This window comes from Chenopodium album, chromosome 2 (assembly GCF_948465745.1).
Source record: "Chenopodium album chromosome 2, dcCheAlbu1.1, whole genome shotgun sequence".
Lineage (NCBI taxonomy): Eukaryota > Viridiplantae > Streptophyta > Magnoliopsida > Caryophyllales > Amaranthaceae > Chenopodium > Chenopodium album.
Genome location: NC_137835.1, coordinates 76,368,660 through 76,491,960, shown reverse-complemented (window position 1 = coordinate 76,491,960; position 123,301 = coordinate 76,368,660). Strand labels below are relative to the sequence as shown.

The 123,301-nt window shown below is 36.8% G+C and overlaps 8 protein-coding genes and 2 non-coding genes across 13 annotated transcripts; 6 read left to right on the top strand and 4 right to left on the bottom strand.

Moving 5' to 3' along the window:
* Positions 1-22,260: 22,260 nt before the first annotated feature.
* On the top strand, positions 22,261-25,307 carry LOC145601037 (putative UDP-arabinopyranose mutase 2). The gene is made up of 4 exons (XM_081656955.1): positions 22,261-22,718; positions 23,879-24,129; positions 24,218-24,386; positions 24,720-25,307. The coding sequence occupies exons 1-4, from the start codon at positions 22,395-22,397 to the stop codon at positions 25,047-25,049; spliced, it is 1,074 nt and encodes a 357-aa protein (XP_081513081.1). The 5' UTR covers positions 22,261-22,394; the 3' UTR covers positions 25,050-25,307.
* A 7,198-nt stretch (positions 25,308-32,505) lies between these two features.
* TRNAD-GUC (transfer RNA aspartic acid (anticodon GUC)) lies at positions 32,506-32,577 on the bottom strand. Its single transcript has one exon. It is a non-coding gene; the product is annotated as a tRNA-Asp (tRNA).
* Positions 32,578-34,772: 2,195 nt separating this feature from the next.
* TRNAD-GUC (transfer RNA aspartic acid (anticodon GUC)) lies at positions 34,773-34,844 on the bottom strand. Its single transcript has one exon. It is a non-coding gene; the product is annotated as a tRNA-Asp (tRNA).
* A 4,042-nt stretch (positions 34,845-38,886) lies between these two features.
* LOC145601020 (teosinte glume architecture 1-like) lies at positions 38,887-45,823 on the bottom strand. Of its 4 annotated transcripts, none has more exons than XR_014104339.1 (5): positions 44,563-45,630; positions 41,736-41,869; positions 40,017-40,667; positions 39,801-39,894; positions 38,887-39,298 (listed from the first exon to the last, which is right to left on the bottom strand). XR_014104339.1 is itself a non-coding variant. In XM_081656934.1 (5 exons), exons 2-4 carry the CDS (start codon positions 45,210-45,212, stop codon positions 39,814-39,816), a joined length of 1,638 nt encoding a protein of 545 aa, XP_081513060.1. In that variant the 5' UTR covers positions 45,213-45,301; positions 45,637-45,823; the 3' UTR covers positions 38,887-39,298; positions 39,801-39,813. The 4 variants fall into 4 exon arrangements, 3 of the variants coding, with proteins under 3 accessions (XP_081513060.1, XP_081513073.1, XP_081513052.1); XM_081656934.1 differs by adding an exon at positions 45,637-45,823 and having other exon boundaries at positions 39,801-40,667; positions 44,563-45,301; XM_081656947.1 differs by having other exon boundaries at positions 40,085-40,667.
* Positions 45,824-60,365: 14,542 nt separating this feature from the next.
* On the bottom strand, positions 60,366-61,073 carry LOC145575993 (uncharacterized). Its single transcript, XM_081633782.1, has one exon. The coding sequence runs from the start codon at positions 61,071-61,073 to the stop codon at positions 60,366-60,368; it is 708 nt and encodes a 235-aa protein (XP_081489908.1).
* A 15,113-nt stretch (positions 61,074-76,186) lies between these two features.
* LOC145575984 (putative serine/threonine-protein kinase WNK6) lies at positions 76,187-77,167 on the top strand. Its single transcript, XM_081633771.1, has one exon. The coding sequence runs from the start codon at positions 76,187-76,189 to the stop codon at positions 77,165-77,167; it is 981 nt and encodes a 326-aa protein (XP_081489897.1).
* Positions 77,168-89,379: 12,212 nt separating this feature from the next.
* LOC145575974 (F-box protein At2g23160-like) lies at positions 89,380-90,489 on the top strand. Its single transcript, XM_081633759.1, has one exon. The coding sequence runs from the start codon at positions 89,380-89,382 to the stop codon at positions 90,487-90,489; it is 1,110 nt and encodes a 369-aa protein (XP_081489885.1).
* Positions 90,490-97,089: 6,600 nt separating this feature from the next.
* Positions 97,090-97,584, top strand: LOC145575963 (putative serine/threonine-protein kinase WNK11). The gene has a single exon (XM_081633748.1). The coding sequence runs from the start codon at positions 97,090-97,092 to the stop codon at positions 97,582-97,584; it is 495 nt and encodes a 164-aa protein (XP_081489874.1).
* A 5,796-nt stretch (positions 97,585-103,380) lies between these two features.
* Positions 103,381-104,940, top strand: LOC145575953 (putative serine/threonine-protein kinase WNK4). Its single transcript, XM_081633741.1, has one exon. The coding sequence runs from the start codon at positions 103,381-103,383 to the stop codon at positions 104,938-104,940; it is 1,560 nt and encodes a 519-aa protein (XP_081489867.1).
* A 1,325-nt stretch (positions 104,941-106,265) lies between these two features.
* On the top strand, positions 106,266-107,426 carry LOC145575942 (putative serine/threonine-protein kinase WNK5). The gene has a single exon (XM_081633732.1). The coding sequence runs from the start codon at positions 106,266-106,268 to the stop codon at positions 107,424-107,426; it is 1,161 nt and encodes a 386-aa protein (XP_081489858.1).
* The last annotated feature ends 15,875 nt before the right edge of the window (positions 107,427-123,301 follow it).

The following is a 123,301-nucleotide window of genomic DNA, read 5'->3' as shown; positions in this document are numbered from 1 at the left end:
AAACCCCAATAAAGGTGGGTAAAAACCGCGGGTGGCAATTAGTCCACCAATCCACTATAGTATGGGCATACAGCCAATAAATACAAGTACAATGTGTGTTTGGTGCATATAAAATACAACATAGATAAATACAAAGTAAATGGAGTGTATCAAATTATCAATCTCGTAATATGGCTAGGAGGTACGTGACACATTTGTGGGTAAAAAGATGTTTGTATGGAGATTCTGGAGGGTATAAAATATAGTAGATGGTGAGTGGATTATACAAGTGGTCTAGGAAATAATAAGAATAGTTACGAGGGCATACTGGAAATGACGCTGCAAATTATACTAAGGCAATGTGGGTTTTTAGTAGAATTCATATGTGGACTAAGCTCATGTATGGATATATTTCACAGGAGCAATATGTAGGTAGTGGGGAGAACTTAGGCTTAAAATAGATAGTATTTAGTTGCATGGGAGGCTAGTATCCGTAGGTTGTGACTTCATTTCATGGGAGGAAGGCTCTTCTATTTATAGAACTTCCAAGAGTAGGTTGGAGAGATATTTTGGGTGGCTGTTGCACAATGGTTCCCTGATTCTCTCACCCGCTTTCTTAAGTGGTGGAGTAGTGGTTGATTCCTTTACTTGGTCTTCTAATGAACTTGGACTTGTTCTAGGGAGTACATACATCGTAACAACCTTGAGGAATTATTCTTGCAGACCCATTGTCTCTCCTTGATTCTAGGGAGTACTCGTAACTATCTTGACCCGGTCTTGTAGCATCGATCGTTGACTATCATTATCGATCAACCATTGTACAGAATTACCCCATAACAATTACAACACAATTATCAGGAGTTTTAAATATTTCTTCAATTTTTCTAAATGTGTGGATACTATAAACTATACTTTTGTAGCATTCCATGGCTATCACGTTCTTGGGTTTTTTGTTGTAAATGTGAAGATGCAAATAACTGAAATAAGAGGAATCAATTAATGAACACCAGCTTTTACAAACACACCTTAATCTCATTAAGCTTTTCGTCGGCAGCCTTGCTAAGATCTCCGTCCACAAATCCATCGATAAACCCGACAATAACAGGTTATAGGTAAAATACACTTTATTAATCTCCGTCGATTTACTTCTAATAAACCTAACTAAAGTTTTTTTTTAATAATCCTAACTAGGGGTGTTCATAAATCGATCCGGACCGAAAAAATGGACCGGACCATCCCGGACCGAACCCGGACCGAATTAATCGGTCCGGTCTTCGAGTCTTGAAATTTATTTTTCCGGTCTTCAGTCCGGTCCGGTCCAAAACCCTATAAAAACCGGTTTTGGACCGGACCGATTTTTTATAAAAAATATGTGTGAAACCTTAAATAACGTTTAAAATTATCTTTAATAAGCTTAGAATACTTTAACTTTATAAGTTTTTTTGCACTAAACATACAAAAAAAGACGCAAAAATGACGTTACAATATCGTTTTTCTAATATTTTTTTTTGTGTTTTCCTTGACTTTATTAAAAATTAATATTCTTTTTAAATAAATTCTTAAATCGGTCCAAAACGGTCCGGTTCGGGTTTTGGACCGATTCTTTCGGTCCGGTCCGGGTTCGGTCCTAACTTAATCGGTCCGGTCTTCGGTTCTTAAAATTCTAATTTTCGGTCTTATCCGGGTTGGTCCGGTCTTGGACCGATGAACAGCCCTAATCCTAACAAAAACTAATTACCTGGCCTGCTAAATTTTTTTTTTAATTTTTTAAACGCCACATGTCAATACATGATTGACATAATAAAAAAAATTACAGAAAGCAAAAATCCCAGCCCTCCCTTGCCGTAAAATTACATTATTGGCATAATAACGATGGGTGTAGTAGCAAATTAGCCCCAACACTTTTATTGCATGTGTAAAGTAACCCCATAACTTTTACTTGTAGCAAATTAACCCCACAACTTAATATAATTGTGCAATCAAAACCTATACATCAAATTTGAGCAAAATCACATTAAAATATATAAATTTCATAAAATATACTCCAATAAAAGACAAAAAAAAGTTAAAAAAATTAATTACATCCAAAATATTGTGCATATACATTATCATACATATTAAATACATACTATAAAATATAGAAATTATCGACACTGAAATATGACAAAGGGCGAAAAAATTAACGGAATTTAGCAAACCATCATACTTGATTAATCTCTTCAATTGCTCACATTTAATTGAAATGGTAAGAAATATAATGCATGTATAATACTCTTAATGCTTATTATTAATACAAAAAATTAGCATGTTTTGATGAATTTATTGTTAAATAATGATGCTCAGATGTACGTTGCACGATATGTTAAGTTTTGGGGTCCATTTGCTATAATTAAAAGTTAAGGGGGTAATTTGAACATAGAGTTAAAGTCTTGGTGCTAATTTGCTATATTTCCCTAATAACGATTACAAGATTCCTCTTTTGAATAGTATGATGTCAATTATACTGAGTATCATTCAAAATGTGTAAACATAATTCCAGCAAAGGCTTAATCATACAAAATATTCCGTAGCTGCCGTATAATCAGCTTGTATCGTTCGATTTTGATTCCGAGGAATTTAACTTTGTGGATTTGTCTGATGCTCTTAAACAAAAAATATATGATAATTGATAATTGAATAATTCCTAATGGCTACACCCTCTTGTAGCCATAACTACCTACCCCTCCCCCCCCCCCCAAATTACAATAAAACCCTTACCCACACCTCACTAACCATGCAGTTACCACCCACTAACCACGGTAATGCAAGTAACCGCCCATTCCTCACATTTATATACAAAAAAGAAAAAAAAAATCAAAACCTTCATTTCAGACCCATTTTTGTGAAATTCTCTCTCATTAAAACCAAAATTTCACATGAAACTCACTACAAATTGCTTCAAAATTACTGCAAATTGCTTCAAAATTACTGCAAATTGTATCAAAACATCTAAAAATGTCTGACATTCGAGATGAAGTTCGTCAAACACAACTAAATTCCGAAAAAGAAGAGTAAGAATTTGTTCATTTAAGTAGAATTGTGAGTGTAAACCCTAGATTATATATTTTTTTTTGCGTTTTGATATATTTTAAAACAAAATCTACTATAATTACACTTATTTTTGTGCAAAATAGACTAAAATCTACTATAGTTGGTGGTATTTTTGTATAAACAAAACTGGAAGAACACTTCGAAGATTCCGTCGGAGAAGACGGTTGCTGAACAAATGTTCATTTTTGGTAAATGTTCATTTTCATTTTGATAGATGTTCATTATGATATTTGTATATGATCATTTACATTCTTACCTTACATCTACTAGTGTTTATTTTTGAGAGAAGATTACCCTAATTTTGTTTATGATCTTTACATATTAATGAATGTTTATTGGTATTTAAACACATGTTTATTTGAATGTAAATACGTACATGTTCATTCTCATATTGAAAATAACCACATAGATTATAATAATACATGTTTAACTTCATATTAAATTATATGCTCATGAACGTCATTTGAATATTATATTACATACATTTAACTCTAATATTGATAGATGCTTATTCGAATTTGATACAAAGATGCTCATTTGGATATGTTTATATTCACACATATACTAATGTAGGTTCATTCACATGTCAAAACATGTTCAAAAATAAATAACCTATTGTTCATTCATCATAAACCTTTGATAATTCTATTTTAAAATATAATTTAATCTTAGGAAATTTTATATTTTAACACCACACAAAAACCCGAAAATGGTTTTTAACACCTCCATAAAAAAAATTGATTTTAACACCACACAAAATAACAAAAAATTGGTATTACCACCACTTAACGGATTCCGTCCAAAAATTCCGTTAAGTGGGGTCCTCAGTGACACGTGTCACCATTTTAGTTGTTTAAAAAAAAATAAATAAAACCCTAAAACTACCCCAGCCACCCCCGCGCCACCACCGCCAACCACAGATCTACCCCTTCCCTCCCCGAAACCACCACCGGCCGCGACGCCTTCACACCCCCAACCCAGATGAACCCTCCCCCACCCTTTCCCGCAATGGCTTCGCCCCCAAAAACGACCAAACCCAAAATCTCCTTCCCCAATACGGTTGCGATTCTGGCCACAATTGGACGAAATCGGCCGGTTTTGGGGTTGAGTTGCCTTAATCGGCCGATTTCGACCATTTTTAATTTGGCCGGAATCGTGACCGTATTAGGGAAGGAGGGTTTTGGGTTAGGTGGTTTTGGGGGTGAAGCGGTTGCGGGAAAGGGAGGGGGAGGTTTCAGCTAGGTTGGGTGAGCGAAGGCGTCGCTGGTGGTGGTTTTTGGGAGGGCAGGGGTGGGTGGGTGGTTAGGTGGTGGTGGCGCGGCGGCGGGGCTGGGGTGGCTGGGTAGTTTTAGGTCTTTTTATTTTTTTTTTTTAATTTTTTTTATTTGTTTGGCTAATAAGAAAGCGACACGTGGCACTTAACTATTTTTTGTTAGTTTGTGTGGTGTTAAAATCAATTTTTTTTTTTTTTTTATGAAGGTGTTAAAAACCATTTTCGGGTTTTTATATGGTGTTAAAATCTAAAATTTCCTTAATCTTATGGTATTTATCCACATTTAATATCAATACATATTAAGTTATGTTTTGACATATTGAATTATTATTTTTAATGGTCATTTACATTTATTAGATATTCATTTGAATTTTTTTTATATATGTTCTTTTTCATATTAATAAATGTTCATTTATAATTTAATACATGTTTATTTAGAATCTAATACATGTTCATTTAGATTTTTTACGTTTTCATTTTCATATTGAAATATTTTTATATATTTATAATGTGTTCATTTCTGAATTTGCAATTATTATTAATGCATAAAAGTTCAATTTTGAATCCTCAGATTTAACATACTTTTGTTTAGAATGTGTTGTTATAATTTTTTTTTTTTTAAATTTTTATAACCTTGATCGATCTCTTATTGTACAGGATAATCACGTACGGAAGCCGAAGGCGATAAATATATTATGCTCATATTATATATTTCATGGAAAACACACACACACACACACACACACACACACACACACACACACACACACACACACACACACACACACACACACACACACACACACACACACACACACACACACACACACACACACACACACACACACACACACACACACACACACACACACACATATATATATATATATATATATATATATATATTAGAGGTGCAACAAGGAGGATACACATATAAATATACTTTATTGTATCAAATGTAACAAAGAAGTTCATTTAACAAGACACATATATATGTACATTTGGTTCACTTTCATGTTTATAAAACAATTATTACATGTAATAGTATAGTTATATAGAAATGTGTTATTATTGTAATTAAATTAAATTTATTTTATATTGGAAATTATTTTTTAACAACGTTTTATTTAAATAAGTAGAATTCTAAGACGTATTTATTTGTATACTATACATCTTACTATGAAACTTACACATAGCTCTTGAAATGAACATTTGATGATACAAAAATGAACATTTGTTGAAACACGAATAAACAAAAATGAACATTAGATGATGCAATACTTCTTACAATAAAAATGATTTGAACGCAACAATCTATATAAATTAATTTTCTCTCCTTTTTTTAATAGAAAATTCTTAGAATTCAATTCGGAAACTATAGAATCTAAATAAATTTCTTGTTATAAAAATGAACATTTAATGATACATAAATGAACATTTACCAATTCAAAAATGAACATATTATAAAAATTTGCAGGAAATTCATAAATGAAAAAGGACAGGAGCGAGGCACACGCGGAGGGTGGGGGGTGCAGGTAAAAATTTGTAGATAATTGAACAGACTGGGCTGTTGTCCAAACATAAGCCCATTTCAACCAATTTGTGCTAACTATAGTCTAAATAGTTATCTTCCGGTGGGCCTTGTTTCCATAGTCTTCTTTTGGGTCGTGTATTTTTCAAATTGGGCCTTATTGAATCTAAAATCCAAAGTGAGTTGAATTTGAGCCCTGTCAACAAAAATTTTAAATGAGTCCAACAGAAGTTGTTTATTTCTTTTTTTTTGTTTCTTACGAGTAATAGAAATGCCGTATACGTTGTAACTCCATTATTTTAGCCATTGAGATTTGAGGCCAACAAATTGCTACTTGTATTATAAATAAACGACATTATTATGTGTCTAAAATTATGTACATATTCGTGACTGCCCCACACACACGTTTACAAGTTCCAACAGTGTGGAGGGGGTTTACTACAATTATTCAAATGAATAAATCGGGTTGTGGTAATGGCTAGTATAAAACAAACAAAGTTGGTAGATCAACCTCAGGAAAATCAACAACTTTCAACAACTTTGTGTTTTAATAAACAAACTAGTAACATTAGATGCATAAACTTGATCCTCATTTGGAAAAAAGAATAAGAATATTACAAATAAATAAATAGTGTATTAATGTCTAATTAGACCGGCAATGATACGCCTAATTGGGTACATGGTCGATCGTGGATCTCATTACCTTCAATAATCTCTCTCCGTATACACTTCTTACTACTCTCTCCGTCTTTTTAGTTTTGTCCCATTATTGTTATTTTTTTACTCAAAATTTAAAAAAATTAATCATAAATTATCATTAATCTAAAAAATATAATATAGTCATGAGTGGTATTGTTAGATTCGTCTCATTGTATACTTTATTAATATTACATTTTTATAATTTTTACGTGTATGAAAATAAAGATAAAACGTTATAAGTCACATCTTGGAGACCGCGGACAATTAAGTGGGGCAAAAAAAAAAAATAGAGAAGAGGAAGTAATAGTTTATCAACTAAGAACGGCAATGATTAGCTATCCACTTTCTAATTAATTTCTGTTTAATAACTAACCTTACATTTATAAAAAAAAAAAAAAAAAAAAAAAAAAAAAATTAAAAAAAAAAAAAAAATTAAGATACTAACCTCAGAACTTGTATTGTTGTACATATTACATTTTCTACATCGTATTATATTAAGGAGAGACTATTATGGCTTTAAAAAATTAAGACATTAAAAATTTCCATTGGATAATAATACTTGTATTATGTTTCATTGTTTTGCAACTAAAATTTGTAATTTCAATCAATCAAATGAGATTTATGTGACACACAAAGTATTATCTTGTGATAGGATGGTAAATAGTCTCTTAATTATTAAAAGATTGCTCCGTATACTAATTTGAATGTTCTCAAAAGATTAGTTTGTATTGAAATTTTCTACTTTGACGGCCTCTCTAATCTCCTATTTATCTCATCGATAATAATTGTGTCCATCATTTATATGCACAAATTTACACTTGTTTGTTAAAAAGTAAAGTTATAAAAGGATTTTTGACGAAAACTTACAAACATAAAAATTTAACGGTACGTATACCTAATTTACTAATTATCTATTGTGATGAGGTGAATTAAACACTTTATTATGAATCTCTCAAAAACCGTAACCACAAGTCCACAACACTCGTATAGTACCTTGTACTCAAAGAAGGGTGAGAATGGTGGAGCAAAAACGCGGAATTTAATCTCTAAAAGTCCGAAAATGACGAGTCTTAATGTATTACAGCAAGAAGAACGTTGGAACTTGAGTTAAATCATGTTGTTACATAACAATTGCATTGCATTGCTTTGCATAGGAGAAAAGGACGGCATTTTTGGCGGCATCAACCAACTAAAAGTAAAGTTACTACGGCGTATAATTTGTCGGTGATCCGTAACTTATTGGGCTTTACTTGGGCCTTAAGGCCCACGTGCTCTGTTTAGATCAAACTGCTCCCTTTCTACTAAAATCTTGCCTTTTTAGCTTTACAGTGCATTATTTCTTATATTTCCCGCTATTATACTTCGTATAGTTTAATTTAATTTATATTTATGTTGTTATTAAAATCGTGACATCCTCGTCCAAAAAGCATGAAGATAAAAAGGGGAGCAAAAAAATAAACATGTAGATCGCATCATTTGTTGGTTAAATTTACAGCTCATGTTTTATTCTTGATCTAATGAAAAGTTAACTACTTTTTTCATATTCCAAAACGAGTTCAAATCCATGATATACTTGTATAGTATACTCTTTCAGTTTTGAATTAATGATTGAAGACTTACGGTTTTATTAGTCGTTTTGATATAATGGTTATGTTCTCACTTTTTCTATTTTGAGATATTGAGTTCATATACGTACATAGCTTCTTTATAAAATTTTGCCTTCTTTGGGTGAATTTTCCACTTTTTAAGTTATTTTTTACTTACTTTTTCAATGATTACCTTGATTTTGTAAATAGAGAATAAGAGAAGTATAGGTTAAGTATTGGCGCATAACTGTTATTTTACATGCCAAATAAATAGAAGCTATATGACAAAAGAGTGGTGATTTTTTTTTCTTTTTTCTATTGGTCAATATTTGTACTAGTGTTACCTATAATAAATATAAATAGTACTATTAAAATAGCTTATACTCTATTAGTACATTAAAAATTCCATTGTAATTATAATGGTACATTAAAAATACTACTGTAGCGATAAAAAAATCTCAAAAACTAAGTGAATTTACCAATTAATCCTCTTATATACATCCTAAACATATAGGAGCTATGCGCCTAGCTACACTCAGAAGTATAACTTTAGTTTTGAAACAAATAAACGAATAATCAACTCTACATATTAATTAGCATTCACATTACAAAGTATTATTATTGACTTTATGAGTTTAGTGTGTTCAATTATACTACGTTCCCCTCAAAAAGAAAAAAATACTACGTACCCTAAAAAATAAAAAATAAAAAAAATAAAAAAAATAAAACTTTAATGAGACAATGTAACAAACTGACAGAAACCCTATTAAAATGTTCTTAGTCTAACTAATTTGATTGTTGCTCGGTCATACCTTGAAAATTTAGGTTTAGGCCAGGTTTGTGAACTACAAACTTTGATTATTCATTATGTTTCTAACTAAAATAGACTTGTACCTACTACCCAACCTAAATATCCCAACATAAACCTATCAGAATTAATGAACTACAATCTAATTAAAAGGTTCTAGTCCTATCAAAATAGGATAAAGACACTATTATTATTTACTATTCATAATTTTATTTATGTGACCAACTAAGTAACCCTATATATTTGTTGAACTGAAAAAAAAATGTTAAAAATTATTTTTTATTGGAATTAAATTATGGAAAAATTATAAATAACCACTCCTTAAATCACCCAAAATTGATTTTTCCACTCCTTTTTTCTTTATTTTAAATAACCACCTCTATAAGTGAAAAATATTATAAAAAAAAAATCACGAATTTTAACCAATTTTTAATTCAATTAGGATAAAAAGTGAAGAAAATACACTAAAGAAGGAAGAAAAACCTTCAAAAATTAGCTTATAAATAATCGAAAACATGATCGCACTAATGCTAAAAGGTGTTGATTTATTATGTTTTTTAGTTTTAGGGATAGTTATTTAAAATAAATAGATAAAGGAATGGTAAAATCAAATTTAAGTGGTGTGAGTCGTGAGGGGTGGTTATTTACAATTTCTCCTTAAACTATTGTTACAAATCGATAGACTCCTGCAATGCTAGATTGCACAATAAATAATGCACCATACTTCCTACCTCCTGCAATGGTACAATAACACACTCCATAAACAGAAGAGGTGTTTTTTTGTTGGCTCGTCGAATTAAATTAGAATGGAAGAAGTAAATTGGAGAGCCTTGAAATTGGCGTAAAACCTGAAAATTAAAAAAATCTCCTTGAATGCGTTGAGCCAAGAGCACGTGCCCACCGCATGTTAAGGACGTAACATTGTTCAATATTTGCAGTAAACACAAGTCAACATCGTAACATTACTAACATACGTGTCTCATGTCCACCAATTATGGATTTCTGGGACCGCTATATATTCATGGACTTTCTTTTTATTTTTAAAATATTTTTTTACCATTCTTTGCTTTCTTTCTTCATTCCATTTTACGGAATCTCTCTTCCATTTCATAATACTCTATAATTCGAAGTACTCCGTAAGACCGTTATAAGTTAATAACAGTTTAAGTGACAACTACTTTAAGTCTTTAAGTAAGTAAAGTAACTATGGAGGATATGTTTTCTTCTCCTTATTTGACCTTAACTTATCTAATTTAAATTTAACTGAATTTATCTGAATTTATTTAAACTTATTAAATCTTACTGAATTTATTGGAATTTATAAGACGTGATTGAACTTATTAAAACATATTGGATCTTACTATTAGACTTGATTAGAACTTATTAAAAGGTATTAGACCTTACTTAACTTATTGGAACTTTTTAAATTTTATTAAACATATTAGACTTTATAGACACGGTCTGTTCTTATATGTTTATTTTCAGTTCAGTTCAATTCAATTCAGTTCAGCTCGATTCAATTCAGTTCAGCTCAGTTCAGTTCAATTCAGTTCAGCTCCTAATTTCATTCTCTTATGAAATTATTCATTTCAGTTCAGTTCAATTCACTTCAGCTGAGTTCAGTCAATAAGAACAAGCCCTTATAGTACCTTGTTAAACTTATTGGATATTATTATAACATCTAAATTCTAAACTAATATGAATTTAGTAAAATAAACCTGAAATTTATCTTTATAAGTTAAAGAGATCAAGCCTTAAGTATTAATATGTTTTTATTATATTTTAATTATATAAGGTTGCTATAATCCATAATAAAATATCGACAAATAATAACTTTTACATATAAATTGGGACATTTTGAGTAAGTTACATGTAAAATTTTGAATTCGTTATCTGCGTCGGCGGCCTTGTTTAAACTAAGTAGTGGTAAAAAAAAAAAAAAAACATAGTTGTATTTTATTGTAGAAATTCACATGGTCTTTCTTCAAAATATAGTGGACCGACACTATCTTTGTCAAATAGTACATGTAAATTTGTAATGTCATCAACTTTTTGAATCTATGCAAGCTATGGAAGAATTTTAGATCCCACTCCACCAATCGGGGGATTTATTTTTCTTTAATTTAAACCATGATGTTGATGGCTAAGTAATCTTCTAGTGCATTGTATTTTTGCAATTATGTAGTGGATTAATGGCTCACCCTACATTATTTATTATATCTATTTATCACTTACCAAAGTTGCTTGATATTATTGGTTGAATTACTACCTTGTGATTTTATTGATTATGGTAATTGAGATTGAATTCTCCTTGCGAGATTGAATTCTCCTTGCATAGTACTAATATGTTTTATAGCCAGCACATGATGCATTGTATGTACTTTGTTAGGTCTTATCAAGAATATTGTTTCCTACCCCCGGGTGTACCATGCGCATGGTATACCCGGAAGAATATCACCCTTTGAATAAAAGAACATTAACTGTAAATATAAGAACATTGAACATAGCTTATAAATAAATGAACATTACTGTTAGAGGACCGCAAGTCAACCAAAAGTTTAAACTGATGCCTTCTCATACCCGTGACATTTGTATCATACTGACTCCAATACCATGTTAGATGACCAACTCAACCAAAAGTTTAAGCTGATGGTTGAAGCCCGAAAATATATTTTATACTCTATCAATTACATATAATAAATATAAAAGAATATTATCTTTATGATAAAAAAAACATTACATATAAATAATGGAAAATGCTACTACCCAAATCCATGGAAGAAGATGATGAACAACAACGGTAGTGCCAAAAATTCAAACCATCAATTAATTTCATGATAATAAAACTTTATATAAACAACAAACATTATCATAAAGCACAAAATATAGGTAAAAATAACAAGCAGAGAGAGTTTACTATTGAAGCACAACCTAGGGTTTCATACTCATGAAGTAGAACAAAGAAAGAGAAGTCAAACATCAAATGAGTAGAATACCCTTGTAAAGTGAATTAACAGTGGAAATCAAGCAAGTAGAACACTCATTTACAAGTTTTTTATCCAAAAAAAAAAAAACCCAAAATTCTCAAATCATGAAAAATTAAAAAAAATTGGTTGTGAAATTCGAGCCTGTTCACATTTACTTAATTTCAAATCTAATCAATTCAGCTTCAATCAGTTCAGTTCAGTTCAGCTCCTAATTTCCCTCTCTCGTAAAATATTCATTTTAGCTCAGTTCAGTTCAGTTTAGCTCCAATCAGTTCAGTTCATCTCAGTTCAGTAAATGTGAACAGACCCTTCGAAATCTAGAGTGTAAAATCTAATAAAAATGTGTTTGTGAGTGATGAATTAAGTACATAAAAACTATAAAAATCAAGAAACAAAATGGAAGAAGAAGTTAGAGGGAGAGAAGAGAGAAAGAGTATCGAAGAGAGTGAAAATGAATGGGTGAAATGAACATGCATTACATATAATATAAAGAACATTACATCTAAATGCAGTTAGGCTTGATAATGTTTGATCGAGGTGTATTTAAAAATGTGCTTAACCAAAGCTATTTTTAGGAGAAAAAGTGGTCTTAATTTCTTAATGGAAAAATAGAAACTAATAATCCCATCTTTGCAACTTTAGCTCAAAACAATCCTACCTTTTAGAAACTTGGAAACAATCCCACCTTTGACCCTAATCTGCTTAAAATGATCCTTTTTACCCATAACCGGTTTAATAGGTTAATTATTTTATTATTTTTTTTTTAATTTCTTAAGCTTTCCTCCCTAACCTCTTTAATGACATCTCCATCATTATCACCACCCCTTCCATAACCACCTCCTCATCAACACCACCACATACACCACCACCTAAAAACCTAACCTCGCTAGAAGTACCCTGTAGGCGTCGTTTGAAGTGTGCCTACGTAAAAGCATGTTGTGAATATGCTTGGCACTCATAGGAAGTGTGAATTGACATAATACGATTAGGGACAAGGAAAGTAGGGAGCCGCCAACAAGTTTTTTAAGGAACTTGTAAACCGTTCACAGATCATTTAAGGCAACCATGATTAAGGGACAATGAAAGACAACAACGATTGACCCGTGAAGGTTACACCCCATTCATAATCCATGAGATTACTAACTCCATATGGTTCGGAACCACGAAAGGAGGATCGGGGATGATGGTACAAAGTGAGTCATGGAGTCACATTCGCCCGTATTGGCCTCTACTCGATTCTTATAGTGAAAAGTGATTCCTGCGATTTTAAAGGCATACAAACAAAATATTCAATTTGCTCCAAACTATTATTATGCTAAATTGGTTGAATATTAATGCAACATATAATTCTAAAATATTAGTGATCACTTGATTAAACAACAAGATTAAAAAGGAACTTAAACCGGTCGTCCAAATTCTCTTATTAGGCGTGATTTTCAATTACATATTCCCTTTAACATGCAATATGATGATCATAAATAATACGGAGTAATAGAATAAACATTAATATTGGAAGCAATTTAACAATAATAACGTTAGTCAAATCAAATATAAAATAACCTAATCATGATACTAGCAATATAAAATAAAATAAGAGCAATTAAGTTAATTAATTACTCACATTATATTCCGCGCGTTCCTTTAAATTGCTATGATGAGTGACATTTATGTCACTCTTAGGAAGTATTTTTAGAGTCATTTTCGCGTTTATTTTATCTTATTTTCCCTTTCTTTCTCTTGTTTTCTCTTAATAACATTTTTGTTTATTTTGGTAATTTTGTCGTGTTTTAGTTCTTTTCGTAGTTTTTATTAGAATTAGTTTATTTTCGTATTTTATTTGCTTTTGATTTGTTATATTTCGTTCTTTATTTTTCCTTGAAAGTATTCTAATTTACTTTTATTTATTTTAATTAGTTTTGAGTCTATTTTATTTCACTTTCTTTGCTTGTATAATTTTTGTTTAGTTTTTATTAGTTTTAAGTTTATTTTGTTATTTATTTGATTTTATTTACTTGTATAGTTTTATTTAATTTTTATTAGTTTAGTGTTATTTCTCTTTTTCTATTTTACTTTATTTTATTCCTAATTTATTTATTTCATTTTTATTTGTCTTGATTTCTCCTCGGTTTTGTGTTTAGGGTCCCGGGTTTCATGTCAAGTGAGTTCGGAGTTCGGGGACGAGTGAAAGTGTGTGCAATTCTTTACTTTGATGGATGCTGCCCACCTCTTATCCATCACCCCACCTTCTTAACCTCCACCACACCAATTCCCCTGCTCCCTCTCGCACACATCAGCCCACCAAAACCTTGCTGCAACCACCAACCAAATCAGCCCACCAAATTACACCTCACAGCCGCTGTTACCACCTTCACCACCCCCAATCAACTCCACCTCACAGCCGAGCCGCACCACTGCAGCATCTCCCACCTATCGCAGCCTTCACGCAACTCCCTCTTCCCTGCAATTCCACACCAATCAAACACCTTCAGCACCCCAAATGGCAGCCATCCCGCAAACACCACACACACCGGCAGCCACCCAAACCACTAACACAGCTGCTCCCCCCACCTCCAGCTCCCACGCACCTGACCACCAATTGCAGCAGCCACGCAACTCCCCTGCTGCCACCCAATCCACGCACCAGCTCTCAGCACAACTCCAATTCACTCACCTGCTGCCACCCTCACAGCACCACCAGCCGCATCAGCGCACACCAAGGACCACCACTCACCTCCAATCCCCAGCTCCGCCACCACAATCAACCACAGCAGCCACTCAATTTCAGCCACCAATTAACCTCCTCCTTCCACTCACACCACCTGACCACCTAGAACCTCCCATGTTCCACCGTCCAACCAAATCCCCTGGCAGCTACCTATCACCAACACCAGCAGCCACCCAAACCAAATAAAAAATCAGAGCAGCCATTAAGATCGAAGAAGAGGAAGGGCGTCTGATTGTTTTGTAGGGGGGGATTTGGGTTTTTATTATTTTCTTTTATTTTTATTTTTATTTTTTATTTCCTTTTTCTTTTCTCTTTTATTTTCTTTCTTTAGTTTTACTTTATTTCTTTTAATTTTCCTATTCTTTCTTTATTTTATTTTCCTTCTTTTATTTTTCTTACTTTGGCTAGCTTAGTATAAATACCCAATTTGGGGGGTAATTAAAACATATATAAAATAACTATCATTTTTCTACTCTCTAATTAGTTTTAGGTTAGGATTAGTCTTCATTGGTAGAGAGAGAAAGTGTGGTTTTCTTCATTGATGAACTTGGATTTTGAAGAAGGAGCTTGTTCAATCCTTTGTAGACCTTCATCTTCAACTAATGAGCAATCTCTTACTCTTTCTCTTTACCTTTGTTTTTTATTTTGCTTATTTGCTTTGATTTTTCTTCTTTGCTTATTAATCATGTTGATGTTTATTGATTTGATGATTGATATTGTTTTCAATATGATTTGTGAGTAGTCACCTAGCCAAGGGTGTGGGGATGGTGTAGTTGCTAATTGTTCATGCTTATAATGTTGGGGTTATGTTAATGGTGATTAAAGTCTTTGCATGCTTGATATTCTTTGGTCTTCTTGCAAGTGCACGTTGTTAGTTGATCAAAGATGAGTCTTTGCTAACAAGTAACGGAAGTTGACTTAGTTGAGGTTCATTACTATCGATTGTTATTTAATAGTACCTCCTAGTATATGGTTCTAATGTGGAAACATAGAGGCTATGTTAGGAGAAGCCAATTGACCCCGGAAGGCGGCTAGAATGGACCCTTTACTTCGATATTCATGCATGTTTAGTTTACCATTGATATGCTACTTTGTTATTGCATGATCAAGCGTCAACTTCACCTACCCATTTCCCTTGGTGCCTTAATGTTTTATTTCTTGTTTTAGCATCTTTAGACTTTAGTTTATTTATCTCCTATTCCGGACTAGTTTAATTGTCGATAACATTTGGTGGTGTTTATCCGTTCTCTGTGGTTCGACCCCTATGCTTGCCTTATACTCGTATTAGGTTTGTTTAGGTTGTATAAATTGCATTTGATCTAGGGATAGACAATTGACGACGCGTTTATTCCCTTGTCATGCTACATCATGAATAAATTGTTAGTAACTTCAATAAAAAATATAAATCAAATTGAAAATTAAATTAAATTAAAAGTAGAGTTGATTTAGTCCAAACCCTCAGTTAATTCTACCTATCACGCCTTGGTTAAAGTATAGAACTTCAGGTATTGTATGGACTCCTTGGAGTGCTTAAAGGAAGAAATAGTGAAAGAATGGGGAGGCTAGTGTTTAGGCTAAAGAGGGAGAAGAGAATTATTTGATGATCAAGCTTGTTGATGATTGGAAAAGGGGTGATATGACCTCTATTTATAGAGAAAAAAGAGGGTCGAAGAATCAAGTAAGATCGAGTTCGAATCGGATTAAAACTCTTGCGATAGACAACAGTTTTTGCATTTTTTGTTTTTATCATATCTTTTGATCCAGAAATCGGAATAAGATGAATAAGATATCGTTGGAAATCTCTTAAAGTATAATTTCTAACCCAATTGGAATCAGATTCAAATATTTTGTATAAAAAAAATATAGCCAAAATAGTGAGACGGTGTCAGTTTTGGATAGAGTTTGACATTTTATTCATATATTTTCCGTTATAGCTCGGAATTGATATTATAATATATCATTGGAAAGATAATTTCAAGGGCTATCCAACCGTATAAAATTTGGATAAAAAATAAGAGGCAAGAAAATCATATCTTACTATCTTTGAACGTCTTTCAATTTGGATAGAATTAGGACTTTAAAAAAAAGAGTTTTATTCAATTTCAAACTCTTTAATCTTATCTTTTCAAAAAGGATAATTAGGATCTTTTAGAAACTTATAGAAGCTTCCAATTAATCCTAATTGGTTTTGGAATTGGATTAAATAATTTGGACCCTCTACATGATCATTGGGTCGTAGGTAAGGTGGGCTTAGGTTCGGTTTGGGCTTAATTTAATATTTTGGCCATAACTTATTCGTTATAACTCGGATTTGGGCTTATAATATATCGTTGAAAAGATCTTTTAAAGCCCCATCCAACTATTCAATCATTGGACCCTAATTATGGACCAAAATAAACTGGATTAAACATTTTTATAAAAAGGACACGAAATGAATGATTTTAAAGGATACGAAATGAATTATTTTGGGTTTAAAGGCACAAAAAGAGGAAAATAAGTTATGGTTTGGGAAAATGGGCTAGAATTTGGGTTGGTTTATGAAATGGAAATATGGATTTAAGCACTCCAAGATTAAATACTCAACCCGACCAATAATGGCGATGAAAGGTTGTTCATCATAGGGTTTGGTTTTGGGGAGACATTTTTAGGTGTCTACACACCCCTACCCAACCCTGCTTGATCCAGCAGCCCCCACCCAACTAATCCTGAAACCGTGCCCTAGAATTCCCACCCCAAACACCCGACCACCCACCTCAGCGACCTACCTAACCTCCACCACGTACTCCCAACCATACTCTAGGTCATCAAATCGGTAAATCTTACCTGACCCACATGAAACCCTAACCCCTCTCACTTGGAATCTTTTTGGCAAGTCACGTCCTTTAACTAATTGTCTTATTACTTTGTAATAATTTAAATATCTTTCTCCTTCCATAATTGTCTAATTACTTCGTAATAATTTAAATTATTTTTATCTTTCTCATTCAATTCCACATATATCTGCTAGCTAGTAGTCACAATGTGCAAAATCATCCATCGTTTCTCCAGAAGCTTGATGTAGTAGAGTATGAAATATGTCAAGAATAGAGAAAAGTAACGGTTTAATTTAATTGTAAAAGCTGTATTCTTTTCTCTAATTTTGTGGTTTAGAGGTCTATATTTTATTTTAGAGTCTAATAAGGTTTTGTGTTGGATCCTAGCTTGACCCATGCCCATCCTTAATACTCATATGGATAGCTTTTTTACATTGAAATTAATTAATTATTATTTTTTAAAAATCGAGTAACATCTATAAATTAAAGAAAAATTTGTAATTATTAATCCCAACTTTGGGCCATTTACTTTCATTAATCCCAACTTTCCATTATTATTGAATAATCTCAACTTTGGGGGGCATTTTCTTTTATCAGGCCAAATGACCGGTAACTTGATGAAGGGGTAATTTTTGTTTTTTAATTTTTATTAAATGCCACATGTCTTATTATTATTGGTTTAAAAATAATAGGTAAGAAAAAAAAAACAGAAAAAAACACACACAGCCACCAGTACGAACCATCTGCCCCCACCGGTCGACCACCACGTCGTTGCCCAAGCATACCTCTGCCCTCCTCCGGTGCCCAAGTGCATCTCCACCCTTCAATGCACCGTTTTAGGGGTCGAGATTCACGCAGCTGGTGGTTTTGGGGGTCGAGGTTCGCGGGGGACGGTGGTTTCAAGGGTCGCGGTTGCGCGGATGGTGATTTTGGGGATCAGGATTCGCGCGGCTTTTGGTTTTGGGGGTCGAAGTTCGTGCAAAATGGTGGTTTTAGGGGATGCGATTGCTGGGCTGGTGATTTTGGGGGTCGGGATTTGCGCTGCCGGTGGTAATGGGGGGTCGAGGTTCGCGAGGGATGATGACGGTTGCTGGGTTGGTGATTTTGGGGATCGGGATTCGCATTGATGGTGGTAATGGGGGCCGAGGTTTGCGTGGACCGGTTGTTTTAGGGGTCGTGGTGGTGCAGTTGGTGGTTTTGGGGGTCGGGGTTCGCCGACCAATTGGTTTTGGTGGCCAAAAGGCGGTGGCCGACGAGGTTAGGGGGTGGGGGTTTAGGTTTCACGGTGGTAAAAGGGTGGCTGGGATGTCAGGGTGGGGGTTAGGGTACGGTGGTTCGGTGAACAGAAGGGGAGAGGTTGGAGTTTTTGTTTTTTTATGTTTTCAATTTTTGTAATTTTTAAATTTTTTTTTTTACCAATCAGGGCTTAACACGTGTCAAGTTACCTGTTATAATAGGTTATTGACTTTTATTGACCGGTCATGACCTAATAGTAGAAGATGTCCCCCAAAGTTGGGATTACTTAATAATAATGGAAAGTTGGAATTAATGAAAGTAAATGGCCCAAAGTTGAGATTAATAATTACAAATTTTCCTAAATTAAAAGCATTGATCAACAAATATACACCAAAACTCAAAGTATTATATGTGGTTAGCCACATGGTGTGACCATTTCACATAATCACATACAAGACCATTAATCAAGTAATAGGGGGTTATGGTGATGAGCAAATGGTTACCTTAACGCTTATGTAAGTTACTTAAATGAGACATAGGGGTTACTCTCTTAAATAAGTGGAATTATTCTTTCATTTTTAAAAACAAAAGAATAAGGGTTACTCAACAAATGGAGACATGGAGTTACTTATTTCTAAATTACTTGAATTCACTCGTATAATAAATTTGGGTTACTTTTATGCACAATATGAGGTTACTCTTATGAAAAATTGAGGTTACTCATACATAAAAATGAAGATTACTCTTATGAACTAATGTGGCTACACCGTGTAGCTAGCCACATACAAGAGTTATTCACATCAAAATGGATAAATTAAGACTCTATTATGACAGAAATGAGTTGTTTGTTTTCTTGAAATTGGAATGTAATACATTGCAATATTTGTGAAACTTATACAAAGGTGACAACAATGGCAATAATAAAAAGATGTAGCATGTACTTCTTTCATGTTTTTACTTACAACAACTTTATTATGTACGTTATTCATACACCGTATGTTATTTCATCTACATTTCGTGATTTTACCTAAAGAAAAATATAATCATATGAGATCGTGGTATATCTAGCTCGATGTGTAATTTACTAAAATTAACTTTTAAATTTATTTATTTACAAATGCATAATTAAAGATGTTAAATGTATGTATCAAAGCTACACATCATCAATCGTGTAAAATAGAAATGTTGTAAGTGAATAAAAAGAAAAGTATATGAGTATATATGATCTAATAATTTGGTATAACACTCTCCAATAAAACATAGGAAAATTACTTTAAATAAATAAATCAACTTTTGCTCCATTCTCCCAAAATAAACCAACCTTTGGATTATTCCAGAATAATCCAATCTTAATACCCCATCTTCCCATATCGCACCTTGCAGGTCACCTATTTGGTACAACCGGTAATACGTGCTACGTGGCACTTCATGATTGATTTTTTTTTAATTAACTTTTTTCTACTAAAAAAAAAACCACCCATCACCTTCTTTCTCTCTCTTCCCCCATCACCACCATAGTCCACCGTACCCCCTTGGCCCCCTAACGCTTCAAGCCCACCGAAAAAACACCCCTTCCCCCAAAACTACCCGCAAACCCACCCTCTTTAGCCGACGGTTCAAACCCCAACCTTCTCTACCGTAATTCCAATTCCCACCCACAACGGAAACCCAAGCAACCCTCCCTTCATTTCCCCGTATTTGAGACAAATCACAACATAAATTAATAATTGGGGTTGAATTTGTTGTGAATTGGTGGTGGGTTGTTATTTTGTTATTGTTGGTGTAGTGAAGTGAGGGAGAAGCTTATTTATGGCAGATTGGTGGTGGTCTGGAGTGTGATCGGAGGGAGTATGATGTGTTGGTTGATGTGAGGTGGTGTAGGACGATTTGAAGGGTTGTTGTTGGTGTTGTTTGGTTGGGTTTGTTTGTGAGAAGGGCTGCTGGAATTTTTGTGAGGTGGTGTTGCTTCTAGGTGGCTTTAATGTGAGGATGGTGCTGCTGTTGTTTGTTGCAATGTGTGTTGCTGTTGTATGGAAATGGAGCAGGGGAGTTGGTGTGTGGGTTGGGCGGTGATGGCAGGGGAAGCTGTGAGGGGGTTGGTGTGTGGTGGCACCGTGGCATGGAGGTGATGGATAAGAGGGGCAGCAGATGGAGCTTTGGGTGGTGGTAATGGATGAAGATGATGGCAAATGGTGGGAGGAAGAAGAGAGAAAGAGATGACCGGTTGTTTAGGTGATCGGTCACTTTGGTTCATTTTGGGAAGAAGGGGTATAAAGGTTGGATTATTCTGGAATAATCCAAAAGTTGGTTTATTTTGGGAGAATGGAGCAAAGATTGATTTATTTAAAGTAATTTTTCCTAAAACATAATGAAGTTTACCATTAACCTTGAAATAAAAAGAGAAAAGAGAGACTTGCCTAGGTGCTTTGGCGCCTCCACGTTGAAAGTTGGGGAGTACAAAGCCTTTCTTATACTAAGTGGTTGATGCCTTAACCTAGTAGAGATCTTTTAGGTAGGAGTTATGTTTGCATCAAAGTAAATCTTTGCAGGTTATGCCCAAAAAGAATAATACTTCCTCCAATTTATTACTACGTAGTTGATACCGTTTGACTTTTAAAATATTCATAAATTATACTTTGACTAGCTTTTGTGATTAATAGCTACGGTAAATTAAAACATAGTCAAGTGGGATCTTGTTTGAATCGTCTTAATATATATTTTATTAATTTTCACTTTTTATAATTTTTCAATGTCGAGAATTAGAGATATTAATCGTTAAATTAGTGCGTTAACAAGCGTGGTAAAAAAAGATGTCAGCTAAATTAAAACAGAGGTTTTATTTATTAATGGACTCATGTTGACCCGGGGTGTTATAGATGTTATCAAAGTCGAGACCCATTTCGATTTTAAGAGAATGAAGTTTACCTTATATGGGAGTTGATACCTTAACTTAGTAGAGGTCTCTTAGATAGAGATTTTGTCTTGCACCAAAGAATTATTGCCTGAAAACGATCTAGGTTCTCTTTCTAATGCATTTAAACGGTGTATTAGCTAATTTTCATTATTACATTTACAATAAAAATTACAACTCGACATTGTTTGACTCTCACACTAAGGGCCTGTTCTCATTGACTGAACTCAGTTGAGCTGTATTGAACTGAACTGAACTGAACTGAACTGAAATGAATATTTTATAAGAGAAGGAAATTAGAAGCTGAATTGAATTGAATTGAACTGAACTGAAAATAAACGTATGAGAACAGACCCGCCATCAGTTTAGAAAAAACATAATTTTGATTCAGTAAGAATTACATGGAGTAATAGAGAATCAATAAAAATAATATCATTTCAATAAAAATAATTTCAATTTAGCAAAAATAAGATGAAGTTTATCGAGCCTAATTAATTTGATTTAAAAAACATTAATGGGGGCAAGTGTTGAACGCGGAATACACCATATAGCGAAATGCTAGATTCCCTTACTCCGGAGAAAAGTCCTCAATAACATGTGACACCATCAATTCACATTTTTCTTCTCCCCCATAAATTACCCCTCAAACCCCCTTCTTCTCACCAATTCAATCTCCAACCTCACTTTCTCTCTCCTCACTTCTTTCTCTCTCTCTCTAACCAGATCTCCGCTTCTCTTTCTCTCTCCTCTTCCGCCATGGCAGGACCTTCAGTTCCTGCTACCTTTCTCCTGAAAGATGAGCTTGATATAGTCATCCCCACCATCAGAAACCTTGATTTTCTCGAAATGTGGAGGCCATTTTTCCAACCTTACCACCTGATTATTGTTCAAGATGGAGATCCTTCTAAGACCATTAAGGTCCCTGAAGGGTTTGATTATGAGCTTTACAATAGGAACGATATCAATCGTATTCTGGGTCCTAAGGCCTCTTGTATCTCTTTCAAGGATTCTGCTTGTAGATGTTTTGGGTACATGGTTTCTAAGAAGAAGTACATCTACACCATTGATGATGATTGCTTTGTAAGTTTCTGATTTTTGGAATTGATTTGTTGTTTTTTCTGATCTGGGTTTTGTGCGATTTTTAGGTTTCGATTTGATATTTATTGTCAATTTTTGTGGTGTAATGCTGAATTAATTGAGGGGTATTTTAATTTACTGATTTTCTCATCTGAATTTTGTGGAAATACAGGTTTTGATTCGATGATTTTCTCGAATTTTGAGCTTGAGTCAATTGAATTGGGGTTTAGTGGGGGTTTTTGATTTAATGAATTTCTGATCTGGGTATCGATTCAATTTTTTTTTTTTTTTTTTTCAGATTTGGGTTCTGATGTTGATTGTTGAATCAATTCAAGGGTTTTGGTGGGTTTTTGATTCAATGATTTGGGTGTATGAAAAATTTTGAATTTTGATGGGGAAATGTTTGATGGGTACGATTTGATTTTGTTGGCTTATTGTTGATTTGATCTTTGATTTGAATAAACTTTTTGTGGTTGTTGAATTTGAAAATTTGAATTTTTTTGGACTTGATCTGATTCTAGGTCGGTGGATTCCCCTTTTGTGCTTCTTTTTAGCATATGATTGCTTTTTCACACTTTCATTTCAAGTTTTATGTCCTTGACTATGTAAATTATGCTAATCTATTGACATTGTTTGTTATGATACTATAGAAAAATATAATATGTTAGATCTTATACGTGGTCCATTCAATTCTATTGTTTCAGACCTTTTAAAGGCTCTAATGAGTAATGACATTGACTTTAGGATGTTTATTATTTGTATCTGATCATGACTTATGGGCTAACATTGTTTGTTTGTTTGATTATCATGATTATCATGTTACATACATTGTAATTTCTTCAGCATTTTTAATATTCGGGTTTCGTATGATTGATCTATTACCCTAGGTCATATTCATTACCAATTGTTAATAGCTCTCTCTAGCTTATTGGTTCTTCCCAACTTGTGTATTGCTGAATTGGCTCTGAGTGAGTTCGATGTTGCTTGCCATTGATTGAACTCTATAAGGCTGATTGTTTCTAGCTGGTTAATGTGTGATCTATGTTTCTTAGATCTTAACTGTCCTTGTTTCGAAGTTAAAGCTACAATTTGCACTTTTGATGGTCATTTTTGGATTTGAATTGGGTTTGGATCTAATGTTGATAATTTTTCGAACAATGTAGGTTGCCAAGGATCCATCTGGGAAAGACATTAATGCACTGGAGCAACACATCACTAACCTTCTTTGTCCATCAACCCCACTTTTCTTCAACACCCTTTATGATCCATACAGGGATGGTGCTGATTTCGTCCGTGGATATCCCTTCAGCATGCGTGAAGGTGCTAAGACCGCTGTTTCTCACGGTCTTTGGTTGAATGTCCCTGATTATGATGCTCCCACCCAGCTTGTGAAGCCCCTTGAGAGGAACACCCGGTATGATTAATTACCGCTCTTGGAACTTGGAATGGTTCTGTTTTTATTCCACATTGTTACTCTTTCTAATTTTCTCTTTGCTTTCTAGGTTTGTTGATGCTGTTATGACCATCCCCAAGGGCACCCTCTTCCCTATGTGTGGCATGAACTTGGCTTTTGACCGTGAGCTCATCGGACCTGCTATGTACTTTGGACTCATGGGTGACGGCCAGCCTATTGGCCGTTACGACGACATGTGGGCTGGATGGTGTGTTAAGGTTTGCTACTTGTTCCTGTCTTAATAAGCAATTTGAGTTCTTATTGTTGTCATTTCAAGTATCCAGGCACCCAGCTTTGGAATTCAAGTGTCATAAATTGTCGGTAGCTCTTCATTAAGCTGATATAAACTTAAAACTCATCAGTATCAAAACTTGAAACACGACCTGATTTCAGCTTATAGAGTTGCTCCAAAATATAGCAACTAATTAGCAAGCTAGGCCTTGTCTCTGTGATGTAAACAATTCATATGTGATAGAAGCACTAATACATCATATGGTAGCACATACTGTCAACTTTAAAATACTAATGATGCTTTTTGGTCGATTATACAGGTTATCTGTGATCACCTAGGACTTGGAGTGAAGACCGGGCTTCCTTACATCTACCACAGCAAAGCTAGTAATCCATTTGTGAACCTGAAGAAGGAATACAAGGGTATCTTCTGGCAAGAAGAGTGCATCCCGTTCTTCCAGAGCGCAACCCTCCCAAAGGACTGTACTACTGTCCAAAGCTGTTACCTTGAGCTCTCCAAGCAAGTCAAGGAAAAGCTTGGAAAGGTTGATGAGTACTTTGTCAAGCTGGCTGATGCCATGGTCACATGGATCGAGGCTTGGGATGAGTTGAATGGTGCTCCAGCTGCTGTTGCCAATGGCAGCGCCTAATAAGAGCAGTTTATAGAGTGGTTCAAGGCCTTGTATTGCCATTCGTTATCTCTTATTAATTCAAGCTTTGAATCATTGAGGTTTGCTTGGAGGCTTAGGGATTTTTCGTTTCAGGCAGAGATATAGGATTTAATTATTTTCATAATTTTTTTTTCAAAAAACAGGGGAGTTCTGTAGCCAGAACCTCCTCTACCTATCCTATTTATGTATCCAGTAGATTGAGCATTTGTTATTTGTTTTTTTGGGATTCATATGTTAGAGTACTATTATTCGTTGCTGATTTCTCCTTTAGAAAATTATTTGTTGCTTGTTTCTCTAGTACCTCATTTTTTTTTGAAGACAAACATGGGGAATTAGTTTATCAAATCAAGATCCGCCAAAGATCCCACCTAGCTGCTAAGTGAGCAACAGTATATCCTTGCTCGTCGAACATGTGCACAACTAAAATTAATGAAATCATTACACAGACTACCAATATCCTCAAAGAAATGGAAGATTGGAGCCGCTCCCTGATGCTTGTCTCTAATGGCACGCACCACATTCAAGCACCACATTTCCATATCCAAACATGCACGCAAGCTGAACTCCAAAGTGTGCAGCAGCAGCTTCTGCAGTCTTGGACGCCCACCTGCAGGAAGTTCTCTTCGTTGCCACAAGCAGCAACTTGCCCCATTCATCAAGAACAACCACTCCCAAGCAAGTCTAGGCACAGAGGCATCAACATTTACCTTGACAAGGTGGCGATGTGGCGGTACCCAACTAGCTTTAGAGAACGTAACAGAAGCTAGACCACCCCCACCAACTCTAGCATTGTAGACACAATAACCATCACATAATCTGACGAAACTTGCACCCACCATCACACCATTGATCTCATTTGCTTCGTCAAAAATCTCCTTATTTCTACACCACCATCTTGCCCACGCCAGACATAGAAAAGGTCGTAGCTTTGCTTTGTCAAGTTAACTCGAAACCCAGCAAAATAAATCTTGAAAGGAGGACATCGGAGCATCATTTAACAAGTCAAGGAAGTTTCTGTGCTGGCAAATACTCAAGGCGTGTTTACAGTTGAAAAGAGCATGAATTATGGACTCACTTGCAGGCTTGCAGCACCACAAATCGAACACATGCTTGAGGGCCTTATATGACGGAATTACAGCCTTTCCATCACACCAAGAGACCCTTTACAGGTCCTCCAAACAAAATGGTATAACTTTGGAGGACCTTTTATATCCCAGACCATTTTCCATAGCTCTCGCTCAATGTCACCATAAAGCAATTCCCACGATCATACCTTATCCAGTCTTCCTAGCCAATAAGCATATTTTACAGAGAATAAACTCGACTTAGTAGACCACCAGAACCTCTTATCTTCCACCCACACACTCGGCAGAGGGATATCAAGAACAGCAAGTCCATCTCTTTCCTCGAATGTAGCTGCCACCATTTCAGAGTTCCAGCATCTGTTTTCAAAATCAATAAGCTTGCTTACCCGCAAATCAGTATCGCAGGTGAATTGTGGTTGGGCGATTGGGGGGTAGGGGTAGAAAGAGTACTATCACCAACAAGCCAAGCATCCTCCCAAACCTTAATAGAAGAGTCGTTTCCCACTCTCCACTTTAACCCCTCAAGGAGCAAGGATTTTGCCTCCCAAATACTCCTCTACGTGTAACTAGGATTAAAGCCTCTTGATGCACAACAAAAATTAGAATATTTAAAATACTTGGCCTTGAGGATTTTTTGCAGCAATGTATTATTATTAGCTCATATTCGCCACCCTTGTTTCGCAATAAGAGAAAGGTTAAAACATTTAAGGTCCCTAAATCCCATACCACCTAACAATTTTGGGAGACAAAAATCCTCCCATCCATGCCAATGAATCCTCTTATTCGTATCATCTGAGCCCCACCGGCCACCGAAACCAAGCTAAAATTGAATGAATTTCATCAATGAGACAATCTAGATACTCATCATGTAAGTTGGACTTGCTTGTGCCACCGCCGTGATTAATATCTCTTTGCCTGGGTGAGATAACAATTTCTCGTTCCATCCTTACAGTTTCTTCCAAATACGCTCCTTGAGACAAGTGAAGCTGCTTTCTTGGATCTTCCAATAAGAGTCTTCAACTAAATACTTCTCATGTCCATCCACTCCCCTAACACTGAGAGTTTCAATAATCAACTTCCTTTTCTCCGCATTCACACACTTGCTAAAAGCTATTTCAGTTTTGCTTAAATTGACTTTTTGTCCGTAACCTCTTTCGTAGCTACTAATTATTTCAGCAGTTTTAGAGCATTCTTGCAAATTAGCCTTCACAAATAAAATACTATCATCCGTAAAGAAAAGATGAGAACCCTTGATGCATCCCTACAATCCTTAACCCCATGAATCAAATTATCTGACGCCGCCTTTGATATCATTGTAGAGAAAGCCTCTACACGTATCAGAAACAAGTATGGCGACATTATGTCACCTTGTTAAGTCCATATTGTTTTGTTTACAAATTTACCTCTAACCCGATAGTTTTAAATCATCAACCAGGAAATAGGTCCAAAAGAGTGGTGTAAACTGTATGCAGTACCGTAGTATATGTCATCGGCGAATATGTATTTAAGACGACTTGATATGAATGACTAAAGTTTGTTGAAAAAATGTTACAAAAACTTAGAATCTTTACAATGTGAAATTTAGAAGGAATTAAGGTTGGATTTTATATTCCATTCTTTGTCATAAAGATTTGACATTTTATAATTTTCCATTTCAGCTCAATTCTTGTGTAAATGCTAATTCACCCTTGATATGCTACTGCCAGATCACCAATTTTCTTATATAGGTCACACTTTTTGAATGTTTATAGATCATCGCCATATTAACCTACTTAAGAATAAGAGAAAAAAGTGTTGAGTAAAATCTTGTTAAATGTTAAATCATCTCAAGAATTATGAAATCTTCTAAGATGTTAATTTTACCAATTCACCATTAAGAAAATAATGATACAGTTATTTTGAAACAAACTATGCATTGCAATTTGCAACACATAAATTTTTTTTACATAAATTAAGTTTTTTCTTCGAACAAAATACAATTATCTTGAAACAAACTTTCTTATTATTATAAGATAAACAAGTTCATACAAACGAGTTTCTCATCTTGCCAATAAATAAGATAAAAAATTAAATAACAAAAAACATCAAAATCATGGACACAAGATTTAAGCGATCAAAAGTACATTGCAAAGCAAAATAATTTAAAGTAATCATATATAAACAAAAAATTAATTAAGGGCACCATAAAACCAATTGATCCGCACCCCGCTTGCTCGTAGTTCCTCTAATCCTCTCCACCTCTATGTTAAATTTGATTTTTCTTGAGAATATGTAGGAAATTATTAAACTAAACTTGTTTAAAAAGACAAACTTTTAAATAAAACGGATGTTCAGTAAATTACTGAACATCCGTTATAAAGTGACAATAAAATGTGTAAAAGTTACACTAAAACGCACAAAAGTTACTCTGACATATATATAAATTATTTATGCTTCATTGATAAATTTGACAAAAGTGACACTAAATTTGACAAAAGTGACACAAAAGTGTACCCGATGTTCAGTAAATTACTGAAAACCGGGTGTATACAAAAGTTTTCCGTTTAAAAAAGCATAAACGGATTCCCAACAAACACTTGATTATATAACCTAGTAACCAACCAATGTTGACGTAAGTCCGCCTTGTAAAAGACTTATTATATTGTATAACTTTACTTGACAAGAAACCAAATACAACTACTTCCTCCGTTTCATATTATTTGCAACGATTTGACATAAAGTAGAGAGGAAAAATGTCTAATCGTTGCAAATAATATAAAACAGAGGTGGTATATAATTAGGATTTCTTTGTTATTAAGTGGATGCATTGAAACTAAAAACAAGGGATATCTTGAGCCGCAAATAGGCAAACATGCTTCTTTGTTTGACTTACCACAAGTGTTAATTGCAAATCTGCACGATCAGCTCGGTTGATGTTTACTTCTTGGGCAGTTGGATGAAATCTTGCAATAATTATGGTTTTGTACGAATCCGATTTTCTTTGCAACATTCGTTAAAGATGTAAACTCTTGAGGATGAGTCGTGGAAGAGGTTTAATCATGAAAATATAGTTTGATTATATTTCCATGATTAAACCTCCTCCTCGACTCCTTCCTGTAAACTCGAAGCCACCAATACTAATAACAATAGCAAAACAGAATTAAAGAAACAATTGTAATGGAATCGAGCTTAGACGGAATTTTTGTTGGGTTTAAAGACAAACAGAATATTTGGAAAGGGTTGATAATGAAAAGAAATTAATATGATGTTGGTGTATATGAATAATACAGGGTTTGTCGATATAAGAAATTTTTGTTGGGTTTGAAGAGGTCGGTCAGCAACGTAAATTGATTTCAAAATTAACTAACAATGATTTTGTTTATTTAATTAATTAAGGTTAATGTCCGTAATGTAAATTGTTACTTGTATTAATCTCTCCTTATGTTTTGTTGGACAAATTATCAATATAAATCTATTCAAATTTTATTATAAATAAAACTATAAACTCAATATTTTATTTTAAAAAATTTATTTAAATACTCGCCGTCCCTTAATTAAGGGACGGAGGAATATACGTAACCTTTTTACACTTAACAAAAAAGTTTAACCCCAATCTCCCGTGACCGGGCTATATATTTAGTATTCAGATTCCAACACTCTTATATAATCTAAGTAACCAACCAAAATTATAAAATTCTGTTTAACATAAAACTCTTCCAATATCGAATTCTAAATCAATGGCGGAAGAATTGCTGGATTTACCGATGGATTTGTGGACGGAGATCTTAGCGAGGCTACCCGCGAAAAGTCTGATGAGATTGAGGTGTGTTTGTAAAAGCTGGTGTTCATTAATTGATTCCTCTGATTTCAGGCTTTTACATGTTCAAATTTACAACAAGAAACACAAGTATGTGTTAGGAACAAAATACGGTGAATGTAGCATTCATAGTATCGATACATTTGAAAAAATTGATGTATTTTTCGAAACTCGTCGATATTGCCCGGTTATGGGAGGCTGTAATGGATTGATCTTGATGTTTTCCTTTAAGAAGGATAAACCTGATGAGTTCGTACTTTATAATCCTTGCATTCGAAAGTCCGTTGTGATTCCTCGTTTTCCGTGTACTTCTATTGTTGGCAGCAGCAGCAGCAGCAGAGACGTCATCGTCAGCAGAGAATTGTTTTGCCAAGGTTTCGTTCCGTCTTGTAATGATTATAAGGTGTTTTTTGTTAAGTCTCCCGACTATGGGATTTGGGTTTATTCGTTAAATGATAATCGTTGGAGGATCAAAGATAGGTTGGATGTCTCGATTCCAGGGATTTTAAGTTTGAATCGAAACGGTAATGGGCGTGTTTTAGAGTTTAAGGGTGCTATATACTGGTTAGGATATGATAATCCGGAAACTAGTCTTGGACCACTTAACGTATATGTTTTAAAAACTCATCTTGTATCGCTTGATTTTGATTCCGAGGAATTCAAGTTTGTCGAATTGCCTGATGCTCTTAAACAAACAGGTGTCCTTCAAAACTGTTGTTTTGTCCTCGACGAGTCTATAGCAGTTTTCGGTATGTCTTCTGATCGTACCTGTATATGGGTTTTGGTCGATGAGGATAAATCATGGCGGCTTTGGTATACTGGGGATTCAAATTCAGAAGCTCTTCGGTTTTTTAGGGAAGGTCTTTGTTTGCAAATTTTTAATGCTGAGAAAAACACATTTTATGTGTTTGATTTTGATAGACGACTGTACTCTTATAATTTCAAAAGTCACCAGATACAACAGGTGGAAAATTATGTAGATGAACATTATAATTTAAAGAATTATATGGAAAGCTTGATACTGCACAACTGTACAAGCAAAACCAAGGGAAGATTTTGACATGATTGATGCTGAATTTAGTACTATAATTCCTCATGTTGTTATTATACAATGTTCTCCTGTTGCTAGATACTCTGTCTTAGATTTATTTCGTAACATATTAACATTTCAGTGAGCGTTCAATTGACCATTGGCTTAGCATAATTTTTTTTTTTTTTGACACAAGCTTAGCATAAATTAAACTATAACGCAAATGCCTTTTGTTTGTTTGTTTGTTTGTTTGTTTGTTGTTGTTGATCTTCTCCATATAACAATCATGTGTTGATATTAGGGGTGAGCAAAAAATCAGGGTACCCTGAATCGAAATCGGAACCTGTTCCGGTTCCAGGTAGCAAACTGGAGAACCTGTTGTAACAGGTTCCGGTTCAGGTTTTCAATTTTTTAGAACCGGAACCTGAAGGGTACCCTGTACCTGATAAAAGAATCACTTAATTTCAAATTATACACTAATTTTTAATCAATTTTTAAATAATAAATATCAAAATTACAATTATAAAAATATATATATTAAATTTGTTAGACAACTACTACTAATTTGTCTTATTTGCAAGTTGCAAACATTATAAATTAGTGACCAACCAGTTTTTTATTGAAAAATCCTCGAAAAAGTTAGTGAGTATATTATAATACAGGGTACCCTAAATTGGAACCGGAACATGTAGGTTCCGGTTCCGATTCCCAATTTTCAGGAACCTCCGATTCCGATTCCCATTTTGAGGAACTTGTTGCAACAGGTTCCGGTTCCTGGAATTTTTATAGGGTACCCTGTTATGCTCACCCCTAGTTGATATATGAATTTTTCTAGCCGACCCCACTTATGAAATAAAGACTTTGATTGATTACTAGGTATAATATCTGATTAATTGTAACTCTTATACTAAATTGCAATTTTGCATGATCGTCAGTCCAGTTAATGTTTATTTCTTGGGTAGTAGGTGATAGAGTATAAAACATATTCATGAACCTCAACCATCAGTTTAAGCTTTTGGTTGAGTTGATCCTTTAACATGGTATCGGAGCCAGCGTGACACAAAGGTCACGGGTTCGAATCTCATCCGCCCCTCCTTCAAAGTGAAATTAATTTGCACCAGGTATGGGTGGGTGTGTATAAATAACTCTTAACTAAATTGCAAATCTGCACAACCAACAACAGTGTGGTTAATGTCTATTTCTTGGTTAGTAGGATGAAATCTTGCAATAGTTATGGTTTGGATTTTTTATTTGCGACATTTGTCAAAGATGTAAACTGTGAGGATGAGTCGTGGAAGAGAATTAATCATGAAAATATAATTAAAATAACTATAGTTTCATGAATCATGATCAAACCTCTTCATCGATTACTCCTCCTTGAAAGCCAATATTACGAAGAAACATAAATTTATAGGGTAGGGCTTGTCAATTTGGTTGTTACTTGAAAGCCAAGACCCAAGATTATGGACAATTCAACAAGAAACATAATTTAATACGTGGAAAAAAAAAATTGGAAATTAAACTCGCCGTTGCCGGGGATCGAACCCGGGTCACCCGCGTGACAGGCGGGAATACTTACCACTATACTACAACGACTTTGGTGTTGATTTATTTATTTTTTAAAGTTAATTAAATTGTAGTAATTGTTATTGTATATTTGTATTTTCTTTATTGTCGGTACCTCGGTGGAATTTTTGAGGTTTTTCACTTTTATTTTTTATGCTCTTGGGTAATGACTAGTGAGTGCCAAAATGTATAGTAGGAGTTTAGGACTAGTGTTAGTTAAATCGCGGTATGCTAAATAAGTTCAAACGTACAACACATGGTCTAATTTGAAAAAAATATAAGTTTATTATCTTGATAAACAAATTATATATTAATAAATATGATTTTTTATTAAATGACAAAACAAAAAAATCAACAATTTTTTATTTTACAAATATATGGGGTTCACTTGTTGATATAATTACAACCATGTTTGATTGGATAATTTTGTTGATAAATTTAAGAATTTACCACTTAATAAATGTTGTTTATTAAGATGATTAATTGGAATTCTCTTGTCTAATTTTGTTAACTAGACTACACATGTAATATTGTACGGGATATCATGTAACACGTAGACACGTACCAGTATAATTCGCATGTTTCAATTCGGTAAATAATTACTCCATAACTATATAGTCTATATTTAGACCCTAGAAAACAAAATTGCTAGCAACCATTTCTTGAACGGCTTTGATGTATAAATGTAAGATAGCCGTCAGCTTTGCTCTATGTGCCACTTCCTTGCAAAATATAAATCATCTCATGAAATATAAATTAATTTTTTTTTTTAAAAAATTAACATTATAAAATTATTTATAATCAAAATAATGAATTGAAAAATGTGAAAATAAAATGATACAATTATTTTGAAACAAATTATGCATTGCTACACATTGCATGAAATATTTGATAATCAACAACTCATCTCCAAGAAAGAATATATGTTAAGTTATTTTTCTTCTGGAAAATACAATTAGTTTGAAACACACTTCTTATTATTATATTGCAAATTCAAATCTGCCAAAATTGCGAAGTTTTAGCGAAATGACTCCATACAAATTAGGCCCGATTCACCACGAGTATCTCATCTTGCCACTAAATAGGTACAACATTATCTACCTTTCTAAGAAATAACAATAACATCAAATCATGGACAAAAGATAACAGCGCATCAATTAAGAGATTAAAAGTACATCGCAAAGCACAATAGTTTAATTACATATATAATAATCTAAACAAAAGTTAATTAAGGGCACCATCGATCAAGTCCAATCGATCTACTAGTAATTGATATCACCTTGCTCGTTCCTCTAATCCTCTCGATCTCCACCTCTATGTTGAATTTAATTTTCTTGAGAATGTGACAATGTGTAGGAAAATATTAAACTTAACTTTTTTAAAAAAAAACTTAAATAGATTCATTCCCAAGTCCTGATATAACAAGTAACCAACCAATATTATATATGGCTTTCATAGCATGTATTTGTATTTATTATAAATTAAACATTAAAATAAATCAAATGCATTACAAAATAAAAGTTACCCTTAAAAACGATTAAAGTTATTACTAAAATTGTTAAAATTACCCTTAAATTGTCCCCTCCACCTTATACAAATATATAAACTACACTTGACAAATGGCAATTCAATACCAAATACAAATATAACTAGGATTTCTTTGTTTCTTTGATTGACTTACCAACTACAATACCTGTATTGCAAATGTGCATGATCATCAGCCCGGTTAATGTTTACTTCTTGGCTAGTTCATCGTAGGATGAAATCTTGCAATACGAAATCTGATTTTCTTTGCGAAATTCATCGTCAAAACTGTAAACTCTGAGGATGAGTCGTGGAAGAGGTTTAATCATGAAAACATAGTTTGATTATATTTCCATGATTAAACCTCCTCCTCGACTCCTTCCTGTAAACTCGAAGCCACCAATACGAATACTAGTTAATAACAACAGCAAAACAGAATTAAAGAAAGAATTGTAATGGAATTGAGCTTAGTTGATTTCTATAGATGGACGGAATTTTTGTTGGGTTTGAAGACAAACAGAATATTTGGAAAGGGTTGATAATGAAAAGAAATTAATATGATGTTGGTGTATATGAACAATACAGGGTTTGTCGGTTTGGCTGTTCCTTGAAAGCCAAGATTATGAATAAGTCAACAAGAAATATAAATTTTATACGATAAATATATATGCCAAAAAAAAAAATAAAAAAAATAAAAAAATCGCCGTTGCCGGGGATCGAACCCGGGTCACCCGCGTGACAGGCGGGAATACTTACCACTATACTACAACGACTTTGTTATTAAAATATACTATAATTAATTATTCATCTGGTAAAGTAAATTTTTATTATATACAGAGTATTACGTATTTGTATTTTCTTCATCGTCGGTTCCTCAGTGGAGATTTGAGGTCTTTATTTTTACCTTTATTATTTAAAAAAAAAAATAAAATTGTTTTATAATAATTAACTACGGAGTATTGAGTACCAAAATGTATATTTGATTATTAGGAGTTTAGTGTTAGTTATGCTAAATAAGTTCAAAAACGCAATACATTGTTTTATATGAGAAATACAAGTTTAGCACCTTGATAAATAAATTTTGTTTAGAAAAAACTGAAAATAAATCAACAATTGTTTTAGTAACTATGAGGTCTACTTAATATAATTGCAAAATGATCATGCTAACTTGACAATTTTGTTAATTTATTTATGATTTTATAATAACTCCGCCAGTGGGTTTCCCGCTGCCAGTCCCAAGCCTGGATAAAGGAGGAGGGTTACGGTAGGCCAGTGACAGCCAGTATAAAACTTCGTCACATCCCATGACATGAGCCAAACAGATATTTTCGTGGGGGCGTTCCCTACTCAGCGACGCGCTGCACTTCCTAGACCCGGGTGTAGTGATAAGTATGCAAGGGTTGCTAGGTCGTCGCCCAGAAGCGACGCGCCACATTGCCCGAGTGTGGTGTCAAATGAGCAAGGGCGGGCCATTGGGGCGTTCCCTACTGAGCGACGCGCTGCACTTCCCAGACCCGGGTGCAGTGATAAGTATGTAAGGGTTGCTAGGCCGTCGCCCAGAAGCGACGCGCCATATTGCCCAATTGTGGTGTCAAATAATCAAGGACTTGGAGTTGGGATCAGGAGGGAGCGTGGGAGAAAAGAATTTAGTTTGCGGATTGGTTCTTGGAATGTGGGGTCTCTTACGGGAAAATCAGCAGAATTGGTAGAAGTAATGAAAAGACGACGCGTGAACATCATGTGCCTCCAAGAGACAAGATGGACAGGAGAAGGAGCTCGAGGCTTGGTTTTGGGGTATAAGGTATGGTATGTTGGGCAAGAAACGAGCCACAGAACAAGGAATGGTGGAGCTAGGAACGGAGTTGGTGTGGTTCTCGATGAGAGGTTGGCAAAAGAGGTGATCGAGGTCTATCGGAAGAACGATAGGTTGATAAGGCTGAAGTTGCTATGTGGCAAGGAGATTGTGAATGTTATCAGTGCTTATGCTCCCCAAGTGGGTTTAGATGCAGAAGAGAAACGACAATTTTGGGAGGACCTAGACGAGGTGGTGCAGGGTGTCCACCACTCAGAGAAGTTATATATTGGAGGGGATCTAAATGGGCACGTTGGGGCGAGCCGAGATGGCTATGAGAGTGTCCATGGAGGCTTTGGGTATGGGCAGAGGGACGCCGGTGGTGAAGCTATTATGGATTTTGCCCAATCATATGATTTAATTTTGGCTAATACTTGGTTTAAGAAGAGGGATTCACACTTGATAACTTTTCGGAATGGAGCAAATGCAACTCAAATAGACTTCCTGCTCACAAGGAGCATAGATAGACAAAGTTGCATAAACTGTAAGGTTATCCCAGGGGAGAGTGTGGTCACCCAACACCGGCTATTGGTAATGACTATTCGTCTGAAAGAGAAGGCGAAGAAAAAAGTTAGACAAGAAGAACCAAGGATAAGATGGTGGACCCTAAGGGATGCAAAAGCTAAGGTTTTTACAGAAAAGGTAATTGAAGAAGCGGATTGGGATGGAGAGGTGGATCCGGACATGACCTGGTTACGAATGAAGAACTGTTTCCTAAGAGTGGCCAAAGAGGTCTTAGGGGAAGTAAGGGGAAGAACTTCGGTACAGAGAGATACTTCGTGGTGGAATGAAGAGGTGAAAGCAGTAATTAAGCAAAAAAGGGAATGCTATCAAGCCTTAGGAAAATGTAGGAGTGATGAAACCTTTGCAGCGTATAAGGAGGCTAAGAGTAAGGCAAAGGCAGCTGTTCGCCAAGCAAAAGAAAAGGCATATCAGGAGGTTTATGAAAAGCTTGATTCCAAGGAGGGAGAAAGGATCATTTATAAGATGGCAAAGAGAAGACAAGAGGCAAGGAAGGATATTGGCATGGTGAAGTGTGTCAAAGATAAGAACCAAATGGTCCTAGTGCAAGAGGAGGGCATCAAGGACAGGTGGAAGGGGTACTTCGATGAATTATTTAATGGAAGTAATGGAGTTGTGATAGGAGATACCTCTATGAGTGATGAAGAAATCAACATGGAGTATGTGCGAAGGATTAGGAGAGTAGAGGTGGAGATTGCACTGAGGAAGATGAAACCTAAGAAGGCGGTTGGCCCTGATGGGGTACCGATAGAGGTGTGGAGGTGTTTGGGTAAGATTGGTATTGATTGGTTAACAAACCTTTTCAACAAGATATGGACGGCTACAAGGATCCCACAAGATTGGAGGAAGAGCACCTTGGTCCCGGTTTATAAAAACAAAGGAGACGCTCAAGATTGTTCTAACTATCGAGGAATTAAGCTTATGAGCCATACTATGAAGTTGTGGGAAAGGGTGATTGAACAAAGGTTGAGGGCATGCACAAGCATTTCAGATAACCAATTTGGTTTTATGCCTGGGAGATCTACTATGGAGGCAATCCATTTGATAAGACAAATGATGGAGTTTTATAGGGTAAAGAAGAAAGATCTTCATATGGTCTTTATTGATTTAGAGAAGGCATATGACAAGGTGCCAAGAGAGATACTTTGGTGGGCAATGTTGAAGAAAGGTATCCCACGAAGGTATGTAGACCTAGTTAAGGATATGTATCGGGATGTGTCAACAAATGTGAGGACATGCGGAGGGTTGACAAAAGATTTCCCTATTACAATCGGATTGCATCAAGGGTCTGCATTAAGCCCTTTTCTTTTTGCAACGGTTCTAGACGAATTAACTAGACCAATTCAAGATGAGGTTCCATGGTGTATGCTGTTCGCAGATGATATCGTTTTGGTGGATGAGACTAAGGATGGGGTTAATGTCAAGTTGGAGCAATGGAGGCAAAGGTTGGAATCTAGAGGGTTTAAGCTAAGTCGGAGTAAGACTGAATATTTGGTATGTCGTTTTGGCACTCAGAGGGGGACAAGCAATGAAGTGGTGAGTTTGGATGGAAAGGATTTGACCATGAGTGAATGTTTTAAGTACCTAGGGTCGATCATCCAGAAGAATGGTGACATTGATCAAGACGTGACCCACAGGATTAAGTCAGGGTGGCTTAAATGGAGAGCGGCCACGGGAGTGCTATGCGACCGCAGCATTCCCTTAAAGTTGAAGGGAAAATTCTACAGGACTGCCATAAGACCAGTGTTGCTCTATGGTACAGAATGTTGGGCTTCTAAGAAAGAGCATATTAAAAAGATGGAGGTTACGGAAATGCGCATGTTAAGGTGGATGTGTGGAAACACTTTAAGAGATAGAATCAGAAATGAGGTTATTCGCAAGAAAGTAGGTGTGGCGGGCATTGTAGATAAATTAAGGGAAAATCGTCTGCGTTGGTTTGGACATGTAAGACGGAGACCCGAGGGTGCACCGGTGCGAAGAGTGGAAGAGTGGGACCATGGAGGGATTAAACGAGGAAGAGGGAGACCAAAGATGACTTGGTTGGAAGGAGTGAGGAAGGATATGAAGTGCATGGATTTACGTGAGGATGAAGTTTTGGATCGTAAGGGATGGAGGAGAAAGATTTATGTTGATGACTACACGGAATAATCAAATTTGGTTCATGTTAGCCGACCCCACTTTTGGGATTAAGGCTTTGATTGATTGATTGATTTATGATTTTATAATAAACGAATTTTGTTTATCAAGATAATAAGTTGGGACTCGTCTAATTTTGTTAAACTAGACTACACATGTAATAATGCACGGGGTACCAAGTAAGTGGCGTAACATACTAACATGTACCAACGTAGACAGTCTAGACACGTACCAATTCGCATGTTCTAATTTGTACTCCATAACTACATTTGGACCCTAGAAAACGAAACTGCTAGGCGCTAGCAACAATTTCTTGAACTGCTTTGATGTGTAAATTATAAGATAGCCATCAGCTTTGCTGCGTGCCACTTCCTTGCAAAATACAAGGATGAAGACTGATGCAATAGAATTCGACAGATTTTTACATCAACCTTTACAATTTTTTCAGATACACAAAATTGACGATACTAATATGCTAATAGTTTTATAAGTAATACAAGTCAATTAACACAATTTGTTGGACTGATTTAAACCACGCTAATCCCAGATAAGGGTATACCTGCCTACTTGCCTAGGTCTTCTCGATAGATGAACTTCAACAGTTGAGCTGTTAGATAACAATGGTACTGAAAATTCGTATGTAGTAACCAAGTTTTCAATGGTTGGGCGGCTGTCTTCACATTATAATAAGCGTCTTGCTTTCAGTCCTCTTTGATCCTGGTTAACACAGAATGTAAATGTGCAACAAATAAAAAGTCATTAAGCAACGACACTTATAATAAGAATTATTAGAAGTGAGGTATATTCGGGATCTGGAAACTAGCATCTTTCATGCAGACTGTGATTAAAAAAAATAAATAAATAAAAAGAAAGAAAGAAAGAAAGAAAGAAAGTAATGCTTCTGCAACTAAAGGTCATGCTAATGAACGATGACAATGTTCACAGTGAACAGAAGTGGCAACTTAGCAGAAAGAACCAAAAAATGGTGAAGGATGATGTTGACAAAAATACTTTGAACAACACTATGTTTATAACTTGAAAAACCAATGCTATCTTTGTTTGACTAAAGGATGATGCACAATGGTGGACAAAGCAAGAATTTTATGATAGCATTCATAGTGGAGGGAGTTGCCGACCTCCATAGTGATTAATTACAGAAATGAAGTTCACATAGCATTTATAGAGAGAACAAGTGAACTATACTACTCTATTCCCATACCTCATTTTTTCTCTCATGTCATTCTAAGGCAGAAAGAATTTTCAGTGTCCTGCTTAAGAGGTTCAGACAGCTTCTGGTTTTCCACTCGCTGCAGCTGAGATGACAATTGAAGCAAATCAATAGTTGTCCCATCTTCACACAACAAATGATCCTTGATGTTCATAAATTTGGAACGGTGGTGTATCTCATTTCCAAATTCAGAGTGTGCATTATTACCATAATTAAGCACTGACATGAAACTTGGTTGATTTCTTCCTGTAGAGCTGACAATAACCGAAGAATACCTGTTTTGAACTTCACTTGTTAAAGCCTGAGCACCATTTCCAAAGATTTTTTCAGAGACTTCGTTCACACTATATTGTGGACAACTGCTTGGTATAACTACAGGGTGACATCCAGGCATTGCAGATGAATGGCCAGAAGAATTTTGTGATTGAAATGACAGAAGAGAGAGAGCACAACCGGACTCTGATATTCCTGCTAATTCTTGAACGGTTGATGCTGCGTCCAAAAGAGCCAAGTCTTCATTCCTAGGTGAGTTTGTTTGAAACAAGGAATGTGAGACTATTTCAGGCGTATGTTGATTGACATTCTTGCCAAAGGGAAATTGTGTTCCAGTATTATTTGTGTTGTCAATAAAAGGGAACTGTTTTTCAAAATCATAAGGGGGCAAAATAGATTTTGGCTGAAGCTGTCGATTTATGCAACTATATGTTGGCGTTTGTGTACAGCCTGTTCCATCCTCAACCTTGATATGCTTAACCCAATCATTCGTTCCATATTTCACTGTATGGGAAATGCCTCTTGGTAGTATATCTTGGCAAATAAAGGATGTTGAGGTAGGTGTAAACCCCTGAAAATTGCTTCCTACAGAGCATTGAAAATATCTATTGTTATAAAAAGGCATGATGCTGTTTTCCATGAAATACACTCTATAGAAGCTAGGACATTATTGAAAAAAAAATAAAATCTTGCGAAGTATGTGCATTACCATATAATGATTGATGCAATGACCAGGTAACAAAAATACTAGGTTAGCTAGCAAAGATGTCAGGTTAAAAAAACTACTTTTCTTTTGGACTGAATAAACTACAAAGAGACAGAATGCAAAAAAAAGAGAAAATCGAAATCAGCTTAACAATAGTCATCATTCAGCACCAAAGTTTGTTTTCTCCAACACCTTCCTTTTTATTTACTTTCTTCTTGCCAAGGGTGGATCTCACAAGGTATTAAATGACAATTCAATGATAAAAATGTATGGATACATCATACATGTTGAAAGTATATGCAAGATAAGGTACATTTTAAGACATTTTATTCTACAGTTGAGTGTCTAAACCACCAACAACTAAGTTTTATTATATACTTTGTACAAGAATAACAACATAGAATTAAAATGCAGACAGAGGTCAATTAGGCAACAATTAGCAGGTAAGTTGCTCCAAATTGTAGGCTTTTGGATCAGAGAGGGCATGGTGTGAATCATGGGTATTGAAAGGTAATCATGATCCAATCATTAGTATAGTATGCACAAAAAAATGAAGTTGAAGATGTAAAGAAGACACTTCCAAGGGAGGGGAAAAAGGTTTCATTCGCATCATATCGAAGGAATTAACAACTTCTTGGATTTGAAATGCTCCAATTTTCTTAATTAAAATCTAGAAGTGGGCTAAATCATTGCAGAGCAGAGCATTGCGCTGTACAAAGAACCCTATAATCAATTACCATTTAAAAAAGACCCTCACTATTATTTGTCAAAAAAAGTAAGACCACCACCCCCCCCCCCCCCCCCTTAATGACGCAGAATCCAAATTGATTGAAAGTGGCATATTAATCCACAGCCTATAAATGTCACACATTTACAGCTTACACTTTTCTACTAGGTGAGACTAATTTCAAAAATTTCATGAGGTAAAGAGGATAAATTGATGTTACCAGTGTATGACTGAAACGATCTCCCATTTCTATTACTAAAGCCTACTTGAGGTTTCCTTCTCCTTTCATTGTGACCTGCAAGTCGTTTACGACAGCTTCGCTTACCATCATCAAACTCACCCAGCAAATGGAACCTGTATCACCAAAAAGCCAGTTTTTACAACTGAAAATGTCACTTTTAGCCATTAGAATAACTAATAGTTACCGAATATTCAAAATGTGTTCTAAGATTGTATCACACACGCAAGTGGCATGGATTACGAGGAAAAGTCTAGAAAGGTAGACATTGTATGAAAGAGGAGTATGAAACATCACGAAACATGAAGAAAGCAAAATATTTTGGAAATTTAATACTACTTAATTGCAAAACATAATAAATTAGGAGCTTAGCTGAAATTTTACAACCAGATGCATCAAGCATAAGTTGATACTTGATACAAACTTGGATTTATCAAAAGGTAAAGAAGAGATCCTATCACAAGCTGCAAATTCTCGTCAAAACCATAATGTTATCAGTGTTTCTTTCAATCAAGATATCAATCAATCAATCAATCAAAGCCTTAATCCCAAAAGTGGGGTCGGCTAACATGAACCAAATTTGATTATTCCGTGTAGTCATCAACATAAATCTTTCTCCTCCATCCCTTACGATCCAAAACTTCATCCTCACGTAAATCCATGCACTTCATATCCTTCCTCACTCCTTCCAACCAAGTCATCTTTGGTCTCCCTCTTCCTCGTTTAATCCCTCCATGGTCCCACTCTTCCACTCTTCGCACCGGTGCACCCTCGGGTCTCCGTCTTACATGTCCAAACCAACGCAGACGATTTTCCCTTAATTTATCTACAATGCCCGCCACACCTACTTTCTTGCGAATAACCTCATTTCTGATTCTATCTCTTAAAGTGTTTCCACACATCCACCTTAACATGCGCATTTCCGTAACCTCCATCTTTTTAATATGCTCTTTCTTAGAAGCCCAACATTCTGTACCATAGAGCAACACTGGTCTTATGGCAGTCCTGTAGAATTTTCCCTTCAACTTTAAGGGAATGCTGCGGTCGCATAGCACTCCCGTGGCCGCTCTCCATTTAAGCCACCCTGACTTAATCCTGTGGGTCACGTCTTGATCAATGTCACCATTCTTCTGGATGATCGACCCTAGGTACTTAAAACATTCACTCATGGTCAAATCCTTTCCATCCAAACTCACCACTTCATTGCTTGTCCCCCTCTGAGTGCCAAAACGACATACCAAATATTCAGTCTTATTTCGACTTAGCTTAAACCCTCTAGATTCCAACCTTTGCCTCCATTGCTCCAACTTGACATTAACCCCATCCTTAGTCTCATCCACCAAAACGATATCATCTGCGAACAGCATACACCATGGAACCTCATCTTGAATTGGTCTAGTTAATTCGTCTAGAACCGTTGCAAAAAGAAAAGGGCTTAATGCAGACCCTTGATGCAATCCGATTGTAATAGGGAAATCTTTTGTCAACCCTCCGCATGTCCTCACATTTGTTGACACATCCCGATACATATCCTTAACTAGGTCTACATACCTTCGTGGGATACCTTTCTTCAACATTGCCCACCAAAGTATCTCTCTTGGCACCTTGTCATATGCCTTCTCTAAATCAATAAAGACCATATGAAGATCTTTCTTCTTTACCCTATAAAACTCCATCATTTGTCTTATCAAATGGATTGCCTCCATAGTAGATCTCCCAGGCATAAAACCAAATTGGTTATCTGAAATGCTTGTGCATGCCCTCAACCTTTGTTCAATCACCCTTTCCCACAACTTCATAGTATGGCTCATAAGCTTAATTCCTCGATAGTTAGAACAATCTTGAGCGTCTCCTTTGTTTTTATAAACCGGGACCAAGGTGCTCTTCCTCCAATCTTGTGGGATCCTTGTAGCCGTCCATATCTTGTTGAAAAGGTTTGTTAACCAATCAATACCAATCTTACCCAAACACCTCCACACCTCTATCGGTACCCCATCAGGGCCAACCGCCTTCTTAGGTTTCATCTTCCTCAGTGCAATCTCCACCTCTACTCTCCTAATCCTTCGCACATACTCCATGTTGATTTCTTCATCACTCATAGAGGTATCTCCTATCACAACTCCATTACTTCCATTAAATAATTCATCGAAGTACCCCTTCCACCTGTCCTTGATGCCCTCCTCTTGCACTAGGACCATTTGGTTCTTATCTTTGACACACTTCACCATGCCAATATCCTTCCTTGCCTCTTGTCTTCTCTTTGCCATCTTATAAATGATCCTTTCTCCCTCCTTGGAATCAAGCTTTTCATAAACCTCCTGATATGCCTTTTCTTTTGCTTGGCGAACAGCTGCCTTTGCCTTACTCTTAGCCTCCTTATACGCTGCAAAGGTTTCATCACTCCTACATTTTCCTAAGGCTTGATAGCATTCCCTTTTTTGCTTAATTACTGCTTTCACCTCTTCATTCCACCACGAAGTATCTCTCTGTACCGAAGTTCTTCTTTCAATCAAGATAGCTGGAAAATTATTAACAGGAAGCATAATCAAGAGTTTTGTGAACATGGGGTTAAGAGGAGATTTATTAGCAAGTTCACTGCTGCTCACGTAATGTTGTATCTACAACCCAGGATCGGAAGGATGAGGTCTTACCTGATGAATCTAAACAAGTAGGCAGTCCAAAAGATCCAGAATAATAAACAATATTGCAAAACAATAGCTCCACTTTTTCCTACATAATGAATAGAAGCTCTAAATGTACTCATGCCCATAAGGCCATAAGTGGATAAAGAATAAGGAGAATCACAAACCTGCTACACTGCTGACAAAACCTCTGCTCAATACCATTAACAATAACTTTAGGAGTCTTCGAATGAACATCACAAACTTTATGCCTCTTGTGGTAATCTTTCGCGGAACTGAGATCTTTATGGCAGCCATAAACTTGGCAATGTACAGCCTGAGAGCTAACTCGAGCCCTTTTTGGAGGTGTTGAAGAGTCAGCTGAAGACAAAACATGAGCTGTTGCTGTTCTAGTTGAACTAGAATTTGGATTATCTCCAAATCCACCTAATTTCAAATCAATTAGTGATGATTCACGGCTACTTGAGTCCATAACCGAGCTTGAAAATTTAGAACTTGATTCATCATCTCCAGAAATGGCATTAGTAGTAACATAAGAACTATAAATATCTCCATCACTACCATTATCCTCTAACTCATTCCTTGTTGAATCAGTAGGACATTGTCTTCTTACCACTTCTGCAATACCCAATTCAGAAAAACTACGATTTTCGACTGATTGTTGACTAGGGGTTAACACACTATCCTCATTGCTAAGAGGGGATTTATGTTCCCAACCTATCAACACATTTTTACCTTTAATAATTGAATCAGATTGAGAGATTGCTTCATTTGATTCAAAACCCTTATCCAATGAATCAAACCACCAGGATTCCATGATATACAACAAGATCAAAATTCCAAACACCACATAAAAATTCCCCAACAAAATTTTGCAATTAATTCTCTTAATTTGATGTTTAGCACCTGAAAACACAATCAAAATCATACAATTGAGCTAAAATTTGGTACAAAATCGCAAACCCCACTGAAAAGAACCATCAATTAGTAGTTAAACACCAAAAGTCATCAAATTAAAGCTGAAAATTTGCAAAAAAATAAAAATTCTGAAGTAACCCAATTATACAAAAGGCAACATCAAAAGAACCCAGATAGCAAGAAGCAAAACCCCATTAAAATTCAGTGATAAAAAGTCGAAATTCAGAGATAGATCATTCAATGTACAAATAATTACTATACAAAACCAAAAGCAATGAAGAAGAAGCTCAAAACTAGATAAAAAGAGCAGTTAAAGAGATTACCAGTATTTGGATAGAGTGATGAAGCAAACAGTAGATAAAGGAGTAGGTACTAGGAATAAATATTTATTCTTTTTTGGAATTTTTTTTATTGTTACTTAAATTTACAATTGTCTGAAGCTTAATCAAGGGTTTTTCTGGTTGCTTTTGTAGTGGCTTTTTGGGAGGCAGGGGAGTAATAGAATTGAAGGAGAAGAATGTAGTGAGCTTTTTGTCAATTCTTTCCTTGCCAAATAACATCTTAATTTCCACAACTTTTAGGCATAATGTTAGGCTGTTTGAGTCAAAAGATTTTGACAAATTATCCATTGTCCATACGAGGGGTGTTCAATTGTTTACTTTTAATATATACTAGGTTAAGTCCCGCGCCATGTACGGTAATTTTTAATACTTAATACTTATCATTAGTTTAACACTATTATTTAATTATAAAAAATTATACCTAATTGCAAAATAGGATGAAAGTTCTGTAATTACAAAAAAAAATTTATCACACTAAAGAAAACAGAGAGAATAATATATGCATGACTAATAAAAATAACTATGAATTACATTACAAAGTTATAGATAGCAAACTATTATAGTATTATTACATATTATTGTATAAAAAAATAAATAGTAAATGAAATATTATTGCATAGTTTGTATTAAAAGCTTCTCTAAGGGTGTGTTCTATTCACCTGATTTTCACTGATCTGAACTTATTTGAACTTATCTGAACTTATTAGACCTTGTTAAAACTTATTTTAGTTGTAATTTGTATTGGGTAACCCTTATCAGAACTTATTAAACCTTATATGAACTTATCTGAACTTATTACACCTGAAATAAGTGAAAATAAGGTGAACAGAACAGACCCTAAGAAGCTTTGGCAAAAAAAAATAAAAAATAAAAAATAAAAACTTTTGGAGGGAAAATTTTAATCAGGAGATGACATGTGTCATTCTTGGTTTCGCCTTTAGTATAAAGTTATAGATAGTTTAACACTATTATTTAATTATAAAAAATTATACTTAATTGCAAAATAGGATGAAAGTTTTGTAATTACAAAAAAAAAAAAAAATTTAAAAATTTATCACACTAAAGAAAACAGAGAGAATAATATATGCATGACTAATAAAAATAACTATGAATTACATTACAAAGTTGTAGATAGCATATTACATATTATTGTATAAAAAAATAAATAGGAAATGAAATATTATTGCATAGTTTGTAGTAAAAACTTCTCTAAGAAGCTTTGGCAAAAAAAAAAAAAAAAAAAAAAAAAAAAAAAAAAAAAAAAAAAAAAAAAAAACTTTTGGAGGGAAATTTTTTAATCAGGAGATGACATGTGTCATTCCTGGTTTCGCATTTGAAAATTTTTAATCAGGAAAATTAAATCACATTTTAAATGACTCAGAATTAACATGTTTGAGTCAAAAGATTTTGACAAATTATCCATTGTCCATACGAGGGGTGTTCGATTGTTTTAGACTTTTAGTATATACTAGGTTAAATCCCGTGCCATGCACGGTCATAATTAAACTTTACAACAAAATTTATAAAGAATGGTGTTAATTCAACAAATTTATCCAAAAAAAAAAAAATATTTGTAACAAAATAATGGTCTCTAATTAAAGATATTGATGGTCAAAATTGTGTCTCAACAAATGTGCAAATCCAACCATAACTTATAAAAAAAACGGAGGAGTATAATATAATAAAATGATTTTGTTAAGTTGTTCTTATAAACGTTATGTGTATTTGTAAGATTTATACAAATTATCCTACCAAAACTAATATTCCTATTTTTAATTAAAATAAATTTTAAGTCGGAGGAAAAAAAATTTATGATAATCTTGGATGATGATATATGTCAATACCTTAATTTTATACTATGTTAGTATATTTGTAACTAAAAGATTTATAATATATAAAATATATGTTGAAAAATAATAATAAAAAAAAAAATTAATTGAGTATGATTTGATTAAATGTGTTGTCAAAATGGAAATAAGTATTATGGTAGGTTATAAAATGAAAGTTAATAAAATTTGGCAAAAAAAAAAAAAAAAAAAAAAAAAAAAAAAAAAAAGGAAAGAAAAAAAGGCGGGAAATTTTTTTATAACATCGTGACAAGTGTCACTTTAGGTTTGCTTTTAGTATAGGTTAATTGATTTGCCTATTTGGGGATTAAGCCTATAAGCAAATAAACATATACTAGCATATTATTTCTTCAAAAAAAAAAAAAAAATACTCCCTCCTTTTGTATGGGAAAGATAAAAAAAAAAAAAGTAATAATTATGGGCTATTTTTAAAACACAAATTTTTGTATTATTTTTAATTTTTTAAAGTACCACAACTTTTCTCTCTCCTCTTTTCTTAGCTTCTTTTTCAAGCCAACCACATATCACCAACAATCATATTTCTACTTGACCCAATTTTTCTCTTCTCTTTTCTTAGCTTCTTCTTCAAGCCAAACCACACATCACCAACAACCATAACTCTACTCCACCCATTTTCTCTCTCCTCTTTGCCAAATTGCTGCAATTAAAGCTCGAAATTGTAGAAATTGGGTGTCAAATTGCTGTGAAAAATTGTGATTAATTATCCTTAAGATCATCAACAACATTTGAAGTAGTGAAATCGATGAGAACCAAAGAAATGTGAGCTCGTTTTCTTCGTGAAATCTTAGATCGAACATTCTTCGTAAAAAATTGCAGGGTGTTACTAGTTTGGTCATGGGTTACTTGTAGGGTGTTATTGGTTTGGTAAGGGGTTACGTGTAGGGTGTTATTAGTTTGGTAAGGGGTTACGTGTAGGGTGTTAATGGCTTTGACTTGGATTGTGAGTATATCTACTAAGTCTACTTACCGCATAGGAAATATCGGGTCATGTGCAATTCATTAGAAACATCACACTACCAATTACCCTTGCATAGAGCTCTTGAGATACACTTGGACCCTTGTTCTTCTCAAGATTTAAGTTGGGATCATATGGTGTAGTGCTAGGAGCCACATCAAAAGAATCAAACTTCTTAAGTATTTTTTCCACATAGTGAGATTGACTCATGGAAAAACCACTCTTGGTCTTCCTTAAACGAATTCTAAGAATCACATTGGCTTCTCCCATATCCTTCATTTCAAACTTAGTGGAAAGCAAAGCCTTAGCATCATTCACAACACCAAGATTAGTACCAATAATAAGCATATCATCAACATATAAACAAATTATAACACAAGATGATCCAAAGTCTTTAGAATACAAACAAGAATCCGAAGAATTAGCCACATAACCACAACTCCTAAGGATGCTATCAAACTTCTCAAACCATTGCTTAGGAGCTTGCTTAAGACCATAGAGAGACTTTCTAAGTTTAGACACTTTATGTTCTTTCCCTTCACCACAAAACCCTCCGGATGAGTCATATAGATTTCTTCATCAAGGTCTCTATTAAGAAAAGTCGTTTTGACATCCATTTGGTGAACCACTAAGTCATGAATTTCTGCAAGGGCTACCAATGTTCTAATGGTGGCTATCTTAGTCACGGGGGAATAGGTGTCAAAGAAATCTATACCTTCTTTTTGGGTGAAACCTCTAATGACAAGTCTAGCTTTGAACTTCTCTATGGTTTCATCCGGTCTACGTTTCTTCTTGAAAATCCACTTACAACTTATAGGCTTAGAACCCTTAGGCAAGTCACAAAGATCCCAAGTGTGATTGGACATGATAGAATCTAGTTCACTCTTAATGGTCTCTTTCCAAAAACTAGCATCTATGGACCTCATTGCCTCATCATAAGTCTTAGGGTCTTCCTCTAAAAGAAACAAAGACACAACATGCTCACTTACAGAATCCACATCAAAGTCTTCTACAAGGAAAGAAGTCAAGAAATCCGGTCCAAAGGAAGACTCTACTCTAGGTCTCTTACTTCTCCTAGGTTCAACTTCTACCACTTTGGTAGAGGAAGAGGGGAGACTAGAACTAGGCATAGAATCAACTAGGGGCACATTCATACTTGCCTTACTAGCATGAAAATTTACATTAGAAGACAAAGACTTGTTCATAGGAAAAATATGCTAAAAAAATACCGCATCTCTAGCTTCACAAATTGTTCTATCACTTAATAACATGAACCTATAGGCTACACTATTATGAGCATATCCAATGAACACAGAATCAAAAGTTTTAGACCCGATAGTGGATTTTTTAAAGTCCGGTAAAGCCACCTTAGCCAAACACCCCCACACTTTTAAAATACTAAAATTTAGACTATAGCCCTTCCAAAGTTCATAGGGGGTTTTTATCCAAATTCTTATGGGGCACTCTATTGAGTACATAACAAGCGGAAAGAACGCTTCTCCCCACAAGTTATTGGATAAACCGAAACTAAGAAGAATGACATTCATAGTCTCTTTTAAAGATTTGTTCTTTCTTTCGGCAATGCCATTTGATTGGGGTGTGTAAGGTGGACTAGTTTCATGTATGATTCCATTGGCCTCACAAAAATCTTTTAAAGAATCCTTTCCATATTCACCACCTCTATCAGTTCTAACTCTTTTGATTTTAAGGTCTAATTGATTTTCAACTTCAGCTTTGTACTTTAAAAATGCACTTTCGGCTTCATATTTTGTTTTAAGAAAATAAACTTTGGTATAACGAGAAAAATCATCAACAAAAGTAATATAATAATTTTTTCCACCCCTACTAGTGCATTTTTTAAAGTCCGCCTAATCCGAATGAATCAATTCAAGTAATTTAGTACTTCTTGAGACCACTTGCTTAAAAGGTTTCTTAGTATGTTTGGCCTCAGCACAAATATGGCATTTTTCAAGTTTGTCATCTATTGAAAAATTAATCAAATTCATGTCCTTTAATTTTTTCAAATAAGAAGAATTCAAGTGACCCAAACGGTTGTGCGGCCAAACATCTAAAGACTCAACAATATAAGCAAAAGAAGTACTTTCATTCTCATTCATAACATTCAACACAAACAAGCCATTATTAAGGTAACATTTCCCAACAAAGTCTCCATTCTTAGTCATTACAATCTTGTCGGTCTTAAAGACAAGTTTTAGGCCGGCTTTGTTGAGAAGGGCTCCCGAAACAAGATTTCTCCTAAGAGAAGAGACATACAACACTTAATTTAAAAAATAAAGTTTTTCCGGAGGTGAGTTTGAGATGGACCTTTCCTTTGCCAAGGACTCCGGCGGTGCTACTATTGCCCATGTAGACATGATCACCATCGGTAACATCTTCAAACTCCGTCATCAAGGCCTTATTAGCACAAAAGTGCCTAGATGCTCCGGTGTCCAAAATCCACTCCACTTTGTTCTCAACCAATTTGGCTTCCACCACCACCACCGCAATGATTTCTTCTTTTTCCACAACATTGGCTTGAGAGGTGTTGCCATCTTTCTTTGCACCATGCCTTTGGTTGCATTGATATGCCTTGTGTCCAACGATCCCACACACATAGCAAGCACCTTTTGGCTTTTGGATTTTGTTGTTAGGAGTGAAGTTGTTTTTGAACTTGTTATTTCCCTTCTTCTTAGAATTTTTCCTGTTTCTAGACACATTCAAAGAAGACTCAACAAGATTAGATTTAGAATAATTAAGAGCTAAATTCTCAAACTTAACCTTAAGGCGATTAGCCTCTTCGGTTCTCATGTGACTAATGAACTCTTGGAGGGTCATGTCCTTCTTCTTTTACTTCAAGGAGTTCCGGTAGTCATTCTAAGAGGGAGGGAATTTCTCCAAGAGAACATTGGCTTGAAGGGTCTCACACATCTTTATGCCTTCACCAAGAATTTTGGTCATCATGTTTTCATATTCATGGACTTGAGACATGATAGGCTTCTCATCATCCATCTTGAAGTTGATCCATTTTCCCACCACATACTTCTTTTAACCGGCATCATCCGTTCCATACTTTTTCTCCTAAGAGTCCCAAATGGCCTTGCTTGACCTGAAATTGACAAACAAATCAAACAAATTATTGTTCATATGGTTGAGGAGATGACCACGAACAAGCTTGTTGTCCTTTTCCTTTTTCTTCAAGGCTTCCGTGATGGCCGCCGGAATAAGATCCGTTGCAACTTTGGCCTCTTCCTCCGCCTTCTCCAAAATTTCAATGACATCTTCATTCAAGACATAATCTATTTCCACTTGTTCAAAAAAGATTAGTAACTTTTGTGACCACCTCTATTCAAGACATAATCTATTTCCACTTGTTAAAAAAAGATTAGTAACTTTTGTGACCACCTCTTATAGTTGTTACCATCAAGAGGTTCCAACTTAGAGAGGTTGGGAAGAGACTTCACAATACTATTAGCAATAGACATAATTTCGTTTTCAAATTGTTGTAAAAATTGAAGAAATCTAAAGCAATAGTATAAAAGATGACAAAGTAAGACCGAAAAATTGATCTTACAAACAAAGGAACAAAATGGTGTGTCGTGATGCAAATCACTGACTTGAAAATGAAATTTCGGCGCAACCACGGTGCTCAATTGTATTCGCCGGCACGTTCCCTAAGGTTAACACACCACTTCCACACAAAGACACTTTTAGGTGGAAGGTTGGAGTCAAGTATCTTATGCCCAAAGAGAGATGTGTTTAAGCTATTGTGTTTGATTATTTTCAAGTGTATGAAATCAGAGAATTAAGTATTCCATTTATAGAGAAGGATGGAAGAACATAGATGATCATAGAAGAATCTCTTGCATCAATGAGGGGTGAATAAATCAGAATAAATTGATGAAGATTTAATCACCATAATCATCTTCTTAAGTGTGGGGGTAATAAGGAATCAAAAGAGTGCAAGAAAGGAATCCAAGAAGAAGGCTAAAAGACAATCAAGAACTCGGTATCCCACGTGCCCAGACCGGGCGCCCAACCGGGCGAGATCGCCAAGCAAAAATGCTTCTCGCGCCTGACCGAGCGAGCTTTCCCGGTCTGCCCGGGCACAAGAGAAATCTTCGTTTTTCTTGAAAATTAGTTTCTACCTTCTTCCGCCTTGCCTGGGCGGAATTGCCCTGGCAGCCAGGGCAAGCAAGAAATCGAAAAAATACTCCTTTAAACTTGATATTTTCTTCCTTTAACACAACAAATTGCGCCAATTGTTGTTATTGTTGACGAGTTGATGTTGTTGGTGAAGGTGGCGAGTGATAAGTGACTTTTATGTCACTTTTAGGGGTGTTTATCGAATACTTTTCCGGCTTATTTCAATAATTAAGCTCATTTTATCCTTTATTTCTATTATTTTGCTTATTCTCGTCTTTTATCTTTTTATCTTTTTATTTGAATATTTTGTAGTTTTTAGTTTAATTTAGATTAACTTAGTTTTAATAATTCCTAGTTTCTCTCTTTTTATTTATTTTCTTTTAGGTTCTAGTTTGTTTTCTTTATTTTATGTTATTTCATTTAATTTTATTATTTCTTTAGTTTTAGTATTTTATTTTACTTTATTTATCTAATTTTATTTTATTTTATTTTATTTTATCTTTTGATAATCCCCTCGTGTTTGATTTTTGGTTGTAGGTGTGTTCGGGTTGACAGTAGATTTCCTTGTTCAAATCAAGTTTGAAATTCCGAGTTTGAGTCAAATGTGTCCAAGCCAAGTCATGGGCTCATGGATGCTGCCACGCAACCCCAAATGCGAACAGCCACCACAACTACAACCACCAGCACCTCACCTCCAATACACCAACACCCAGCAACCCCTGATCCCTCACGCAAAACCGCAGCAATCACCACCACACTGCCAGAGCAGCCACCCAAACCACATCAACCAACCAATCCCCTGCTCCCTCAATTCATCAAACGCACCCACCTATCACAGCCACATCAAACACAACCACCTGCGAACCTCCACCATCAACCGCTCCCCTGCTCCCATAAACCGCACCTCTCACCAGCCACCAAAATCACAACCAAACCAGCAAATCACCACGACACCAAGCAGCAACCCCTCTCCTCCTCCATTCACCACCTCATGCACTGCTCCCTCACGCAACCCGCAGCTCACAAACCGCCAACAACCACCATTAACCTCCGTATCCACCACAAGTCGCACCACAATTTTCAATCACCAACCATCCCAACGCACCTGAACCAACATCAACCCCTGCACCACCGTCAACAACCAACAACAATTAAGCAACAAATCACAAATTCTCGCAGCTCCAATCAATCAATTCGCACAAGCATCAGCTAAAAATAGAGCAAATTCAGAGCAATTCAAGTTCAATTGGGTTCGAGCAAACCCAATAAGAGTTCGGTCGAAGTTCGAGTCAGAAAATTTTGAGGTTTTGTAATTTGAAGAGGTGTGGTCGAACACACCCATGGTTCGACCGAACGAACCCCGTAGTTCGGCCGCACCAACCTATGGTTCGACCGAACCACTTCACGAGCCTCGCACATGATAATTAATGAGATCGAACGGTTGATATTGAAGGTGAAGGGTGATGCTTGATGATTGCCATTGATGATTGTTGTTGATGGTTGATGGTGGTGATGATGCGTGGTGATGGTGTTTGAATTGGAGCAGCCACGAAATGAAGAGGGGCAAAAAACAATTAGTGTGATTGTTTTATTTTTTTCGTGGGTTTTCCTTGTTTTCCCCTTTTTATTTTATTTTATCTTTTTTGCTTTTTTTGGCTTTTAGTTTAGTTATTTTAATTGTTTTATTTCTTTTTAATTTCTTTTATATTATTTTAACTTGTATTATAAATACCCTCTTTGGGGTTATTTTCTAACAACTTTCAATCAACATTTTATTCTAGATAGATTAGATTAGTTTAGCCTATATTTTCTCTTTCTTAGGGTTAGATTAGGATTTTCTCTCTCTATTTTTAGGAGTAGTTGTAGAAAGAGAAAGCTTGGATTTCCATGGAGTTTTTGGGAGGTTGAAGAAGCAACTTTGTGGAACTTCTTCTCATCTATTCAATGAGCATTTTCTAACTTTCTCTCATCTTTATTTCTTTGCTTAATTCTTAGTTTTTGCTTTTTGTTTGTTGATTTGAGTAGATTAATTAGTTTGTTTGTTTAATCTTGTTTTTATTCTTATTTTACCTTGTTTTCCATGTCTTTCTTCATTATGTTAGCTTAGGTCTTGTTCTAGGGAATTGGATGAAGGTTATATTAATGAATTGAATGATTGATTGTGATTAGTATGAAATTGTTTCTTGATTATTGTGTATGGGTGATGCTTTTATGGATTAGAATCTTTCTAGCTAATCGATTCTATGCTCTTAATTGTGCTTTCAATCAATTGTGCGAGAGTGAGTTGGTTGAGAGCCCTAAATTCTTCCATACCTTTGCTAGGCTAGTTGCACGAGAGTGAATTAGTTTAGTAGGATAATTAACATGCTTAATTGTGCGAGAGTGAGTTAAATGTGTTAATGTTCCTAATCGAGGTCATTTTCATCTATTTGTATGATGTTGTTTAATACATTGATGTGATTGGATTCCACTTTCCCTAGTTTTAGTTAATTGCTCTTAGTAGTGTTTGGTTTAATCTTTCTCTATCTCTCAACCTTTCCTACTAGTCTAATTTGCACAAATTAATACACTTAGTCCTTTTGGGTTCGACCCTTTACTTTCCACTAACTAGTTTAGTGTAAGTTTAGGTATTATAAATTTCTAATTTGGTTTGGGTTAGTAGACCAACGACCTACTTCCACTCGCGTTCAAATTTTGGCGTCGTTGTCGGGGACTAAGGCGTTTATTAGTTTGTGTTGATTAGATTTGCTAGGTTCTTGTATATTATTTTATTTTTGTTTGCTTTTCTTTGTTCTTTGTATAAAAATGGCATGCTTATCTTTTCCTCAATTTTATGGTAAACCTTTCTATGCTTACTTTGAAAGACTAGATGGTTTTCTTAGTTACCATGGGTGTTCTTTTAGTGATGCTTGTGGTATAGCTTATTGGGGCATGAATGAGTATACTAGGGGAATGGTTGAGGACATGAATAATGGTAGATTTTGTCATTTGTCTATGCATGATGCTTGGGATTTCTTCACATGGCTTGCTAGGGATTCTTTAGATAGAGAATCTCATGTTTCTTGTTTTGATTCTCAATGCCAAGATTCTTTTAATTTTTGCATGAATTCTCTTGATACTTCTTATGTGCCTTGTGATGATCCAAGCATGCAAGTTGACCCCTTCCCCTCTTATGCTCATTGTGATGAGATTTGTGCTAATTTTGATGATATGCAATTTGATTTTGATCATGAACCTCAACCCAATAACATTGATGCCCAAATTCTCTCTCAAACGCAATATCTCACCCAACAACTCCAAGAGCTTCAAGAGGAACAAAAATTGAGATAAGTGAGGCTTGCCCAAGTGATGAGTGCTTTGATTGATTTAGATGGACGTGAGGCACCTCACTTAGAGTGTGAGAGTGTTGTTGAGGATGATGTGGGGCAAGGGTGTGAAGGTGAGGGGAGACTTTCTTGTGATGAGAGGATTTTTGAAGATTTTGATCCTTTTCATTCCCCATTTGAGCTTGAATGCCATCCTTCCCCTTATTCACCCCCTTTGAGAGCTTCCCTTGGTGAGGATGTGAGTGAGCCATCTTCATGTTTGAATGAGGGATTTCATGAGGATGATGATGATGAGTTTGAGCAATCAAGAGAGATTGAGAGTCCCTTGAGTGGTGGTGGAGGAGTTGAGAATGAAGAAAATGAGTAGTCCCATGAGTGGCGGTGGGAGTTTCAAGGCGACGACTTAGTTAGGGGAGGGGGCTGCTGTCAAGGGAAGGGGAAGGAGAGAGGGGTGGCTGACTAGTGGTGGCCTGGTGGGGGTGGTTAATAAATTAATTAATTATTAAATAGTTAAATGGGAGTTACGAAGTATATGATAATTAGAAGAAATTATTGGTTAATTAAGGGTCTATTTAATTCAGCTTAATTTTAGTTCAGTTCAGTTCAACTCCAATCATTTCAGTTCAATTCGGCTCTTAATTTCTTTCTCTCAATTCATTTCAGTTCAGTCCAATTCATTTTAGTTCAGTTCAGTTGAGCTCCAATTAGTTTAATTCAATTCAATCCAGTTCAATTCAGCTCCAATCAGTTAAGTAAATGTGAACAAACCCTAAATGAATTAGTAGGATTGGGTTGTTTTAAACAAAAAAAAAAAAAAAAAAAAAAAAAAAGGGGTTTTCTTTTACAATAAAGTTTTTACAAGATTTTTCTTCGCAAAATGGTGCATTAATTTTTTTTTTTTTGACAAATTTAACTAATTATTACCTGTGATAATCATGTATCACTTGATTACGAAGTGATCTACTCCGTATCATTATAGATGACAATAATTTTTCAGATTTCGATCTTAAGAGTTTCTAATCACAAGTCACATTTTTCAAAATTTTCCACAAATGATTTTTTTTAGTTATTAACTAGTTATTTTAAAATAAAATCAAAAGTAATCTTTTTTTTTTTTGACACAAACCGGAAGCACAAATTTATTAAGGCATCAAGTTTGCAATATCGTTACAAATGACCCCTTGTAATTCAAGCGGGTACTCTTCAAGCCAAACTCTAAACTCATTTAAAATGCAACTTAACTTTTCTAAACAATGTGCTACTTCATTCCCAGTTCTTTTGATGAAAGAAAAAGACACCCTACGACAATCCTTCGAAAGGTTCAGGATATCATTCACCATTTTGCCAAACTCATTTGGGGGAGTAATTCCTTTCTTCAAATGCTGGAAGAGCTTAATGCAATCAGTTTCTAACACAAAATCTCTGAATCCTGCTTCAATTTCCACCTTGAAGCTTTGTCTCATAGCATACGCTTCCCCAACATCAACCTCAAAATTACCCTGGGCACACTCGCAGCAAGCCAGCACAACATCTCCCTCACTGTCGCGTAAAATACCCCCACTCCCTAGCTTCTGCTGATCACCAAAAGCCGCATCTGCATTGAGTTTGAACACCCCAACAGCTGGTGCTTTCCAAACAGCACCCATCTGTAGGACGGGCTGATTCACCATAGCTTTCTCCACCTCATCTGCAAACTCTCCCACCAAGCTAGCAGCTTTGTGGATGACTCCCAACTCCGGCTTCTTCTTGCCTTCAAAAACCCAGCCATTTCGCCTCAGCCATACACCCCACGCCACACACCAGAAAAGATCCCACCACCTGCTGTCACTAATTTTTCTTTTCATAACAGAACACCACTCACTAAATCCCTCTGCCCCTCCCAACTCCACCTCCAACCTTAGGGCTGAGTATCTCCAAATCGCACCTATAGTAGGACAACCCAAAAGCATATGCAAAACCGATTCATTCTCTTCACCACACATTGGGCACAACATGTCCACATCTACACCTCTTGTAGCTAGATTGCTTCTAGTAGGAAGGCTGTTTTTGACACATCGCCACGCAAAAAATTTCACTTTTGGCAGAATATGAGCATGCCATATAGACCTCCAATTGAAATTACACCTTCCTGCAGAAGTGGAAGCTCTACTCCTCTCCTCCTCTTCAATCAACAAGTTGTACGCACTTTTTACACTATAATTTCCATCCTTTGAATAATGCCACGTCCAAGCATCCACTTTATCAAACAGCGGGATAGGAATACTTCTTATAAGGACTACTTCCCCTTGATTGAAACACTCACTAAGTAATTCCAGATTCCAGCTCTTGTCTTCCCAAATCTCAGCGACAAAATTAGGGATATTATCACCAACCCTTCTTTGAGACATGACACGAAAATCAGGTAAATTTGGTACCCAAGGATCATCCCAAATATTTATGCTATTCCCTGATCCAACACTTTTCCTTGCCCCTTTTTCAATTACATCTTTCACACTCATGATTGACCTCCACGTGAAACTCGAATTGGATGCTACTTTTGCTTCTAGAAAAGAAGAGTGAGGAAAATATTTGCCCTTTAGCACCCTATACATCAAAGAAGTTTCGTTCGTCAGAATTCTCCAAGCTTGTTTTGCTAACATTGCTTTGTTGAAGAGTTGCATATTCCGAAACCCCATACCACCATTATTTTTTGCCCTATACATCTTATTCCACGCAACCCAGCAGATTTTCCTTTCGTCTCCTTTTTGACCCCAGAAAAATTCCTACACATTCTCTCCACCTCTTTCAAAATACTACTCGGAATCGAGAAGCATTGCATTGCGTATGTAGGAATAGCTTGAGCCACATACTTGATCAAAATTTCTCGGCCCGCTTGAGATAAAAACTTTTCCTTCCACCCTTTTAGTTTCTTCCAAACCCGATCCTGAATACTCTGGAAAATAATCTTCTTAGACCCACCAATATATGTTGGGAGGCCTAAATATTTGTCATCTCCTTCGACAGCCTTAAAGGATAACTTCATCTAGAAGCATATTTTTCTTCTCACGATCAATGTTTCAGCTAAAAGACACTTCTGATTTTTCCATATTCAGTTTCTGGCCCGACGCCACTTCATAAGTAGAAAGAATTTCCAGGACTTTGTCAGCTTCATCTTCATTTGCCCAGACCAAAAGTAGACTGTTATCTGCAAAAAACAGATGAGAAATAGGTTCCACATGTCTACCAACTTTTACTCCATGTATCAACTTCTTCCTTTCCGCATCTCTCAAAAGAGCTGAGAGGCCTTCCGCACACATAATGAACAAGAAAGGGGAGAGAGGGTCTCCCTGCCGGAGCCCTCTGCTAGGCTTGAATATCCGAGATGGATGTCCATTCACCAGAACATCAACAGAAGCTGATGGCACAAAGTTCATAATATTTTTCATAAACATCTCAGGAAAACCAAATTTATTCATCATTTTCTCCAAAAAATCTCACTCTACTCTGTCATATGCTTTGCTCATGTCAAGTTTTAGCCCCACAAATCCTTTCTTTCTAGTCTTCTTCTTACGCAGATAATGAAAACATTCATAAGCCACCAAAATGTTGTTTGTAATTAATCTACCCGGCACAAAGCCACTTTGAGACTCACTAATAATAGTAGGTAGTACTTTTTTTAGCCTATTTGCTAAAACTTTTGAGACAATCTTATACAAGACATTACTTAGACTAATAGGCCTATAATCAACAGGAGACTCACACTCTTTTTTTTTGGGAATTAAAACAACATGAGTCTGATTAATAGAGCCTACATTACCTACATTATTAAGAATACTCAGAGAATTTTTAATCACATCATCACCAACAACATTCCAGAATTTTTGAAAGAAAATTACAGACATACCATCGGAGCCGGGGGCTTTTGTGGGGTGCATTTGGAAGAGCGCTTCACGCACTTCCTCACCATTAAACGGGGCAGAAAGATCACCGAATTGTTCCTCCGTTATTTTTTAGTCCACTTTATCAATTACACACTCTGCTTCCCCTTGCCCTCCTAATGAGAATAAGTCTTCGAAGTGGCTTGCTAGAACTTCAGAAATATGCTCCTCCTCCCGATAAAGGTTTCCAGCCGCATCTTTTATCTCCTTTATGTGGTTTCTTGCCTTTCTCTGACTAGCTTTTTCGTGGAAAAAAGATGTGTTTTTATCCCCGTTCCTTAGCCAGTCCTGTCTACTTCTCTGTCTCCAGAATAAGTATTTTCTACGTTCCAACTCATCCATTCTGTCATCTAAGGCTCTCATCTAGGCTATGATATCATCATTTTGGTCCTCCTTTATAAGACACTCCATCCAATCTCTACAATCTTTCTAACTCATTCACAATGTCACCGAATTTGTTGCGACTCCAAGCACTCAAGCTACTTGAAGTATGAGCTATTTTTTAGCATATATCCCCACCATAATGCCATGCATTTGCTACTACTTCCCCACACATTTCATCCCTCAACCACATCTCCTCAAATTTATACTGTTTTCTGTATTTTTTCTTCTTTGGCTTCCCAAACCCTTCACTAATACACAAAAGTAGAGGTAGATGGTCCGACTTTCGTTTTGAGAGATGTGACACAAAGGATCTAGAGAAAAGAGCACACCACTCTTTATTAGCAAAAAATCGATCTAGTCTTTCTTGCACATTTCCTTCCCCTCCTCTATTGTTAGTCCATGTGTAATCATGTCCCACATAACCCATGTCTTCAAATTCACACACTGCCATAGCATTTCTAAGGATCTCGGCTTCAGCAAAATTAAAGTCCCTTCCCCCTTTTTTCTCATTTGATGTGATCATGAGGTTAAAGTCACCCCCACAAATCCACGGACCACTATGATTATTGTGAAGATTATCAAGCAAAAGATCGGTCTTGAATTTATTTTCTTCCTCCGGAAACCCATAAACTCCCGTGAACCTCCATTTTCCTATATTTGGCCAACGTACCCATGCATCAATGTGGTTCATAGAGTAAGAACTTATCTCCACATCAAACAAGTCTTTCCATAGCAGAGCTAACCCACCACTCCTTTTCCTCCCTGTACCCTCACAACACACAACCAGCAAATTACTAAAATTCAACTTTGTCTTGAATTTCTCCATTTTATGCTTCTATAGTCTAGTTTTCGACAAAAAAATCATTTGGGGTTTTTCAAGGAAGACAACATTTTTTAGAGCACTCACCGCCGAGGTATTCCCCAAACCTCTACAATTCCATGAAAGTGTGTAATTCATTGTTCATCGAGAGCCCAAGGGGTGGGGCCCGCCACACTTTGATCAATCAAGACAATTTTGCGTTTTTTATTTGCTTCATCATTCATCACATCTTCATCCACCAACATGTCATTCTCATCTCCCTCTATCTCCCTGCTATCTCTTTTTTTCCCAGCTAACAATTCTCCTCCCTCCTTACCCCTATTGTTCTGCTTTAACAGAACAACCTTTTTTAGCTTCCTGCCCCTTTCACCAGTCAAAGTGAAATCCCCTTTTTCTCCCTCTTCAACCACCCAATCTCCCCCTCCTTGCTTCTTCATTTCTTTGTTTGTTTTTTCAACTACTAACTCCCCCCTTATATCATGCTCACTTTTATTTTCTGTATTTGTATTACCCTCCCCCTCCTTCTTATTTCCCTCACCTTCCCTATTTGCAACATAACATGCCACATTGTCTTCTTGTCCAACTATCCCCACTGCCCTCAGCACCATCTCCCCCTCTGTACCTATTTAGGGTAATTTTACCTCGCCACGTGGTCCAATCAGAGGATGACATGTGTCAGCCCCAGGATGGCCCAAGGTAGACCTATCCCTGCTTGACACGTGTCACTCCAAGAATCAGAGGAAAATGGTGGCCTTCAGGCCCAAATCCCGAGAAAGCCGCAATGCGGCGCAACCCACCAATGATTAGGGTTCAGTGACCTAATTAGGGGCACAAATCCCGAGGACCCTATAAATAGGGAGATTTCTCTCTTTTGGAGGGCACGTTTTGCCATTTATTACAAACTGTCCCTGTGATAGAGACATCTGAGCTTGGAATCCGAGCAGATACCCACCTAAATTTCCGCACCTTTTTCTCTCCCTTCAAGTTACTAACTTGTTCGTCGGAGGCGGAGCACCACCCAACCGGTGTCTCCGTTTGTTTTCCAGGTACAGGCCGCACCGGACCAGTCTTTGTGTTGTAACTCTCCCGAGGGACAAAAATACCCAAAACATTTGGCGCCGTCTGTGGGGATAGTACCTCGAAGATGGTTCAAGAGTCTGTACCACCTCCTAACCGTCTGAGCGATGACCCAGAAGTTTTTACAGACCAGGAGGATGAAGATCCTCAGGTCGAAACCTATACAGCCGATGATGGCTCTCTAATAATTAAGCGCATTCGGCCTAGAGAGACTCTGGAGCGGGGTGCCTCCTAGGCGGGTGCAAATCGACCTCCTGGGCAGCCGGAAGGGGAAACCCATACGGCAGCTGGATCAACACCTGTCACCCGAGACGAACTCATGAGATTCATGACGAGTTTCAAGGGTGAAATTAAAGAACTGATCACTAAGAGTCGGGCTGGCCCAAGTTGGGGTCAGACGGCCAAGAAGACTCCTCTGGAAAAGGGGAAGTCAGTCAGAGAACGGCAGCCCACTCCTCATCCAAAGGAGAAGGCATCCAGGACCATTGATTGGTCCAAAATTCTTCTACCTAAGAGGAATACCAACAATACCCGCCGGACCCAGCAGCCGGTGGGAAGTAAAAAGTCAACTCTTGATGCCCGGGAGATCATTAACCGGAAGAGAAATCAACTGCTATCTGAGTCAGCTTCTACGTCGAACTTTCCAGACAGCTTCAACAATACTTCTGCAGGGAATGCTCTTTCCTTGCATGAGAGTCAGACAGGCGGTAATACCGTCCACTCTGGCCCTCATATGATCGGGACTGCACCATATGTACCTTCTCAGGTCTACGGTCAGTACCCACCTTACTATATGCAGCCGGCCCTCTTCGGAGGTCAGGCGACATATCACAATGTCCAGCCACTGGACTGGCAGCTCCGTCTGCTTCGTCTGGGTGAACAACCTTCTGCGTTCACCCGGGAGATAACCGAGGCGGCACAGCCGACCAAGGTTAAGAATGTATTGGTGTGTACCTATGATGGTACCACCAACCCGGAAGATCACCTCATGGCTTACACCAACCTCATGTACTTACAGAGGTTGGATGATGCCACTTGGTGTCGATGCTTCCCGGCTATATTCAAGCAACCGACCTCTGCTCGCCTGGTAATCAGTCGGACTCCAAGAAGTCCGACAAACAGAAAGACAGCCGGCCTGCTCAGCCGGCCAAAAATAAAGAAGAGAGAAAGAAAAGAAAAGAAGTTTGTGCGGTTAGTGATTCTGACCAGCCGTCCTAGAAGAAGAAGAAAGAATTTAAACCGTACGTCCCTAAGTACGAGTTTAAAAAGGACAGCAACTCCATCCTCATGGAAATTAAGGACCGGCTGTCCCTAGAGAAGCCGAATCCAATGAAAAGTTCCATTCAATTAAGGAACAAAAACAAATTATGCCAATACCATGAGGAAGTTGGCCATGACACCAACGACTGCTTCAACCTTCAACGGGCGTTGGACCGTCTGGCTGACAAGGGGATGTTAAAGTCCTACATTTCTAAGTCCCCAGCCGGGGCAAAGAAGAAGAACAAGGGTCAGTCCTCCAAGACTACCACCCAGCCTACTAGTAGCTCGGATACCGACAAGGAGCCGATCTACACAACAGCAGGCGGGTTCTCATGTGGTGGCCCTACTATCCGGGGCACCAAGAGCCATCTTCGAAAGATGGACAAAGATGATGATGAGCAGGCGTCTGCAAGCTCCTCCTTCCCAGACGTCCTGATCACTGAGAAGGACAGGGGCAGCGTCCGACGTCCACATGATGACCTAGTCGTCATTGAATGTAAGGTTGTCAACCAGCTGGTTGGACGGATCCTTATTAACACCGGCAGCTCATCAGACATCATCAGCCTCCGATGCCTGCAAAAGCTGAAATACAATGTCAGCAGCATGCATCCGGTCACCCACCCCTTGGTTGGTTTTGGGGGTGGGATGGTCTACCCAGACGGAAGAATTGACTTACCCATCCGGCTAGGAGAGAAAGGCCAGGGACGACATATTGTCGTCAGGTTCTTGGTCGTTAAGGAGTTGACCGCCTACAACATTATCCTTTGCCGGCCAACTCTCAACGAAGCCAAGGCGGTAATCATCCCGTCTCTCATGCTCATCAAGTATGAGAGGGATTATGGCTCTGTTGGTTCCTTGAATGGGGATCACAAGACGGCCTGAGAGTGCTATCTCTCAGCCGTCAAAGATACTGTGGCCCCTGGCGGCCAGGAACCAATAAACCTTGACAATATCAAGGATGCCGACCCAGTACCTGCCCCACCAGCAGTCGGGAAGAAAAGAAAGGCACCTCTGCTGGTGGAGGTGAAGAAAGAGAAAAAATAGCAATCACTGACCAGTGAACAGTCAGACGAGCTCCGTCCCCAACCGGCAGGTGAAAGCATTGGTCTCGTTCTGGATGACGGCCGTCCAGAGCGTACTGTAAAGGTTGGGACGGTTGCTCATGCTACTCTGGGTGCCAGCTTGCACCTTCTGCTGAAAGAATTCAAGGACATTTTGCCTTTGAAGTGGAAGAGATGCCAAGCGTCAGCTCGGATCTCGCTGTCCACAAACTCGCCGTGGACCCCAAAAAGAAGCCCATCCGGCAAAAGAAAAGAAACCACGGCAAGGAAAGAAGTCAGGCGGCAGCTGCCGAATTCAAAAAGTTGCTAGACGCCAGGTTCATTCGGCCTTGTAATTTCCCCAACTAGGTGGCCAATGTGGTCCTTGTTAAGAAATCGAATGGGACCTGGCGCATGTGTGTTGATTACACAGACCTCAACAAGGCGTGTCCTAAGGACAGTTACCCGCTTCCAAAGATCGACAGTCTGGTCGACTCTACAGCCGGACACGCCTTGATGAGCTTTATGGATGCCTATTCTGGCTTCCATCAGATACCCCTCTGGAAGAAAGATCAAGAGAGGACGGCCTTCGTCACTAATTTGGGGTTATTTTGTTATACTATGATGTCGTTTGGCTTGAAAAATGCATCTGCCACTTTCCAACGGATGATTAATACGGTCTTCATTAATCAAATTGGAAGGAATGTGGAGGCGTACATTGATGACATGATAGTCAAATCCAAGCAACAGGCGGATCACCTTCCTGGTCTCAGAGAAACATTCACCACCCTCAGGCGGCATAAGGTCATGTTAAACCCCAAGAAATGCGTCTTTGGTGTTGAGTCTGGGAAGTTTCTCGGATTCCTGATTGATCAAAGGGGGATAGAGGCTAACCCTGAAAAGGTACAGGCGGTGATTGACATGAAGTCACCCCGTTCTGTCAAGGAAGTTCAGAGACTCACTGGTTGCCTGGCCGCCTTGGGGAGGTTCCTTAGCCGGTCAGGCGACAAATGCATTTACTTCTTCCAAGCAATCAGGAAGAATACCAGGTTTGAATGGGGAGACGATGCTGAGACGGCATTCCAGAAGTTAAAAGAGCACTTGCATTCTCTACCTAGGTTGGTCAGTCCTTTGCCTAGGGAGACGTTGTACATGTATTTAGCCGTTTCATATCATGCTCTCAGTGCCGTTCTCCTTGCTACGCGAGACGGCGTTCAGCTCTCGGTTTACTTCATTAGCCATGTTCTCAAAAATGCTGAACTCCGGTAACCCATGGTTGAAAAATTTGGCCTTGCTTTGTATATGGCATTAAAAAAGTTGAAGCCTTACTTTCTGGCACATCCGGTGGTGATTTACACCGACCAGCCACTCAAGCGGCCAATGTCCACCTTTGAGTCATCCGGGAGAATGTTGAAATGGGCTATTGAAATGCAAAGTCTTGAAATCACTTACGAACCAAGAAAGACAGTGAAAGGTCAGGCGTTTGCCGACTTCATTGTTGAAATGACCCGTCCGGTGGCTCCGGATAATCTTGATCAGGTTTGGAAAGTGTATGTAGACGAGAGCTCTACAAAGAATGGCTATGTTGCAGGTGTAATCTACGAGTCTCCTGAAGGGGACAGATATGAGTATGCACTACGGTTCAAGTTTCAGGCCTCTAACAATGAGGCGGAATATGAAGCCCTGCTAACCGGTATCTGTATGTGTAAGGCGGCAGGGGCAATGAAAATTGACGCCTACTCTGATTCACAGTTGGTCGTTAGCCAGTATGAGGGAAAATATGAGGCAACTCATCCGGCTATGATCAAATACCTTCAGGCAGTCAAAGAAGAGGCTGGGGCACTTGAGGAATTCCGTCTGAATCAAGTGCTTAGATCGGATAACAACCAGGCGGATGCATTGTCAAAACTGGCATCTTCCGCCTGCCATGATACGCCTCGGTCAGTCTTCTGGGAAGTACTTGAAAAAAGAAGCATCCATGAAGATCCCATTGGAACTCTTGACCGAAGCTATACCTGGATGGATGGCATCCGGGCCTACCTTTTAGACGGTACACTTCCTGATTCGCCACAGGAGGCAGCCGTCCTGAAGAAGCGAGCTGCAAGCTTCGAGTTGAGAAATGGAGAACTCTTCAAGGCGGGGTTTCTGAAGCCTCTGTTGAAATGTGTCACCCCAGAAAGGGGAAGAAAGTCTCGAAGACTTGCACTCGGGATTCTGCGCCTCCCACATAGGCGGCAGGTTCCTAGCCGTCAGAGTCAGACGACATTATTTTTGGACCACTCTTGAGGCAGACGCCAAGGAGTTGGTGAAGAAATGTGACAAGTGCCAAAAATTTGGCAAACTTATTCACCGTCCGGCTACTGATCTGACGGCCATCCACAGCCCAATCCCGTTTGCAAAATGGGGCATGGACATCTTAGGTCCTTACACGCCTGCTCCAGGCGGAAAGCGCTACATCTTGATGGCTGTGGATTATTTCACTAAGTGGGTGGAGGCTGAGGCGGTTAAGAACATCAAGACCTCAGACGTAATTTCCTTCATCTGGAAGAACATTATCACCCGGTATAGGGTGCCTATGTCTATGGTGTTCGATGATGGTCCTTAGTTTGAGACACCTCAGCTCAAAACTTGGTTGGGAGATCAAGGGATCTCAAGCTGTTTTGCATCAGTCGGCCGACCCCAAGCAAACGGCCAAGTTGAAGCCTTTAACAAACTAATCTCAGACGACATTAAGAAGAAAATTGAAAGAGCCGGTGGCTTGTGGGCAGAAGAGTTAATCCATGTCCTATGGGCCATCCGGAAAACAGCAAAGGGGGCAACCGGTGAAACCCTATTTCTCATGGTTTACGGTGCTGAAGCCGTCTTGCCCATCGAACATTACGAGCCGACTCTCAGAGTCATGCTATATGATGAAGTGGCAAACTGGGAAGCAATGCGCCTGGCATTGGATTCACTCCCAGAATGCAGGGGCAATGCCGCCTTTCGTCATGAGATTTACCGTCTGAAAATGACCAGAGCTTACAACAAGAAAGTACACAAGCGTCCCTTGAAAGTTGACGACTTAGTGTTACGGAAAATGGAGGCAACCGGTAGGGCCAATGAGCTGGGAAAGCTAACTTCAAATTGGGAAGGTCCCTACCGGATTTATGAAGAAGTAAGAGACGACACCTACCGCCTGGAAACTCCAGACAGCAGACGCCTGCCTAGAACTTGGAATGTAGACAATTTGAAAAAGTACTACTTCTGATAATGTAAATTTTTTGTAAACAGTGAGTCAATTAATGAGAATTCAGACTTTGTTTGCAAAATTGTTTTGTTGTTTTTTTATAATCTGCCTGGGTAATACTCAGACGGATTCTTCATTTAACTAACTAAGTTTGATACTTAGTAAAGGTTACAATTGTTTGACCGCCTGGGTAATACTTAGATGGATCCTTTGTGTATTTAACTAAGTTTGATACTTGGTATGATTTAATAATTGCCTGTCCGTCTTGGTAATACTCAGACGGGCTTTTTTGTTTAACCAACTAAGTTCGACACTTAGTGTAAATTCAATGTTGTAATAACGCTCGGCCAATGCTCCGATTAAAAACTAAGCACAAAAACGCTTAGTGGCTATACAACCGGTCCTAAACAAGACCAAAGGCAAAAGGGCCGGATGGTTTCTTATTTTATAAACCGCCTGTCCCAACATGGACAAAGGCGTCCGGCGACACCCCTCCGGGTGCAATCGTCGCAGATAACAGACTATTTGTCGATTATATGTACCTATGCAGACGACAAAAATTGAACGACCGAATTGGTCAACTCATAGCCGTCTTACCAGAATGATCTGTGAAGAACGATCAAGTTACCAAATACCGGATGCCCCGAGGCATCAGTCGGTCACCGGCTGAAGTTCTCACTTAGGTTATTTATTCCAAAGTTGCACTTTCTATCCCAATTAGGGCAAAAGAGTTGTGCAATGGCTATGCAATCTCTACCAAGACGGAGAAAAACCGTTTGGTTAGTGACTGGAACGCCTGTTGGTGTACGGCTGTGCACTTGGTTTGGGTCAATCACTACTGTGATTGATTGACTTACAAACGTATCATGCTCTTTGCAGCATCAGACGTTCCCAAGTCAATCAACCAACTCAATTTGAAACCAACCACATAGCCGTCCAGGGGCAAGGACAGCCGACTTTTAATAAGTTAGGCAAAAAATCGCTGCATGCTTTTCATAAGTTAGGAAAAAATCAGGCATATACGCACAAATGCAAAAATTGAAATCCAAACATAAATGCAAAATGATCAAAACTGACTCAGTCGGTGCATTCATAAAAAGTCCACCCAACCAAACGGTTGTAGTGGATCAAATGTTAACCGGACCCCGTCCGGGAGAAGATAGAAATTATTGATTACTCGGCTCCTCAGCCGATAAATACAAGGATACTCGGCACGCAGGCCGGAAAAGCAAGTTTTTGGCATACTGCCGCAGATTAAAGAAAAAATAAAAAAAGAAGAGTTGGCATACTGCCGCTGAAAATCACTTTTGGCCCACATGCGGCTCCTCCTGGTCCTCCTTCTCTTCCTCATCATCTGAGGGAATCTCATGCGCTTCACCAGAACCAGGTAGCTCAGGCGCGGGAAACTCAGTGTTAGCGTTGGCCCAGGCGTCGAAGGACTCAGGCTCTGGCTCACCTTTCTCTCTCAAGTACACCACGTCCTCGGCGTACCTGTGAGCCAGTGCCCAGATGCCATAATCCTTGTCTGGGTACAAGGCAGCCTAGGCGATCTTCATGCAGGCGTCGTTGTCAGCATTGTTTTCAGCAACCAGGCGGATTTGCTCCGCCTTCAGAGTTGCTGCAAAGTTTATCTAAGCCTGGGCAGCCTCCTTCTCCAGCTTCTCAACCTTGGCTTTCAGGTTGGTGTTCTCTTCAGAAACACCTTGGAGTGTTCCAAGGTCCGCCCGGGCCTTCTTGAGCGCCTCGTCAGCCTTCTTGAGGCCCTCATCTGCCTTTTTCTGGGCCTCCTCCGCCTTCTTCTGAGTCGTCTCAGCGTCGTTCACCCGCTGGTTGGCCGTCTTCAGATCCGCCTCCAGCTGCTGGATTTTCGACGCCTGTGTCATGGTGATTGCTTTAGTTTCAAGTTCATTTACGATAGTGGAGTATAAAGCAACATTATCAGCGTCTGTGGAGGACTTCTTGGCCCTTTTTACCTCTTCCCCTTTGCGGGAATAAGGACGCTTGAGCCCGTCTACCCGCAGCAGAGCCTGCAAAAGCAAATCAAGTTAGTATTGCAGACGGAGTAAAGCACTTGGAAAAAGTTGTTAAGTATCTTACCTCAGCCAGAAGGGACAGGATTCGTTCCAGGTTGAACGTCTCTATCCCAGGGATAGCGTTCTTGTCCTTCCTGCTCACCGCCTCCAACATGGCCTTAGCATGCCTCTGGATGTCTGGCCAGCGAAGAGATTGATCTGCACCATAATCAACAGGTGATAAGCACGAAATTAAGGCAACACCTATCTGTTGCCGGCCGTATGAGGATGACGTATGTTGGGAGTGGGATTTCACTCGCAAAGGCCACCCCAGCTCAGGCGGGGATTCAAATGGGTTCTTACCTTTAGAGCCGGCCAAGCGGGAGCCGCTTGCAGGTGTGGTGAACCCCCCGGTTGTTGATAGGGGGTTGACGAGGTCGAGGCCCAAACTGCCGCCTATCCTCTCATTTCGCCTCCCTATCCGCATCTGGTTATTCTCGGCTGAGGCGCTAGGAGTTAAGGTGGAGGCAGACTTTTTGGTCTTGTTAGGGGTGGAGGCGGATTCCTCCCTGGCCCGTTTAAGATCTTTCTCAAACGTCTTCCCTACCTCTCCCCCCTGTGAAAATAACCAAGTTAAAGTTAACATCCGGAGATAGTAAACTTTGAGGTCAATCTAAGAAAGAGTCAAGTGTTTTTACCTTGGCCCTGACTGCGGCCGCCTGTTTTTCCGCAAGCTCCTTGCGGATGGTTGCGGAGGACTGCTTGGGTGTCTTCTCCGTTTGCAACATGCTTAAAGCTTCTTCTGCAAAAAGAAAAAAGTTGATCAATACATCAAGCAATTCTGATACAAAAGTACTACAGGCGGATGTCAGGCGCATACGTTTGGAAAACATGTTTCCTAGCCCGCAGGCGGCTAAGAAAAACTTGTCCCTTAACCAGGCACTCTTAGGGATCCAGTTCTTGGGGACTTTTATTGTCTCCTCGGTTGACAAGGTTGCGTCTGTGAGGCCGAAAAAGTCTGCCTCAATTATTTTGTCGAAGTCCTCATCTGGGATCCGGGGAAGAGCGCACTTCCGGCCCATCAGTTCGGGCTTCTTATTGTATTGGCGGAATTTGTAGTTCTCCCGCCTGCTGGGAGCCGACAGCAGGTAGAACTTGTGCTTCTTGCCGTCAAATTTGGAGACCTTGTCTAAGGTCATCATGTATTGGGGATACGTGGTTAAAGTGTACCACACCCTCCAGCCGCCTGGGCTTCGACTAAGATAATGCATCTTAGCAAAAGCTTCCCAGCTGGGATGGAGCCCCTGGAGTTCGCAGGCAGCAACATACCCCAAGATGTTTGCCCAAGAATTGGGGGTAAGTTGCCAGACTCCGAGGCCGTAGCCTCTCAAGATTGCCTTCACCGCCTGGTGAAGGGGAAAGCGAAGACCGGCCTTGAATGCCGCCTCATAACAGCCGAAGTAGCTGTTGGCGTTCTGTTGATCGTCTTCCCAGGCGATGGTGCCGTCCTCAGGCGGCACTCTGATTTTGTACCCGTCTTCTAACGGGTGCATTTGTTTAAATCTCTTTAAGTTCTCCTCCATGTGACCCCTGTCTTTGGCTGAGACGTGGATTTTGAAGGGGTCGTTCTTCTCACTCCACTTCTTCCTCTCCTCCTTCTCACTGTCTTCAAGCGGTGGCAAGTCGTCACTGCTCTCAGAAGTGGAGGCGGAACTGTCGCTTTCCGTCTCCTCCTCATTTTATGGCAAAGGAGCTGAGACGGTGTAGGGAATAGTTTCAAGCCTTTAAAAATCCCACTAGCTTGAACCCCACTGTGATCATACACTAAAGTACGGTGGCGTCCAAAAGGGAAGAAGATAGAGCAAAAGAGTCGCCAACAAGTTTTTAAGGAACTTGTAAACCGTTCACGAGGTGAAGGTTACACCCCTTAACGATCCAAGAGATCGTCAACTCCATAAGGTCATGAACCAAATAAGGGTTCGGGGATGAAGGTACAAATCCAACCTAAAAGAGATTGAACCTGCCCTAATAATAGGCCTCTACTTTATTCTGCTCGTATTCATGTGCGCTTTCTGATTAGCATATAATCAATAGGATTAACCCTAAACCTGTTTAATCTATGTTGGTTGAATTTAATGCACAAATAAACTATTATTGGTGATCACTTGAATTTATAATCACAATTAACCCTAAACAAGATTATTAATTATCTTATTAAGCGTGATTGCAAGTACAAATTCCCTTTAACATGCATAAAAGGAGATCAAGCAATAACAATAAATAATAATACATATCAAGCAACATAAATAAATAATCAACATCATTAATGATAATAATATCAATCATAATCAATAATAATCATGCTAATATTAAAGCATAATAAATATAGCAAGATCCTAGGCATAATACTAACAAGATTAATAACAAACCCTAGCATGTCACTAAGCATTAAAAATCAAATCTTTAGCCCTAACATGATACTAACATGAATTAACATTAGGAAGAACATAGGAAGCATCGTACTTTTAATCATACTTAATATTAAATTTACCCTAGACATGATACTAGGAATATCATAATAACAATCTAAGCATGATATCTACATACATCATAAACCAATTAAACCATTAAAGTACTTACTTGGATGCCTCGTACCTCTTTCTAATAACAAAATACACACGTTAGTAACTTCAAGGAAAATAATAATCAAAGCAATTAAATTAAATAATTGAAAGAGAGATTTGGGACCAAACCCTCAGAAATTAAAACCTTTCACGTCTAGGGCGAAGGCAACTTCGAATATGGCTAGGTGTATCAAGATCTTGTGAATGCGGAATTTTGTATGAAAAAGCAAGAAAGAATTAAAAAAGAAAAGAATGCCAATGAATTAATATTATTGAAAATTGATGAAGGAAAGAGATGAATGAAAAGAATTAAATGATTGGTAATTGAAAACTTGTGAATGAGGAGAGTTGATGAATCTTGATGCTTGTTGATGATTCTTGATGAATGAAAACGGAGTTTTTAATACGATATTTATAGAGAAAATCATCCAAAAAAGATAATTTAACAAAACAGAGTCTGAAGATCGAAAATCAACCTTGGCGCCAGCCCTGGCTAGTTGGCGCCAGCACCAGTGGCTAGCGCCAGGCGCCAATGGCTAGCGCCTGGCGCCAATCCTGGTTCCAGGCGCCAAGGCCTGGGGTTGGACGCCAAACTGATTTTCCACGCGTTTTCGAAAATCTGATAAATTTCCCGTACTGGAAGATAAAATAATATAATTCCAATCGAAAATGTTATTTGATCTTGATTAAAACTCTGAAGAGTCCTAATTGAATTAGGAATGATAAAGACCTTCTAGAATATTCTAGAAGACTAAAACCATTCCTAATTGCATTAGGAATGATAAATTATATTAGGCCCTCCCCTAGATCATTAGGCCGTACTTAAAGCTCAAACCGGGCCCAGTTTAGTAAATTGGCCATAACTTCCTCAATATTCATCGGAATTGGGCTTATAATATATCGTTGGAAAGGTCTTTGCAAGCCCTATCCAACTACACCACTATTGGACCCATATCATGGACCAACCAAACTGGATTGGCTGTTTTCTTAAAATAAAGTTTTCAAAAACAGGGAGGAGAGAAAAGAAATAAAACTTTCCGCAACACTAAACCTTTCCACACTTCGTTTCATTCGATTATGATTCGACGTGAAAGGCACTCATCACCGGGTTTGGTTTTGGGGAGACACAAATGGGTGTCAACAGACGGCTTCATCGCCGCCTTGGTCGCATTCTTCCAAAAAGGAATCTGCGGGAGTTGAAGGGGCACGCGGAGGGGATCTCTCCAGAGCCGTCTGGTTTCTCTGACCAGACGCTTCTCCCTCAGGCGTTTGGTCGCCTGAGCCCTCGCTTCTGTAGTCCAGATCGGGGGCCGTCTGCATAGTCCGAGCCATTGTGTCCTTCACAGACACGTAAATGGTCGGAATCCAAGCAAAAGGGTGGTCCCAACACCCCGAGACGGCACTCCCAGTCCTAGACTCAGCCGTCCCTGGTGACCGGCTGGACTTTAACCTAGGTTGTGCCGTGTGTGTTGGTGATGCATCCATTTATTGCAAGAAATATGTACAAGCGGTGAAATATGAAAAAGAGCTGAGAGAAGCAGAGACGGTACCTTTGGATTTGATATCTGAAGAAAGACGGATCCGGCTAGGTTGACGGGAACGAGTTTTCGTACTTGCGCTTGACTTAGACGGCTGACTTCTGCTCTCTCAAAGTTCTCTCTCTTGAAATTTTTTTGTAAACGTACAAAATTATGAGGGTAAACGGCTATATATAGAGGGTAAATGCGGGGGCATCCCCGTAATTTACTCAGAAGTTGAACGGTTACTTTTTGGCGGTAAAATTACCACCAACCGGAGCGTGACACGTGTCGCAGATGCCACGTGGTGTGCCACGTCACATCCGTGAGGGGCAAATGTTTAGGGTAATTTTACCCCGCCACGTGGTCCAATCATAGGATGACACGTGTCAGCCCCAGGATGGCCCAAGGTGGACCTATCCCTGCTTGACACGTGTCACTCCAGGAATCAGGGGAAATTGGCAGCCTTCAGGCCCAAATCCCGAGAAAGCCGCAATGCGGCGCAGCCCACCAATGATTAGGGTTTCAGTGACCTAATCAAGGGCACAAATCCCGAGGACCCTATAAATAGGGAGATTCCCCTCTTTTGGAGGGCACGTTTTGCCATTTATTACAAATTGTCCCTGTGATAGAGACATCTGAGCTTGGAATCCGAGCAGATACCCACCTAAATTTTCGCACCTTTTTCTCTCCCTTCAAGTTACTAACTTGTTCGTCGGAGGCGGAGCACCACCCAACCGGTGTCTCCGTTTGTTTTGCAGGTATAGGCCGCACCGGACCAGTCTTTGTGTTGTAACTCTCCTGAGGGAGAAAAATACCCAAAACAGTACCCTTTTTAATCACCTTCAGCATTGCCTCCCTGCTCGCTTCTCATCAGCCCCCATCACTTTGCGTTGCTCCTTTGGAGAGGTAAAACATAACTTCCTCACTGCTCCAACAAGTCCCAATTTTATCACATCAGGGTCATTATATGAAGGGGTCTTTTTGATGACATTTGAAGTCCTAAGGCTTTCAACCCAGGCTCTCTCGAAGTCTCTTTCACCCGCATCAAACCTGGTCTTCTTTTTAGGAGAGGCTCGAAGCCAAGGTCCATACTGATAGACCATCTTCTTGTCATCGTCTTTGGCTTGATCCTTTTGCTGACATTCCCTCTACGTGTGATCCAGGCACCCACAAAAAAAGCAAAAATCGGCTAAACGTTCATATCTTATATCAATCCAACGAGACTGATTATTGCCCATGCCAAGAAACAATCCTCTCCTCAACGGCTTATTAATGTCTATTAGAACTTTAATTCGCATACTCTCTCCCCATCCCAATGGATCAGAGTTGTCCAACTCCATGAAACCTCCAAGAAACTCACCAACGTCATACATTACAGCAGCAGAGCGTTTATTGAGCGACACATCGAGCAATCTCACCCACATTGGAGTGTGTTTGAAGGTTATTTCCGAAGGTTTTTCATCTCCATACACCTCCTGTAACAGCAACCATTTTTCATCAAAGAACCAAGGCCTCCCTTCCAACACTCTGTATTTGTCCTCCGAGCAAAAAAATTGAAAAACGAATAAATTCGTTTCCACTACCCTAATAGCAAACTTCTCCTTTAATTTCCATACATTCGTCAAGGTACGCTTCATCGCCTCAAGATTATAAGGTTTTACAGTCCACAAGTTTCCAACCAACGTAAGATGTAATTGGGTTTTTGTATCGTCAGTCACCGTTTTGACATAGTCTCCGCCCAAAACAACACCTTCATCTTCCGTCAGTTTTAATTTTTTCCACTCATCTAGTAATTCTTCCTCCATTCAGATTAATCGTAACAAATTTAAGGATTTAATTGGCTTAGAATTATTGTGAAATTGCTAGGGAAATTGGGAAAAAGGATGTCGCACTCCTAAACCCTAGACCGGGACTACTCACCCTATCGAGGGACTAAAAACCATACACTTTATTGGGCGTTAGTACAGCTAATTAAACTAAAAGTAATCTTTCTTGAATATAGGGCTAATTAAAGATTTTTTTTTTAAATATAAAAAAAATCAAGAAAGGGCAATCCTTGAGAACCGGCTGAAATATAACTGGATAGATTGAAGATTAATCGGTTTATATAGGAGTATAAAGTTTTTGATTTTAAGTAACAACCCAAACCCTTGCCCCTATAAATACACATTTTACAGTTTTACACTACCATTCTAATTCATTTCATCTTCAACCTCATTATTTCAAACCTAAAACATTCTGTTTTTTCTCCTAATAACCAACAAAAATTCCATCCATCCATCTTCAGAAATCAACTTCATTAGCTTGATCCCATTGCAAATCTTTCTTTAATTCTGTGTTGCTGTTGTTATTAACCAGTAATGGCGGCTTCGAGTTCTCGGAGAAGACACGATTATACGGTCAAGGAGAGAGATCCAACTGGGGAATACTTGAGGTATGCTAAACTTATAGAAAAATCAAAATCAAAGTCTGTTTATCATGGATTTGATACTAGAAACGGTAAAGATATTGCTTGGATCAAGAAAACAATTACAAAAAAAAGGTTTAATTCTATAATTGAAGAATCTGAATTGCTGTCAAGAATGGATTGCTGTGATCATATTCTTAAAAAACTTAATTCTTGGATAGTATCAACTGAAGGGGTTGCTACTCTCAACATTGTTACTGAATTCTATACTGATAATTTGGGTAACTATATTAAGAATCATGAGGTTCGAGAAGATAGTCCTTTCATTGGTCATTGGGCTAAGCAGATTCTTTTAGGTTTACAGTGTTTGCATGATCAAAACCCAGAAATTTTACACTGTAATCTTAGTCTGGAAGACATTGTCATAATGGCACCTTCATCTATTGTGAAGATATCAAATTTATGTTGTGTAAAGTGTGAGAATAATCTAGAATTCATAAAAGATGCAAAACGTGCAGAAATCTATAGTTTTGGTGTCTGTGTAATTCAAATGGCTGGTTGTATTGCACTAGAAGCAATTAAATCCCATAAACTGAAGAGGTTTGTTGCTAAGTGTTTGAAATGGAAGAGCAAGGGGACTTCTATAGATAAACTGTTGAGTGATCCGTTTCTTGACTCAGTTAGTATACCCTGCATTCAAGCTCATGAAGTTAGATTACAACCACCGTCTTCTACCCAAGATCATACTAAAAAGTTACTTATAGGACAAAAGGTGGGCGATGAACTGTCCGTGACCTCAAGGACAATTGATGATATTGTTTATATGCTGTCACTTGATAATCCGAAGATGGACAAAATTAGAGCAGAAACAATTGGCATGCCAGATGAAGAAGCCTATTCAATGATTCAAGGGATTGAACAGCTGATTTTTTAGTTCAAGAATGAACTTGTTGATCCTGTTATTGATGGCAGAACAATAATATCTGACACTGATGAGGAAACGATGCAGCAGCATAGTGCTAATATGTTCAACCAAAATATGGAAACATGTAACATTTCGTAGGAAAGACGGAAGTTTTTTTTAAAAAAAAATGATGGAAGTGAAGTTATTAAAAATAAAAATAAAAATAAATAATAAAAAAAAATAAATAAACTCATGAGCCTTCAACTTCTATTGAGATACTTCCTCTGTTACACAATGTGCAACAAACTTGTTGCACGTTTCCCAAGACAAAATTTGTTAATTAATAGGTGATTAACAAAGTAAAGGATTTGTGATTAACAAAGTAAAGGATTTGTGATTAACAAAGTAAAGGCCGAAATCCCTACTGCAATCAATAATATATACACCTTTGCCCGAAAGGCCGAAATCCCTACTGCAATCAATAATTTGGGGCTGTAACTTATGCAATTATAAACAAAAAAATATATACAAGTATATGGTAATTTAGAAGTTAGAACACGATGCCATTAAATAGTACTTAGGGTGTAACACCCCCAAATTACTCTCTAATATTAACAATAATAATCCAACTTTAGGGAGTAACTTGGGAGTATTATCGCCACGTGATTACGCAAGACTTAACAAAGTTTTAAAGCGGAAAATAGTACTTATCTTTTATTAATAATAATAGTAATAGTTTTATAACACTTCCAAAGTAACTAAAGTAACTACAACACTGATACTATGTTTACTAAATTAAACTAGGTGATCACCGCCCATCGCCCCCAATGCAGCATATTATTCACGTCGTTTGGTCGCCATCACCTATCTACTCATCATTAATCATAAGTAGGGCAAAGCCAAAACAAAACAAATACAATACGTATTAGCTAAAATGCTAAGTACATACAAATGCTAGACATGTAAAATCAATTTAATTAATTAAACATGCTTTCGAAGAGATTTGGCTTTAATAAATCATAATTTATCTAAACCATTCATGAATAGAAATTCATATATTAAAACTTGTCAAAAGAACCAATTTCTGAAATAACCAACTTTCCAAAGATAATTCTGAATAGGATGGATCAATCCATATTTTCATAAATCATTTTCCCATCTTACTCCGCTAGTAACTCCTTTACATAGTGCTATCAAGGGAAAAGACTAGGTCATACAAAGTCCATAGTATTCAACTTACTCCGCATAGTGGGAGTTAAAAATCCAAAGATCCAAGGAGTAAATCATGTTAAATAAACTTTCCAATATCTCGTACTCGGAATAATTAAAACAATAAAACTTCCTTATTAAAACATCTTGAATATCAGTACAAGTTTATAATCAACCTTATGAAATATTTAAACATTTGAGATCAAACACTTAAAACATGTTTCACTGAAATATATTTCACAAACATTTAAACATGGTTCGATCACTTAACATGTAAATCACGTTACATATAAAAGTCACTTTTTAAAAGACCTAGCCACATGTACGTACCTTGATCCTTGCAAATAAGCACGAAGTTCCTAATTACGAACTTAAAATCCCTACTATAATAAACACAAAGTCCTAATCAAAAACTCTTCAACCCATAAACACTAGTACATAAAATGTAGACCCTTGACTTAAATTAGTTGTGCACGGTCAATTAGTTTAACTCTTGTAATGCTTATACTTTCATAGTTCAAGAAACCTTTTTAATATCAAGAGAGTTAATAATAATAATAATAATAATAATAATAATAATAATAATAATAATAATAATAATAATAATAATAATAATAGGTAGTAGTACGTAGAGTATTAGTAGTAGCAGCAAAACACCATCATATAATGATAATAACACTTATAACATCATGAATAGTAGTAGTACTTATTTTAGTATGTAGTAATAGTAATATGTATAGCGTAGTTGTTTGATATGATTTAATCAAGATAATAATAACAATACTTTATAATGATAGATTATCATTAGTATGTATGTAATACTAGTAGTGTATAGTAGTAGTAATATGACTCAAAATGAAGAACATCATCAACAACAACAATGTAGTATCAAAACAAGGTTGGAAGCTTAGATAATCAAGCAAGGGAGGAAGGTGGAGGGACTACCTATGGGTGGCAGCAAGGTGGTCGGAGTGGTGGTGGTTGTGTTGTTCACGACCAAAGAGGAAGAAAGAGGAATCAAAGGAAGAATTAGAAAGGAGAAGATGGAGGATGAAGAGAGTAGTTTGGGGAAGATGAATGTGCGAAGTGTGGCTGATTTTCATGGCTATTTATAGCCTCTATTAGGCACTATTTCAGCTGTCTCCATTAATGAAAGAACAAGTGGGAACCTTGGTTCCATTTTTGCCGACATGAAGAGGTTCTAAAAGCAAGAAAACGAGTTTCTGTTCAGCAACCATAACTTTTGATCTATATAGCATCAAACAACAATCACACCGTTGAAATTAAAGATTGGGATGTTCAGAACAAACTGTCAAAATTTCAGCCAAATCGGACCACGGATGGACCTCGGCGGATTTCTGAGACTGCTCAAGTTTGGGACGAAAATAAAGATGAATGGTGTATGGGGGAGCTACGTGGAGCAATTTGTGTGGAAGTTAAGAGTTGACTTTAGAAAAGAGGATATTAAATACTTTTGGCATTTTGTAGTATGACTCGGGAACAAAATATTTGGCTCGAGAACAAAGAGCTTAAGGTAGAAAATCCGGTTTTTGGGCACGATCCGATAACTTTAACTTGATTAGTATAATCAAACTTATTATAAAACATAATTATAAAACTGTCATTTATATATAATAAACTATTTTATATAATAACATAATATTTGAAATATCTCGGAAAATCCAAATTAGTAAATGGGTTTAAAATACGGGGTTTTACATGGGGCCTGTTCTCTTCATCTTATTTTCATTTCAGTTCAATTCAGCTCAATAAGGGTCTGTTCACATTTGCGGAGTACTTTATTTCAGTTCAGTTCAGCTTCAATCAGTTCAGTTCAGCTTCAATTAGTTCAATTCAGTTCAGCTCTTAATTTCCCTCTCTCATAAAATATTCATTTCAGCTCAATTCAGTTCAGCTCCGCTCCAATCAGTTTAGTAAATGTGAGCAGGCCATAAGTTCAGTTATATTCAGTTCAGTTCAGCTCCAATAAGTTCAGTTTAGTTCAGCTCAATTTAGTCAATCAGAATAGACCCTTAGTATTAGTTCTAATTAAATGTGTGAAATAAAGAAACAAGAAAAAATCAGGATTGAACCTAAGGGATTTTGAACCCATCATAGAGACTACTTTTAGGTAGGCCTGGCAAATGAATCAGGTCGGGTCAGGTTCAACCCAAACCTGATTATTTCAGGTTCGGGTCAACCCGAAATTGACCTGACTTTTTTTTTTTTGGTCGTCTAAATCAAGTTTCTTTGACATGAAACTGATTTTTGTAACAAAAGTTCATAAGTTTTCGTTTCCAACCAAAATAAACAACAAATTAAAGTAACAATCCTAAATTCCAAATTAACGATTACAACCCAATTTTGTTATACTTTTTAATTAAAAATTATACCTTACAAATCATACATTATAAGATATATAACAAAATATGAGAATAGTACTGTAAACATCATCTTTATCAACCCTTACGTTCTTTAGTTTCACTAATTACTTAGGCCTTGCTAGTTGATACTACCACTAGTACCGCCGCCGCCATCTCTCATTCTTCCATAATTTAATGTGTGGGAAGTCTGGGAACTGCCTGCCCCTGCCTTACTCTTGAATTGCAATATGGATATCCATGGTTGAAGAAAGAAAAAATTGAGAGGAAACTTGAAATAGGAGAGAGAAAGACCTTAATACGGCTGGATTGAGAATGTGAGAGGATTTAGGGTTTTAGTTTTATCAGAAATTATGGGCTTGGGCTAGTTTACTTCGGCATTTTGTGTTTTTTTTTTTATTTTATTTTTTTTATTTTTTATTATTTTTTTTAAACTTATTTCGGGTTAAGTGGGTTGTTTTTGGGTTGAAAATTTCAACCTTAACTTAACCCATTTAATTATCAGGTCGGATTTGTGTCGACCCATTTAAGTTTTCGGGTCAAGAATCTCAACCCAAACCCGCTATTTTCGGGTCGGGTTCGAGTCGGGTTTTCGGGCCGGGTCAGTTTTTGCCAACCCTACTTTTAGGTCCTTATACCATTAAACCAACCATATATTTTCTTCCTTAAGCTGCATAGAATTCCTTTTAACTAATTTTTTTTTGGGGGTTTTCTATATAGTAACCCTCTAACATTCCATTTTCTACGATGTGTCCCCCTTTTGAGAAATCTACACTATTACCTAAAATACATTTGATATCGATACGGTAACCTTGCCGTTATCTCACCGTTAACAAATTCCGTTAGTTGGGTCCACTCTCCACTTAATAATATTTTTTTTATCGATTTGCGTGTTGGATATTATTCCATTAAAAGTTGTGGGGCTATTTTGACCCTTAAGAGTCCAAATTGAGCTTATATTTTAGAAAAAAAAGAAGTAAATGCCTCGTTTGAAAATTAGGGACTTAAATTACTATTTTAAGACTCATTTATGCCAACCAATATGTTTATAATGGAATTAGCAGGGGGCCAATGTGTAGTGTTCAAAGAAAAAATAAAAAGAAAAGAAAAGGTGGTTTATTACAATTTTTTCCTTAATTTAAAAAATAAATTTAAAAAAGAATGATACATAAGAAGACTTTTCAATGGATGTAACAAAGTTGTAGCCATTGTAACTATTTTTAATCTTGACCCTTAAAATTTTATGGATCAATCTAGTCCGTCCGCGTAATTGTTTCACATAAAAATATAACTGAAAAAAAATTGGAAAATTCTCTTTGGTGAACTCCAACTTTTCAATTTTCTAAGTGGTAAACATTTTTAAATTTTATTATCAACGGTAAACCTAAATGTTTGATTACCATTGATAAAGGTTATTTTATTAAAAATCCTACACTATAGTTATTTATTTATTTTTTTAATTAAAAAAAATTAACCCATTTCCAATAAATCCCAACCCCCTCTCCCCCACCCCCACCCCCACCAACGCCGGCGTCGGCACCAATCTCTACCGTCGCTGGTGCGCCGGCCTCCCCTAGCGACGCGACCTCCCTCAATCCCGCTAGTGACGCCCCGCCCCCACCTCCACCTCCACCTCCTCTCTCTCTCTATCCCCTTTTCGACCCTTCCCATTTTCCCCACCCAACGCCCCACCCCCGACCACTCTAACTACCACAAAACCGGCGCCCTTCCCCGACGACCCCCCCTCCCTTGTTCGCCGGCCAAAAACCCTAAAAACAACCCCAAAACATCAGAAAATACCCAAACCCGTTTAGGGTTTTGAAACCAAACCCAGGAAATGGGTTTCGGTTTTTTGGTGGTTTTGGGTAGATTTCAAGGTTTTTGTGGTCGGCTCTCAAAGGAGGGGGTTCGTCGGGGAGGGGTGCTAGTTTTCGTGGTGGTTTTGGGTGTGATTAAGGCTTGACGGACGGTGGTGGGGGAACTGGGAAGGAGAGGAGGTGGGGCGGGTGGTGATGGGGGAAATGGGAAAGAGAGGAGAAACTGGCCAAGGCGTTGCCGGCCGGAGGTGCCAGAGGCCAGACGTTGGCCTCTAGCACTTCCGGCCGGCTGGCTGGGGGTTGGCCGCCGACACTGGTGCTGGTGCTAGGTGAGTGGTTTGGGTTTTTTTTGGGAAATTATCAATGGTACACCCAAGGTTCGGGCTTTTATCAATAGTACACCAACTTAGTTTTTGTTTATCAGCGATACACCCAAGGTTTAATACACTTATCTACAGTAACCCTAATGTTAATCAAATGTTAATTAAAGGTTAATTTTAGGTTAATCCACTTAAAATGAAATGACTAATTTGCCCCCCTACTCCAAATACATTAAATTGCTCCTTTCAAACCTCAACTACCTATATTAAAAACTCCTAAGTCAGAAGATCGTTCATCTTCTTCTTCCTTCTCACTCTCTCCCCTGTTTCTGCTGTTGTGAGGTTCCATAATCGACGGGCGAATTGAACAAAATTCTAGCAAATTCTGCATTTCACTGTTGATCGCTTAAGGTAAGTTTTCATCTGAGCCTTTGATTTTCTGACTTTCGCTTAGTTTTGGTAGTATATGAATTTTTTGTTTAAATGGTTGAATTTTGGTTTCCATGTACAATTGTTAGCAAATTATGGTTTAAATTATGCACAATGTGCCTGTGATTATTATTTGTTGCTTTACTGTTGTCTTTTTTGCACAAATAATTCGAATTGGGTGTGTTTGAGTATATATATGTATGTGTTGTGTGTGAAAAGGGAAAATCAGAAAGGATGGAAACTATATAGAGAGGAAGAGGAGGTGGGTAGGGTAGAGTACATAAAGGAAGGAAAATGAAGAGGGGAAAAAAAGGGAGGGAATTTTTTAAGTTAAAAAATTCGAATTAAACACCAACTTAACCTTTACTTAACGTTTGTTTAACGTTAAGTGTATAGTTGATAATCGTGTGAAACCTTGGGTGTACCGCTGATAAACAAAAACTAAGTTGGTGTACCATTGATAAAAGCCTGAACCTTGGGTGTACCATTGATAATTTCCCCCTTTTTTTTTTTTAAATATTTCAAAAATAAACTTAAAAAAAAACTAACTAACTATAGTTAAATCTCTAGTTAAAATTTATCATTAATATTATAATTGACTTAATATAAATAATTTAGTTTTACCTAGGGATGTCAATGGGGCGGGTCGGGGCGGATATTGGCCTTCCCATCCCCATCCCCACCTAAAATTTTCATCCTCATCCCCGTCTCCATCCCCGCGACGGGTCTAAAATTCATCCCCATCCTCGCCCCAGCAGGTACAATTCCAAAACCATCCCCGCCCCTCCCCCCGCTTGGATATCCATCCTCACTTAATCCCTCACCTAAGGCCCACCTAATCCCCCCCCCCCCCCAAGACCCACCTCCCATGTAACACCCCCGATTTACTAACTAATAATAAATAAGAAATAAAGGAAAAATAGACAACCTTTAAATAAAATTGCGGAAGCATACACTTAAATCGGAGGTATTACCGCCACACTCAACAACCTGTCGAGTGTTAAGGCTTACAAAATCCCAATAATTACAACCCAATAAACTAGGTGAGCTATTTATACAACTTTATAAACTCATGACATCACACTAATCGAAACATTTGAGCTCCTTTAGCTACGACCAATTGATCAACCTGCTTAGAAAATCTTGATTGCTCACCATTAAGGACAAATTCCAAAATAGATCGTCGTAGGGCCACCATAAGAAAAAGACATGGCCGCAAATACAAATAGCACAATAAAACAACACACACGTCAGCAAAAAGCTGAGTAATCACCACATATCAGAATATAGAGTATAATATAATAATTAACATTACTATATCAATTAAACCATGTAGTTCGAAACTACATTACCCATTGTACTCTGAAAATAACCTTTGTCAAATAAACCTCGAATAATAATACAAACCTTTACTCAACTCTATCCCATAAGTGTGCCATGCTCATTGTTCTATACCTAGCCTTGGACATAGGTAATTCAAATAACAAAACAACAAGTATAAAAACTTGAATACTCCCAATAACCAGAAAACACCTTGAACCAGACCACATACGGGCCAATTCCCACTGTAGGGGACCATAGAAAAATAAATATAAATAAAGATTGTACCTCATTCTTAACTCATGATTATTACCCTCTTACCAACAAGCCAAGGACTAAGTTATATAACTCCGAGCCTCAACCCAAGAACAAAACAATAATTCTCAACCATTTGATCTCATACATCGATCAGATAACCATTCACATGATAATAAATAATATCTCAATATTGGCACAGGTTCCCAATTCATATATGACGACTTATTCGATTCACAAAATATCTCAACTCTTATAGAACTAATACTAGTACTCAAAATTAATCAAATCTCCCCAAAAATAATACTCTGCATTAACAACCCTAAAACCTTGATAAAACAATACTCCCTATAACAACAACATTACAACCCTAGAAATAATACAATCAATCAATACGACAATTAAATTATACAATACAACAACCAAACACATATATATAAATTTTGATCATACAAATAAATCATAAAATTTACATATAATAATACAAAATATAATCAATACAAACAATAATGAATTATCAAATAAATAACTCCAAGGATTAAGATTCGTGTGATTACATAAAATAAATAATACAATCAAATTATAAACAAACGATATAAGGGTTGATAGTGTGATTACGTATAACAAATAACAAATAGCAATGAGTCTGATTACACTTAATAAATAATATAATCAAATTAATCAAACATCTCCAAATTGATAAAGTGTGATTACCTTGCAAAAACGGCCACTCTGACAACAGTAATAATTAAGACCACATCTCTGCATAATTCTATGTCATTCGTAAATGTTGGTTTTTAGATTAAACAAAAGCACTTATATCATAATGCTAATAAGTGATGATGATAATGATGCGCAGAAGCAATTCTAGATTGTATAAGAAAACAAGTTTATTTCTTTTAATTGGCTGCACTCATTTGCCGTGAAAGGTATATAGGGTTTTATAAAATAGGGTTTTATAAAATAGGGTTTTATAATTTTCCAAACACTAAAATAAAAATATGAGATAAGGAAAGTTATTTAATAAATAAAAATAAACTATATTTTTATAAAATATATTATATAAAATCATAAAATATTCAGGTATTACATCCCAATACACAATCCAACATATTTAATACTGCGTATAAATTACAACAAATAAAATTATTATTAATATTACACACTTTTTTAGTTATAAAATTAGTGTATTACAAATTATTATATGTACTATTTTATTTTACATATTTTTTTATATATAAAATAGTATAAAAGTATATAATTTTGTTTTATAAAATATATAGATGTATTGTGGGTGTGAGGTGGGGATAAGGCGGGTATGAAGTGGGGCGGGTGGGGCGGGTACAATGTAAAATCCACTCTAGCCCCATCACCCATGACGAGTATGATTTTTATCCCCATCCCCGTCCCACCACCCACCAAACCAAGACCCATCTCCGCCCTATCCCCGCCCTACTGACATCTGTAGTTTTACCATTGTCCATTGATAATAAAATTTAAGAATATTTACCACTTAAAAAATTTGAAAAGTTGGAGTTCACCAAAGAAAATTTCCCAAAAAAATAAAAATAACGGTTTCTTATTCTAAATTATGGTTTTCCGCTATTAATGGTTTCTCTACCTCCAAACTAAAAGAGTCTATCAAATATGCATAACCACGGATGATTATGTAATTAAGAACAAAGCATAATTATTGGTTAGTGACTAATTTGGGCTGATACCGAAACTTACAAGGATAAAATTACTTTGCGATGAGGATTCAATGGTTAGGTATATGATATGATTGAGGTTTGAGGTTGATTTATTATTGGAATTTATCTGTCTTGCCTTGCTTGTTTGCAGTTAAATTATTAGTGATCAAGTAGAGGTAGTTGTTATTACCGGAGACTTCTATTTTGTGCTTACTGATGCTTGATCAGGAGTGATGGGTAACCAAATTTTGTGAATTAGGGTTCTTTGGTTTGATTTTTGTAGAGCATGCAGTTGCTTTTTGGAAGTTGAATATGCAAGTATGTTGTTTGTTGATTTCGTTGGTCATCAAAGAGGTTTGTGCTATTTGATTGCTTGATCATTTGAGTTTATTGATTACCAAAAAATTTTCGAACTTGGTTTGTTTGCTTTGATTCTTGGTGAGCATGCAGTTGCTTATTGGCTGTTGAATAATCGGTGACAAGTTGGCTGAATATAAAGGTTTTGCGCTATTTGATGATCAAGTTGGCTGAATAGAAAGAGTTTTGGACAGCTAATTTTGCAGTTTTTGGACAATCAAGGATAATTATTGGATTTTTTCCCACCCAAATTAAACATTCATCATCATTGTGATAAGATAGTAATTACAAATAAATGAAATGATAAATCCAGGAAAATATATCTTAGCCTTATTTTATTTCTGGGAGAATCTTGAAAAGAGATGCTATTGCTTAGAAGAAGGGAGTGAAGCAAAGGACAGAGAGGTGTCAATTCGGATAATCGGATGGAGTTTGGATCGGGTCTATTCGGGTCGGGTCTGTTCGGGTTGGATATGTTCGGATTAAAATTATCCTTTTAATTCGGATCGGGTCGGGTCAAATTCGGGTCCTGATCTATCGAGTCCGGGTTGAATACGGGTCGGGTCAACTTCAGATCGATTCACTTTCGGTTCGGATATATTTGGATCGGGTTTAAAACGGGTTTAGCCGGGTAACTTCGGGTCGGATGAATTTGGGTCGGGTTGATTTCGGTTCGGATGATTTCGGTTCGGTCAATTTCAGTTCAATTCCTTTTTGTGTTTGGCTGGATTTTGGTCGAGTTGACCAAATTCATATCTAGGTAAGGTTATTTTTAAACTAGAGATATTGTTTAGTTTTTACCTTATTATTGGGTCAATATGATTATTAATTACGAAGCACGAAGTTTTAGTTTTCTCATTTGATCAAGTTATGTGTAATTTTTATCTTTGAGGAAAATTGAGATTGAATAAATATCGATGACTTATCATACCTATATAAGTAAGAAGTGAGACCGAGCTAGTGATATATTGACGAATAATAGTTACATATGGTGATATATACAAAAAAGTATGTCTTTTTTTTTTAGGTTATTACAAGTTTACAACTCTTCATCAATTGTACAATCATATGAGGCTATGAGTTCTGTACTATTAGTTTAGCTTATTACTGATTCAATTTTTTAAAGATATTTGTTAGAGTTGTTAGAATTACTTTATTACTAATTCAATTTGTATATTAAAAACTTGACATTATACATATTGATAGTTAATTGTTACTATGTAAATTCTTTTTATTTAAGCATAAATTATTGCATATGTATGTAGTGAGTATATAACCGTGCGATGTATAACGCCTATAATTCTACAATAATGCACAATTGTGCTCCGCACTTTTCTGATACGATTATTTCTTTGTAGTAAAAAAGTTAACTTATTAATAATTAGTAAATATATAGTATAAGAACTTGAATAAAAAAGTAAATAATTAATTATGATCGGGTTAAATTTGGATCGGGTTAAAATCAAATCGAGTTAAAATCAGATCGGGTTAATATCAGTTCGGGTAAAAACAGATCGGATTAGATCGGTTATTTTTCGGGTCAATTTCGGATCGGGTTGAGCTCGGGTTGGGTCAAATCGGTTCGGTTTGAGTTCAGGTCGGGTCAAAAGGGATTCGGGTTGAGTTCAGGTCGGATCAAATCGGTGCCGGGTTAAGTTCAAATCGGGTCAAGTTCGGTTTCGGGTTGAGTTCAGTTCGGTTACAGATCGGGTTTGGGTCTTGAATTTCTCGAATCAAATCGGATCGGTTACAGTTCGAAACGGATAATTTTTTTTTGGGCCGGTTCGGTTTTGACACCTCTAGGACAGAGTAAGTTCAGATTGATTGAAAAAAACTGAAAGAACGTGTAGTAGATTTTTTCTTTTTATTGTCAAACTATTTTTTGTGTTTTTTAAACCACACAGTCGTCTAATAAAAGGTTTTAGTCAAAATTTAATGAATGACTAAGATTTAATCTAATATAATGACTAAGATTTAATCTAATATAATGACTACAATTTTATTGTATCCCATTTAAAAACTATCCCAACAAATTAAGTCACAAATTATTTATTTACAAAAATACAAACGATCCATACACCTAATATTCCCTAGTTATATCAATAAATAAATAAATAAATAAAATTACCTAAAATGTATTTGGAGAACAACAATCCTTAAAATTCCTTAATCATCTCAACTACCAAAAGTATTACATTATCTAAAACATATCTCTTTCATTAGATATCCTCTAAATCATTATCACAATAATATATCTTTTAATAATAGACTCCTAATGTTAAAACAATACTTCTATAATTGAGCGCAAAAAAAAAAAAAAAAAAAAAAAAAAAAAAAACAAAAAATTACTTCTATATAGTTCTATTCTCATGAATATCAAACCAATATACATTCATATTTGATATTTCAATAATAACCCTATTTAAGCTGTAAATTTCCGTAAGAACTTCAAATTCCGAAACAATGGCGGAAGCATTGCCTAGTTTATCGATGGATTTGTGGACGGAGATCTTAGCGAGGCTGCCGGCGAAAAGCCTAATGAGATTTAGGTGTGTCTCTAAGAGCTGGTGTTCACTAATTGATTCCTCTTATTTCAGTCTTTTGCATCTTCAAATTTACAACAACAAACCCAAGTATGTAATAGCCGTGGAAAGCTCTAATTCTACCGTTTATAGTATCGACACATTCAGAAAAATTGAAGAAATATTTAAAACTCCTGATAATTGTGTTGTAACAGGCAACTGTTATGGATTAATTTTGATGTATTCATTTTATGAAATGACGCCGGATGTACTCGTATTTTATAATCCCGTTATTCGAAAGTTCTGGTCGATCCCCCTTTGTCCTGGTATATCTTGGACATATCGGCCAGGTTTCGCTCCATCTACTAATGATTATAAGGTTGTTGCTTTCGGGAATTCTAAGTATTTGATTGCGGTTTATTCATCAAATGATAATCTTTGGAGGATGAAAGATAGGTCAGATGCTCACGTTCGAGGCCTTTTAAGTTATAATGACGGGGATGAAATTTATTGTAAGGGTTCTATGTACTGGTTAGGGTTTGAAAAGGATAAACCTCGTGGCGTACATAATCATCTTGTATCGTTCGATTTTGATTCCGAGGAATTTGTCTTTGTGGATTTGCCTGATGCTCTTAGACAACCAGGTCAAGTTAAAATTAATTTTGTCCTTGGTGAGTCTATAGCAATTTTCGCTATGTCTTCGGATCGTGTCTGTATATGGGTTTTGGTCGAGGATGGTGGAGATAAATTTAAATCATGGCGGCTTTGGTATAAGGGAGATTCAAATGTAAAAGCTCTTCGGTTTCTTAGAAGAAGTATTCGTACGGAGATTTTCGATGTTGAGAAGAATACATTTTTCTTATTTAATAATGATAGAATGTATTCTTATAACTTCAGAAGTCACCAGATACAACATTTGGAAGATTATAATGATGATAATATGTATTTTGACACTTATATGGAGAGCTTAGTGCTGCACAAGCGAAACGGAGGGAAGATTTTGACATACCATGAGGCTGGTAAAGAAAGAACAAAATTGGTCCATTTATAGATATATTACTGACTTCTTACTTTCAAATTCTTTTATGGAGTAGATTTAATATTTTTCATGTTAGTGTGTAGTGTTTAATTTGCCTTTGGCTTACCAAAAGTAGAATTATAAGGAAAAAAACTAAGATTTTCTCTTTGCAAGTGTTTTCCATGTTTTTTTTTTTTTTTTTGAAACAAACCGAGCAGTTTTCCATGTTATATGTGAAATTATTTGTGGTTCATAATTATTTAACTATGGCTAAATACGAAACTTCTTACACACTAGGGTTGCCATGCGCGCGTAATGCAATCTAGTGTTGCTGGTTAGAGAGGCCGATGAAAGTGTAACTTTTATTTTGCTAGTAATGCTTTTTGATAGATATTGGAATTAATTAGTGAACATAGATGTCAATAAATATGATAGTGTTGGTAAATAGAATTTTGCATACATGGAACAAAATGTGTAATTATATAAGGAATTGGGTTTATGGCTTTATTTAGACTATGTTATGGGGTGTTACATTGTTTAAATCTCATATTAGTTTGTTTGTAACGATTTTTACACACAATAACTCAAGTTAATAGCACTATATATAGACAATAGCGAATCAACTAAAAAAGTGATTAACCAACAAAAAGAAAATTAATTTCAAAATAAGGAATGTTCCTAGTCCTCTTCATCTACTCTTCATCAATAAGTTGACCAAAGATTTTTTTAAAAAAAAATCTATTTCAATAATAGGAAAATTAAAAGTAAAAAAAAATAAAAAAAAGATAATGTATCATACTTAGCATAGCCTCTCCTAGTGTCATCCCTTGCTTTTCTTCTCATATCTACAACCTAAAAAATAAACAATAATAAAGATTAGCAAAAAGTAGTAGTAAAAAAATAAAAAGGAGCGAAAAATGCAACGAAATATGAAAAGAGAACATGTTCAAGCAAATAAATTAATATGATAACCCAACATGCTAATCCCCAAACTGAACACATGAGTTTCTAATTAATAAGCAAATCAATTTGAACAACCGGAAACAATCAAAATGATCGATGTGTTAAGATCATGAATCAAACTTGGAATTGTTCATGTTTGCTTTTATCCGTTATCAGGGGTAATACTTGGATGGTATGTTTTCTCCCAAATTGTATTCTCAAGTATAACTTTCAGGGGCAGTGATACCTAAATGACTCATACGACAAATTAATACATGTAGCCATCTCAGACAAACCAATAAAAAGATGCATATGGTCATAAAGAATGTATATAGGGCTTATAAAAAATTTATGAATCAAAATTCAAAGAAACCAAGCTTCATGGAATTCATGCATGTAGGAGATCAAAGTTATCAAACTAATGAATTGTTTTTGGTTCTCAATTACACTAACCGAAGCCTACAGTTAGTAGCTAGTCAATTGCAGTCTTAACGATATCCCGTGGGATATGTAATTCCATCATATGTAATTCCATCATATGTAATTCCATCTTACAATTACTATTTTTTTTAAAAAAAAACTTGTATAAGGTTAATTCATATAAATGACAAATTACCGTGTATAGAATTCTTAAGATGATGTAAATTGATTGGGTAAAAGCTATAAAAACATATCAAAGACTAAACATAATCCCAAAATAGAGAAAACATACTTATTGGAGATTTTGTCAAGTCTGACATATATATAACCATGAGTAGTCTTGAAAGGGTTTCTAAATTTTCTATTCCACCCGCCAAACAAAAACTAATCCAAATCAACTCCAGCAACATGTACATTCTCTCTATAAATCACGAAACTTACTCTCTGTAATCCATGAATCTTACAGCTATTTCTTGCGAACCCCAAGATTCTCTTTCCCAAATGACATTGAACAACAAAAGCTCAAGTGCTCAACCAACCAAAATAATAGCAAATTTCAACATTCAAATTATAATCAAATCAAAACTAATACAATCAGTTCCTAGATTCATAGGTAACATGTGAATTGTGGGTAGTCAAGAGCAGTCTTCATGTCAAAATTCCCTATCATAAAATCTTAGTCGAACAAATAACACTACTAGAAAACAGGCAAATAACGACGGATTGATTCCGAAGGACCCAGAAATCCGTCGGTTATTTCCGACGGATTAACCTATTCCGTCGGTTATTTCCGACGGATTAACCTATTCCGTCGGAAATCCGTCGCAAATTTCCGACAAAATAAAAGTTCGTCTGAAAATATGTACTTTCCGACGAAAAAATATTTCCAACGGATTTTATTCCGTTGGAAATTTGCGACGGATTTCCGACGGAATTTTAAATTTTAAAAAAAAAAAAAAAAATTACAAACCCTAAATAACCTATTCGCTGCTCCTCCTTCTTCCCTCTTCTTTATTTCTCTTTCTTTCCTCTTCTCTCTCTCTCTTCCCTCTCCTTCTCTCTCCTCTTCGTTCTCCTTCTCTTCTCCTCTACATCTTCTATTTCATCTTCTCTTCTTTCCCCTCTAACTACCACCTCACATCTCCCACCACCACCGCAACATCGACATCAACAACATCTTCTATTTCATCGACAACAACATCTTCTCTTCTTGGCGTTCTACTCCTCTTCCGTTCTCCATCTCCTCCAATATTTCAGACATTAATGGTTTTTTTGGTCAAATTCGACCATAAAGGTCTAGATCGAGACTTTTTATGGTCGAATTTGGCCTATTTAAACCAAATTCAGTAATTCAAAGCCAATTTCGAGTATTAAGGTATGTTTTTCGACTCTTTAAATATATTTTTTTAATTTTGTTAATTTTTTTGGTTGGTGGCACCGTGGTGGGTGTGGATAAGGTGATTGGTGCCATGGTGTGGTGGTTTGTTTTTTTTGTGTTTTCAGCTTTCATTGTTTTTTTTTAATTTTTAATTTTTTTATTTTCGATTGTCTAGGGTGTGAGTGAGTTTGGGTGGGTTCGAATAAGTTGGCAGGTGGGTTCGATTAGGTTGGTGGGTAGGTTCGATTAGGGGGTCGGTTAGGGTGGATCTAGGTGGTTTTATGTGGGTGGGTCGGTTACGGTAGATCTGGGTTTGGGTTTGGGTGTGGGTTAGGTGAAGTGGGGTGGTGGGTTTGGTTAAGGTGAAGGGGTGGGAGCTGGTGGGTCGGTTAAGGTGGGGTTGACGACGGTGTTTTGGGTGGTTGGAGGTGGTGAACGTCGTGCCGTGGCGTTTTTTTTTTTAAATGCATATAATAACTTTCCGACGGAATTCCCATCAGAAGTTTCCAACCGAATTTACTATTCCGTCGGAAACTTCCAACGGACTTTTCCGGTGCCAGAACATATCAAAAGACGGAAAATTCCATCGGAACAGTGTTTTCAACGGAATTTTCCGTCGGAATTGTCTTTTTCCTACAAACCATTTTCCGACAACCACTTCCGACGGAATTCCGTCGAAAACCCCTTTTCCAACGGATTTTAAGGTGTTTCTGACGAAAATTTTTTGTCGGAAATGAGCTGTTTTCTAGTAGAGTAATTACATACCAATTAAGTGCCTCTGCAACACTTATACGCGCCTTAGGATTTCTCTCTAACATTTTAGCAAATAAGTCTTTGGCACCAGCAAATAAGTTTAACTTATCTTGTTTAGCAACATTGCATCAGTTTTAGTTTACATAACCTTAATATTTATATCTAGGTTGATAAAAATTATACACAACTAAAGCTTATATTGGTTCAGGGGCGGATACAATACACACCAAGGGTATGCAAGTGCATATCCCTGGTGGGAAAAAAAAAAACAGTTTTTATTTATTTATTATTATTATTATTATTTTAAGGAAACATCACCTCATAAATCATAACGTGAAAGGGTGGGTAAAAGGGAAAGTTTGTATATTTGTATATATTTACTCTACAATATACAAGTAATATTTTTAATTGTATTGGATTTTAATTAATTTTTTTTTAAAAGATTTTATATATCGTGTACTTACTAAGTATTAAATTCCGTGCAATGCACATTTGTTAAATAATTATAATGACTATACTATAAATTTTACCAAACAAAATTGATGTAAAATAGGAAAATTTTTAAATTACCACCCAAAAATGTAACCATTTTTTAACTAACCACCCATTAAATTTTTTATTTTAAATTACCACCCCTTAAATTAAATTAAATAAATGCTTAGATTACCACCCATTTCAAAAATCCGGTATTTTTCGTATGTGGGCCCCACCTAACACTAATTTTGACCCTTTTGGCTGATTTTTTTCTCGATGTTTCTCTTTAAAAACGCTCTCCTAACTTCAATTCACATTTTTTCTCTTTAAAATTTGGTTGAATTTGGTGATGGAAATGTGAATTAAAGTATAGAGAGCGTTTTTAAAGAGAAAAATAAGTCAAAAGGGTTTAAATAAGTGTTAGGTGGGGCCTACAGACGGAAAATCTACCGGATTTTTGAAATGGGTGGTAATTTGAGCATTTATTTAATTTAAGGGGTGGTAATTTAAAATAAAAAATTAAACGGGTGGTTAGTTCGAAAATGGTTAAATTTTTGGGTGGTTATTTAAAAATTATATGTGAAAGAATAGACTCATATTTAAAAAATTTTGGGTGGTTATGAATAGACTCATATTTAAAAGTAGGAATATATGTGAAAGAAGATATATAATTAAATATGTAATAATTATAATGGACAATTTGATATTTAAATAAGGTTATTTTAGAATTTTTAAAAGGTTTTACATATCTTGTACTTAGTACTATATAACTAATAAACTTTTGTTCCTTAGAATTATACGATGGTTTATTGTGTCAAATGTTATAATTGTGCACACCGTGCTTTGAAATCCTGGATACGCCACTGTCTCGGTTGATCTCTACATAGTACGTTATTGTATGGTATATAATGATGTATAATTGGCTAACAATTTATACCAAAATAATGAATAGTATCAGCTAACTTTTGTTGACTCTCTATCCTACGAAGTACATTATGGAGAGATATTGCTGACCTTTTTATGATAGGTACTCCGTATTAACTATTTACTTTAGAAACGTCATAAATTAAAGAAATCTTTCTTGAATAAAGGGCAAATTAAAGGATTTTAGTAGAATAAAAGCAAGGAAAAATCAAAATCAAGAAAGGGCATTTTCTAAATCTTGATCTTGATAACCGACTTAACTAACTACGTCAACTTCATAAAATCGGTTTGGAAAGTAACAACCCAAACACTTGCCATTATAAGGGTAGTACCCTTGTCCACTACTTCCTTTGTTCCTAAATTAATGTCCCATTGCAAAAATTTGGGTCAAACTTTATAATCTTTGACCGTAAAATACTCTTAATCTATAACAAATAATATAATCACGTGGGAACTTGTTGGATTCGTCTCATTGTATATTTTATTAATATCTAATATTTAGGGAGGTGTTAAACACCGCCAACAATTTTTATCAACACCGCCAACATTTTAGAAGAATGGACACCAATATTTATAGTTTTTAGCGATTCACAATATTTATAGTTTTTACACTTATGAAAATGGAAATAAAACCGTAATAAGATGCATCTTGGAGACGCGAAATGTCAAATGGGGCAAGAATTTAGAGAGGGGGGAGGGTACATTCTAATTCATTTCATCATCAACCCATTATTTCAAACATTTTTTTTCTCTTAATAGGACTAATGAACAATATGCGAACTGCTAATATTTCTACCCCCATCACTTTAGAATACTATTGCGGGTAGAGCGTATAGAGCCACCTTAACTTATAACAAATGTGTTTAACTAGACCTACTAATAGTTTAGTTGAACCGGTTTAATTGGAGTAAAATATTAAAATCATTCATGTAACACTTCAATCATCTAGGTCCTGTTCACATATTGAACTGAACTGAACTGATTAGAGCTGAATTGAATTGAACTGAGCTGAAATGAATATTTTATTAGAGAGCTAGAAAAATTAGGAGGTGAATTGAACTGAACTGAAATGATTGGAGGTGAACTGAACTGAACTGAAATTAAGTAAATGTGAATAGGCTCTTAATGATAATTCTACCCGTCATCAACAAAATGTGAAAACATGAACACTATTTTTATCAAATAGTAAATAAATGTTCTTGATTAATGGACAAATTAAAGATTTTGAAAATAAATTGGGTGTTTTATAAGATTTAATTTCTCTCTAATGATGCTGATTAAAAATAATAATCATTGTTTAAGTGTTCACCTAAAAACGATTTTTGTTACTCGTAGTTACTAATCACTTTAAAGAAATAGATAAGAAATATCTCTTAAATAAAATATACTCCGTTTAAAAAAAATATTGAATAGAAGGCAAATTAAAGATTTTTTGTATAAAAAAACTTAAAAAAAAAAAAAAAAAAACAAGAAAAGGCATTTCCTAATTCTTGATCTTGATAACTGACTTAACTAACTACAACAACTTAAGATTAATCGGTTTATATAAGTAACAACCCGAACACTTGCCATTATAAATACCCTTCTAATTCATTTCATCATCAACCCATTATTTCAAACATTCTGTTTTTTCTCCTAATAATCCTACAAAAATTCCATTAATTCATAGAAACCAACTTCATTAGCTTGATTCCATTGCAAATCTTTCTTTAGTTCTGTTTTGCTGTTGTTATTAACTAGTAATGGCGGCTTCTAGTTCACGAGGAGGAGACGATTATACGATTATGGAGAAAAATCCGACAAAGCAATACTTAAGGTACGCTAAGATCATTGAAAATTCAGCATCAAAATCAGTTTATTATGGGTTTGATAAGAGAAGTGGTAAGGAAGTTGGTTGGAGTAAGAAAAAAAGGTCAAATCACCCTGAAGAATCTTTTGTGAGGGATTGGAATAATGTTAATATACTGAAGTTATACCATTCATGGAAGAATGATGAAACCAATACATATGATGATATAACTGAGTATTTTTCTGGAAGTATGAAAGATTACATTAATACACATCTAAATTTTGATGGAAATACACTAAATTCAATCAAGAATTGGTGTGTACAAATTGTTGAAGGCCTGATATTTGTTCATGAGCAAGACCCTGTTATTATTCACCATAATCTGTCCTGTGAAAACATTTATGTAGTTGGAGATACAGGAACAATTAAACTACAAAATCTCTTTTAGAGATGGAACCAGGTGATCCCACAAGTGATGCAGTTAGCAAGGCTATGAGTGATGAAATTTTTAATTTTGGCTTATGTGTACGACAGATGGTGACCAAAAGCTTTATCACAAATAAAAAATTCAGCAGGGATGTTTTTCTTTTGGCGATTCAAGGTCAACAATTTATGAGCTCCGGAAAGACCCGTTTCTTGCATCATCGAGTTACACAATTGATGGATACACTGGTTCAATACCACGGCTAGAGCGTTGGAGCCCCTGGAGGTATGTCTTAAGGCCAGAATGCAAAGTAATGGGGAGATAGAGATGTTCCTCAAGATTCGGAATCTTCGCCATGAGATTATGTTCTCACCGAGTATTCATCAAGTAAATCTGGTCATGGAAAGTATGAAAGCAGAACTTGGCCTGTCTGATGAAGTAGCTGCATCCATTTCTGATGGTATGGAACAGCTAATAGCATGCAGTTTTGTAGACAGGAAACCAGTTGTAATCTCTGGCTGTGTTTCATCTCTTCGGATTTTATCTACACGACGACATCAGGCAACTACATCAGAGCAGCAGGATCAGGAATTGCAGCAGCTTGGAACGTCTGAAGATAATAACGCAGCTGCATCTGCTGAAGATGCCTTCACTGCTAGCTGATGCAATGAGTTTAGAAAATCTGAATACTCTAGCAAGGTGAATCGTCTGATCAGCGTAGTTACAATGAGGGAAGTGGCAACAGGAAGACAGAGTATAGTTGCTTCAGAAATCTGTTATTTCTTGGCATGTTAGTAGCTCATTTCTAGACTCATCAGTTTATGTCATAGTACAGAAATGTTCTGAATAAATCTAGGTATGTTAGTGATACTTGGTGTGTCAATAAGTATGATTTCTCAGTTTTAGGTCCAATTGAGATTTTTTTGTTTTGTTTCTTGATTAATTTTCATTGTAATTGTGTGTTTTAGACACATGAACATTGGTGTGTTAGTTACTTAGATATAAGATTTTAATAAAACTTGAGGCTTTATAGTTAGTGTCCTTATGTACAATTTCTTTACTTTTCAATTCTCTCATAATCTCGTTACTCTATAACTTACTATTATGCGTCTAATTTCAATTCAATCCTCTCTCGTTACTCTGTAACTTACTATTAAGCGTCTCAAGCACGGGGCCACGGGCAATATATTTTTGTCACTGGAGATCTCAAATAAAGTGTCAACTCTTGAGCCGGATCAAGTTAGTATGACATTGAGAGCTTGCAAGTGTGTGGTATTATCGTGTCATCTCTAGTTCTCTACTAATAGGGTCTTGATTGATGATGAGGCTATGTTTGACTATGTTTATGCAACCTCTACTTCCTTAAGAAATAAGAAGAGGTGACTAGGTGAGCAGGGCAAAGCCAGGCCATTTGTCCTCTAAAATTAAAATTAAGCCTACTTAACATAAACTACTTATATCCAAGTAAATTTCTGTTTCAATATAACCTGCTAATATTAATATTTCTACCGCAATCACTTTAGACTACTAAGGGTACGTAGAGGATAGATTGACTAGATTCACATTTACTTAAAAAAAAATGTGTTAGATAAGACTCGGTTCATCAATAGTTCAATTAAACTGGCTACTGTAACAATTAAGGAATTAAAATTCATTTAATATTATTTGTACTTGAAATATTATTTGTACCTGCCATCAACAAAATGTTCGAAATTATGAATACCATTTAATTAAATAAAATAAAGGACAAATTAAAGAAAATTTATGTCATAAATTGAAAATAAATTGAGTGTTTTAAAATCACTAAGTTCTTTAGATTGACCTGCATAACCAAAGCTTTCTCTCTAATGATTCTAATTAAAAATCATATAGTATAAGTCTTTACCAAAAAACGATTTTTGTTAGTCACTAATCACTTTTACGAAAATGTTTCTTGGATAAAATAAAAAATAAAAATCTTTAGTGAGTAAAGGGAAAATTAAAGGAATTTATTGAATAAAAAAATGTACCCAGAGTTTGTTTTTTTTTTTTTTTTCGAAGCAACCCAGAGTTTGTTAGTTATTTTGGAATTGTGGGAAGAACATTCAGAATATTCATGAAATTGCATGTCACGTGTCACGCATAACACATTTTTTTCAATGTTTTCCAACAAACTAATTTAGTTAGGTAGTCAACTAGTCACTTAATGAAATTAGATGAAATAAAAAATAAACAAAAAATCAAGAATGGGCATTTTCTAAATCTTGATCTTGATAACAGATTGAACTAACTACAAGTGGATAGATTGAAGATTAATGGGTTTGTTTATGCTCCGTATTATGGTTTGTACATAATTAACAACCAAATATTTACCATTATTAATACAGTATGTTATTTCGTATGTATACTCAATTACTCACAAGTACTTCACAAGTCACATTTTTCAATATTTTCCACAATCGATTTATTTTTGGTAGTTATCAACTAGTCATTTAAAAATAAAACCTGTTAATTTTTTTTTTTTTTTTAAATCAAGAAAGGGCATTTTCTAAATCTTGATCTTGATAACTGACTTAACTAACTATTACAATTTACAACTGAAGATTAGTCGGTTATTTAAGTAACAACCCAAACACTTACCCTTATAAATACCCTTCTACATTACCATTCTAATTCATTTCATCATCAACCCATTATTTCAAACATTCTGTTTTTTCTCCCAAAAATTCCATCCATCTATAGAAATCAACTTCATTAGCTTGATTCCATTGCAAGTCTTTCTTAAATTCTGTTTTGCTGTTGTGTTAACTAATAATGGCGGGTTCGAGTTCAAGCGGAGGATACGACGATTATACGGTTATGGAGACAGATCCTACAGGGCGATACACAAGGTACAGTAAGCTGATTGATGAAGGCGATCATAAAGAAGTTTATTTGGCATATGACAACAATAATGGCAGAGAAGTTGCTTGGTGTAAGAAATTTCTTAAACATAATGATCTTCGTACTTTGGTCAGAGAAGCTAAGTTGTTGAAGAATTTTAATCATCAAAACATAATCAAATGCTACCATTATTGGGTTGACGCAGAAACCACAGTTGAGTTCAACATGATTACTGAGCTTTATTCTGGGAATTTGAAGGATTGCACTCTGAAACATCAGGTTAAAGAAAACAGTCCAGAAATCAAGAATTGGTGTCAACAGATTCTGTCAGGGCTTGATTTTCTTCACAGTCAAGATGAACCGATTTTTCACAATGATTTAAAGTGCGAAAACATCTTTGTTGTTGGAAACTCAGGCAAGATTAAGCTAGGAGATTTGAGTGTGGCGAAGACTCTTGATAGTCCTGAGTATGATGCTGAAATTACTCGAAGGATAGAGCGGTCTGAGATATACTGTGTAGGGTTGTGCGCTTTACAGATGGTGAATAAGGATGCTGCAGACAACACATCGCGAAAAATGGATTTTAGCCTGTTAAAAAAGGTACAAGACAAAGGGCTTAAGAGCTTCATTGAGGTGTGTGTGTTTCCTGAAGATGTCGGAACTACAATAACTCAACTCCTGAAACACCCGTTTCTTGCACCGAGGACTGCACCTTCTGGCAGCACATCAGTACCATCTCCTTGGTCTACAATTCAACTGCAGCCTGCTACCATCACTAGTACAGCTTCAGAGTCTGAGGGTGCTATCGACGACAGTAACACAGCTGTTGCTTTTAATGTGGTGGAGACAGACTCCTCCAACAGGTTTATAAGATCAAGTAAACCAATTAGTCCAGCAGCCAAGATGGAAGCGTACTATGCCTTTGATTTGGACAAAGGGAATGTAGTTTCTTGGATCATTCAAAGATCTAAAAATCTTGATCTTTTAATTCAACATGCCACACTACTTAAGGGTTGTGACAACGACCACATTCTTAAGGTTCATGAGTTTTGGCTCAATGCTGATTCATCCGCTGTATTCATCACTGACTTGTTCTCTGGCGGGATATTAGAATACAGCAGCTTATTGCTGGTGGAAGAGAACCGTGGACTGTTAAAATCATGGGGAAGAGGGATTCTCAAGGGACTTGCTTTCCTTAATGCTTTAGATCCAAGACTTGTAGTCACCAATCTGCAATGCGAACAAGTGCTGTTTGACGGCGTATCTGGTTCTGTAAAACTGTGGGTGTTGAATGACGCTACAAGTTTTCCTGCACCGCTCTTCATACATGATTACGAAGCTTCCCTAAACCAACAAACACTCAGTTTTGGTGTGTGCCTCTTTCGTATGTGTGCTTACCAATGTCCAATTGATTCTGACCTCATTGATCTCATCCAACTCTGCATTGGTCGAGAAGAAAACAGGCCGTCCATTTTAAATGCTCTAATGCATCAATATTTAAGGCCAAAGCTTTCGACGCTAAGTGGTGAGTATCCTGATCCTGGTCGTAGAAGATATACTATATCAATTGAAAAGCGTGATAAGACACATTTGGCGGTGACAATGAAAATATGGGATGCACAGGTTTCTAGGATGTCGATTCCAATTAGAAAAATGTTGCGCGATCTTAATTAGGATAAAGCGCAGGTTCGATGATCTTAGGAGAAGAGTGTGCAATTTATTCAGTTTTGAGTCACAAGTCTAGTTTGGGGTCATCATAAATTTCATTAGTACAAAATTAGATTTTGGTTTATGTCATAGTAGGAAAAGTTCTGAATAATTCTAGGTATGTTAGTGATACTTAGTGTGTCAATAAGTATGATTTCTCAGTAATAATTCTAGGTATGTTAGTGATACTTAGTGTATGATTTCTCAGTTTTAGGTCCAACTGAGATTTATTCTTTCGTTTCTTGATTAATTGTCATTGTAATTGTCTGATTTAGACAAATGAACATTAGTGTTTTAGTCATAAGAATTTAATAAAAACTGCAATTTGTTTTTTCTTTCTTTATAATTAGTAGCTTCATTCTATGTCCATTTTCTCTTACTTTTCAATCCTTTCATCTCTTCACTACTATAAGCACGGGCTATAAATTTATGTCACCAGAATTCTTTAAATAATTAGTATGACTAATTAGAGTAAATTGACTAGAACTCTTTGATTAAAGTAGTGTTCAACTTGAGCTAGCCGGGTCAAGTTTATAGGACTAATTAGAGTCAAATCATAAAAATAAGTATGGTTTGACATTTCTCGAACCAAATCAAATCGTAAAAATAAGTATGGTTTGACATTTCTCGAACCAAATTGTAAAAATACAGTTTGACATTTCTCGAACTAAACCAAACCGTATTAATGTCGAATCGGACAATCTTCTCTCTAAAGATACCCTATTCCAATTTCCCCAAATGATGACAAACGTATATTTCATTAGTTGATCATTATTCTTATTTACATGAAAGTATCGCTCAAATTCAGGTTTTTTATTCTTATTTACACAAACTTACAAAGTCTTTCATTAAAAGATATGAAGTACTCAAGTACTCGTAGAGTATAGACGGATACTAACTAAAACAAAGTAGCGGCACTAATAAAAACTATTTCATCATAATTAAAAAATTAAAATCAAGAAAGGGCATTTTCTATTTCTTGATCTTGATAACCGACTTAACTAACTACAACAAATGGATAAATCAAAGATTAATCGGTTTGTATAGTATGGAACTTTGGATATAAAGTAACAAATAAACACATACCATTATAAATACCCTTTTACACTACCATTCTAATTCATTTCATCATCAACTCATCCAAATTTCCTTCTGTTTTTCCTTCAATCACAACAAAAGCAAAATTCCATCCATTAGAATCAACTTGATTCCACAACTTTAGTTCTGTATTGCTGTTGTTATTAACTAGTAATGGCGGCTTTGAGTTCACATGGAGACGATGGTACGATGAGGCAATACACAAAGTATGATAACACCATTGAACAAGGCGTATCAAAAGTGCTTTACAAGGGGTTAGACAGGGTTAATAACAGAGTTATTGCTTGGATTAAGAAGAATATAACAGAGCAAAATTATGATGGTTTGATGGATGAAGCTCAAGATTTGATGAATTCTGACCATTCTAGTATACTGAAATGCTACGATCATTGGGTTGATCCAAACTCGAACACGGTTGACTTGATTACTGAGTTATATTCTTGTAATTTGAGAGATTTTATCAGGAATAATCGCTTGATTTTGGACAGTACTGCATTGCCAACTATCAAGATTTGGTGTCGACAGATTCTTGAAGGGTTACATTATCTTCACCAACGAAATCCGGCGATTATTCTTCACAGTATCAGGTGTGAAAACATTGTTGTTGGAGAAACAGGTTCAGTTAAGATAGGAGATCTGTGTGAAGCCGCGTCTATGGGTTGGGAAACACCACTTACTCCTGATGCTAGTGCTGATCTTTTTTATATTTCGCGGTCTGAGATATACTATTTTGAGATGACCGTGTTGCAGATGGTGACAAAGGAAGATGTAGAGAGGAGACTGGTTGATTCGCGTGTATTGCCTGCAGAACTAAAAAGAGTGAAAGATCTGCAGCTTAAGAAGTTCATTCGGAGGTGTCTGATTCCTACAAGTGTTGTGACTACTGTAACTGATCTCTTGAATGATCCGTTTCTTGCACCGAGTGATGATCCGAATGTGAGTGTTCCTGTGGATAATCAGAGGGATGTATTGCTGCTGCCGTCTGCTAGGGAAATCGACAGAGAGCGTGAGAGTTTCACGTTAGGAGGACAATTGATGGGACGACAAATGAGGGGCGGTGGTGAAGTGATACTCGGGTTCGTTACGATAAAGAATTTCAGGGAAACATTTATGTATACAATCAATCATGATACAGTTCAGGGAGTCGTGGAGGGTTTAAGACAACCACTTGAACTGTCTGATGTAGAGGCCGCATCGATTTCTGAGAGTATAGAGCAACTGATAGCAAAACTTGTGGCTGAATATGATAGTAATGAGGGCAGTGACAGTAACCTTGTTTTAATCTTTGACAGTGTTTCATCTCTTCGGATTTCATCTACTGAGAGATCTGTTGTGTATCATCAGACAGGTGCTCCCCCAATCATAATGCCACACAACCAAGACGCGCAACAGGATCAGCGGCAGCAACAACAACAGAATCAGCATGGAGTGCCTGACGACAATAATGTAGCTGCATCTGATGAAGAGGTCCAACAGAACCAAGACGCGCAGCAGGATCAGCAACAGCAGCAGCAGCATGGAATGCCTGTGTTTCCTGACATCGATGCATCTGATGATGTTGAAGAGGAAATGCCTGTCTTGCCTGACATCAATACATCTGCTGATGAAGAGGGAATGTCTGTCTTACCTAACATCGACACATCTGATGATGAAGAAGCCCGACTGACAGCTAATGCAATGGGTCTGGCAAATCAGGAAACACTTGCAAGGTGAATCGTCTGATCGGAGTAGATACAATGAGGGAAGTGGCAACAGGAAGACTCAATATGTAGTTGCATCAGAAGGCTCATCAGTTTAATTGATTCTTTATTACAAATTAGACTTTGGTTTATGTCATAGTACAGGAATTTTCTGAATAATTCTACGTATTTAGTGATACTTTAGTGTTTCAACAAGTATGATCTCTACTAATAAGGTCTTTGTTGAGGCTAATAGTACAGAAATGTAATTAGTGTCACAACATTGGTGTGTTACTTATAAGATTTTAATAAAACTTGAGGCTATGCAATTTGTCTTTCTTTCTTTATAATTAGTGTCTTTATGTACAATTTCTTTACTTTTCAATTTTCTCATCTCATTACTCTATAACTTACTATTATGCGTCTAATTTCATCATTACTTTTCAATTCAATCCTCCCTCGTCTCTTTACTCTATAACTTATTATTAAGCGTCTTAAGAACAGGGCCACAGGCAATAAATTTCTGTCACTAGAGATCTCAAATAAAACTCTTGAGCCGGATCAAGTTAGTATGACATTTAGAGCTTGCATGTGTGTGATATTATCGTGTCATCTCTAGCTAGTTCTCTACTAATAGGGTCTTGGTTGATGATGAGGCTAACTTTGACTATGTTTATGCAACCTCTACGGAAATTATTTAGTAGTATATACTTCGTCCTCTAAAATCAAAACTAAACAAACCAATTAATCAGTTAATAAAATTAGAAGGAAAAAAAAATAAACAAAAAATCAAGAAAGGGCATTTTCTGATTCTTGATCTTGATAACAGATTGAACTAACTACAAGTGGATAGATTGAAGATTAATCAGTTTGTTTATATTATGGTTTGTACATAATTAACAACCAAATATTTACCATTTACCATTATAAATACAGTATGTTATTTCGTATGTATACTCACAAGTCACATTTTTCAATATTTTCCACAAACGATTATTTTTGGTAGTTATCAACTAGTCATTTAAAATGTTAATCAAAAGAAATCTTACTTGAATACAGGGATAATTAAAGTTTTTTTTTTTAAAAAAAAATAAAAAAAAATCAAGAAAGGGCATTTTCTAAATCTTGATCTTGATAATTGACTTAACTAACTGTAACAACCCAAACACATGCCATTATAAATACCCTTCTACGCTACCATTCTAATTCATTTCATCATCAACCTATTATTTCAAACATTCTGTTTTTTCTCCTAATAATCCTACAAAAATTCCATCCATCTATAGAAATCAACTTCATTAGCTTGATTCCATTGCAATTCTTTCTTAAGTTCTGTTTTGCTGTTGTTATTAACTACTAATGGCGGGTTCGAGTTCACGTGTTGGAGGAGGAGACGATTATACGATCATGGAGACCGATCCATCGGGGCAATACTCAAGATATAGTAATATGGTCGAAGAATCTACATCAAAAGAAGTATACAAGGGATATGATAGATTAAAAGGCAAAGAAGTGGCATGGCATAAAAAGATTGTTACAGAAAGAAGCTTCAGGGCTTTGATTTCAGAATCTGATGCATTAAGTAAATCTAATTCTGATTTTATCTTGAAAGTTTTCAAGAGTTGGATTGCTTTACAGGATGGTGTTGCTGTACTCAACATGATAACCGAGTATTACTCTCATAATTTGATGCAATTTTGCAACATTCACAAGGTTGAAGATACAGATCCTTGCATTTCTAGGTGGTGTTATCTGATATTGTTAGGCTTGCGGTCTTTACATGATCGAGAGATAGGAATTGTGCACACTAACCTAAAGTTGAGTGACATTGCGATTTCGGGAACTTCAAGCACTGTCAAAATATCAGACCTGAGTTCTGCAAAGGGTATTCTGAAATCTCATTATGAACTGGATCATGGTGAAGAAGCACTGTATTCGGAATTGCGTTCTTTTGGGCTGTGTGTACTTCATATGATATGTGGTAGCCAGAAGTATGCAAATCCTCAAACAGCAGTAGGCGCAATAAAAAACAAAGCGCTGAAAGGGTTCGTTTTCAAGTGTTTGCACAGTAAGAAATTGAAAATTTCTTTAACTAGTTTGTTGGGCGAGAAGTTAATTAAGTCGGTTACTATACCTGTTCCTATTGTCCAAGCTCATGTGCTAAGATTACCAGCACCGTCTCCTACTGATGATTGTACAAGAAAAGTACTCATAGGAAAAAGGGTGGGCAATGAACTGTCTGTGACACTGAGGACTACTGACGATGCTAAGTTTTTGTTCACACTCGGTACTGATAACCTTCCAGAAATGGACGGATTAAGAGGCGAATTAATTGGAATGTCAGAGGAAGACATCCGTTGGATGGTTCAAGGAGCTGAACTGGTCATGTCAGAGTTTAACGATGAAATAATTGGGCCTATTGCAAATGTAAATCATGACTCCGACACTTCTGAAGAAACAATTAGACAGCATGGTCGTGATGTTTTCGACCAGGATGATCCGGAAACACTTGCAAGGTGAGACGTCTGAATGTCTGATGGGGGTGATTAAGATGAGGGAAGTGGCAACAGGAAGACAGAATATAGTTGCTTCAGAAGTCTGTTATTTCTTGGCATGTCAGTAGCTTATTTCTAGATTCATCAGTTTATGTCATAGTACAGAAATGTTCTGAATAATTCTAGGTATGTTAGTTATGATACTTAGTGTGTCAATAAGTATGATTTCTCAGTTTTAGGTCCAACTGGGATTGAATTGTTTTGTTTCTTGATTAATTTTCATTGTAATTGTGTGATTTAGACAAATGAACATTGGTGTGTTAGTTATAAGATTTTAATAAAAGCAGAGACACTGCAATTTGATTTTCTTTCTTTATAATTAGTAGCTTCATTTTATGTCTTTTTTTTTAAAAAAAAAAATTCAATCCTTTCATCTTTTACTATAATTAAGCACGGGCTATAAATTTATGTCACTAGAATTCTTTAAATAAAGTGTTCAACTAAAGCGGATCAAGTTAGTATGACCAATTAGAGTTAATTTAAAAGAAATCTTTGATGATTAAAGTGTTCAACTTAAGCTGGAGCAAGTTAATAGGACCAATTAGAGGTAGTCTAGTAGTGTCATGTTATACTGTTATTTATATTGGGAATTAAGGGTGAGATAGATTTAAACCAAATTAAACCTACATCAATTTCATGTTCTTAATAGACTTTGACAGAACTGTCAATCTGTCGTGGTTCAAAGTAAAGACAATAGATTTAAGTCGTGAATTAACATTAGTATGAAAACTAAGGGTGAGATAGATTTAAACCAAATTAAAGCTACATCAATTTCATGTTCTTATGACTTTGACAGAACTATCATGGTTCAAAGTAAAGACGATAGAACAAGCAACATAACACTTCACATTAAGTCGTGAATTAACATTAGTATGAAAATTAAGGGTGAATTAGATATTATGTAAGACATGAAGCTTCTTCAAGAAAACATGAACAAAATTTTACGGATCTTTATTTTATTTTTTAATCTTTTGTGTAACATATTTGCCTTTCAATCCTCTCCTGTCAATAACGTATACCAGAAGGTGTTTCTGGTATTACCATTGTACATTTGTACGTATATGATGCTTGATGTTGGCAAGTTGATTGGCCATACTTACATGTTACACACTCAGGTAAAAGTGGTCTAGGTATGTTGCTCTCTTAAATTAACTTGTGTTAGTTGCTTGTCCTAACATTACAACTATTTTACTTATTAGTTTAAAGCCAACACAGCAGCCTTGTTATCCATCTGAATTTGCAGCCACTGAATCCCCATTCTCTTTTCCAGCTCAATACCATACTCTACTGCCATCATCTCAGCCTTAATTATAAATGAGTTGCTCTCCCCAAGCTTCATAGCATATGCATACTGCATCTTCATTGTAACTGCTGACTGGCTGCCAAACAAGGGTATGGTGTTGTAGGTGTAGTTTTCCCCGTTTTGTTCTCCTTACTTTATTTGTTCTGTTTTTGACTTTTTTCTTTGGGGCTAGGTCCTCAAAAGAAATTAAAAATATATATATATATATATTAATTATGTAAAAAAATTATTTGTATGATTAAGCCTTTGCTGGAATTATGTTTACATATTTTGAATGGTATAAGTGACATCATACTATTCATAAGATGAATCTTGTACTGTGATAAGGTATATGAACGGATACAAGTAGATATTTTTAAGTTTTGAACCATTATTAAAAATAAAGCGAATGGTGATTTACCTAGAATAATCTCAACTAAGGATTATTATATAATAATCCCAACTTTGATACTATACTTTTTTTTTTTTTTTTAATAATAAATTCACATTTTAAATGATAAAAATAATAAATAAATAAATAAATAAAACAAAAAAGGTTATAGCTGATAGATATGGGAGTATATATCATTTAGTTACAATAGATTTTAATAGAAAAAAATAAATATATTATTAGGTACATATGAATTCATGGTAAGATATAATTTTGTAAAAGATATGATAAACATGGAATAAATACATTTTAATAATCCTATAGGCGATTGACTTCTAATAATTTCCAATTAAAATTTATTTTTCAATAACTCTAACTAGGTCAGCTTAACTCCAATAGTCCTAATCGATCATCAATCAGTCAATAACACGTGTTAACATGTTATTGGTCTAAAAAAAACTTTAAATAAATCATAAAGAAAAAAAATTCAAATTTCCTGCCACCCTCTAGCATCCCCCTAACTTCACTAGAACTCTCAATCTCTTTGGGAAAATGGCCGGGCGGCCTCTACTGCCGATCCCCGACCCCCAAAACCACCTTAAAGGTTGTGATAATTAGAAAAGTAAACCACCTGAAAAGGTCCTCCCTCCCCTACGCCGCAATGGCGCAACCAACAAAGCAGTTGCTGCTCTTTCTTCACGAACCAACAACAACCACCATAAATTGAAACCTAGATTTGCTCCGGCCATTTTTGGGGGGATTAGGGAGGTGGCCGGCCGTTTTTGGTTGGATGTGGCCACTGGCCAGTGGGAGGGCTGGGATTTCACGGCGAGGGAAGGCTGGGATTTTTGCTTTCTGAAATTTTTTTTATTAGGCCAATTATGCGGCGTTTAAAACATAAAAAAAAAAAAAAAAAAAAAAAAAAAAAAAAAAAATCAGCAGGTAATTAGTGTTGGTAAAATACCTGTTGATTCCAATAACAAAATAGAGAAGATGAAAGGGAAAATACTTGATTGAAGATCTCAAACTCACAGTTGCGCCGTGGAACAAAATCCACTGCCTTAGAAGCGAAATACGCCACCACCGGTACAAGTTTCCTAGTGACGCACGCCCCCCAAGTTTAACGCAACTATCTCCGTAATCCGTGCACCCGAACTCGATGAGTGGAATTGCTCAAGAACTGTTCAGATCTCAAAAGGTAGGTTTGTGTTTTCAACTAGAAAGTGAATGAATCTCATGAAAAGGAAAGACTCGTATTTATATGAGTCCCGGAAAAGGAAACACGCAAAGCAAACCGACCTAGGAAAAAAGGCGGGCCCGATCGGGAGAGCTGCCGCCCGATTGGGCGCAAGATTAAGTTTCTCCAGACCTGGTGTCGCGCCCGATCGGGCGAACACCGCTCGATCGGGCGAACACCGCCCGATCGGGCGCCCGGTCGTGCGCCCGATCGGGCGATCTAGAAACCCCATCCCAGGTGAGCCATCGGGCGAAGCCGCCCAATCGGGCTCGTCAAAAACTCGAGTCCACCGCCCGGTCGAGCGAGGGCCTCCCGATCGGGCTCGTCAAAAACTCGAGTCCGCCGCCCGGTCGGGCGAAGGCCGCCCGATCAGGCGCGAGAGTTCTCCTATTTTCCTTGGCCACCTCCGCCCGATCGGGCGAACACCGCCCGATCGGGCGCGAGCATCCGTTTGCATTACCTATGTCCAACAATCCCCCACTAATGCGAGCGGATCTTCAACATGAAATCTGAATAGTAAATGAAAGTCTTAGTACTTAAATGCTAGTATCCAAAGGTTTGAACTAACACATTAGTGCACAAGGTTTTCAACACTTCCCTAGTGAGTATCCTAAGATTTGAACTCCTAGGAGCGAGGAAGGGACCTTGAATACACATACCTTGACTTTAGAGCTTAAGCAACTCCGCCAATCTTGGCCTACACCTTGGGCTCTCATGAGTACTTCAGGAAAACTACACCACAATTTTCCCTTGAAGGAGGCCACCCCTCGTACTCACGTAGGTGTTCCGTCTGTGTATAAAATACACATTCCCAGCACATCTAGGGTCTTTCCTTGCAGGCTTAAAACACATTCAAGCACCTTGCAAACCCAAGATTTTTCTGTACAATGGAATAAGAACATTAAGAACGAAACGTTCAACCCTATCAACTCGACGGTGCACCTATCAATCCACTGCTCAATGAGCTCTTAGGCTAGATGCATTAAGGGATACTCCCAACCTCAGTCATTCGGTACCACTATCGTCCCTACTCGAGTAGTAACTGGGCTAGTGATTCTAATTCATTTAAGGATCACTATCATTCCCTACTCTCACGCAACTGGGCTAGTAGTATTAAGAGCAAGCAATGCTCAACCTTCCCCCTTCGGTGTCATTATCAATCCTACTCTAAGAGCCACTTGGCTAATGGTCTTAAATCCACTTAAGAACCATTATCAATCCCTGCTCAAAGAATAACTGGAAAAATGACATTAAGAGCCACGCTCAACCTTACTGAATCCACCTGATCAACAAACCACTGAAAAAGTTATAGATTCAATAAACATAAATGGTGTAAATCCAACAATGAGTCAACAAAAACAAGGCTCTAGACCCATTCAGAACAAAAGTTCAATAAATTAAAATACTTCGGTGTGTCCATGTAAGTTGTCTCAATTGACCACCCAATCTGGGTTATGGACATATTAAGAGCACTTAAAGCTCAACCTGCAAACATCAAGCAACAAGTCTACCAACGTATCTCATAACCATATAAATTAGAGGGTTATTAAGCCAGATCACTTCAGGACGTAGACTCAATTTTTTTTTTTTAAACTTCATCACTAGAATAATTTAAAATACCCCACAGGATCTTAAATATATTCTCTTAGACAATCAAGCACTTGCATGTGCTTCATCCTAGTATAAGGACCTGCTTGATTCTTCTTTGCTTTCACGTACTCTAACATGAGTATCATTTCCACAAGATCTGTCTAACTTTGTCACTACATCTGTAGTTCCTGACAACATACATAGACACTTGTGAAAAATAATGTAGAGAACATGAGGATCAACTTACCCCCACAGTGGACAAACTTCCAGAGATTAATTTTTGCAACAATCATCTTCTTGACCACGTCATCCAATCTAATGAACCTTTGCTTCATAATGGATAGTGTACAACAGTTTGTTTTGTAGCTCACTCGAAACAGAGCACCACCCTTCATCATGTACAAATCATACACTGAAGAGGTTCAACTAATCATCGTTGTTCATTCAATCATTGTCTCTTATAATTTACTGAATAGGTACTTGAGAAACTTTCTCACTTTAACCTTCATCCCTGTACTAACTGAAACTCAAACAATAATTGAGTAATTCTCTCTTGACAAAATGAATGAACAATATAGATTACAACAAAACCACTACACGTCAAGAATAGTTTGTTCATTATTTAGATTGCAAAACATTAGCACATTTGAATCAAACATCAAGGCCAAATCATGAAAATAACTCTGGCTTAGACATGATAAATATAATTTACCAATCCACTTTCTCTACATCACAATAATGAGATTGATGCGTACCTTTATTAGTTCATCGGCATACTTCCTAGAACCATTCTGCTTTTCACATTATCTTGTACTTGTCTCTTGGCTTAGAGACACATATACATCTTTATCTTAATTAACAACATGCATGTGAAGTTAACAACTTATGATCATTCTAGCAAATGAACTCTATCAATGAGAACCATAGTAACATCACACATGCATCAAGAAGTTCAACTCACATGCTAAGAAAAACTTAACATAACAAGTTAGAGTACTCAAATCTAACCCCCACTCACCATACATATCACAAAGGGTAGAACATCATGAGCAAAAATACCTCATCTTCTAAGTTGTCACCTGTGCATGCGTTTTAAAAATACACACCCTTGATTTACAATCAATCATGCTTAAGCAACCTTACTGCAAACCAGACAAGCTTAGAACAAACCAGGTGTGTCATAAGAGTTGGTCAGCACCAAACTTACAGAATAAATCCTAACAACATAGTATCTTACCTTTAGCCCATTTCCAATCAACCACCTTTCAACTCACCTTGAAAGGTACTTGCAACTGATGGATTTATAATAGAAAGGAAAGATATACTACTCTCAAACATATCAGACTCAAAGAGAGTGCACAACTCGCGTTACCATGCTTCTTTCCACAACTAGTCAATCAGGTTTATCCATATGGTTCAGGATTTTTCCATTCACCACTACATGAATATATACCACACAGCAAACATCCACATACAACTTTCGATCAAGAAAGTAAAACCAAGATGATACGCAACTAGTTTAAGCTTTAATCCAATACATCTTAGATGATGAACTCGTCAATTTTACTGGCAAGATAAATCTTAGGAAGCAAGAACAAATCCTATGAAGGAGCAAAACTAACATGTCATGTCATAGGAAAACATATACTTGAGACAGTTCAAGGATTTAACATATCAAGCTCGTACATGATAAACGTAGCATATATTCAGCATACATATCACCCACATTCCCACAAGCCCTCATGCTTTATGTGAAACATATCTAGAAGTCAATTCTTTATTATTAGAAACCCCCACATCACAGATACCACATGAAAATAATCATGAATCATGTAACAAATTAGGGAGTATTAACCAAATTCTTGGATGAAATACTTACTAAACAAATAAACAACTGATACATATCTGCAACCCCCACAATACTAATATTCGCAGAATATTAATAGTGTTTAAAGACAAATAGAATGTTAATTCTCATCCTTAGCTCATGTGGGGCACTTACACTTCAAACTTGCACGGCCATTCTAGCTTAGGTAAGTCAAGCCTTTTTATTCTGCTAATAAGCACGGAAATCAACCCGGTCTCATCTAGACTATCAACAAGAAAAATAATTGCTACACCTCTATCCAATTAAATACATTTCAAGTTCGTGAACAAAGCTGATTAAGATCACAAGAATTAAAAGAAACAATAATTCTAAATTAAATCCCTTTTTAATCTCAAAAACGAGGCACTTACAAGCTTATCACATACTCCGTGTTCAACAAAACATTGTCCATGATTAGGAAAAATAACAATAAAAACACTATCATAAGATAGAACACATGTCATCCCTAATCTACTAGGACAAAACACATTAAAGTCCATGAACATAAATAAATTACCATTGGACGAAACATACATTAGCAGAAATAAATTACTTGCAAACAACAAGCCAAAAGCTATAGATAAACGTCACTTTCGGAGACCTTCCGCCTCAATACCACTCAGCAACAAGAGTACAAACTAACTTACTAGTTAGTCACAAAAATCTAACTCAAAACACCCCCACATTGCAAAACAATAGCTCATAATAATTAAATTATGCATATATAACAGGGACACATAATAATAGACACAAATATTATGTAGAGTTAGAAATTACTTAAATAAATTGAGAAGGATAACTTATCTGATTACGAGCAATGGTCTGACCAACTATTGTTGCATATCTCGGCTCACTCGCTAGACAGATTTTATTGAGTTATAACTCGACAGTCGACACCATTGCTGCCCATCGATCCTCGCACTCCATAACCGATTGCATTACTTGCAAATCCTGTTGGAGTCTTCGCTAGAGAAGGTGCAACCTTTTGATAATCTACCACTTTAATTAATATTCCAAATTAAAGACTTCTGAATTGCATTGCTTCCACCGACATTCTTCAATGGAAATTTCAGGTTTTCTTTTCTCTAGTTCATCCTTCCAACAATGTACACAGATATTGCACACTGACGGATAAAATAAATTTCCCCAAAAATAAGGTTCTTGAATTGCAAATAATACGGATGAATTTCATACGACGATCTCGAACCAAATTTTAATTTCCATCCCGATCAAACGATTTATATAATTGAATAATCCAGGAATCAACAGTATAATAAATTAATACTATTTCGCTTCTAAATTGTTGGTAAAATACCTGTTGATTCCAATAACAAAATAGAGAAGATGAAAGGGAAAATACTTGATTAAAGATCTCAAATTCACAGTCGCGTCGTGGAACAAAATCCACTGCCTTAGAAGCGAAATACGCCACCACTGGTACAAGTTTCCTAGTGACGCACGCCCCCCAAGTTTAACGCAACTCTCTCCGTAATCCGTGCACCCGAACTCGAAGAGTGGAATTGCTCAAGAACTGTTCAGATCTCAAAAGGTAGGTTTGTGTTTTCGGCTAGAAAGTGAATGAATCTCATGAAAAGGCAAGACTCGTATTTATATGAGTCCCGGAAAAGGAAACACGCAAAGCAAACCGACCTAGGAAAAAAGGCGGGCCCGATCGGGCGAGCTGCCGCCCGATCGGGCGCGAGATTAAGTTTCTCTAGACCTGGTGTCGCGTCCGGTCGGGCGAACACCGCTCGGTCGGGCGATCTAGAAACCCCATCCCGGGCGAGCCATCGGGCGAAGCCGCCCGATCGGGCTCGTCAAAAACTCGAGTCCGCCACCCGGTCGGGCGAGGGCCGCTCGATTGGGCGCGAGAGTTCTTCTATTTTCCTTGGCCACCTCCGCCCGATCGGGCAAACACCGCCCGATCGGGCGCGAGCATCCGTTTGCATTACCTATTTCCAACAATTAGTTTTTGTTAGGATTATTAAAACATAAACTTTAGTTAGGACTATTACAAGTAAATCGACGAGATTAATAAAGTGTATTTTTCCTATTTAGTATAACCCATTAACCAATTATCCGGCTTATCCCTATTTAAGTTCCAATCTTCCGTAAGAACTTTAAACTATTAGGATTAGTAGAAGTAAATCGACGGGATTAATAAAGTGTATTTTTCCTATTTAGTATAACCTATTAACCGGCTTATCCCTATTTAAGTTCCAATCTTCATTCCGTAAGAACTTTAAACTGTGATCAATGGAAGAAGCATTGCCAGGTTTATCGATGGATTTGTGGACGGAGATCTTAGCAAGGCTGCCGACAAAAAGCTTAATAAGATTAAGGTGTGTTTGTAAAAATTGGTGTTCATTAATTGATTCTTCTTATTTCAGTTTTTTGCATCTTCAAATTTACAACAAAAATCCCAAGTACGTGATAGCCATGGAATGCTACAAAAGTAAGTTTTTAGTATCGACACATTCAGAAAAATTGATGAAATATTTAAAACTCCTGATAATTGTGTTGTAATATGGTGCTCTTATGGATTAATTTTGATGCATGAGTTTTATGAAATTACGCCGGATGAGGATGAGATGGTATATTATAATCCCTTGATCTATTTGAAAGTATTGGTCGATCCCCCCTTGTCCTAGTTTCACTTTAATATTTCGGCCAGGTTTCGCAGCATCTACTAATGATTATAAGGTTGTTGCTTTTGATTACTATGAGTTTTCGATAGTGGTTTATTCATCAAATGATAACCTTTGGAGGATTAAAGATAGGTCGGATGCTCACGTTCGAGGCCTTTTAAGTTATAATGACGGAGATGAATTTTATTGTAAGGGTTGTATGTACTGGTTAGGGTTTGAAAAGGATAAACCTCGTGGCGTACATAATCATCTTGTATCGTTCGATTATGATTCCGAGGAATTCATCTTTGTGGAATTGCCTGATGCTCTTAAACAAACAGGTCTAGTTAAAATTAATTTTGTCCTTGGTGAGTCTATAGCAATTTTCGCTATGTCTTCGGATCGTGCCTACATATGGGTTTTGGTCGAGGATGGTGGAGATAAATTTAAATCATGGCGGCTTTGGTATACTGGAGATTCAAATTCAAATGCTCTTCAGTTTCTTACAAGAAGTATTCGGACGGAGATTTTTTATGTTGATTAGAATACATTTTTCGTACTTTATAGAAAGAGAATGTATTCTTAAAACTTCAGAAGTCACCAGATACAACATTTGAAAGATTATAATGATGATAATATGTATTTTGACATTTATATGGAGAGCTTAGTACTGCACAAGCGAAACCAAAGGAAGATTTTGACATACCATGATGAGGATGGTGAAGAAAGAACTGAATTGGTCCGTGTTTAGAGTAATATTTTTCGTGTTAGTGTTTAATTTGCCTTTGGCTTAGCAAAAAAATAGAATTATAATAATTAATTTTATGATTTTCTTTTTATAATCAAGTGTTTAATTTTGGTCGATCATAAATTCATAACTCGTAAGAATGTCTAGCACAAATATCAGTATAGTACGCTAATGTATGGTATATAATGATGTATACTTGGCTAACAATCTATACCAAAATAATATCAACTAACTTTGGTAGACTCTAGCTTTCCTACATGATTGAGAGATATTGTTGGAAATTTCATCCCAAGTCCCACATGGAAAAAATAGCAAGGGAAGGAGCTATTTATAAAGTGGTGCTCAATACACTAGTACAAGGCCTTTTGGGAAGGAGCCCAAAAACAAAACCGTGCGGGCTTGGCCCAAAGCGGACAATATTGTACTAGTGTGTGCATGAGCATGTTCCGGCGGCCTAACAATAAGCAATGCATATAGGATGGAATTGTTGTAAATAATAGGAACATGAAGGTTGAAAATATGATGATAAAAGGTACTAATACATGCATAATACGAGTAGTACATAAAAAGTAATAAACCACAACCCCAGAAATAACACTTAAATTCCGAGAGAGTAGACGATGAACATTGATAAGTGCACATGGTAGGAATTTGTTTCGAAATATAATGATGTCTCGCACAATAACAATTTTAAATTTTCGGAATTTAATGAAAGCGGCTTAAATAACTGACTTAATTAGAACCTCCTCCCCAATTTTTTCTTCCACCCCTACACTAAGGTCACTAACCACTATAAATACCCTTGTACACTACCATTCTAATTCATTTCATCTTCAACCCATTATTTCAAACATTCTATTTTTTTTTATCTCCTAATAGGACTAATGAACAGTATGCAAACTGCTAATAATATTTCTACCCCCATCACTTTAGACTACTACTACGGGTAGAGGGTAGAGCGTAGAGCCACTTTAACTTAAAACAAATGTGTTTAACTAGACCCACTAATAGTTTAGTTAACAAATTGTGGGAATGTGAAAACTATTTTTATTAAATAGTAAAAAGTTATTCTTGATTAATAGACAATTTAAAGATTTTGAAAATAAATTGGGTGTTTAAGAAGATTCTCTCTAATGATTCTGATTAAACAATAATAATCATAATATAAGTGTTCACCTAAAACTTTTGTTGCTAATCACTTTAAAGAAATAGGATAAAAAATATCTCTTAAATAAATATACTCCCAATGAAAATAATATTGAACAGAGGGCAAATTAAAGAATTTTTTTAAAAAAAAAATAATAAAAAAAAAAATCAAGAAAGGGCCTTTTCAATTTCTTGATCTTGATAACTGACTTAACTAACTACAACAATTGGATAAAATCGGTTTGGATATAAGTAACAACCCAAACACTTGCCATTATAAATACCCTTCTAATTCTTCAATTCTACTATTCTAATTCATTTCATCATCAACCCATTATTTCAAACATTCTGTTTTTCTCCTAATAATCCTACAAAAATTTCATCCATCTACAAATCAACTTCATTAGCTTGATTCCATTGCAATTCTTTCTTTAGTTCTGTTTTGTTGTTTTTCTTAACTAGTAGTAATGGCGGGTTCGAGTTCAAGCGAAGGAGACGATGATTATACGGTTAGGGAGACAGATCCTACAGGGCAATACACAAGGTACAGAAAGAAGATTGATGAGGACGATCTTAAGAAAGTTTACTTGGGATATGATAGACTTAATGGAAGAGAAGTGACATGGATGAAGATATCGAAAAGAGTGATCGATGCTGGAAAACAAGCTTATTTGATGCGTTTACATCATTCACATGTATTGAGATGTTACTCCTCTTGGGACAATCAAGAAACAGATACACTAGATCAAATTGCTGAATTTTATTCTGGAAATTTAAGTGATTTTATTGAAAATCATACAAATTTTAGTGGTATGTCATCATTGGCTGCAATTCAAAATTGGTGTTTACAAATCATTGAAGCTCTTTTGTATCTTCATGAGCAAAATATCGTAGTCATCCAGAATAATCTTAGGATTGGAAACCTGTACATTGTTGGAGAATCTGACACAGTAAAAAATTGGAGATTTGAGTGATGCAACGTTCTTAACTGCGGAAGCTGTTTTACAGATGGAGCAGGTGATCCTGCGAGTGATGCAGCTGGCAGGGCAATGCACGAAGAAATAGAAAGATTTGGACAATGCGTCCTTCAGATGGTAAGCAAAGCCTTGAAGGATAAATTGATCCTAGACAAACAATGCAAGAATTTTATAAAGAGCTGCTTCCTGCCAGGAGATAACAAGCCAACCGTTTATGAATTATTGCAAGACCCCTTTATTGCTCAAAATTATACTACAAGAGGGGATGTAGTGATACATTATCGCTACTGTCTGCAATGGGAATCGGCACAGAACGTCAGAGGTACATACTTAAAGGAAGATCTGAGGATAACGGACTGATACATATTATATTGAAAATGAGAAATATTCGCCATCACTTTAATTTCTCACTTAGGATTAATAGAGTTCTACAAGTCATGGAAAGTTTGAAAGAAGATCTTGGCCTATCTGATGAGGAAACTACATCGATTTCTGATGGTATGGGACATCTTTTAACAGTTTTTGTGTCTCAATATGGCGTACATGAAAGGAGAATTGTTGTAGTTTCAGGCAGTGTTTTATCTCTAAGGATAGCTACGGAGCAGCAGAATCGGGAACTATTAGACTATATACATTGTATGTCTATATTAGGTTAATGTAATTAAGCATGTAATCATTCCCTAGGACGTTGTATTTCCTAGAATAATTGTATGTGTATATAAACAATGTTGAGCAATAATACAACTCACGGATTACATTCCTACATGGTATCAGCCTAGGTTAGGTCCCTCCTTTCTCTCTCTGCCCTTTCATCTTCTTCTTCTCCCCTGTTTCTTTCTCCTTCAAAGGCTGCCATGGCCACTGACCCACCACCACCGAAATCTCCTGCCTTCCACCCTGCTATTGCTGTCAATAATATCAAAAGTATTATCCCCATAACATTGGAGATGAACAAAGGCCTTTATTCCTCGTGGGCAGAGCTCTTCAAGGTCTATACTCGCGCGTATGACCTCCTCCACCATATCATTCCCCCTGCTGAAAATAAAGAACCTGATGACCCCCTTCTTTGGTCATGTCTCGACGCCATTGTACTTGGTTGGATTTACGGTACCATTTCCCATGACCTTCTCACCGCCATTCTTGAACTCGATTCCTTCGCTCAACAAGCTTGGGAACGCTTGAAAGACATATTTCAAGACAACAAACACTCCCGTGTCGTTCAATTGGAAAGCCAATTTTCTAATAATGAGATGAAAAATTTTCCCAACATCTCTGCTTACTGTCAACATGTGAAGATGATAGCCGACCAACTTGCTAATGTTGGTGCTCCGGTCAACGATCACCGCCTTGTCCTCACCCTTATTCACGACCTCCCAAAATCGTTCTACGGAGTAGCAGCCATACTCCAACAATCGGACCCCATGCCCTCTTTCTACAAAGAACGGTACATGCTAACATTGGAGGAGTCCCTTCTTGCAAACCAGGCCGAAAGTGAAGCTATCACCGCCGGCTCCGCCCTTGTCGCCACCAACAACGATCCTCCCCTTTACCTTGAGAACTCCTCCCCTGTTTCTGATGATAATCGGTCTCACCACCGCCAAAATAAAAGCAACTCTCGCGGCGGCGGTCGCCACCGTGGAGGTGGTGGTGGTCGTCGTGGCCGGGGGCGAAACCACAACAACCATAGCAACAACAATCGCGGCAACAACCATCAGCAAAGCCGAAATCAACAATGGAAATCGTGGGCTCATTGGGCACCATGGCAACAAATCCCACCTTGGGCCCAACAAACATGGGCTCCCCCCCCCTGCCCTTACCCCACATCAGGTTGGGCTCGCCAATCTGGGCCACGGCAGCAACAGGGCATCCTCGGCCCACGTCCAAATCAACAACAAGCATTCAATGCTACTGCTCCCTCCACTACTACGTATGCTCCTACGGACATCAATGAGGCTATGCACACTCTTTCACTTACCCCGCCGGACGATGGATGGTACATGGACACCGGTGCTACATCTCACATGACTTCAAACCAAGGTACTCTCTCTTCTTATTTTAATTTGGGGAATAAACACAATATCATTGTTGGAAACGGGCATGGCATTCCCATTAGTGGTGTCGGTTGTACTTTTTTACCTTCCCCTCACCCTCCCTTCTCTCTAAATAATGTCCTACATGCTCCCAAAATAATTAAAAATCTGATTTCTGTTCGAAAATTCACATGTGATAATTGGGTTTCTATTGAGTTTGACCCGTTTGGTTTTTCTGTGAAGGACCTTTCAACGGGGACAACTCGTATGCGATGTGATAGCTCCGGCGACCTTTACCCTATCTCCACCGCGAATATTCGAGCATATCCCCCCTCCACTTTTGCCGCTTTATCTTCTTCTTTATGGCATGATAGACTAGGTCACCCCGGCGCCAATGTTTTACGCTCTCTTGTGGGGAATAATTTTGTTCAATGTAATCGAATTTTAAGCTCCTCTTTATGTTCTTCTTTCCCCCTTGGAAAGCATGTAAAACTCCCCTTTTATCCCTCTACTTCAAGCACTTGCATGCCTATTGACATTGTCCATAGTGACCTTTGGACATCACCTAAATTGAGTTCGGCAGGCCATCTTTATTATGTGTTGTTCTTGGATGATTTTAGTAATTTTCTATAGACTTTTCCTATTTGCAAAAAATCACAAGTTCACTCCTATTTTCTTCAATTTCGTGCCTATGCTAAAACTCAATTTGAACGTGAAATTAAATGTTTCCAATGTGATAATGGGAAAGAGTATGATAATGGTCCTTTTCGCAAATTCTTTAAACAAAATGGTATGCTCTTTCGCTTCTCTTGTCCTCACACCTCCTCCCAAAATGGTAAGGCCGAACGAAAAATCCGTACCATAAATAACATGATTCGCACTCTCCTTGCTCACTCCTCCATGCCCCCCTCTTTTTGGCACCATGCCTTACAAATGGTCACCTACTTACACAACATCCTCCCATCTAAAACCATTGCTCAACACTCACCGACTAAAATCCTCTACAAAAAGGACCCCTCTTACTCACATCTTCGAGTCTTCGGATGCCTTTGCTACCCCTCTTTCCCTCTTCTACTATAAATAAACTCCAAGCTCGATCCACTCCATGTGCTTTCTTAGGATATTCGTCGGATCATCGTGGTTACAAATGTTACGACATGTCTACCAATAAAATTTTCACTTCTCGCCATGTCATCTTCGATGAAACAAAATTTCCCTTCTCCAAAATTCATACACCAAATGCCACTACATATGAATTCTTAGAAAATAACATTTCCCCCACCATTCTGCATCAAATATACACACACCAATCTCCTCCCACAGCCCAACATCATGGGCTTTCCAAATCCATTTCCCCTGCGGCCCACTCTACTCCCCAAACTCACTCTCCAGCCTCCAGCACTCCCCCCTCACAAAATACGGCCCAGCCCACTCCCTCCTCAATTCCGCACCAACCCTCACCCCCTCCTATTGGGCCTTCTGTTCCAGCCCAATCCCAAATTCCAAACCCCAATCTTTCACCACAAATGTCTACTCGTAGCTCTCACGGCATTTTCAAGCCTAAAAGGTTATTTAACCTTCATGCCTCCACATCCCCTTCTCCTCTACCACGCAACCCCATCATCGCCTTGGATGACCCTAATTGGAAAAATGCCATGCTTGATGAATACAATGCCCTAATTAAAAATAAGACTTGGGAGTTGGTACCTCGTCCATCTAATGTCAATATTATTCCATGTATGTGGCTATTTCGCCACAAGAAAGATGCTAATGGTGTTTTTGAGCGGTATAAAGCCCGACTCGTTGTTAATGGAAGGAACCAACAGGTTGGAGTCGATTGTGACGAGACTTTTAGCCCGGTGGTCAAACCGGCAACCATTCGCACCGTCCTTACTCTTGCTCTCTCAAAATCTTGGTCCATTCATCAAATGGATGTCAAGAATGC

What these genes read in the sequence shown, in the direction of transcription:
- LOC145575984 (XM_081633771.1), top strand. Translation starts at nt 76,187, where the DNA reads ATGGCGGCTTCGAGTTCTCGGAGAAGACACGATTATACGGTCAAGGAG.
- LOC145575993 (XM_081633782.1), bottom strand. Translation starts at nt 61,073, where the DNA reads ATGGAGAAATTCAAGACAAAGTTGAATTTTAGTAATTTGCTGGTTGTG.
- LOC145575953 (XM_081633741.1), top strand. Translation starts at nt 103,381, where the DNA reads ATGGCGGCTTTGAGTTCACATGGAGACGATGGTACGATGAGGCAATAC.
- LOC145601037 (XM_081656955.1), top strand. Translation starts at nt 22,395, where the DNA reads ATGGCAGGACCTTCAGTTCCTGCTACCTTTCTCCTGAAAGATGAGCTT. An exon ending in CCATTGATGATGATTGCTTT is followed by an intron (nt 22,719 to 23,878) that starts GTAAGTTTCTGA and finishes CGAACAATGTAG; the next exon opens with GTTGCCAAGGATCCATCTGG. An exon ending in GGGCTGGATGGTGTGTTAAG is followed by an intron (nt 24,387 to 24,719) that starts GTTTGCTACTTG and finishes TCGATTATACAG; the next exon opens with GTTATCTGTGATCACCTAGG.
- LOC145575974 (XM_081633759.1), top strand. Translation starts at nt 89,380, where the DNA reads ATGGCGGAAGCATTGCCTAGTTTATCGATGGATTTGTGGACGGAGATC.
- LOC145601020 (XM_081656926.1), bottom strand. Translation starts at nt 45,323, where the DNA reads ATGATTTTGATTGTGTTTTCAGGTGCTAAACATCAAATTAAGAGAATT. An exon ending in TTTTGTCAGCAGTGTAGCAG is followed by an intron (nt 41,870 to 44,562) that starts GTTTGTGATTCT and finishes TTGGTGATACAG; the next exon opens with GTTCCATTTGCTGGGTGAGT. An exon ending in ATCGTTTCAGTCATACACTG is followed by an intron (nt 40,668 to 41,735) that starts GTAACATCAATT and finishes AATGCTCTGTAG; the next exon opens with GAAGCAATTTTCAGGGGTTT.
- LOC145575942 (XM_081633732.1), top strand. Translation starts at nt 106,266, where the DNA reads ATGGCGGGTTCGAGTTCACGTGTTGGAGGAGGAGACGATTATACGATC.
- LOC145575963 (XM_081633748.1), top strand. Translation starts at nt 97,090, where the DNA reads ATGGCGGCTTCTAGTTCACGAGGAGGAGACGATTATACGATTATGGAG.